At 38.1% G+C, this 144,179-nt stretch overlaps 4 protein-coding genes across 12 annotated transcripts in view; 1 reads left to right on the top strand and 3 right to left on the bottom strand.

Annotated features, from left to right (window-relative positions):
- The window catches only part of LOC136842533 (uncharacterized), a 24,234-nt gene extending 13,174 nt beyond the window's left edge, over positions 1 to 11,060 (bottom strand). The window contains exons 1-2 of one of the 4 annotated variants that reach the window (XM_067109952.1): positions 10,953 to 11,060; positions 3,350 to 3,947 (exon numbers count right to left, since the gene is read on the bottom strand). In XM_067109952.1, the coding sequence (XP_066966053.1) occupies positions 3,350 to 3,881 (532 nt within the window). In that variant the 5' untranslated portion in view covers positions 3,882 to 3,947; positions 10,953 to 11,060. Of the gene's footprint in view, positions 1 to 3,349; positions 3,948 to 10,446; positions 10,650 to 10,952 lie in introns of those variants that run through there. The other 3 variants (XM_067109951.1, XM_067109954.1, XM_067109953.1) reach the window with 3 other exon arrangements.
- Positions 1 to 55,214, top strand: part of LOC136842538 (uncharacterized) — a 182,840-nt gene extending 127,626 nt beyond the window's left edge. Inside the window, exons 1-4 of one of the 5 annotated variants that reach the window (XM_067109969.1) lie at positions 33,668 to 33,802; positions 50,942 to 51,154; positions 51,810 to 51,947; positions 53,661 to 55,214. In XM_067109969.1, coding sequence (XP_066966070.1) covers positions 50,942 to 51,154; positions 51,810 to 51,947; positions 53,661 to 53,837 — 528 coding nt within the window. In that variant the 5' untranslated portion in view covers positions 33,668 to 33,802 and the 3' untranslated portion in view covers positions 53,838 to 55,214. Of the gene's footprint in view, positions 1 to 33,667; positions 33,803 to 35,699; positions 35,843 to 50,941; positions 51,155 to 51,809; positions 51,948 to 53,648 lie in introns of those variants that run through there. The other 4 variants (XM_067109966.1, XM_067109967.1, XM_067109970.1 and 1 more) reach the window with 4 other exon arrangements.
- Positions 55,215 to 64,028: 8,814 nt separating this feature from the next.
- LOC136842532 (ubiquitin domain-containing protein UBFD1-like) lies at positions 64,029 to 123,857 on the bottom strand. Of its 2 annotated transcripts, none has more exons than XM_067109950.1 (7): positions 123,585 to 123,857; positions 89,134 to 89,321; positions 88,318 to 88,438; positions 83,953 to 84,104; positions 75,860 to 75,988; positions 66,473 to 66,661; positions 64,029 to 64,326 (listed from the first exon to the last, which is right to left on the bottom strand). In XM_067109950.1, the coding sequence occupies exons 1-7, from the start codon at positions 123,601 to 123,603 to the stop codon at positions 64,225 to 64,227; spliced, it is 900 nt and encodes a 299-aa protein (XP_066966051.1). In that variant the 5' UTR covers positions 123,604 to 123,857; the 3' UTR covers positions 64,029 to 64,224. The 2 variants fall into 2 exon arrangements, with proteins under 2 accessions (XP_066966051.1, XP_066966050.1); XM_067109949.1 differs by lacking the exon at positions 123,585 to 123,857 and adding an exon at positions 123,377 to 123,434.
- A 6,188-nt stretch (positions 123,858 to 130,045) lies between these two features.
- On the bottom strand, positions 130,046 to 140,385 carry LOC136843043 (glutamate receptor ionotropic, delta-2-like). The gene is made up of 10 exons (XM_067111032.1): positions 140,243 to 140,385; positions 136,410 to 136,655; positions 135,356 to 135,483; positions 135,126 to 135,247; positions 134,245 to 134,470; positions 132,243 to 132,391; positions 131,898 to 131,984; positions 131,285 to 131,451; positions 130,879 to 131,108; positions 130,046 to 130,720 (listed from the first exon to the last, which is right to left on the bottom strand). The coding sequence occupies exons 1-10, from the start codon at positions 140,383 to 140,385 to the stop codon at positions 130,671 to 130,673; spliced, it is 1,548 nt and encodes a 515-aa protein (XP_066967133.1). The 3' UTR covers positions 130,046 to 130,670.
- Between the last annotated feature and the right edge of the window lie 3,794 nt (positions 140,386 to 144,179).

The following is a 144,179-nucleotide window of genomic DNA, read 5'->3' as shown; positions in this document are numbered from 1 at the left end:
CAGCCAGACGAAAGATAAGGCACCGCCCGAGTGTTGCCATTATGTCATTTAATCATTTTGGCCGCCATAACCATCTGAACGAGAAACAGAATCCTTTAGCTAAACATTTTTTGTCTCTAAAGTAACAGCCGACAGAGCATCGGAAATGCTAAAACGAAAGACTTGATATCAAACATGAAGATATCAAACTGCCTGTGGATAAGGATCCAACATAAAAAACTCAAAGGAGACCAATATAATTTACACATAAATTTATATACCAAATAGATAAAAATCACAAGACGTCGAGCGAGTTGTTTTGAAGATAATGAGAACTGGTGCCCATGTCAATTTTCATTGGTTCCTCGTTGGGTGAGCGGGTTCCGTTCTCAGCTACCACTCTGTTGGTCGCTAGTTCGAATCTCCGACCGGCCAATGAAGAATAAGAGGAATTTATTTCTGGTGATAGAAATTCATTTCTCGCTATAATGTGGTTCGGATTCCACAATAAGCTGTAGGTCCCGTTGCTAGGTAACCAGTTGGTTCTTAGCCACTTAAAATAAGTCTAATCCTTCGGGCCAGCCCTACGAGAGCTGTTAATCAGCTCAGTGGTCTGGTTAAACTAAGATATACTTAACTTTTCTACAGGATCAGGGCAGAATTCTTGTCTTCAGATGTAAAAACACGACAATTGATTTGCGTCATTGTTTCTCAAACTCACAATAAAGCAATTAACTCGTTGCAGTTATGCAGCCTTGTTCATTTTGCAAGCATGTCTGTACTGTACCAAACCTCTGGATAGTTTCCATTCTAGTCTACCTCAATTTCGCAGAAAAGTAAAAGGAATCAATATAAAAACAGAAATTTCTGAGGTTGTTATATTTGGTTATTCAAATTAACGAATTTTATGTTTAGTTATTTATTAATAAAAAAAACATAAAATTCTTAGGTTGATATGTTTAGTTATTAAATACTTGTCTCGCTAATTTCTTGAGATAGAGGAAACACGTGAAAAATTCAGAGCAGAGTACATACAGTGACTAACAACTTCGCCATTATATCTGTGTTCTTCCATAGTCGTCATTAATTTGTTTACTTAAGCGTCGGTGACTTAGCTGCTGTATCTTATAGGTATAAACAAGTCATTTTAATATACTAAGTAATATCCTTTCATTGAAGTCCGTAGATTTTTTTATGTTTAGCTGACGGTAAATATCGACAGCCGATGTAACTGAAGCTTCAGTCTTGCTTCAGTGTATTTGACCTGTAAAATCTGGTGGGTGGTGTGCAGCTTGGGCTTCCGCCTATCACGGTTATGCCGGAGTCACACATTTTTTTTTTTTTAATCTTTTACTAGAAAAATATTACATTTCTTTTACTTAATAAGAAAAATATAACATTTCTCTTACTTAATAAGAAAAATATAACATTTCATAACACATTGGCGATTCAAGGACGTGCACGTCGTAATGGCTGGTTTTGGCGATCATCGCCATCATTCGTGGGCCTGGGGCCGCAAAAAAAAAAAATTGTCAGTGGCTCGTCACACTTGGCGATTCAAGGACACACATGCATAGCTGCTAAATTACGACGTCATTACGCTGTAATTGCCACCAAATCGCCAACAATCGCCATGAATCGTTACAGCGTGGCCAAGCTTGGTGACTTACACCAGGTGATGGTGAATGTTGGTGCATGTCGCAATTGCGAGTTAGGATATGCGCAATCTAATTACGACAAATGGCGACGCCATTGCGTCAGTGTTGCGTAGTTTGCCCAATGACATGATGACACATGACAGTTGACGCAATCGGACAGTGTATGTTTTGGAATTTAAAAATATACTCCATCACTTGGTGCACGGCACCAAACTTGGCGACGCGGTAACGATTCATGGCGATGTTGGCGATTTTGTCATAATTACATTGTAATGGCGTAATAATTAGCAAATTTTCAGCCATTACGGTATGCGAGTCCTTGAATCGTCAATGTGTGAGTCAAGCATTAGCCTCAGTGATATCGACTGCGGATATTTACTGTCACCTCCTAACAACCAGACTTTATTCCCAACCTCCTTGAGAAGGTAAAAGCTGCTTTACAGCTTGGGTCATTGACATAACATACATAGAAAAACTAAAGGCAAATGAATTTTGTTAAATCACATTAACTACTCATCGACTAAAGGCAAAATTAGATTATGTTTAATATCTCCATGATACTGAAATGAAAATAAAGAAAGTGGAGAAATAAATTTAAAAAATCCGTTACCTGAAAAAATGCGGTTATCTTCAGCTCTCACAAAAGATTGTCCAAATTAATAGATAACTAAGACCGTTTGGTTCAAATGGGCAAATTTGCTGCTATATAAGGTGTACTGTTTAGAAGTCAGAAGTTTTCTTTTTCATTTTTATTTTTAAAGCTTTAAGATGACTTTTGTTTTATCTCTGTCTGAGATATTGCTCACAAATTTAGTGGTTTTCATCTTTTGACTACCTTTTCAAATGGACTGGATCAGTGGTAGCTGATATAATCAGTGCCTCTGCCATTGTCTCTTCCCTAGAGACTCTTCTTTCTGCCATGATGTGACCTCTTTGCCTCTTTTCTGTAGGTGCTATTTTGGCAAATGTTCTGTTGAGATCATGGATAGAGTCTCTCTCCGCTCTAGTGGCCTCGTAATGCATGCCAAGCCACTAATTCTCTTGAGATCAGTAATTCTCAGATCACAAATTTATGTGACCAATTTGTTCCTTCTGCTGCCAAGCTTTGGAACTCCTTTTTATAACTTACCATCCGGTATGAGGCAGGTTTATCTTTCTCTGTGGTTTTAAGGCCATCTCTTTTACATCTATCATCCTTCCCGTGTTTTTTTCTTTTTTGGGCCGGGCTAAATAAGAGCATTGGTTTACCAGCTCTGGTGGCCTCTGAAACTATGATAAAACGATTTAAGACCCATAAGTTACAATCATAAATGTAAAACTAGCAAAACAGACACAATAATTTTACCTAAACAGAGCTGTTCTTTCTCATGTAGTTGACTAAATCCATTGAGTTATTAATATTAAAGTTTATCAGACAAACAAAACCGCCATGTTGTAAGTGTGCAAACAATCCCTTGTAGCAGGAGAGCACTTTCCTTATATATATATATATATATATATATATATATATATATATATATATATATATATATATATATATATAGATATATATATATATATATATATATATATATATATATATATATATATATATATATATATATATATATATATATATAAATATTCATATAAAACATTCATCATTATGAAGGAAACATTTGGCATCTCTTTATTAACATACAGGTTTAAACATATCCTTTTAAGCAACATACCTGCAAGTGTCACGTTCGTGAGAGAGTTACACCTGGTAATATTTGCGCTTAGTACAAATCCCTGAGACATCTTGAGAAACTGAAGTATGCACTTGCTACCATTCACTACCGTAATGCCATAGATATTGCCCACATAGCTGGGTAGTATTTCTGGTATTTCCATGGACGATTCGTTGTAGGCGCCGATGTCCAGATAAGTGTCACCGTCTATCTGCAGGACATGCTCTTGGATGTAGTCAGTGAGAGGGGTTTTGTCCTCTGGGCCCTCAGTGTAGTTTCTTCTGCTGAATTTGCTCTTTCTTACCAGGGCACTTGTCTTTGGACTCTCATGACCCAGGTAATCGAGATTATTTAGCGCCAAGTTAGGACGTTCTTTCAGCCCGGTATCATTTACTAGGTTTGGAATTGCAGTCACAGTCTGTTCATCATGTAGGCTCTCATTTGACATGCTCTTTGCATCACCAGAAGCACCACAGGTAACCAAACTAAGCAACAATAAGGAAATGAGGCAATTTGTGCTGTCGATTTCCATGGTATCAAAGACTTATATCTTGAATTGCAGTTAAAGTTTTGATACTAGGCACACATTTGTTATTTCCTGAAAAAAAGATACAGAGGTAAGAAGAAACGAAATCTTAGATGTAAAAATATAATACATTTCTAATTGCTCTCAGTGAGATATGGGTGATTCGATCATGGCGTGTCAGATTCGTATGTTTGGATTCAACGGGGTGATAATGCAGAATGAATACAATAAAAAAAATTCTGTGATACCCGGTTACTAACTATATCTGTACAGTTATTGCTGAATTTTCTATCTCTTTACAGACCCTTAGATTTCAGTATCTGGTGGGTGTATTCCGTGCACTGACTGACAGCTTTCAGTGACCAGCAGTGGCTACTGTAGGGTATGAACTATCAGTCTAGAGTTAGCTTTTCCTGTAGTACGAAAATTGATCACTAGAACGGTAGTTTATACCGTATAGTAGCCTCTGCTGGTCACTAGAGGCTGTCAGACAATGCAAGGAGATGCACCAACCCACATTGATTAAAGGTTAGTAATCTAGGTCAAATGAGCAAGCATGCTGAAAATATAGAAATAATGACACACACAATATCTTGACTCGGAATATCAAGTCGAGGATCACACGGTTGATGCTAAACTGAACCCCCATCCACAAAGGAATCAAAAGAAATGAAGAAGCTGATCTCCCAGCATAAAGAGCACTTAACTATGTAGCAGCCAGCATCATTCTCTGTCTCTCATTATCTTACATTTAACTATAGAACCCTAAACCAAATGAATGATCATTCATGTGGAAAAAGCCTAAAAGGCTCTTGGCTTAGGAAGTAAGCTTCCAAAAGGTAGAAATGTCCTTAAGATGAAAAAAAAATTGGAAAAGGAAAAGTACAAAGTGCCAAATGAATAGCAGGCAACGTGAATCAACAAAACTCATAGATATGTAGGCTACGTGCATGAACAACAAGCAGGAAAGCCAGACATCAAAGCTTCGTCAATAACACTGCTAAGATAACCATCCTACAGTTTGATAGTGAAATGGATGAAACACTTGTGTGGTTAGTGTCGGGCTGCAGCACATCAACAAAATACGGATGCTGATATTCTGCAAAAACAAGTAGCACCTATAATAAGAATATTCACTCATTTGGTTTAGGGTTTTATGGTTTGCTATAAGATAATGAGACAAATTGATGTTAGCTGCTATAGATGAGCGCTCTTTATGCTAGATCAGCTTCCTCATTTCTCTTGATTCCTTGGTGGTTGGGGGGTTCAATTTGTGTGGCCTTGACTTGATATTCCGAGTCAAGATCCTGTGCGTATGTCATGATGAAGGGTGCTAATCGAAGTTCTCCGTTGGAATACAGTTTACGAAAGACGGCCAGACAGGATTTGGTGATGGTCCAAATTGCGATGACAGTTGTCTAAAAGTTAAAGTTCCTGGAAAGCTAGACATCCTTACAGATCAGTATTTAATATGGAAAAACAAAAGATCTGGGGTAATGACACTAATCTCTATAGATATAAGAGGCCTTGTGAGTGATTTTTTTGCAGCATCAGACGAAATATTTTTAAAAGGCTGTAAAAGGGAAAGCCTACAGTTAAGGGAAACTTACGTACTGTCAGATATTCAGAATCACCAAGTGTAGTGTTACTTATACAACTTCGTTTTATGCTTGATGAAAGCATATAACTGTAAAGAGAGTGGCATCAACAGTATACGCTACACTCTTATTTCATATGCTAACATTCATATCATTTGTAAATATTCCATAAAACAAAGGTCCTAGAACACTACAAGATAAGACTTTGCATCACCAAAAAACCCCATCATACAAGATCGTTCATTTGTTCCTTCGGAAAGACTGAATCAAAGGCTATTCCTCAGACTGATCTGGCCTGGGGACTTTTAATCCATATGTAGCCAAAAGGAAATTTCTACCCCACTTTAGTGTTCCTTGATCTAATAATTAACAGACGGCTCGGTCTCTTCCTTCAAGTTAGACACATCTCTGTTTTCATATCCCCATATTTTATCCTTCGGATTAATAAGGGTATTCATGACTTTTCCTTTCCCTTTGTATATTTCTGTATTCTCTTTACCAGTCTCATAACAAAGGGCTTTCAGTTGCTGTTCCTTATTCTTGGCCTTAAAATAAGATGAGTTTGTTTACATCGATTGACCATCATGCAGCCAAGCGATGAACACACAAAAAAGGGATGTGTACTAATATCTGACGTGAATCGGCTCGTTTGAAATTTTAATTTACTCTAATGGAATTACATATTTAATAAAAAAAAATAGTGACGTCAGCCAAAAATTCCAAATCGCCGTTAGAATGTTAAAGAATTTTTTTTTTTTAATCGTCTTAGTGAAATAAATCAGCACAGCGTCAATCCACACGCTGTTGCGTAAGTCAGACGTTTTCAGAGAATCATTCCTCTTGAATTCCCGTAGTCGCCAGTCATTATAAGGAAAGGAGACTACAAGGCAATCGAGATGCAGTGAAGAGGCCACCGCAAGAAACTGCAGCAGAATTGTCCCGCATTGACTGGTCAATTGAGAATCTCCCAAACGATCCGCAACAATGCAATGTACCCAATCGCTCCCTTGCGTTGGCCCTACTCCCTCAATCGCTCCCTTCGTGTTATCATCCTTCTCCCTTCGCCTGATGAACACATCCTTTTTCCTCCTTGCGCAGACCGGGCTCTTTAGAAGGCCACTTTTCCCTCAAGTGGCATTTGGCGGTCATTCTTTCCCATCCATCAGCGTCACTTGATTTGTAACAATTGTCGAATTAACCTTTTATGGCGACAATGTGATAATGGTTTATGTGAAATAGCCAGGTCTGCCGAACAGCGTTTTATCAATGGAATTGTTGTCAAGGGCTTGGATTTATAGAAGGTGGAGTCATGAATAATTCTTGGTCTGTCAGGGCGCCTTCATTTTGCTGAATGACTAGTATGCGCTTTTTCCTTTTTATAAAAACCAGTGTCTACTTTCATGAAATTGCATTAAATACAGTTACGAGTTCAGCTATGAATAATGCTGGTAGCCATTTCCTTCAAGTAACATTCCTAAAAACAAAGACGGAATCTCCATCATTGATGTCCTAAAGGGGAATTCATATCGCCACATTTGAAATGTAAACAAATAATAACGAGATAAAATGGCCAAACTTCAGTCTATGAATCTCCTTATAAGCAAAGGAGTCTGTCAGTTTGGCCCAGGACTTCGAGGACAAGGGGCACTCGTCGCCGAGCCACTCAATGACCCTATTCTTAGGGTCCTTCAGTTAAGGAAGGCGAGAAGATCCTTTGAGAGACCGAGTCAATTGTTCTTTCAAACACTAAGATAAAATAAATTTTGCATTTACGTCTCAGTCTTTTTTCTTTTAACGGAGACGGTTAAATAACCTTAATGTGAAAATTTCGTTTTATTATCTGGTACACTTGTAAAAACAATTCATTTTGAATTCGTATTGGTCGTGATGGTAATATATGTAAACTTTTGTTTACAAGTTCGTTCATGAAACTTTAATGACTTCATGCGGCCGTTTTCATGACACGTGAGAGTAGTTGCAATGTTTACGACACGATCCAAATCTTGAAAAAAAAAAAAAAGGATGAGAAGACGGAGAGGGGGAACCTCTACGGAGATTTTTAAATATAGCCAGGCTTAGGTTTTTACAGACCGTATTATTTCCCTTTTATATGATGAAAATATCATTATTATTATTTGTACAGATGGAAATCCCTTGTATGGCTCAAGTGCACGAAAACCCAATACTGCCTAGCTTTACGTACGAAGAAATCGAGAGCAATATACTCTGGTTTTTGCTGGTCATTACTGTAAATTCGTTTTATCGATCATTTCATCTTGTTTGGTCGACACCACGCTGATATTGGTGGTATTTTGTTATTTTTCATTTTCTCATCATTGTCCCATTGTTTTTCAAATTTCGGTGTTCTATCATCAAAGTTTTACTTTAGTGTCACTCATGGTTTAGAAGATAAGAATAAGAATATAAAAAGTAGCAGAAATCCGTGTAAAATGGGAAGTTGTAATAATGAAGCGAAGTTATGTGGTTGAAGAAGAAAAAAGGAAGTTTCCAAGATGAGCTATTTGTGAAGTGTATGTAATAAAATATTATAAAATGAGAACCACTAGTAAAAAAAAAAAAGTTTAAAAAGACATGCCAGGCAGGGTGTTTTGAAGTGATGAATCACGAAGAAACAGTGGAAAAGGACAGTTTTGAACAAAGGCTACACAGTTCAGAAATCTTGAGATGACGGCGAGGGAGACCTAGGAATTGTTAGGTAGAGGCATTGCTAGAAGTATTAGAAAGAAGGGACAGGATATTCCTGAGACACAAGCGCATGCAAGCTAAAGCGGATGGCTATGCACAGGAATGGAGTCTCGACGTGCTACTGCTGACAGGGGAGGGGAACAAATGGAGGATGAATGTGGCAGTGACTGTTGTCTTATTTTTCTCTGAAGTCACCCACCCCCCAACCCCGCCTCTTCGGGGAATCAGCCTGAGTATGAACGAATATGCAGGCATTATCGGGAGAATGAATTTGTTTTGGCAAATAATAATAATAATAATAATAATAATAATAATAATAATAATAATAATAATAAAATAAATAAATAAATAAAACAACTCATACAAGTTATTACTCTTGGATGTTTGAAATTTCCATACAAGTAAGCGCTATGCAGAATAATGCTACTAATGACATGGTCCAAAAGTGAGATTTTAACTACGACTAGTAAATCGTTGGTTTGTAGTACAGTAACGAAATTTCCGTCGCTGGAGAAACAAGTGCTAATTGCATACCCGAAATGTACTTGTCTTTATTTAAGAAAAAAATTCTTGTTGAATACCCAGACAATAAGGGGGTACCCATTTGGAAAAAGAGAAAGACTGTGGCTTGAATTAAGTTCTTTAAAGCACTGACCATTAACGGCAGCCCTTTTGTTAATGAAACATAAGGTGTGCGAACAAGATCAAGTCAGAAAACCCTGCATTTTCTACCTACTTCGCTTGAATGTAAACAAAAACATAAACGAAGCACAAGGCGTCATTGTTTACTCCGTCTTCTGTAAGCAACAGCCGATGATTCACGACTCCTTAGCTTTTGAGTTTTAAAAGGCGTTCCTTATGTAACATTAATCCCCAAGTTCAGATCGGGTTAATGCAACTTGGCGTTTCACTTGAGTTTCTCAGTACCTTCTTTAATCAGACGTTGCCGGAGAGAGAGAGAGAGAGAGAGAGAGAGAGAGAGAGAGAGAGAGAGAGAGAGAGAGATTATATATGTGCAATCGCAAAGAATAAAAATGGATGGTATTTTGTCAATTTCGTCGCGATGATTAACATTGCAGCAAGGTACGTCTATAAGCCTACCCATATAATATAAATAATAACAGCCCATCCATTATGATAACAAAAAATTAGAGGCAGTGAGGCTGGCATAGACTTTGTCCTTAACGACTTGAAACACGTGGCCCAATGTAAACACAGAGATGGGGAACTGAAAAAAATACACTACATTGGACAGAAGGATCCTCTCAGATATTCCACAGCCCGTTCCAGTAATTAATAGCTTATGTTATATGAAAGGAAAAAAGTGCTTCAGTACAGCGTTATTCTTCAACTCACACACATACACATACACACGGACGTGTATGTGTGAATTGCTGCACAAAAAAAACCCTTGTGCATTTTTCTTCAACACACACACACACATAAACACACACGTGTATGTGTGAATTGCTGCACAAAAAACCCTTGTACATTTTTCTTCAACACACACACACACGTGTATGTGTGAATTGCTGCGCAAAAAAAACCCTTGTACATTTTTCTTCAACACACACACACATAAACACACACGTGTATGTGTGAACTGCAGCACAGAAAAAACACCTTGTACATTTTTCTTCAACACACACACATACACACGTGTATGTGTGAATTGCGGCAACAAAAAATTCTTGTACATTTTCTTTAGAAACTAAATAGAAAAATCTTTTATTTCGAACTTTGAAAGACGGAGAGAAACAAAAAACAGCCTGTCCGCTTCATCTTGCAAAGAGCGCGGTGTCGTAATTAAAGGGATAACAGAAAATGTCACTGATATAATACAACATTTGACAGTTATTTGTTGCTCGTTAGTTACACTCGTCACTGCTAAGGTCGACTTCCACGAATGCTGGGCTCAACTTTTCCTAAAATAAACAAAAAATGTTTTTACGTCATATCATGAATGAATTCGCAGGCATTAATAGTATGATTGTCGTGTATGCAGTCATTATTCACGTTAAGTACCCCGCTAGCGATCTCACATACCCTTTGTCCTTTTCAAACAGATTTTAACTTCACAATAACATCCCAGACAACACGCAAGCTATGTCCACAAAGATTTCTTGGGTCTTTAGATTATAGCAATTTCGAGACAGTTCATCAATCAAGGCACTTGAAGCCCTTTTCAAGATAACCGATTTCACACACTCTGAGTGAGGTAAGACTAATGAGGTCGGTCACGATATTTTCTTTTTATTTATCCTCACGCTGAAATATTTATCCTATCGCACGCTATGTTATTATCCGTATTCTCAGAAACACAGGGAGATTTTAAAAGACGGACTGTCGGTCACACACCAGTGCTTTTGTCCCGTCGGCGTCACTGGCGAAGCTCTCACTGAAAGGCTTGGTCGGGGCGGCGAAGGCGGGGTTTGGGCATCGGATGGGTTCCCCTGCTGATAAAGCGAACGGTACACAGGATGCAAGGAGGCTACAGGATAGTGGCACTTGATAACCAGGCCGCCGGAAACGGTTTCGTTATATATCATTGTTGTTAGTAAGAAGCTACACAAGAGTACCGTCTTAAACGATAACTGTTATAGTTTTGGAGATCGTGAAACCTCCCCACACAAATCCCCAGCACTCACAACGCACGCACGAACAGCTCCCACAACTACGTAGGATGGAGATGTTAGTCTAATCTTCATTACATCCTTTAAAAAGCACGAGCCGTTACTCAGTAATGTGTAAAGCTCAAATTCCTCTTACTCACGGCATTCAACAGAAGTTTCTTCTTCTCGCTATTTCCTTCAACGCCGTCCACCGCCGTCCTCTGCTACCCAGTGAGAGCAGTCCGGATTCAACAACGATTGCTTTCTTTATGCTTGGCAGCAGCGGGGAGCCGCGTAAACCCTTAAAGAGACATTTCTTCGCTTTCAATGCCACGCAACATTTCCTTAACAGTAAATGTACTGTAAGGACGCCGCGAAAAACAAACTTGCTATTTTCTGTATATGGACAAAACGATTCAAACGAACGAAGTTCCTTCTTGCTAACGCATACGAGCATATATATATATATATATATATATATATATATATATATATATATATATATATATATATATATATATATGTATATATATATATAAGGTTTTTTTATTCAACAATGGGCGTGTGTCTTTGCACGTGAGCGCGCGTATGTATGTATGAATGTGCGTATTTATATATACGCATATACATACGAACATGCATACATACTGTACATGCGCGCACTCACTTGCAAACAAATGCACCCTTTACTGAATAAAAAAAAAACCGTATAACATTTCAACGGCCCCGGTATCGAGGTTTGCAAGGCATAAATAAAGCACCGTGTTTGTCGAGGGGAAAATTATGAGCATTAATTGGCTGCGCGCAGACTCATAATTTTGTGGCGAAGGCTCGTGGTGTGGCAGCAGGACCTTTCCTCGTTAATTAAGCGATGGGTCTTTCCTGTGGTCCCTTATCCCGCTGAATGGGGCTGTTATGGTCACGCCAGTGCAGTGATGTTCTCTCGTTTCTGACGGTTATGTAATCTTCTTCAACAAATCAGGAGCTATACGGTAGGTCTTGATGTGCTCTGTTGTCGTGTTTGTAGCTTATTGATGCTTGGGAGTATTTTTATGAATAAGTGTCGTAGCAATCATATTTGGTAGTGATTTTATATATGATTGCTACTGACACACACTCATTATATATATATATATATATATATATATATATATATATATATATATATATATATATATATATATATATATATATATATATATATATATATATATAATCACTGTCACCGTGTGTGTATATATACAGTATATATACATGTATATGTATGTATCAACATTAAATCTCCTCTTCAACGCTGAAGGGGAAATTGAGAGTAGAAAGGCTTGAAAGGTGTAACAGGAGGAAAACCTCTCAGTTTCACTATGAAACAATTATTGTTAGAAAAGAGTGGAAAGCAAGAATGGAAGAAAGAGAATGTGAAAGGAGGTACAGTAAAAGAAATGAAAAGGGTTTTAGCTAGTGCCCGAAGGGGCGCTGCAAAAATCCTTGAGTAATGCCCATAGTGCATCACATGAGGCGCACTGAGGACACTACCCTCCTTTGGGGGTTAGTTAATATTGACTACTACTGCATTAATAATATTAGCTAGTACAACCCTGATAGTGTTTACCTAAGGCTTGGAAATTGGTTGGAATTCACATGAACATGGTCCAAATCAGAGGAGTGCGTAGTGAAGTGATGCGAACTCCTTTGGGAAGGAAATACCCCAAATGGCAGATGAGCGTCTCTGTCGCGAGGTCAGTGGCAACCACATACTTCAGGTCAGTCATTTTACCTAGGAATGTTGTAGTTGGCATTACAGTCTGAGCACTGCTGTCTCCATGCGCCAATGGTTTAGGGTACAGATGTAATAAGCCTCAATGATTAGGACTTGTAAGTAAAGGGTTATGGACCCCTTGGTGGGAGAAAATGTTGAGTAAGTGTCATATGAGTCTCTTTTTCTTGATGCCAATGGCGAACACACTTTCTCACTTCTTTGAAGTTGCAGAAAAATCAAATAACAGAATCATCAAAACTGCATGATATATATATATATATATATATATATATATATATATATATATATATATATATATATATATATATACATATATACATAAATAAATAAATAATTTAGAGGCTTTTACCCAAGCTGATTGATTTATGAAAATCAGGCTGTCAAGCCAAGCACTGGCAAACTTTCGACCATCCAGAGCTAGTTTTTACAAAGGGGTTTATCTAATAAATAGCAGTTAAAGGATGAACAAGACTGTGACTGTTGCTTAGCTTTTCTGTGGAACCACACCCAAGTAGATGAAAAGAATTTTTGTATGAATTTTTTTAACAGAAATATATATATATATATATATATATATATATATATATATATATATATATATGTATATATATATATATTTATATATACACACTATATATATATACATATGTATATGCGTGTGCTTGCTTGAAGTCATATTCTTCCTGAAAACATCGCATAATCTGACACTTACTCTCCTCGTTCTAAAATCATCAGCGCGCCCTTGACTGCTGGTGTATACTTGAGCCGATGAAAAACTCCCTGCCGAACTGTTTAGATTCCCCACCCATGCCGTAAACCAATTTATGTTGCTCGTGCCTTTTGGAGAGTTTTTTTTGGACCCCTGCCTCCGCTGCTCCTCGATTAACAGGAAATTTTGTATTTGTAGTTCTTAGTTTTTGGGGCATTTCAAATCATCCGTGTCACATTAGTTCATTCGTTGGTTATGCTGTCGAGTGTTGTTTTTTAGATATTAAATATTACGAGGTTGCTCTACCTTTAGATGCTGGTTTCCTCCTAAAGCTACCTAGCAACATGTACAATAATGCCCAACAAATTGATACAAATAAGAGGAATTTCTGTCAAAATGATAGCATCGATAATCACAAACCACGGATTAACAGAAGAAAGCTGATTCATAGGGAGATGTTTTACTTCACGCGTCTTCGGAATCCCATAGAGTCCAATTATAAATGTTTGAGAGAGAGAGAGAGAGAGAGAGAGAGAGAGAGAGAGAGAGAGAGAGAGAGAGAGAGAGAGAGAGAGAGAGAGAGAGAATCAGTCTTAAATTATACCATCGACAGAAATTTGGTAACAATTTGCGATTGGGTCTCATATTCTTGATTTCTGAATAAATGAAGTAGAATTCAGCAATGTAAACTAGTATTGTACAATAATAGGTTTAGGTGGAAGGGCTCTGATAAACTCGCGCTTGAAAGGTACGTGTACACTGTAGATGAAAATCTAGCCAGACCTGGCTTCCTCTAGTGAGACTAACTTTAAGTGTGTGTACATTACACCATAATTTGCTCTCCCTGGAGCTTCGATAGAGTGGTGGTAGATTAAATCTAATGAGACTGCTCTACCGTTAGTGTACACTGGAGTGTGTTTGACCAGGAAGTCTCAGTCAGAACTGAGAGTCTCGGTTGTAAGATGTCACGGTCCAGGCAACTAGTCGCTGTAGTTGCGACATTAGTAATGAAGGCGTTGAAGAAAAAGAAGAGAAAGAGAAGTGTGTGGGTCAGAAAATGGATAGCCAGGTGAAATGGAGAAGGAGCACATTCCAAACTTTCATGTGATTTCTGATACAGGTATATTTAATGTCTTAGCTGTTTCTTTTATAGTAATTGCCTTCTTTTCTTCATTGCGGTACTGCAACAGCGACACATTCCAGGGTTCTGGAAACCTTTCATATTGCTGTATGAATGACAATGTCTGATCACTGTCCCATTTTCATTTTTCATTGGACGTCATTTCACTCACGTTGTACAGCAGTTCTCTCCCTAGATCGAAAACATTTATTTAAGTTCACGAATAGATCTAGAGCAGTCTCGGCACGTGTTCCCCACCTCGTGTCCACTACAATACTAGCTAGACTACAAGTCTACCGAAATCGGAGGTTAAGTCTAGCTAGCCACTCTCACTGCTGTTTGCACTATTTAGAGAGCTCTACTAGTAGCTAGAGCAAATCTAGCTAAAATATCTACAGTGTACACGTACCTCAAGCAGGCCATAACTTAAACAGCCGGTCTCCCAGAGACCATCTAAACATCAAGAACTACTGAGCGGAAGAAAATTAAATGTAGTATTCTTAAAAATCCCGTTTCAGTGACAAAGTGGTGCCGAAAACGAGAATGTAATGTTATTTATTTTGGACACCCATAAGAAAAAGCAGAATGTCGACTGTAACTTGTGATTCCGTCAAGGAAATACAACAGTATATTTTTGGCTCTCGGAGTTGGAGTCCAAATTCTATTTTTAGGGTCAAGAAAGTGACTGCAAAAGCAGTTTTTGTCCTCCTGGAGAGGAATACAAACTGCCATTTCTGTTATTCAAAGGTGCAGCTCAAGGAATGGAATGGAATGGAATATAAAATTTAGGCCAAAGGGCAAACACTGGGTCCTGTGAGGTCATTCAGCGCTGAAACGATAGTGGACAGTAAAAGGGGTTGAAAGGTGCAATAAGAGAACTTCGCAGTTGCACTGTGAAACAATTGTTAGGAGGGATGGAAAGAAATATGGAAGAAAGAGAATATGAACGGATATGAGGTACAGTAAAAGGAATGACAAGGGTTGCAGCTATGGGCTGAAGGAACTCTGCAAAAACCTTAATAATGCCTACAGTGCATCGAGTGAGGTGCACTGACAGCACTACCCTCCTACAGGAGCAATTCAAGGTGACATTTTAGGAGGTCAGAAAGGGAATGCAAAACGTGATGATTGGCGGCCATAAATGGGAATACAAAATTAAATTATTGACCTCAAGAGGTAAAAATGCTATTTTTGGTACCCAAAAGAAGAATTCAGAATAGGATTTTTGTGCATAAGATGGAAATGCAAGAGTACATATCCGATGCTCGTAAATGAATGCAAAATGCAGACTATGATGCCTAAAAGTATAATGCAAACACGAACTTAAATGGCCGAAAATAAAACGTGAAAGTAAGGTTTAGTCAGGAAGCAGGAGGCTAAACGACACTCTCATTTACAAAGAAAAAAATGCTAGTTTTTTTTTTTTACAAATTCCCAAAATTTTTTATCATTCGTAATTTTTCCTTTCTTTAGCCATTGCTCCAGCAATTATTTCTATCCTTCTTTTTAAGAGAAATCTCATTCGGAAATAGGACATGTATTTCCTAAAAAGCTTGAAATACGAGATATCCTGAATGGTGTGTTTGTTACCAGTTGAATTATCAGGCGCTGACCGCGTTCAGACTTTCGGAATTTCTGAGAAATTTATCAACGAAATTGAGACAGCCGCTAGTTCATGTCAGTGAGCAGAATTTTAATAATTCACTTTTAACTGCCAGTAATTATATTTTCATTTTTTAGCTTTTCGGCTGTATTACTGTTATCTCATTTTTGTGCTCCGATTTAGAGAGTTGGCCATGCAGAGAGAGAGAGAGAGAGAGAGAGAGAGAGAGAGAGAGAGAGAGAGAGAGAGAGAGAGAGAGAGAAAACGCAACTGTAGAACTGATGCAGAATGCAAGAAATTGAAAAGATAGGAAGCACATAATTACCAACTTCTTGGGAGACAGGGTACAGTGAGGAAAAAGATGCAAACATCTGAAAGCGAACAGGAAAACATAAAAACAATGAATTCATAAAACTTGAATAGTCTGGTAAAAGTAAAATAATAACAGAAAAGCTTGAAATTTTGAGATAGATTATGTAATTGTTACAACATAGTTTATTGCGCACAGAATAAGTACAAAACTGACAATGCAAAAAGGACATGAAGGATTTATCCAACTGATTCTCCAATTCTCAACTCGGGAATGTTTTTTGATATTGTTAATCAAGATTTTGCCATTCTGGAATGCAAAGTGGGGATTGATTTCATCTTTAAAGGAAGAGCAGCTGGCAAGCACTTGCCCATGTCAAAAGCAAGGGGCTTGGAGGACGAAATCATCCTTCGTTAAAATTGCAAAGGCATACCGAGAGGATGATGAAAACCCTTGAAACTGCTCGCCTTTGTAATTTCACAACAAGGCTGTTGCACCCAACACCCTCTTCTGTCATTAACAAAATGATTCGATCGCGCGGTTTTGGTTAGCCGTGAATTCTGAGCAACTTAAACTGAGTACTAATTTCAGGATATCTTGCAGTGGAACAGCAGGTCATATGAGTGTTCATAGTTCAACAGGATAAGCAATTGCTTGTTCCACTTTCATAAGTCACTCTTCACGTGAGTGGGTTTCTAAAGGAGCTTTTTTTCTCAGTCCATGAGAAAAGCTTATGTTAAAAAGTGAAAGAAATGAGAAATCTGGTGGGGAGAGCAATCAGAAAACATAGGTTGGATAGTTGAAGACACTTATGATAATGACCTTGTTCTGAGTAATAACGGACTGATGGCACTTCATAAAATCTACTACCCAAATCAGTGCTCTGCTATTAACCGAACTATATACTGTATTCATCTAACATCCATCTTAACTACAAGTGGTTAGTAGATGACTATTCTTGGGAATGACCACATTCCTATCTTGTTTAAACCCATTGTACATTCTCCCATAGACATTGCTTTGAAGTGGCAGGAACTAAAATGGTGACCAGTGTATAGGTCAGCATGTCACTATTGACAAAGACTAGCTCTTTTGGTGCTTACATTGAGACTAAAACTACCTTATGAAAACTGTAAAAAGGCAGAGGAGTCTATTCCAAGTACAAAACGTCCAAACAGGACTTTGGCTATTAAGATATGCTAAACAGCTTGTCAGTTCATACTGAAAAAGTAGGCCATGACATGGGACTTCTAGTATGTTCTAAAGCTTTTAGAGTACTGTCTGTTGACTGTAAGGAACCTCCATAAACACTTAGAGGAACTTTGGTTGCAACTTGATGTGAGACTAAAAAGGCCTCATAAGAATGCAACCTTCAAGATTCTAGGTGTGTAACTGTACAGTTTGGTAGATCCTTGAAACCCTTCCAAAGAAGACAGGTGCGTGATGATGGAGTACCTCCGTTTTTTTAGCATCAAAAGATTGATGAAGTCCAACCACCTTGGGTCTTACCAGATATCTTGTGTTGCTTAAAAAATGGCGATGAAAAGTTATAGTCAGAAGAGATTAGAGTAATTTTTTTGAAACATGATGCAAAGCACAAGGTCCAGTAAAAGATCTGTACTGATGGCTCTAAATCAGACAAAGCTGGCTGTGCTGTTGTGTGCGGAGTAGAATAGAATAGAATACAGAAATAAGGCCAAAGGCCAAGCGCTGGGACCTCTGAGGCCATCCAGCACTGAAACAAAAATTGAGAATAAAAAGGTTTTACAGGTATAACAGGGGAAAACCTCGTTGCACCATTTGAAACAGTTGTTAGAGAGGGTGAAAAGTCAGATGGAAGAAAGTGTATGAACGGAGGTACAGTAAAAGGAATGAAAGAGGTTGCAGCTAGGGGCCGAAGTGATGCTGCAAAGAACCTATTAGATAATACCTACAGTGCACCACATGAAGTGCACTAACGGCATTACTTCCCTACGGGTAGATAAGGTAAGAATGGTAAACTTGCCTGTTGGATCAGCAGCAGGTGCAGCCGAGATGGCAGCTATAGTCCAAGCTCTAGATGTATGCCACTCAAAATTTATATTCCAACGCTGAGAGCATATTAGAATCCATAAAAATGTTCATTCAATGCATCCACTTGTTTGAAAGGTCTGGGAATAGTTTTTCTGCATAGTTTCAATTTTTTTTTTTTTTTTTTTTTGGGGAGGTCCCAATTCATCTATGGATTCAGGGAAACGTGATGGTTGACAAATGCTGGAAAATGACTGCTTACAGTAATATATAAAAAAATGTGCGTTCCCCACTTAAACATGAAACTACCTGCTAGGTATTATATTAAATGGAAATGGCAAGAAAGATTGTCTTCCCCATCTCATAACAAACAATAACATGAAAGCATAAGCAGCATCTTTATTGGCCATCCTTCCAGACACCTAGGAGGGGTGAAATTATTTCAAGCTGGCTGGGAACTGGACCCCTTCACTATCCCCTTAAATGTACTTAAGATGGTTATCAGTCCCCGTGGGTGTGCTCCCTGTGATGAGCTATCAGTGACTGGCGACAGATTCCACCTTAATTGAAACTCATGAAATTTTGGGAGAAATTTCAAAATTCCTTTGCTCAATTTTTTTATTTTTTTTATTAAGATTTTTAGATATTTCCATAATGCACTATACTTGCAATTTTTCCCAGCTTCTTATATACTTAAAATATACTGCATACTTTTTTCCTTTTTCTTTACTAAACATAACCAGAAGTTAATGACTGACTGCTGAAAGGACTACATATAACTACAACAGAGTGAAATTAAGATTAAGTGTTCAAGTTTGTACGTCATATCACCATCTAGTTACATTTAGCAATGAATGACCTTATGGCCCCAGTCTTTGGGATATGTCCCTAACTTCCACACATCTGTCTATCCACCCTAGAGTTGCCAAAGCACAAATCTATTACGTAATCGTATTAAACAGAAAACACAGTCCATGTATAGTCAAAATAGCTTGACACTGTTCACAAGTTATGGAGTTCCGAGGTTAGAGAAAATGTGTCAGTGTGATGACAGTCGTTATGAAATTTACCTTGAGGGTAATCCCTAACCCCTATTTTTTTAACAAGTACTTTTCTTCCATTTTTAATATGACCAGAAACATCGAAAATTAAAACTTAAAAAGCCATATGAAACACTAAAGTTGTTTTGAAATTACACTATTATTAAGAATATATTAATGGACCTTACCTTAGCTTATACAAAAAGAGAAAGATGTCAAGCATACACGAGAAAATTATTCTTCCATAGATTAAAATAGGTGTAATTTTTAACTGATATAAGAAATTCTTTTACATCACAAGAATTAAAAAATAGTTTAATTTTTAACTGAATATAAGAAATTCTCGAGTTTTACAAGAATTTCATCAAGAAATATTTCATCACAATAAAATTTCATCAAGAAATTCTCGAGTTTACATCACCAATAAGAATTTCATCAAGAAATTCTCGAGTTTACATCACCAATAAGAATTTCATCAAGAAATTCTCGAGTTTACATCACCAATAAGAATTTCATTATTCCTTTAGCTTATTACGGACAATATCAGAAAACCCTAACTTCAACACTCGATTTTAAATGATTTCCTTTCTTTTAAAAAGCGATCTATTTAGCAACTACGAGTTATTATTCTGAATTTTTCCACAATGTAACCTTTAATTTTCAAACTGACTTGCACAAACAGTAGGCCGTTTTATTACCTCTCAAAGACTTTGAATATCATTTCCTAAATCCATCAAATATAAGTATTGAGGCTAATTAACTATCTTCTCCCATTTATTTTTAATTTATTAATTTTTAGACTTTTAGAAGAAACCCCTAAAATTTTATCCCGATTCTTCCCCGTTAACAGTAGTGTCTCATTGCCTCTCAAAGACTTTGAATATCATTTCCAAAATCTATCAATAATAGCATTGAGTCTAATTAACGATCCTCCCATTTAGTTTTAATTTTTAATTTTTAAACTGACTTTTACAACAAACCCTTACATTTTGATCTGTATTCTTCCCGTTAACAATAGACTGTGTCGTTACTCTCAAAGACGGAATATTTTCACAATCTATCAATTATAAGTATTGAGGCTAATTAACTATCTTCTCCCATTTATTGTTAACCCCATTTATTTTTTGGGTAACAATCGGGAGTAACAAAAAAGACATTTTACTGCATAGCACATCAGACCGTTTTTACATTTAGGCTTGCTAAAAATAATTTCACTAAGGGTTCTTGACATTTGTGAAAAAAATGTGCACTTTTATACATTTCCCATAAAACTACTTCTCTTTATAGAACTTGTCTGTGTCTGGGTCTCGTCCTGGCGTTTCTGGGAATCACCAGTACTTCTTCGAGGTCTCCACTGAAACTCTACTATGCTTCCACTAGAGTAACTTTTCAGTGGGTTTTTTGCAAAACAATTTCAAGTGCACACAGTGGTGAATTTTTGGGTTCCTTATTTTTCCAGCACTCCCTATAGGCCTCGAGTCATTAATCAAATAGGATCTGTTCCCAGGGCTGGAAGGAGAGCAGTTGCAGGGGGCACAGTGTTGTAATCTTCCAGAAGTGAAGTGAGAATATTTCATACGAATATTAATCAAAAGGTGGAATCTTCAGTGACATGCCTGGAACGAAAGTAAGCATGTCACAAAATAGTGCCTGCAGCAGTCAAGCTGATGTTTCTTTCAAGCTCGCAGTAATAACCAAGTCTGCACCAAAATTTATAATGATACTCACACCATATGATTTTAATGTACAATGAATAGATTAAATTTTTCACTCTCTTCGAATAACAAGAAGCTAACTTCAGCTCTGGCGGAAAAAAAACTTGAAAATTACCATCAGAAATAGATCACTACTAACAGACAATATCAGTGCTAAAGAAACAGTAGCCACTTTAGTTTGTGTTTGTGGATGGAAATTTTTGAGACTAACAAAGGAAGAGAAAAATACTCTCATTTAAAAAAATCCTACAGTAAAGCTAAATATCATTAAATTTTGTTACAGACCCTGGGTGCATAACCACCTATGCATTGTTAAAACTGGGTTACAGCTTAGGTTTCGTAGCAATTATGAATATAAAGATTACTTCACTGAACCTTGTTCATCAACGATATCTTAAAATACCTTTATTGTAGATACGAACACGACTGCACAGTTAATCAGCAAACTTATGAATCATTTAATATTTATTCATAAAAAAAGACTTCACTGGGGGCAATCACCATAAAAAACAGTTCATACAAAAGGGGATCATGAAAATATGCAAAATTTTATCAAGTAAATAAAAGCACATACTAACATTAAGCAAGGTAAAAGAATAACACTACAAAATTTTAAACTAAAAACTTAAAACAACCAACTACCAGTTAGTAGAAAAATTGTTACCAATTTTTTTTACAATAGGATTTCACGCTATATAGAATTAAAAAGATTAGCATAATCAGATTCTCTAGCCTAAAATTCAAAATGAGAAATTACAAGCAGAAAATAAGCAACGTTGGGAAGTACTATTACACAAGCTCCAAAAACAACGGGGCCACAAAAATTCTTGCAAAACGATGAAGCAATCACCTCGAAACATTTCAGTTCACACTACTGTCAGTGTGATGAATCTTTAAATGTAACTCCAATATAGTCACCATAGAGCTGAAATCTAATAACCCAGAGACTGGCCACTCATCAAAATAAATAAATAAATCTTGAAAGACGAGGAGATGTCCCAGCAGAACTAAACGAGGAAAGTCAGAATATATCCCAGTATCACACTGTCTTGCAATAACGGGAAAGTAGTATGTAGCTCTAAAAATGGAATTGAGACCAAAATAGCTTCATAGGGTCGTGGTGTCTCAGATTCAGATCTAGCGAACCAAGCTGGGAATTGTAGCTAATTTCAGCTTTCTTTCTACCTCTGAACAGCTACCTCAGTACGGAAGGGTGGTGGTGGGGAGGCTTAGTACTGGCTTCCCACTGCTCACCCCAGGGACTCTTTAAAAAGATATTACAACGCCATTTGCCAATGAAGATTTTGCAAAGGTCAGTGTTACTCGACTTTTATATTCATTCAGTGATAAATTCGCTTAAAACACTGCGAAGTTAGTGATGCCCCCAAAAAAAAAAAAAATAAAATTATATAAAATACTGTTTTTAAGAGAAAAATAACTAAAGAATTTCAATTTTTGAACTATCAGGCACCTAAAATTATTAAATTTAATTTTAATATCAATGACCTTGAATCAGAAATCCCTTCACCATACCAGTAATTACCAGAAATAAAGAATTGAGGAAGAAAATTTTCTAGAAATATCTGGGGAAAATTCTCCACTCGGACATTGTTCATCACGAGGTTCCATTCCTTTGAATATCTACTTTATCGAGTTGAACGTTGATTATTGCTCCTAAACCTATTGAGGACAACTTTTCCATGGCCAGTTTAATGTCCCAGGTATTTGACTGTTGCCTGAGCAGGTTCACATTCAGTTTTGATTTGTAAACTATACCTGCTCACAAAGTGTTGCTTCCAAGTGATAAAAATTAAAATCAATAACATATGCCACAGTTACCAATTCCAAGTGGCAGTTCTCATCTTGGAAAGTACTGACAGACTTCGCCCCAAAATCATGGTTCCTCGTTGGACGAGTCGGTAGAGCTCTCGGCTAGCACTCTGCTAGGCCCGAGTTCGGGTCTCCGGCCGGCCAGTGAAGAATTAGAGGAATTTATTTCTGGTGACAGAAATTCATTTCTGGTATAATGTGGTTCGGATTCCACAATAAGCTGTAGGTCCCGTTGCTAGGCAACCAGTTGGTTCTTAGCCACGTAAAATAAGCCTAATCCTTCGAGCCAGCCCTTTCTAGGAGAGCTGTTAATCAGCTCAGTGGTCTGGTTAAACTAAGGTATACTTACTTCACCCCAAAATCATAACCAAAAGGTATAACCAAACATTATATCAGTAATTTTATTTATAAATGTTAATACTCCTCTAGCTCGATCTGTAATACCTCTTGAGATACGGAGATAAGATTAGAATAAGATTTAGGCCAAAGGCCAAGCACTGGGACCTATGAGGTCATTCAGCGCTGAAAGGAAACTTGAGAATAAAGTAAGTTTGAAAGGTGTAACAAGAGGAAAACCTTGTAGTTGCACTATGAAACAATTGTTAGGAGAGGGTAGCAAGTAAGATAGAAGAAAGAGAACATGAACGGAGGTACAGTAAAATGAATGAAAGGGGGCGCAGCTAAGGGATGCTGCAAAGAACCTTAATTAATGCTACAGTGCACCGCGTGAGGTGCAATGATGGCACTAACCCCCTTAGGGGGTAATACCTCTTGACAGCATCACTTCAACACATCAGGCTTGAGATTATCTAACAAACATTCCTGTATCTTATATAAAAAAAACTCTTAACATAATCACGTCTATTCTGACCATTTCCTTTATTAACTAGAACAACTGGTGAACACCATGGATTATTATATATTAAACCATTGTCAAACTACTAAACCTCTTTATCAAAGAAATTTTTTCAGGATTCATCTCGCGTTACTGGATTTAAATTTTCATGCACAACCACGTTTTTTAAAAACCTACATCTAGGCACATCTTTAAAATGGTGTTTATATCCATGCAGCAAATGGCTTATATCTTCTTTTGTCTCATATGGCTAAACCCTAAATTCTGCATGGCCTGGCCTCCTTGAAAGATTTACAAGTAAAATTAGTACTGCAGTGATTGGGTAGATTTAGGCATATCAAACTGAGCGAAGAACAGCACGGATACCTCTCTATCTTTGCTCTAATACATCAGATACACAACTTCAGGGTATCTGCAGATATCCTTAATAGTAAGCTTGTAGTTGTAACCTGATAAGGTCTTTAGAAGAAATCTACATGACCAGTCAATTTCCACAAAATCCTTTCCACTATCTTTTCTTCCGTATTAGGTGCTGAGATATTGTAGTCGGGGTTCACAATTTACCACTATCAACAGACTTGCCAAAGTCATTTGCCACTGACATCTTTGGGTATTGTCAGTTTATCTACAACAAATTGCTTGCCTTTCAACAAAACTAAAATCTAAAAATCTAGGTGACATAAGGTTACTATATCAGGAAACAATCCTATAAACAGCCTATGTGTGACCTTGGTTGACTGAGGACTGACCTCAAAGTTCAGCAATTGCGTGGACACCATTATCACGAAGCAATATAACTTCCAGACAGTCAGGTCCTAGACCAAACCTCATAAGATTTCATAATCTGCTAAAAAGGACAAAACACTCAACCTCACCTACAATACTCCTTGTACTCTCTACAGGAGACACGGGTTGAACTTAGATAAGGACAGTACCACTATATACACCCAGTCTTCTGACATTGGAAAGACTGCTCAGCCTTGTCACCTAACCTAAGGGTGTCAAACTGGTTTACACTTCGCGACAACCACTGCCAGAGCAGTTACTTTCTTACGAGCAAATTCCATGTGTTTGCTGAGGATGCTTACGGAGTTCCTTAAATATCAACCGATAAACACCTATGGGTTTTTAAATTTAAGATTTACCTTTTAATTGCTTCGCGGTCTTTGAAATAAAAAAAAAAATTCTACGTCCCATTCTCGAAACTATGAACTAGCTTGACAGCAGTGCTACCTTAATAGCCTATTATTAATCATGCATAACCTTCAACTTAATGATTCCTTATGTTTTATCCCCTACCTCTTAACCTTCAGTTCGCAATTAACCCCTGTCCAACTTCTCAAACAGATCTCTCAATCATGCACCATCCTTTTTTTTTGAAGCTGTTAGTGCCTGCCTAACAATTGCTCCTGACGCTCAAGTGAAAACTAAATACTGCAGTAAAACATCAGTTCCCTATAATTGCTTTGACCAAGGAACTTTAGGGATATTTTGAGAGTCTAGTACAAAGATTCAACAACTGTCATTTCAGATACCCAAGTCAAGAAAGGCAAACCGAAAAAGGAAGAAATTATAGAACAAAACCGTAGAGCGTTAAAACGCCAATTTCAAAGAATCATTAGTAACTTACCAAGCTAATAGCTCCAACTAACTTCCAAGGAAATCTTTTTTTACTTCACGAAATGAAAATACTACCAATCACCTCATTCAACTTTCTCCATGAAAAACATAAAATACTATCAACATAAAAATGAAATTGTCATGGTCGCCAGTCTTGTTACGGACCCTGGGCTTTATAACTGAAGTTTCGTAGCAAATGTACGTATTGACTGATTATATTACTTACACCGAACAGTGTTCATGTAAAGTAAACAGCTTACTTCCAGAGTCGAACGGGATACACAGTTATTCATCATTGACTGATTCATCTGATTATGAATCAATCGTAAAATTATTTTTCCATCAAAACTGATTTCATTATCTGAATGTTATCACCATGAAACAGAAGAGAAGGGCAAATGAGGGCAGTGAAAATTTCAAAATACTTCCTATGTTATATTAAATCCGTAATAACACAAAGGAAAGGAGAGCAATTACGCTACAAATCTATGAACTAGAAATAAACTCGTGTGCAACTAATCAGTTATATACCACCCAGAAATAGAAATATACAAGTTCTTTTACAGTAAAGACTTCACATACACACACTCGGTAGAAAAATTCCAAAGTTTAAATAAATAGTGATCCTAACGTAAACCCCAAAAGATGCAAATGCGCACTGAAAATAAGTGAGGTTGGGAAGTACCGCATTTATTTTATTTTTTTTTTATTGAAGTCCCCGCCAGCGGGGACTTCAATTCTTGTAGAACGATGGAGCAATCACTCCCCACTCTGGCCAGTTACAAAATCACAAGAAGTTCAAGTCTTCAAAATATTTTAAAGGGCGAAGCGATGTCCCAGTAGAACTATGACGAGAGGAGTCAGAACATCTAATATTACATAGTCTTGCACTTTCAGGAACAGTACTGCAAAGATGACAACAAAAATGCAGGGAGAGGCCAAAATAGCTTTCTAAAGTCATGGTCCTTCACTGATCTCGATCTGGCATACTTCTCTCAAAACTGAATGGAATGTTTTCCTGACTTTTAACACCTCCACTTTTACCTCTGAACAGCCACCTCTCACTACGAAGGAAGGGGTGGGGGCTCCGTTCTGTTTTCCAACACTCACTCCCCATGGACATGTGAAAAAGAAAAACAAGGAATATTAGGTAGCACCACTACAGCGCTATCTACTAATCAGATTCTACAAATGTGAAAAGTTACCTGACTTTTCATTTCATTCAATAATAATTTTTCTTACAAAATAGGCGAGGCTCGTGATGAGGTTATACTTGACTTAATATAACCTACAAGCAATAAGGACCTTTTTTCATTTATGGCGCATATCGTGCTAATCTTAATTCATATCCGTATTTATCCAATTTATCATTTATTTATCATTTTGATACTTTGGTACTTATCCGGTAACACTCTTTGAAAGAATTGAGTTTGAAATATACATATCTGAAGACTAGTTCCCTTGATTTGAAACAGACCCAAGACGTTGACATATATGCTCAGGCCATATATATATATATATATATATATATATATATATATATATATATATATATATATATATATATATATGTGTGTATATGTGTATGTGTGTATGTGTGTGTGTGTGTGTGTGTACGAATAAAATTATTGTCTCCAAAAAATTCAACGTACTGCATCTATGATATAGAATAAGGATTTCACATTCTTAAATTCTTAACGAACAACAAATTCGGGACAGCTCCATAATTGTTGACTTTCCTACATGAAAATTACTTTTGATTCTTGAAGGTTGGATGGAAATACCTTGCCATTTATTATAAGAGATTCATCTTTGACAAGAGGGCTTGGCTAAATCAGATTTATCTTTTTAACCAAGTGATGAGAAATTTATTGTAATTTTAAATAAGGGTTCGAATGGCATGGTTTGTTTAGAAAATGTTTACAGGTTACTGTATACAGCAAAAGTAGAGGGCAGTAGGGTGAGAGACTGACAATTTATGTAGTTGTGCAAGAGTGTTTACAACATTATTTTGGTGGCGTTATGTTGATTTGACTTCTGGTATCAGAGGTAAGATTTAGCCTTATTCACCTCAGCAAGTTGATCAGTGGTGTAACTGCTGCTGGATGAAAATGCAAAGACCTCTAGTGCTTTCAACAATATTCATAACTTGATGATGATGTTGCAGCTCTGAGACTGGCATGAAATTCAACAGTGGCTTCAATGAATTTTAATTTGGTCATACACTGACCTTTCTCTTTGAAGAAGTGAGATCCTTTGGGAAGATATGACATTAGGCTTAGTAAATGTTGCCAGCTTTAGCAGTATATATGCAGTAGTAAATCATACTACAATTTCATGAACAAATATTTGTCTTGATATTGCGTTGTTAATTTGATACAGTCATTTAAGACATTTAAAAGACACAAAACCTGATGAACATTTGATAACAATATATTTAAAGAAATATTCACTTTCCAAAAATTTGCATTCGTACAATTTTCTTTAGATGATTCAGTTAGGTTTTTGGTGGATTTTGTAATCTTAATAACATATATCATCCCAAAGTAAACTGAAATACCTACAAAAAAAAAATTATCCTTTTCTCCTGGTTGAGCACTGTTTTTATTACAACATTTTCTGTCTAAGAGAATCTCATCATGTATTGAATTGAAAATTCCTGCCATGACAAGTATTTTGGAAAATAAATTTTTTTATAGTACAGGAAAGTCGCCTTTATTGGCAGCTGCAACTCAACAGTTTGTTTTCAGTTCCGCGGAATTGGCTTTGCTTCCTATATAAGGATGATTCAAGGAAAATGTCCTTGCAGTATATCCCCCGTCATCTCTAAGTGCGCCTTCCTTCTTTTGAAATTAAAATCTTTGCCCCTGTATCTGGTTCGTCTGCTACCAATTGAAAATCCAAGCATTAAATCTTCTATTACGATTACATTTAATATTTTCACCTCTTTCATATCATGTGTAAATTCTGTTTCTCTTAATGTTACAGTTTTTTCATTTGAGAATTTTCATAAAACAGGGTAAGGACTGATGATGTTTGATTTGGTGATAAATTAATCTTCTGTAAATTTCATCCAACATTAAGGTTTCACTCGCGTTATTATTTTTTGTTTTACGGTTTTCCTTTTCTGCTTCGGTTTCATGTGTAATAGATTTTTTATAACATTAATGTATCTCATCCAGAAGTAAATTGACATTCTGGCTCTTGCATGCCTCCTGGAAGCATTTTCATAATGTAAAGTAGCTCAAAATGATTAAATATTCTAATAATTCTGCTATTTTCCAGCTCATGTTGCACACACACACACCGTTTATAAATTGAGGGTGAAAATGGAAAATGATAGAATATTCTCTCAGGATAAAATTAATAACATTTTTATCGTATTGATTTTGGATTCCAAATAATCGAGAATCCATGCCGTTTTTTTTTGGTCATTTTTTTATAACGAATGTAGGGTTAATTGTATGACCACATAGACATGCATTATTGGTCTCGATATTTTTCTCTTTTAGAAATGTATGACATATTTAGATATTTGAGCCTTTTGGCTTTGTTAATTGTTACGGCATCCATGTACTGAGCAGTTAACTTGCAAGTTAGGTGGCAGTTAATTGGCAGTTTGCGACATGTAAATGTGTAAAGACAAGTAACAGAACTGAACTGGCTGAGCCATGAAACCTCACCCAAGGCCCTTACCCAGGCATACTGTAATAAGTGTGACGTCACAATTCATTATACTGTACCTTTGCACTAACTGAATTAGTCTCTGTTGGCCTTGGCATAACCCATCAGCTTGAGGATTTCCAGCTTCCCGGATGTGGATGACTGATTCACCCTCTTAATTGTGAATCGTTGTGTGATACATTTTCATTTCTGTTTACAATTGTCAGTTTATTTATCACTTACATATTCACAAGTGACTTCACGCTTGTTTGACTGTTTTTTTTTTTTTTTTTCTGGCCACTTGGCTAGTGGTATCTTTACCTGTGGCACTCTCTCAGTGTTGTATTTTATTAATGTTACTCATCATGACATAGGAAGCGTCCAGTCCAATGTTCTTAGAATTGCTTTTACTGAAAGTTTAATTAGGTGGCTAGTCGTGCATTTCACGCAGTTTTATACTTGTCTCATCATTAATATGCATGGCTTGCCAGATTTCGCGCTGGGCTAGGACGTCTTCATAGCATTGGCTAGAGTTTGCTTTGCCTCCGTTGTATTTAGTAGTGACAAGTAGCTATGGTGGACTCACTGTTGTCTTTCACTCTCTCCACTAGACAGACTTTATGCTTTAGCATTTGTGCTTACTACTTTTGCTCGCTTACTCTCTAAGCTATATTCATCTGTTTCAACATAGTATCTATCTGGGGCTGGATAGCTATAATCTCGTGATATCTAAATGTAAGTTTAAGCATAAGTACTAATACCAGGAATTGATGCCTTTTGCATTAATTTCTTCTGGGTTGTGGAGGACAAATTGAAAGAGGGTTAACTGTCACGCTCAACTGCAAAACGTGAGTAAGGAGCAATTTATCCCATGACCCCTATGTCAAACCCCTTTCTTTTAACGTTGAGGTAATGGAATCTTATTCTTATCTTTTTCCTTACTAATTCCCACGTTAGCAACCTTTTCCTTGGCATACTGTGAACCAACATCTTGTGCCACAACCAATTGCCTTTCAAGGACCACCGTCCCCACCCCCACCTCTTTTTTTTTTTTTTACCATGGGTTCGACAGCCTTCCTGCTTTTTCTCTTGTTGGCGAACTATAATCCACCAGTCATACTGAGTGTTAGTGACATTACAACACTCACATTCAGTAAGGCTGGTGGATTCTTTTGTAGAGTTTTATTTTTTTTATTATTCATTATAGTGAATTCATTTTACTACACAACCTCCTGCCCAATTTTTTGCAGTCTTTGTCAAGTCTGTTCCTGTCATATGATAAGGCTGGCGATAATGTTGAATTTCTAAAACAAAACCCATGGTCCAATATAGTGAATAAAACCGGTAAGTGGAGACTCGCATATCTATATTTACTGTAGGCCAAGTCTTGATCTTCATGTGTTTTGAAGGGCACCCTGTTATTCACTACTACTCTCCATGAAGACTACTTCACCACTTCTCCTGTATAGGATGTTTGCTCTGAAGGCTGCCTTGTCCTGTGCTTGTAAATTCATATTAATTGCACTTTCGTGTCCTTTTTATTTTTTGCTGTTACTTCATTTTGCTGGTCTATATTTATTCTTAGGACAATATGAAACATTTGAATATTATGTTCAATGATTGTTCTTTCTCTTTCTAATATTCTAAGAGAATTTACCCTCTTAGGTAACTGAAGGAAAGAATTGGATTTATAATTGATTATTAAGAATGAAAAGTCCACGAAAATAGCTTGACATGGGGACTCAAAATTGTCAGACATTTGAGGTTTAAATGAAGGACGATTTAAAAAATTGTACTGGGTTAGGAAAATAGGTCAGATAGCAATTCCAAACAAAGTAGGACGTTAAAACTCAGAATGGGTTAAAATTATTTTGAGACAAGTTGAATGAGAGTTTTATGAAAATACTAGGAACTATAGGAATAATTGTGAAGTTTGTGATACTGGGAGAAACTTTGTTCTGTAAGAGAGAGAGAGAGAGAGAGAGAGAGAGAGAGAGAGAGAGAGAGAGAGAGAGAGAGAACTTAGTCTAATTCTTGCCTTAGTACTTGAAACTTGTGAAAAAAAAGTTTAGATATCTAAGTTGCACATGGAAATAATTTAAAATTATAGGAAGTATCTGTTCCCAACAAATCATTAAATTTTGAATATATTCAAGATAATGTCACACTAACGAATAACTATGTTCCTGGAATATCGTTGTCGGTTTCCAGTGCTAAAAAAGCCTTTCACAAATGCAATGGTGCCTGAATAGTGTTTAACTGAGGTAGAGGTTCGCACCAGAGTTAATATGCACATGTGCTTTTTGCAATAAAGATATCCTCTTGATTTCAACATTCTGCCTTGGAATCATCAACAAACCATGGTATCTGTTGAAAAGTTGATGTTAGGCATCATGGTTGGTGTACCTGAGCAAATGGACCAGAAATATAAGCTAGCGCGTTTAAACAGATGGAGTTTACCATAAAGTGCCATAAGTTCGTTTCTTTGGGAATTTTAGTGCAGTTCGGTTTTTCAGTGATTTAGGATTTTGCCTCTTGCTAAAAACCTTAGCCACGATAATTTCACCATCAATAGGTAAACTGTGAATCACTGAATTTAGACTGAAGCTCTGAGATATTAATAAAGTTCTAAGATACTGACAAAGTGAAGAGAAATTACCTTTACACGAACTGTATTCAACTGAAGTATGAGATCTGTATGTGATATTCTCCCGACCTTCATGACATCGCTTGGTATTCTGCCTGTGAGTTACTTTGTTGTAGAACATAAATGTTTACGAATTGCAAATGTTTGTTGTTGTTAGATTGAGTTACCGTGTGTCAACGTGTACTCTTACTCTCTGGAGAAGACTATGTCCTACATGGTTTTACAGCTTAATTAAACATAACTACAGGAAAGGAAAGCTAATATGTCTATATATATATATATATATATATATATATATATATATATATATATATATATATATATATGTGTGTGTGTGTGTGTGTATGTATGTATATATATGTAAATAATGTATATACATATGTATATATATATATATATATATATATATATATATATATATATATATATACATTGCTTTCCTTTCCTGTAGTTAGTTTAATTAAGCTGTAAACCATATATATAATTTTATAAAATCATGGATAGGATTATTATGTGCGGATGAACTAAAGTCCCTTGTTTTTGCACATGTTTATTACATATGTAGTGTTTTTTGTTAGAATGTAGTAGAATAAGTGTGACAGTGTCACAACTGGAGTCATAGATATGGGAAAAATCATAAAAATAGCTAGAGACGTGGAAATGAGATTTGATAATCGGGGAATAAATGGAAAACCGACTTTAGGTATCGAGAATCATTCATTCCTGTGACAGAAACTATAAACAGGGAGAGAATTTCGGTGCCATAACGGAACAGGGAATAATAAAACACTTTATTACATGACCTACTAAACGGATAGAGGTCATGACATCTGTAGTAAACAACAATTACTGAAGTATCACTTGTGGAAACTAGAGAACGAGGATGTCCTACGGAGAATAGAAGCGAAATCCTAAGCGACGAAGGATGTACGAATATCTGGAATATAATTTATTCCCATCTTAGCTGGGTGGTTTAGACAGTAGGCATATCTTACAGTCAAGGGATTCTTGACCCCTCCAAAATGCATTGAGAGGCATCTGTTATCTCATAGCATTTTTTAAATTATTATTCCCGGAATGCAAAATAACTTGAAAGAATAATTCTCCTGATCAACCTTTGTAGAATTAAGAATTTATTTCATGGTTTATGTTTTATATTTTCTTCAGGTTTTTTTTTTTTTTTTTTAATTTTAGTTGTCAGCCAACCGTAGTAAAAACAGTTTTCACAGGTACTCCGTGAACAATGTATGTCAAAGGCACAGGTGCCGTAGCGGGACATCTGGTTAGAGGAACAACATATAAAATCAAGTGTGGAAGCCTGTCGTCAATAAACGTTCAGAGTGATTTTGTTAAGTTTGCGTGGCTTAGACTACCGGCCACTTGTTTATCATTTGATTTTTTTTTTTTTTATCTGCCGCTGTATGGCGATACTTGCTTCTTTTACAGTGATCACTGTGACTGCAACGCAGGACCGGTTTTTTTTTTTTTTTTTTTTACCCCTTCTCCTCTGCAAGGCACGTAAATCCCCGATCTGATTCTAGAACATCAGTGACGACTTTCTAGAATTGTCCCTCTAATTATCCTGCCTCTAATTTGTTTTGATAATCTACATAACTCCGATTGGAGTTGTGTCTAGTTTCCTTGCCTATGAATTTGTCTGCATTTTGGATTATAACAAAAAAGAAAACGTCTTTTCAGTGACGGTTTATAATGGAATGAAATGAAATTGTGAATAAGCTTTTGATGAGAACAAATCGTAAAAGGGAGGCATATAAATTTACGGCCTTATGAGGCACTATCATTTCAAACCTGTTCGCTGTGAAATGACGTAGGAGCAAAATGTCTTTTTAACCTGTTGCGCCTCTGATAGTTGCCAGTGCATACATTTATTTATGTGTCATTTCCACGCCATTTTTGTTTTCAATCATTGTAATGGAAATAACATTATTCAAAGTCCGTTCCAGTTAAAGAAACGACTATCTTTTAGAGTCTACATTGGTCAAACTTAGATTTAAAGAGATCACTGGCAACTCACCCACGGTCCCGCCTCTTAACGACGGGCTGTCAAGTGGCAGTGTATTCATAGAGCTAGCGAGAAGCGCAACAGAAAGGTAAGTTGATATCATTACGTGTTCCTTAGTAAACATTTTGAACTTGTATGTCATCGGGATTGATAGGACATATTTCGAATGTCTTTCTCGGGGATTGGCGAAAATTGCGGGTGACATTCGACAGAGAAGGGACAGGGACATTAATCTCAGGCGCAAGTCCCTCTGGGGAAACAGCTATTGATCCAAAGTGGCAATCGCTCCTGATGGAAAAAATTGCATGTAGAAGAAGCATTTCGTGATCCATTTTTTATTTTGATGACAAATTCTTCCTGTCCAAAGTTCTGAATTTGGTGTTTACTGCATACCATCTGACAGATGCTACAGAAATGTTTGTCATTCATATGACTTTTCCCCATTCCACCACGAAATACTGTCCGTGCCGAAATGAATTCGAATGTTCTTGAAATGTAGGAACAAGTGTCCATATGAAAAATTTAGGATGCACTGAGATTTTCTTCCAGCGTTGAATGGGTTTAGTAACCTTTATGATAATTTCACAGCAAGTGTTCGTAAATTCAGAAAGCTTTGACATCATAACCATAGTGGTTGTTTACACGCGTATATATATATATATATATATATATATATATATATATATATATATATAATTTATATATTTATATATATATATATATATATATATATATATATATATATATATATATATGTATATATTTATATGTATATATATATATATATATATATATATATATATATATATAATATAATACTAGGCATATTTACATATATTATCTCTTAAGGATGTGCAGTATATACATGTACTTTCTCTGGGTGTATATATATATATATATATATATATATATATATATATATATATATATATATAATTATATATATATATATATATATATATTATATATATATATATATATATATATATATATATATATATATATATATATATATATATATAAATACTAGGCATATTTACATGTATATACTGCACATCCTTAAGAGATAATATATGTAAATATGCTTAGTATGCAGTTAGAGGGAGAATGGACCTTGCGTTTAAAAATAATCGTTTGTGATAGTAGCAGTTATATGCACACTCCCTTAGAAGTAATATATACTTGACTAAACACCCTCGTATGTACCTGTATTGTTACTCGTTCTGTTATATATTTATATATACTGTATATGTACAGTATATATACATATATATACATTATAATAGAACGAGTGAATGCCGGCACATTCGAGGGTGTTTAGTATGCATATTTTACTTCTAAGAGAGTGTGGGTATATTAGTGGGAGATTTAATTGCTCACCTCTAAATACATTTTAGGTAAAGCGTAATCTCTCTCTCTCTCTCTCTCTCTCTCTCTCTCTCTCTCTCTCTCTCTCTCTCTCTCTCTCTCTGGATCTCTCTCATGCCAAACCCTTCATGATTGATATATGATATATATATATATATATATATATTATATATATATATATATATATATATATATATATATATATATTATGTGTGTATATATATATACTTAAATAATATACAGTATATATATATACAGTATATACATTATGTGTGTATATATATATATATATATATATATTAAATCAATATATAGTATATTATATATATATTATATATATATATATATATATATATATATATATATATATATATATATATATATATATATATATAGTGTGAATTTACTCTCTCTCTTTTAGCTCGTGGTGAAATCCCTTTCCTCGGATCGTGGCAAACAGGAAAATTGCCCGCCCCAAACCAAAACTTTAGAAAGTAAATTAGGATTGTAATTCCTGAACGTTGTTTCTAATATCAAAGCTAAGTGTATGAAGGCCAGTGAAGGAAGAATGAAAAACCGCCCAGTCAGGGACACGGGGATGTTGGATACGAGATAATGACGGCATTTTTGTGGTTGTTTACTTCGGGTGGAGTCTTCTTCCACTGTCTCGTCTGCCAGACTTCAGTAAATCCCATACATTTCGTTTCCGAATTTGGAGGCAGTCGACGCCAGGGTGTTACTCGTCTCCCGTCTTTCAGTTGTAAGAATTTTCTTTGTTTTTTTATTGTTGTTAGAATTAAAACACCTTTTCATTCTCAGTAAGGGCCACTCGTTTCGAAATCTGTGTAAGATGTACCACAGTGACTTTCTTAACTCACTTTATCTTTCTGTTCAGCTTTCTATTGACTGAAGTTAAACAATCTCCTAAATGGGAAATTTGTGAAGGAAAGTTTTGGTGGCTAAGGTGAAGTTGAAAATGAGTGATTAATGAAGATACCTACTGAACTTAGGAATGACCTTAACTCGTAACTCCTCAGTTTTTTTTTTTTTTTTTTTTTTAGAGTATAACCTGTTGCCCATTACACTAAGGAAAGCTGGTTTTATTATTGTTCCAGTGCTAAAATCGATCATGTTTTGAACCTTGGTTGCCTGAAGGATCCATTCAATTTCTTTGTTAACCTAACTTTTGCAACCATATAATTTCCTACGTGCTCACGGGCCCTTGCCAGGTTGTCCGATTATCTGTAAATGTTTGCCTTTCCACAATGTATGACATCAGCGGGGAGAACTTTACAGCCCATTTATTGTTTTTAAAAGTTTTTACCATCGCCATCCACCATAGATTTTTCATTTATATTAAGTAATATCAAATGAGTATTTTTAGATATTCTGTCCAAACCTGGAACAGTCAGGTTCCAAAGAAATCAACAAACAAAATGAACATGCAAAAACTCGAGAAGCGAGCAGAGGAGAAAGTGATTTTGCAACAAGCAGTTGAGGTTCGGTGAATCGGACAGAGGAAAATTTGTTTCGTGTGTACAAGTAAATGATGACTGAACATTATTGAATATGCCCAAATAAATCAGATTGCTTGCATATACACGTAATCTTGGGTGTGTAGTGCAAAATTGACGTCATACTCTTTGCTGTTCACCATTTATGCTTTTTACATAGTGGTGAATTAAGTAACACTTTATTTTAATTTCGACAATTTAAATAAAACTGACTTCATTTATACTATGTGATGCCTGCTCACAATCGTCGGATATGGTGGTTGCCATTAACAATAAGCCCAGATTTTGGTAATAGTAACTTGACCAATCCGAGAAAACAATCTATATTGTGGTTTACTTTCCGCAGGATGGGCTTTGCGTTAGTGAGTTAAACCCCTGGAAAGAATAACCATCGCTTCGTACGTAATTCCGTTCGAGTACTCGATATCTGTGATTGTGGTTTGTCAGAAATAGCACAGGGATGGCATTAGGAAAGTTCCTCTTATTAGGGTCTATAAAAGTCTGGCATTTACAAAGGAACAATAATGTTGATTGTTTGAGTGGGAGGCAGGAAGGAGAGCTTGGCGTTTTGCCTTTGTTTCAGCCCTAGGCCGTGTTGTCGATATCCGTTTATGGGTTTGACCGGTTCCTTTATTTGGAAGTTAGTCCTACGGGTGTGTAAGACCTACACAAGTCTTTCTATTTTTTTATGGGTCTCTCTCTCTCTCTCTCTCTCTCTCTCTCTCTCTCTCTCTCTCTCTCTCTCTCCATCCTCATTCTTGAAGTCATAAAAGTCACGTTGTAAATCTTTTTTCCCACTGAATATAACAGAACTCCTAGATCCAGGTTTGTCTTGAGCAAGAAGATGAGCAACATTCTCGTTTTCAGTTTGCCGGCTCAGCACTAGGTTATTTCAAGGACAGATCCACAGATCAGAATAACCTGATTCTTACTAACCCGTAACGTACGCGGAGAAACTCGTTCCATACTTTATCTGTTACGTGGTGTCCATTACTGGAGAAGTATGGACGTACATTGGAAAATAACTAGAGTTCAACTGAGACTTTCTATTTGTCTGGCCGGGTTGTCACTCGCTCGCCAGCACGCGTGTCTGTTGGTAAGGTTTTGTCCTGCATGCAAGAACGGCAGAGGAAACTAGTCTAAAAATATTAATTTGAAGTGACGGCATGAGTCATGAGAAAGATGCAAGAGAAGCGAAAGTTGCAGGAAGATAGCAGACGCTACAAGGTCACTAAACAACAAGAATCTTGAGTTTTGGTCAATTTCGTCCAAGTTTTAATATAGCTTGTTGGCATCGCATACCATCCATTTACATCCGTCGTTTACGAGCTGGTTGTAATTAATTTCACAGTGAGTTATTTACTTGGAATTGTCAGTTCAGGAAGCATATGGAGCAGTTGCTTATGTAATCGATAAAGAGTTGTAAAAGACCGGTTTGAGAAGCGGTATTTAAAATGCGTGGGCTGAAGATAGAACGTATTTGAACGAAAGTTCAGGTAATAGTGTTAAAGGTAACTTGAGGTATTCCCAAATTTAAAGCTATTAGAGAATAACAATTCACTTTGCTTGTGTTTTGCACGTACACGTAGACCTTTGGGAATTCGATATGGCCTGTAGAGTACAATGGTATCAAATAGTTGTCACTTTAGAATACTTTTCCAAGAGCCTATACTTGAATGTAGCTATTTGATATGACAGTTTTTAAATATTTATTGATCAGATGGCAGTTTGAGTGATTTCAGATGATAGTATATTGCAATGATTATCAAGGTTTTGGTTGGATATTCCGAGCTCCATAATCAAGCCTTTCCCACCTTGCCGCCCTTAGGGACCGCCTATAAGGGCGAGGGCCTGTACTTACGTAAGCGAGCACAGTATAAAGCAAACGGCCATTCCTTAAGAATGTACAATTAGTTAAGCATAATAACTGTCTTTGGCAGTTGCTCTCTGGTGCAAACATGGAAAATGGCGATCATCATCATCATCATCATCATCCACGTTTATTTTTTGTGACCCTCCCGTCGGACCACGTTTGGCCCATCTGTTTTCAAACGTCCATCTTTTGTCTGCTTTGTGCATTGGAGTTTCGCAGGTCGCTGACATAATGCTTCTTTTCTGTTCAGTGGATTTCGCTGTTGGGTCCTTATATTTTAGAACTAATGCAAATCTACTTTATTAGTTTTAATTTCCCTTCGTAGTTTCTTTAAGCAAATTTACGAACCGTATTTACCAAGAGTGCACGTTCGCTTCCATTTTTGTCTTTATCTAATGAATTTTGCATTGAACTTCACCGTGTTGATCTTAATCATCACTCTCAGGAGTGACACTGCATTTTCGTCGGAAGATCATGCTACCAATTTCTTGTATGTATGTTGTTGGCAACTGAAGTACTGTTTCAGCCATTTCATCATTGGTATCAACAACTAAATTTAATGTCCATGCGCAATCTTTAGGCTTAGCTCGAGCTTTTTCCTCATCATCGGACTGTATTGAGTATAGTGAAAACAATAACTTTAATGCAGTATAGGCTTATTCAAGACATACCAACTTCATTCTTAATCCAGTTCCATCTTCAGATGTACCACGAACATATGGTACGTCGGTGTATCATCTTCACATTATCAAGTCGTCATTGTTATTATATTTTACGTTTAATTTTCTCCAGTTTTTCTTTGTTTTTCATCTGAATATCACAATTTTCGTTTTCAGCTGAATATCACAATTTTCGTTGTTTTTGTTTTCAGCTGAATATCACAATTTTCGTTGTTTTCGTTTTCATCCGAATATCACAATTTTCGTTGTTTATGTTTTCATCCAAATATCACAATTTTCCTTGTTTGTTTTCATCCAAATATCACAATTATCGTTGTTTTTGTTTTCATCCGAATATCACAATTTTCGTTGTTTACTTTTCAGATACTGACCAGAAGGTTGATAATTTTTCTTAGTTTCTTTCCTTCCCGGAGGCATTTTCCCGAAATGTAACCGAGTAACTGGGACCTTTCCCTGAAAAAAGCGGGACGCCGTATTTTAAAAAACTAACCACAGATTTTTCTTTAAAATAATCTCATTATGTTTCCCACACCCAAAAAATACGACATTCTTATTTACCCAACTTACCATAACCTAGGGGCATGCAAAAAAAAAAAAAAAAAAAAAAAAAAAAAAAAACGGGGCTGGTGCAGTACTTGCATACATCAGGAATTTGCTTCCCATAGCTCGCCTCTTTTTTCACGTCTGTACTCGGTAACACTCAAAATAGTATATTTTTTCTTCTTCTTGAACATCATCTGTTCTTGCCCTTCCATTCTCAAAGAAACCCCGTTAAAGATATTAAAGCGCAATACTGCATGAGGAAGATGAGCTACATCTTCCAGGAAGTAAGGGATTCATGAGTGCGAAGCCACTAAATTTGGTCCAGAAGTTAAATTAGGAACGTCTCTCCAGTTTGAGGATTTGTCTACTTAAATTGACGTCTTATACTTCTCAAGGCAGCCTGGTAATGTTTTAAATCAGAACTTGATAGCATAGAGGCGAGTGTTAGCATCAAATTGTCTGCAAATCCAGATGATTTTGGAAATTCAACACTGAATTTTAAAGAATACAGTAAAACGACAAATAAGATGATGATGGTAATGTAACGGATTTTAAGATATTCTGCTACCCATATAAAAAAAAAACAAGAAAAAACTTGTTACTGAAAACAAATTTCAAAGGGCACGAAGTATTTGAGATGTAAGGCCTCGGATAAGATTTATGAAAAAGCTGGAGAGCCAATGTCAACCAGAGTAAGTGATTGTTCCCGCGATTAGTCGTAAATTTGAATTCATTATACCATACTTTGGCGTTGGGCAGGAGAGGAGTTTCAAATGATGAAGTGGAGAGAGGGGTGGGCGAATTTTCGTCGTTAATCGCAAACTTTCATGCTGGGAGTTGCCTGCAAGTCGATTTAGGTTAAAGGAAGCTTTTGAACAGCTGTCACGTACTTTTAGACATCATTATGTATTTTTTATTTAAATTGATAGTTTTGCTTTTAACAATTATGAATTTAATAATTTTTGTTAGTGCTTTTACCACGTGTGATTTTGACATATTATTATTCTTATTATTCTTATTATTCAGATGAACCCTAGTCATATGGAACATCCCCACGCTGCTTGTAATTTGTGAACCAGTTACAGTTATCCACACTGAATAGGACACAAATATCTCTTAAGGTTTTTCGTGCATCATACTCAGATCGTTGAACTAGTGGCTGTATTTTATGGAAACCGCAAGATATTACCAACAGCAGAACGCAACATTCTCTGGACTAAAATACCTTGGTTTCGTTTCGCAGAATTGTGGTAAAATTTAGTGCAGTGAAAAATAACATTGCAACTGATACGGACGTCTGCCTTTTGGTCATTTCCTAGTTTCCGATATGACGTTTGATTGAAAGCTTCCAGTATCCATAAAGTATTTTAATTATCCTTCCTAGACTTAGTTGGTGGTCATGGTAAACTTTTCTTGAATTGTTTATTTGCTCGATTTGAATATTTTCGCGCTTATGCAACTTTTATTATTATTATTCGACGTTTTCTTGGTTTCCATAATAGAATTCGCCTCGGAGCTGCAATTGGTATTAGTAAACTTTATTAATTTTTTAGTTTTATTTCGGTATTGATTAATTAATTAATTCATTCATTCATTTATTTATGCATTATTATTATTAATTAATTAATTTGTCTTTTACAAGAAACTACCCAACCGTCGCTCCTCATGGGCTGTGCTTCTAGTTAAGGTCAATTTAGTCTTTTTATTTACTTATTTATTTCTCTCTATAAGAACCAGCCCACCGCCACTTCTCAGTTGGTTGTGCGCTTAGTTTAGATCAGTTTTCGTTCATTTTCACCTATATGGAAATTAGTTCGCCACTGTGTATGCAAATATGTCCATATACAGGTATAAGGTCCATTTGGTGCTACAGACATAGTGACTTCTGTTACTGAAGGGCCTACACGGTGAGCAAGTATAGGTCTCTGACTTAGAATAAACTTCCATTCTTAGTTAAAGGCCTTCCGGTTCTGGAGCGTTCATTTGGTGACCTCATAACCAAGAGAACTGGATTTGTATTGTACCGCACGTTTAGTATAGGGATTTATGCCTTCCTGTCTGTATTCTCTCTCTCTCTCTCTCTCTCTCTCTCTCTCTCTCTCTCTCTCTCTCTCTCTCTCTCTCTCTCTCTCGTTAAATTAAAATTTTTACTCTAAGAGTTGCAGTTATGATTTTATGATTGGCTCATTTCTTTATAGAAAACATTTTCCTGTCTGAAGTCGGTGCTATAAGGGTGGGAGAGTGCAGTGTTTTCCATAAAAAAAGCAAAAAACTATTTCGTTTTAAAATGCTGTATATCACCACGTGGATTTGGAACAATAGCTGAATTTATTATGGATACATATGATTTCTTAATAATAATAATAATAATAATAATAATAATAATAATAATAATAATAATAATAATAAAATCAAAAGCAAGTTTCACAGAGGGTTTTTTTTTATCGGATGTAATGGAATGCATGTATAAGGTACCATGGTCTTCATCACTTGTGAGTGTGTTGGCGCGTGTGATTCGTCTGTGGTCTTCGGATGGTAACGTATAATCCAAGGTCCAGGAATACCCGGACCTTGGTACGATCCAGTGGTGCTTGAATATTAAGGGGGGTTTTTTCTTTGTCCCCAGTGTACCGTCAGGGGGCATCTGGTACTTGACCTGTCCTGTATCCGGCCCTCTGATTTTCTGACCATGTGCCAAGGTTAAGGTTTTAAAAGCACCATAATTTCATGGAGTTTCAAAATATATGGGTCAGGACCAAATAATATCACAGGAATTTAACTTGGTTCAAATCCTGCCGCTCACTGATGGTTCGGATTGCGCTAATGCATAAATCCAGTAGCCTGTCAACCTAACGGTCCGAAAAAACCCGAGGGGTTCAGTAGAAGAATAGGTCCCAGCCCTCGGGCTGGGGAGTTAAAAAGTGGGCCTAGTGACACACTGTTCACTTGTCATAGGCATGGAACCCTGTTCCCCACTGGCTATCAGCCTAAGGAACAGATCAGCGCCTGCCCTATGAGCCTACAGAGGCCCAGGAGGACTTTTAACTTTAATTTTAACTATAAAGTTGAATTACATGAGGTTGTGTTGTACTAATTTTATTGGTTTCACTACACACAGGGTGCCTGTTTAGATTTTTTTCTGCCTGGACGACTTCTTAACCCTGGTCTCTGTTCTGAATGCTGGAATTATGCTGGAAATAGCTCCTTGCTCATGATGATAATGAAAGCATTGCCGAACGGCAATCATATGACCAGTGTAGCTCATGTATCAAGGATCCGGAGTGTCTATCCAATTAGGTGAATCGAATTCATATGCAACCTTGGTCAGTTATTCCTTTGCCTTTTGTGGTATTGCCGGTTTTTACATACAATCAAGGCTATCGTCAGATTAGGCTTGCGATAAACTCGCGTCGCCCCCTGAAGTTTTCGTGTGACGTAAGGTCACTTCCAGTTTTGTCTGAAATTTATACTGGGAGTTCCAATATTTGCATCATAAACTAAACTAATCATCGCAATAGCTTCTCTGATGTTATGTTACTGCATAAATGGAAAGTAAAAATCTAGGTGATGAAATAATTTCTGCAAGGGAGTTTTCAAAGTTGTTATGGAAATGGTATAGTGAAGGCTTTATGAGTTGTGAAGTTGGTTATTTTTTCTATAAAGGTATGCAAGTGGCCATCCAGTTGCAAAAATCATTTTATGTTAGTAATTTTATTAATGTTATACAGTAACAAATTTACTATACATTATCTTCTGGTACAAGAGTATTTAATGCAATATCATCCCCAAACTATTCTGAATTTATATATGGTCATATCCGAAACAGTGAATCTTGTTTTCATATAAAAGTAATATTTTCACGGTGCTTCCAAATTTTCAAAGTTTTCTGCGCTTCAGGTCAAATTGTAGGTTTAAAGGTAACATTTTTCTTACTTTTATGACTGTGCATTTTAAAATAGATATTTTAAAGTCTCTCAGATAGTGTTATCACAAAAAGAAAAGGATTGTTACTCTTAAAACTAGATTCTGACCTTTCACTCGGAAAGGGAAACTACGTAGATATATCAAAGTTTTGCCAGGCTGTGTTGAAGTCAGTGCAATATTTGTATTGGTTTTAGGCATATATGATAACTGAAATCTCGATATGCCCTTGTTCATTTATGGGAATATTTCACGTTTCAGAACTAGAGTTTATTCAAGAAACATACAAGCTGAAAATTTTTCGGAAAAAGACGAGGTGGTTCATTTAGACCTGATGATGTAAAGGTGGTGATATTGAGAATAATAAAGCCAAAGGTTGTTCTTCTGAATGCAAGTATATATGCTCGCAAACTTCAAAAGTAATAAAATAGAATAAAACTTAAAATAAAATGATGGAAACAGGGTAAAATGTAAAATTAAAGGAAAAATTGTTAAAAAATATAGCGAACGCTGCATGTTGATCGAAGCGCGCTTAACTTTAGATATATATATATATATATATATATATATATATATATATATATATATATATATATATATATATATATAAAATATTATATATTCTCATTATTCTCATTATTCGTGAAGGGCCTAAATTTCCTCAATGTGCACATTCCATTACGACAAAGCAATATCTTTTGCAGAAGTTGTTCACCCTTGGTTATCCTGGCTAATTCCGACTAAATTAATGAATAGATTAACATCCTTAAACTTAGTGCAGTTTTTGTGATGCCCAGTCTTAACAGTGGAATAGTTTGTATATGTACTTTTGAGTTTTGATCTATCTTTAGGTTTTGTAAGCGTTGCGAAATATCACTCGGAGTGAGGATGAAAGCTTTGTAGACGGATAGGTGTTATACGACCCGGAGGGAGGACATGCGCGCTAGAGATAAAAAAAAATCCTGCCCAAGGGAAGTAAGATAATTGGCAGCTTGCTCTTGTTATCGTTATTCTTTGCACTGTTGTATTTTTTTGCTGATATTAGAGCTCGTGACTCATTATTATTATTATTTTTTTTTGCTTATGCCAAACTTAATTAGGGATGATAGTTTAGTCACCACCTGGGACATATTTCAGAGCTCTTAATTGGGCGAGTGGGTAGAGTTGTGGCCTAGCTAATGAAGAGTTAGAGGAATTTATTTCTGGTGACAGAATTTATTTCTGGTGATAGAAATTCATTTCTCGCTATAATGTGGTTCGGATTCCACAATAAGCTGTAGGTCCCGTTGCTAAGTAACCAATTGGTTCTTACCCATGTTAAATAGGTCTAATCCTTCGGGCCAGCCCTAGGAGAGCTGTTAATCAGCTCAGTGGTCTGGTAAAACTAAGGTATACTTATTGTGGGACATACAGTATTTCTTGATTAGGGCTTTCATATCTGTACGTCAAAAAAATAATTTTTCACAGTGCATGCAGTTGTAATCGTGTAAGAATGTAATAGTGAAGGCTGTTACTAGTACTTTAGACGCAGACATACTAAATCAAATGCAGCACGCTGCCACTGTTGCCAGCCATTAATTATTACTATTACTAATGCTGGCAGAGGTCAGCTTCTTCATACTAATTTCTCCCGGTAGGAACACATTTCAGCATTAGTCAGAGCTCATCTGCCCTCCTATGCATACATGCATACGCGTATTTGCAATTCATTGATAGAGGACATCTCGTGTAATTATGTACTTACTAATAAGTAGATTATAAATATTTTATCAATACGCAGATTATAAATATTTTGGGCAGGCTAAGGGAGCAGGGGAGAATTTTGAAGAATAAAAGTCAAAGCGTAAACAGACATTATGAATGACCTATCGGCGAAGTGATCAGGGATTAACAAGAATGCTAGGTTTTTTTAAAAATCTACATTAGAGTACCATCAGTAATATTTCTTTTTATGCATGCTCTTAGCAGTAGCGTTATATAACATTTGTACCGTAGCGTTTTAAAGTTTTACTAAGCTCTTCATTGACCTAGGCCTTTGCGATTCTTTTTCTTTGTTTGCTTCGAGTAGCAAGTATTTTTCTAATGTATTCACTTGAACTGCGTATCATCCCATTGCGTGCTCTCCTAACTTGATGCATCCGCTTGAATCCAGATCTACGACTTGAAGATGTTTCCTGAGCCACATCCTACTCGCCAGCCGTTCCCATCCCACCTCACTCCCTCCGCCAGAAGTATTCTCATATCGCGTGTCCGCTGTTCCTTTTCTCTCTCTTTTTTTTCCTCTCCTTGCAAACGTAGCCTATGACATGACAACACAACCAGATAATTTGTGAAGGTTTTTGCAATCACGATTTTCTTATACATTTGGGGGGAAAAAAGGAGTTTTCGTGTTATAACGGATTAAGTTTATATCACGAGCTATATCCTGGGAGGGAAACCGGTATTCAGTGGTGCCAACGTCTGATATTTGGCGCGTATGGCTATAATTCTTTTGTTGAAATACCGTAAATTAAACTTTCGTTAAATTATCCTTATCTCTCTCTCTCTCTCTCTCTCTCTCTCTCTCTCTCTCTCTCACACTACACACACACACACACACACACACACACACACACACACACACACACATATATATATATATATATATATATATATATATATATATATATATATATATATATATATATATATATATATAATATATATAATATAACGATAATCGTAGGGTATTTCAACTAAAAGAAATTAGTCTCAAGAAATACTTGTATCCTGCGCAGCTTGATAACTGCACATGCAGTTAATTATTACATTATTTGCTTAATATTCCAGGACCTCATTAATTGCATCACTGTACAAACTTGGGCCTCTACAGTGAAAGTTTTAAGTAAATGACACTTTATTGACAAACTTGGCCAATGATGGGACTACCGAGTGCTTAGATTTTTTTATTTGGTTTAATTCACACTGAATTGTAGTCATATCTTGGAAGTATTAGACATTTACTGCCGTCTTGACTATAGAGCTCAGAGGTATTTTAATAGACGTTGTTCCATGGTTCGGCAAGAATTTTTTGCGAAGTGTTATTTTAATATAACCAACTCTCTCTCTCTCTCTTTCTCTGATGCAACATCTTCCAAAGCATTACGGCTCCTCTGTAACCTAACGCACAAATTTCATCAGTAGTGTTTAAAAGTAATTTGCACACCTGTCACACCTCATCTTCGTGGTCACAATTTCAACACCTTTTTTGCGCAATGTAGATAACTGGTCATCAAGTGCTTGCATATTCTGGATTTTTACTTCTAACCAGGGGATTGTTTTGGGGGATTTTTAAGAAAATCTTACCAGAGGTGGGTCTTGTGATGCGCAAGAGCTGGTTCTATTTTGGGAGAGACGGTAATGTATCTTTTGACCTTTCAGGGGATCAAAGGTCAGTTGGGATTTTAAACTAGTCATAACTTTCGAACTATAGGAGATAGAGAGTTACAATGTGACAATGAGGCTTCGTTAATAAAGCACACTTAGTGGCCAGCGGTCAGTAGGATTCGACCTTGAAAGTCATTTTTTGAACTATGAAATAGAAGCTTCATGTTTGACTTGTCTGATTCACAATATTTCAGAGTGCAGAGTGAGGTCAAGATTAAAGTAAGAAGTCGGAAGTCAAATAAGGATTTAACTTTGGTAATAACTGTTGAACTCGACAAGAATAGAACGGACTTCATATTTGAACACCGACACCATGAGTGGATTATACGTATAATCCACTAATGGTGCCAGTGTTCAAAGTGGGGTCAAGTCCCACTCACAGGTCATATAAGAACTTAACCTTGATCATAACTTTTGAAGTATATAAGATATAAACTTCGTATTAGGCATGCATAATCCGCTAATGATAGTGTTGTATTGAGTTAAGTCATTTCACGCTCATGTTTAAAGGTCGTAAATGAATTTAATGTTCGTCATACGTTTTGAAGTATACGAAATCGACTTTTAGGTTAGTTATGTGAATTTGGGGAGAAGGAACCTTTTGTAGTGTGGATTGCTCAGCTTTGACGGAGGTTAGCGGTCTCCGAAGTCTTGTTATTATTGTTTTGGTTAATCTGTCACCCCATGGTAATTGTGGTAGATATCTTTTAACTATATTTTTATCAGTTTCGTTAAGTCATACATACTCAGAAACCTCCCTTCCCATGAGTGGGCTGCAGTCCATTGCAACCTACTTTTTACTCTTCAGTTATGCCTATGCATGATTTTGAAGAGCCTCTTCCAGTTTCAGTTTTTTGGCAGGTCTGGACACCCTACTCGCAAGGACTTCTCCATTCAGTCTAGTTCAGATTAATCGTTTATTTTTTGGAGATCTTCCCACTGGCCCTTATGTGTTCAGTCAGTTTGTCTGTTGTTTATGGCATAAAGAGTTCCCGAATAACATTTCTCTAAAGTCATCTCGAATATCTGTCGACTCTTCTTTCCAGTCATTGGAACAATGTTAATATCCTGGGCGTTGCGAGCTCATCGAATATTTTATTTGCATTCTTTGGCTTCTTAGTGTATCTGTGACCGACTTCGTATTGGTTTGGATGCCATGACACCCCTTGGATGCAGTTGACATGAGCTATGCTCACCTATTTGTTCTCAGGGCTTTTTAATCGTTCACCAAGTGGAAATAAGTCATTCTGTGGTGGAACGGTTCTGCGTCGTTTCTTTCCATCCACCGGGAAACAGGGGCGCCATTCACGGGGGGGGGGATCTGCCCCCCCAAGCCACAATGAAGCAACAGCAGCTGGTTTTCCATTATTCCCACGAAATTCAAATGTGTCATCACATTAAGTTATATCTATCTGTCTATTTTATGTGCTTCAAGAAGCACATAAAATAGCTAAAAAAAAACAGCTGATTAGGCTCGCCAAATTGTCTTTGCCCCCCCCCCCAAACAAAAATCTGAAATGACACCCCTGCCGGGGAAACCTTGGGAATCTTTACCCCGGTTCATTTTCACTGACCTTTACAGTTTACAGTCTTTCAGGTTCATAGGGCAAGCCAAGATCAGGATCTTGGAACAAGCCTGTTTGCCTTTTTGGGGTTTATCTTTTCCTTATCAAGACAAAGCAGACAAGGCCTCAGTTTTCCCTGTCTTATTCGCTTAGGCTTTATGAAACCTTTCAAAGGTAGAGGGCAAATCGTTTACTGTTTACCGTTTCCTCCCTTTTTTCTCAGGTTCCACTGCAAATCCTTGCTGAAATTAACCGTTTTTCACCCTTGTCTCACCCAAGGAATATTACACATTATTACAGAAGTAACGGCAGAGTACTCATTTATGGTTCTTGGCGTATGTACTGTAGATACTCCGGAATTTTATGTAGATGTCTTGTGCAAATGATGTTAAAACTTTTCCGTGCTTCATCACATTTTATATCCCTTTTCCCATTCACATTACAGTATGACGTTCCTTTTTTGCGTTGCTGATATTTGATGTCGTGTTTGAACTTGAGAGAGAGAGAGAATTTCCGGGCATTATCACATCAGATGAATCATTACTGCACGTATGACGAATCCATCTGTGGTTTTGATCGTTATTTTTATTTTTTGTTTTTGCTTGAATCATTTCATGTTGAATTTGTTAATTTCTAACACGCATGCAGGAGTGAGGATGAAAGAATTGTGTGCGCAGTTTGATTTCCGGATTGTTTTTATCTGCATCCTGTGTTTAATTTCTGTTTCCGCCCTGCCGGATTCCATCCAGCTTTGCTCATCTCGCCTAGTTATGGGTTAATTTTTCTCACTTTGGTGTGTATGGTATGTGCTGTCTTATTCTACATTTCATGTTGCAAAACATTTTTTTATACCAAAACGGCAGTGTAATCCCTCTGGATTTCCCACATGATGGATGTTTTTTTTTTATTATCTAAGAAGCGCCTTTTGACAGCTGGGTTCACCTTCATGGCCTTCGTTGCATTATATTGTAGTAACAAATTGTCCTAGAGTCTGTTCTTAACATTTTCGGTTTACTGTGTATTTTTATTTTTGCGCTTATCTAACCTAATTGGTGAGCATATTCATGTAGATATTAGAGATGATAGATTTCAACAATACTGTATCTCGTTCGTTAGAGCAAACGATCTTAAGCTTCTGGTGTTTATAACGTCGATTCGTTAAATGTTTATTTAGCCATATGATTATGATTAAAGATGCTGTCTTAAAGCCGAATTGTTTGAGAAAGCACGTTTGGACTAGGTTAGTAGGTCCCAGTATGTCTTCTTCGATATTGGGGGAGGCAGTGGTTCTTAGCTAATTCAGATTTACTTGTCCGTGTCATTAACCTTTTCCCTTGTTGGAGACTAGCGCAACAGCTGCTACCGTTTTATTTTATTATTGTTAGTTGCTGGTGTGTCCGCAAGTAAAACTACACCTACCGAGTTGTTACATTTCCGCACTGTATTTGCAGGATCATTTCAAACTGTTTAGTAGTGATCATTAGCGGCGTTACACAGACATTGAGATAAATTTAATACATTAGAGAGATGACAAGCCTTAGTACTCAGTCGTTGAGATGAAAGTAAATAATTTTGATAACTTAATATTCACAGAAGTCAAATAAGCTGTCGAAGTATAGGTTGAAATTTGTTTGGTTTGGGCGAAGGAGGGTTTACCATCTGAAAATTGGTATTGCCTAGTTTTCTGTTGTATTAATATGACGTTTGTATAACACTCATGTGTTTACAGGTTTGAAAATTTAGGAATACCGATGTTTTACATACGTATGCTATTATTGTTTAGTTCCCGGGGTAAATTTTATTAATTTTTTTCTAAACTGTCAGGAATTTTTGCCGAGGTAGAATGCTTGAACGCCTGTTGCCTTATAAGTGCAACTGTAGGGAGAAAAGAGAAAGGGGTCCCTTCAAACAAGAATTATCAGACTGGGAATGCCGTATGACTTTTGTTTGTTGCAGGAACCCATCCAATTGAGGCTTGGCCAAATAACATTCAGTACTTAAAAAGTAAGATTTCAGAGAGGCTTCGTTGTCTGAATTGTATTTTAATTAAAAATTTAATCAGAATTTCGGTAACAATGACAGGATATCTTCGTATATTTAGTATAGTTAATAGCTGGGTTTTCGTAGAAGCTTTTCACCTTATTTACTTACAGTGGAAGTGTTTTGAAATGAGTCCTTTGAAAATTGTTTTTAAATTTGCAGCTGCAGTATGTTTTGCGCCTTACTATCGTAAAAAATGCATACTTCACTCTTTACAGGGATCTGCATTCATGAAGAACAACAGTACTCAGTGTGAAACGCTTGTTTTTAAAGCAATTAATATTTATAAATTTACAGATGACTGAACAGAGGATGATGCTGGTTTTGTTGGCAGTAGCATGTTGCCTCTTGGAGGTCAGCGGAGCGCAAGTAGCAGTGGCCCAAACAATATGCTCGTCCAGTGATGCAAGTGGTTGCCAGTCAGGTGCAGCACAGAGCGTCAGCACTGGTCCAAATGGCATCACTACAGGAGAATGTGCCTACATAAACCCCAGAGGCCAGTCCATAAAAGTAAGGCGAATTGTTGATCTATATAGTATAAGGTAGTTAGGTAGAACTACAATATTTGGAATGCTAGATTTGTCATGTTTCTTCTTATGCTTGTTGTACTTGGATTCTGTTATTTTACTTATAATATTCAGTCAGATTAGATAATTAGAAATATAAAATTTAAGTTAACCTTGAAGAATAAGGTGAGTCAGATATTTTTGCAGCTCAGATAAAATTGAACTTTAGAATAATAGCATCAATATTGAAATGTAAAAATATTATACCTGTATAGGATTATTTCAGTAAAGTACAAAAAGTAAATTAGAGAAACATTTAGCTTCCTACTCACTGCTGTTGAAGTTCTAGGCATTTTAGCATGAGGTACAATATGAAATTTTTGAGACTGGTCTTTTCATTAAAGAAATATTAAGCGATACAGCATCACCAAATTTGTCATACTATTATAGCTAACTTTATTGTTTAGGGAAGGATTATTATATCTTCAGTCATCCTTTGCCATCCTTTGCAAGTGCAAGGTATTCAGTGGTTAAGCTTGAAGTAGTGCGTTTTCTTTGATTTTCTGTTTACAAAGTCAATAATCAGATAATTTTGCAAGTCTCACTACTGAGCAGTTTGAAAAATTTTTAATCCACTGTAAATTTTAATGCAATTCCAGATCAAGTTTGAAGAATATCCTGATGGTAAAATAAATGCAGATGCCAACAATGCTCAAGTTGAACCTTTGTCGGAGCTGCGGCAGTGTAGGGAAGCTGTAGCTGCTGCACAATTGGTAGCTCAACAAAACTATAATGCAGTAAGTATCAAGCGAGAGAGAGAGAGAGAGAGAGAGAGAGAGAGAGCCTGAGCCTCTTTGTTATTGAAGAATACTATCATTTGGCTTTTACTGAAAATTGTGTGTGATTGCTGACAAATGACAACTCTTAGAATTTTGTTATTTATGAGAGAGACCCAGCTTCTGTCGCACACAAGATTTATAAAATAGATCCAACCTCAATGGCACACAATTCAGCATAACAGGAAATCAAAAACTTTTCCTTCTGATGACAATTATCTCAAGGATACAATTAATCATTTCTTTTGCACTAATGAGTTCTTTTGCACTAATGAGTACAATATATATTTTCATTGCCTGTTCCATATGATGGAATAGTGCCAAAAGGAAATAAATACTGTATGATAGTAATTTTTTCACCCAAAGTAGAGTAGAATATATGAATGCCTAAACTCTGAAGTGAATATACCAAAAAAAAAAAAAAAGGCACAAGAATTATTTCCCATCTGTGATGGAGGCTTCTTCCAGATAAGGCAACATTATGTTTATAGACACCCCATGGGTACCCATTCATCAGAAATTTCAATTTTGCATAGTTTGTTCAGAAGACATGTAACATAAGTTATGTATAACTGTCAGATTTTTGTGATTTGACTCATACTGTAAGCAGTCTGAAAACAAAAATAACTTTTTGTTTTAAAATAAAAACTAGTGGGTAATTAAAGTTTTTAAAACCAACATTTCATCAAGAGTCTTTAACTGTGCAGGATGCAACCAGGTGCACAAAGCCAAAAGTTCTAAAAAGAACGGTTCAACTGCTTATGCCCAACCAGCTCACCATGTACTTGATGTACTGTACTTATCAGTGATGCTCAACAGAATGAGCCAGTCTCCATCTTGGAGAGCAGGGAAGGAAGGAGCACACCAGTTCATGATGAATGGATTTATATAAAAACATAGTTATCTCAACTACTTTCTAAATAATCTGAATCCCCAATTAGGAGGGTGGGGATGGGACAAAGCAGAGGAGTTCTTCAGAAGGAAAGAAAATGGACGATTTGGCAAGGGCACATCTGCAATTCACAAAGGTCATCAGTTTGCTGGGAGATGCTTCTTGTGTGAATAACTTTTAAGGTGGAAAACCATGTTTCCACAATTTGTTTTGAATCATTGATTGAGGTTTGAAGTTGCAAATCTATCTAAGCTTGTTGTTTATCTTTGGTAGAAAATCAGAATTAGCTTCTACCAAAGTGTCATTATTCATAGTACCTACTTTGCTGACAACTTACTCATTCTTAAGCCATTTGTCAAAATAGCCCACGAACAATGATGCCTTGTGGTTTTGGTTAACTGTTTTCAGTGATTAAGGTTATGGACATTCAGACTGGGGACGTATTCTGTGCTGCTTCGACCCTCACTGTAATTCACCACCTCCTTTTCTTGATAGCGGAATAGGAAGGTGTTCTTCCAAAATATGTTGACTTAGTCTTAATGAATTTCCTGCAATACTTACTAATGGCATTACCTACATATCCATTACAGGATTTTGCTTGCACCTGCAGTATAAATAATTGTAGTTAAAGAAGCGGTTACCATCTGCAGTCACACTTTAGTTGTATGCTTCTTGGGCAAGGCAAGAACTTTTGAATGAACCTTAAAAGTGTGTATTCTATATTTTGATATCACAGCAGTATAAAATACTGTAATGATAAAATAACACAGGTCTCTTCACAGATCCAAGCTGAACACCAGCAGTTGCAAGAACAACTTCAAAGACAACAACAGCAGCTTCAGGAAGACATTTTTCGACAACATCAAGCCATTTTTAACCAGAGAAATTTCCCATTCCCTAATGGCTTCAATCCACTCCGGTTCCCTAACTTCCCCCAACTAGGCTTTGGTGGATTTTAAACAGTCCCTCTTGAAACAACTCCAGCATTATTTTATTGCATTTACTGTCTGTTACCCATCATTGATGTAACAAAGTTAATGAACATTACCGATATATATATAATGGTAACTGCAATCATAATGGTAACTGCAATCAACTTTCGACAAGGTGATACACTTTACTTGTTATGTCTCGCCTGCTGTGCGCTAATTACGAAGGAAGACAGTATACTACTGTTATGCAAGGTGTAAGGTGCTTAATGTTTATTCCTTTTAAATAGTTTAGTTGATTTATCTTTTATTCCATATACATTTTAGTAAAACCATGATTTTACTAGTTTACGAGAAATGGGCGTCATGATGGTAAACTGAAGATCATAAAACTTATTATCATTAGATAGGTTGAGACTTGACTGATTTAATCGTTTTACATTGTCGTGTTTTTGAAAAACACTCAGAATTTTCTCTCATTCATGCACACTTTGTTGTTAAATTATATTAGTGTTAAATGTACTGGTCAGTAATAGTGATTTATATCTTCAGTGCTAAATGATGCTTTTATTAAGTTGTACCAAAGTATCAACTTATACTAGATTAAGTAGTACAGTACATATTAAGTAAATTTCATTCATGGTTTCAAAATATATACACAGCTCTCAAGTTACATGCATATGTGTAAATTTAACTTTTAATTGCACATAGTAATTGTCATTTTTAATAACCATTCCTTTTATGGTAGTAATTGTTTTAATTGCAATCAAGGCAAAAAATTTACTGTAAGAAGAGTAACATGTTTTGCTAGCTGATATAACCTCAGTAAAATTTCTCATGCAGTGTTCTTCGGACAACAGACTTGCATAATTAGAGGTCTCCGGTGGGTGTGATACAGTGATTTAAAAAAGTAAGCCTTGTTCTGGAAAATTTTAAAGAAAATTATTTTTTAGCAGCTATTTACTTTAATAATTTACTGGCATTTTAACATGTTTTACACCAACTAGAATGCTTTTATTTTAGCCAATTCTAATTGATCTTTATAAAGATCACAGTTATGTAATGCATAAAATTGTAAAGTATTTTTATTACTTTTGTGTACAATGTATCCCCAGCAATTTAAAGCAAGATCAGTCCAAATTTTAACACAAATTAGGGTCATTTTGATGCAAACTACTTACTTTTGGGTGGTTGGTTATGATGCCCCTGAACGTGTTGTGAATTTTTTTTTTTTCACATTGGTTCTGATTGCATGCTGTTAAAAGGATTTTCTCCCCCTAGAGTAAGATGTGCCTTTTATTACCTTTTTGTGAGGTCTTATCCAAAAATCCCCAGTGTTACTACATTACCTATAATCTCGTCCTTTGAAGAAGGTGCATTTATGCTGTGATTAAATATTACTCGAAATATTTGTATTTCTAACCTTATTGAATTCAGATCCACCAATACTTACTGGATAGGTTACATTCCAGACATCTCCCAGCCCTGTGATATTTGCCTCCAACATTTATTTTAAACACATGTTCCATGACCCCAAAATTTTTTACTTTACTAGCACTGCTTGTTGCAATTGTGAACCTGTATTACTTATTATGAATAAATTGTGAACCTGTATTACTTATTATGAATACTGACATGTTGCCTGGGAACCACAGAACTTTAGTTGTATGATATTGCTTGTTGCAAGTGTGAATCTGTATAGAGAATTGAAATTGCTGGTTGCAATTGTGAATCTACATGTATATTTAAACTGATGTCACCTCTGAACTGCACAACTTGACGCTGGGAGAATGATTGATTACCATAACATTTTATGAAAATTGAGTGAAATAGCATTTCCTACATGAAACACATTGATTTCCAACTGAAGACCTAATAAGCACTGACCTTGGCAAGGGTGTATTCCATTAAAGTTGATTTTATTTGAAATGACTGTCTCCTCACACCTCACAATTTTAGTTTTAAGCAGTTCATCTTGCTGTAAACTTGAGTCATGAAAGGTGTTTCATCTGCTGATATATGGCTTACCCTGTGAAGGGAATTCCTAAGGTCCCTCTTAGAACACAAAAAGATGATTTATTCTCATTCCCATCCTCTTTGAAAGTTAACAAAGGGAAAGGAGCTTTTCTGCACTCTTGCGACTGCCATGTAGTCTGTGCAACTTGCTGGTTTTGAAAGAGTTGGACTAGAAGTCAATCACAGCAACTTAAGATATACCCAATTCAGAAGTTTAACTGTGTACTTTAAGTTTCAGTGAACTAGTAAACTGTACCACTTATATTCCTCCTCGATACAAGGCCAGCGCTGAAAAAAGCTACCTTTGAATAGAGGAGTGCTGAGAAGTTTTGAGAGATTGATAGAAAAAAAAAACACTAGCCTCTGTGCCAGAAGTTTCACAATATATCCAGGAGGATTGTCTGTAGACTGAAAATCTTTTGAAAAGCAATAATGGCGAAGATTGGTACAGCAGTCCCCTAGAAGCCTGTAACAAAAGAGACAGGAAACTGAGGACTCTTCCTATAAGAAGGTTTCTTTATTATAAAAGATTTGGCCAAGACTACCCGGTCACATTTCCAGACTTGCAGAACTTTTACAATGAAATTGGACTTATTCTTGAAAACTGGAGCTCAGTTGAGTTAAAGAAGTACATGGGAAGTTGGTGACAACTTCATTTAAATACAAGGAAGAATGCAATTTATCTTGTGAACAAATGGATAGTGCCAAGAATCCTCAATAACATTTTTAGTACTTAACCAAACTGTTCAAGTGCCAGGGTCATCAATGAACACTACATGTAACCCATTATGTCTGTTGTGTTGGAAGCATTTCAATAAATGCTATGAAAACACTGTACTTTGGAAGCTGAGATCTTACATGTCAAAAAAGGTTAAAATGCTTGAAGGTATTTCCAATAATGGACCCTGGTAACAGTCCTTCTTATTAGTATCCAGCAAAGGGGGTAGTAATGAGAGGTGTGACCTTTCAAGATGCACTGTTGTTGTTGTCATGATCACCTTCTTGTCAAGCAGACTGTTACTCATGGCTATTGCTCACAGACAAGGAACCATTATTTAATGTTTTCCTTGGCCTAAAAGATCTCAATTTAAGTCCATGAAATGTGTGAATCAGATTTCCCTTATTCCTGAGATAGTTCATCTCTGAAGTCTCCAATAAGAGTATTTGTGAAAATTAGTGCTCTTCCTGTGTCATTAGTGAAGGTCTCCCAACCCCTTACAATGTCTGGGCCAGAAATAGGTTCAGGCTCCAAGGATCAAGGGTGTAGCTGCTGCAGTGTATAATCCTCACTCTGTACTATTTGAGTAATGATAATTCTGCACCTCCTCCAGGGAATAAAATGGTTCTTTGCTGCAACTCTGGTGCAGATCAATCTTTTCCCCACTGATTTTAAACATCTCACATATGGACATGTAAGAAATTACCAATATTTCCTCACATTGGCTATATTTCTCCACTGTTTTGTGTTATCTTAACCAAAGCATTAAGTTAAAACATGTGGCTCTTGTAGGGTGGGCCCAAAGGTTTGTCTTTAATATAAAAATGTAAATTTCTTTAATGGCAGTTCTTTAAAAATTTGGTAATTGGATAAGTTAAAAATGTTGAAGATTCTGATATGATTTCCTTAACGTTACCAAACTTGAAATTCACTGTTAGCTCAAAATCATTTAAGAACTAATTAACTAACATGACATTTGTTTTTGGTTAAGTTTGGACATTCTATAATGTACGCTGAACTGTTGGTGTTGACATGTTTCCTGCATACATAGTATGGGTTATCTGTTACATATTCATAGGCCAAATAAGTACGGGCAATTCAAAAATGTACAGAAGCATTTCAACATGATTGCTTTGCTTTTTTGTTTTGAAAAATGCCATACTCCAGTGATATGTTTGCTTTAACTGATTGTTACCTGGGTTTTAAGATGTTAGTCACAGATTGGATTCATTAATCAGTGGTATAATCTCTCCCTCTCATTGTTCTTTTCTTGTAGCTGCCTCATTATTGACCGATTGAATTGCATTTTTTAACCCTTAAACGCCGACTGGACGTATCGTACATCGACTAAAATTGTCCGTTGGGTGCCGAGCGGACGTACGCTACGTCGACTACAAAAAGTTTTTTTTAAATATTCGCGGAAAAATAGTTATAGGCCTAGTTTGCGATTGCAAAAGATTTTAAATTACGTGCCTTGAGGGATGCTGGGAGTTTATGGATCACGCTGTTGTTTTGTTTACAAGTGTTACCAAGCCGTGCATGCGCGAATTTATTTCTTCTCGCACTACAGAGCATCAGCGACCTACCTCAGAAATTCTTCCGTCACTTTGTAGTAATTTTTGCACCATTTTATATTAGCCGTTACATAAAGTTTTATATATGAAAATGTGTGCAATTTCAAGTAAAATACAACAAAAAACAACCCATGGTTGTATCTTTTATCAGTTTTGAAATATTTTCGTATAAATCACGATAAGTGCCAAATTTCAACCTTCGGTCAACTTTGACTCGACCGAAATGGTCGAAAAACGCAATTGTAAGCTAAAACTCTTACATTCTAGTAATATTCAATCATTTACCTTCATTTTGCAACAAATTGGAAGTCTCTAGCACAATATTTCGATTTATGGTGAATTTTTGAAAAAAATTTTTCCTTACATCCGCACGCGGTAACTCGGCCGAAAATCTCAGAAATCCTTATGTCACTTTGTCGTAATGTTTGCACCGTTTTATATTAGCCGTTACATAAAGTTTTATATATAAAAATGTGTGCAATTTCATGTAAAATACAACAAAAAACAACCCATGGTTGTATCTTTTATCAGTTTTGAAATATTTTCATATAAATCACGATAAGTGCCAAAATTTCAACCTTCGGTCAACTTTGACTCTACCGAAATGGTCGAAAAACGCAATTGTAACCTATAACTCTTACATTCTAGTAACATTCAATCATTTACCTTCATTTTGCAACAAATTGGAAGTTTCTAGCACAATATTTCGATTTATGGTGAATTTTTGAAGAAAACTCTTTCCTTATGTCCGCGCGCGGTAACTCGGCTGAAAATCTCAGAATTTCTTTAGTCACCTTGTCGTAATTTTCGCACTGTTTTATATTAGGCTTTACATAAAGTGTTATACATGAAAATGTGTGCAATGTCATGTAGAATACAACAAAAAATAACTCATGGTTGTAGCTTTTATCAGTTTTGAAATATTTTCATATAAATCACGATAAATAGAAAAAATTCGACCTTCGGTCAACTTTAACAAGACCGAAATGGTCCAAAACTGCAATTGTAAGCTAAAACACTTACAGTCTAGTAATATTCAATCAATTACCTTCATTTTGCAACAAACGGTAAGTCTAGCACAATATTCCGATTTATGGTGAATTTTAGAAAAAAAAATTTTACGTCCGCACGTTACGAATTCATGCATCATTTTGTGATATTTTCTGTGTTGCTTTGATCGTTTTACAGTTTGTTATATACCAAAATCATCGCAATTTAGTGTACAATACAACGAAAAAAAAATAACTTGTTAGCTTTAACCGTTTTGCTCACAGCGCGATTTGTATACAATTATATATGAAATTTTTTTTTCGCGCTGTCATATATTCCAATATTTATATATGATAATGATATTTTTTTTCATTTCTGATGGTTACATACTAAACTTCAAGCAATGACAAAAAAAGGTGCCAAAAATTAACTCTTAATCTTAAAAACTAAGCATGCTGCGTTTTGAAAAAAACTTTTTTTCTGCTTCGGCGCTAACTCCCGAACGCTGCCGGCATACGACAGACACTTTTGTAAACAGAGACTAGGCGTTTAAGGGCTTAATAGTTCTAAGTTAAAAGTTTACCCATTGTGAGTTGTATGAAACAACATGGATACTCATTCCCTTGAGTAGGGAGAGCAATATTAATAGTAAAATCTAGACAAAATTCTGGTAGTGGAAGTGTATAAGCTAGTATTCCTGACTGGTTCCTCGCAAAGATAATCTCTATGCTTGTTAAATTTCACTTAGTAATGGGTCAACATGTGTAAGCCAGGCTTTACAACAGGGCTTTGTAATAATGGCATTCAAGAGATGTTTCCTTTATCAGAGATAACTACCAAAACAGAATTCCTTTTGTCATCACAACTGCTGGTCATGCCTGCTAGCACATTCAGGTTATTTAGCTTCTTGGCTGGAAGCAGCAAGTGGTTACCATTTTCTCTTTAACCACATGAACATAGAAATTATAGCATCCAAATTCCTAATTGTTGAAAAACAATGCAGCTGCCTCTTCTGCTGTATTTTTGCCTACCCTAATGCAGTTGGTATTATGTACCAACTGCATTAGGTTAGGCAAAAATACAGCAGAAGAGGCAGCTGCATTGTTTTTCAACAATTAGTTATTGGTATTATGTACCAATAACTTCAAAAAAATCTCAGAGATAAGGCACCTTGTAGTCTCTCTTGTGCCCTGAACTTCTGATTTTAAGACGTGAAATTACTCCTCGAGTAATCTGTGTTTTGTCAAACCTGTTACACAACAAATGGTAGCAATGTGCATTAATATTTTTCAAAGTAAAATAACAAGGATAAAACTTAAGTACATGCAGTACAACAATTAATGCACATTTGATCCTAGCGACAACCCTGTTTTATTCCCTAATCACACCATGCGCTATCATTGTGTAGAAAATAACAAGCAATATTTGGTTATTTAAAAAAAAAACTTACACTGGACATTATGGGCCGCCCAAGAGTACGAACCCTTGCCAACACAAAGTTGGCTTAATTTAAAACAACACTGGACATCACAGGATTAAGTAAAAATAAAAACAGAAGTTTTGAAGAAACATTAAATTGCACTGACATGAGCATCAGCACATTAACCCTTTAACGCCGAAGCCCTATTTACAAAAACGTCTCCCGTATGCTGGCGGCGTTCGGTGAGTTAGCGCCGAAGCGAAAAAATTTTTTTCAAAAATCACAGCACACTTAGTTTTTAAGATTAAGAGTTCATTTTTGGCTCATTTTTTTGTCATTGCCTGAAGTTTAGTATGCAACCATCAGAAATGAAAAAATATCATTATCAAATATAAATATTGGAATATATGACAGCTAAAAAAAAAACTCAGATATAATTGTATACAAATCGCTGTAAGCAAAATCGGTTAAAAACTAATGAGTTAATTTTTTTAGTTGTATTGTACACTAAATTGCGATGATTTTGGTATATAAATTTTAAAAAGATCAAAGCAACACAGAGAAAATATTATCACAAAATGATGCATGAATTAAATAACGCATACGGATGTAAAAAAATGTTTTTTTCAAAAATTCACCATAAATCGAAATATTGTGCTAGAGACTTCCGTTTGTTGAAAAAATGAAGCTAATTGATTGAATATTACTAGACTGTAAGTGTTTTAGCTTACAATTGCAGTTTTCGACCATTTCAGTCGAGTTAAAGTTGACCGAAAGTTTAATTTTTTCTATTTATCGTGATTTATATGGAAATATTTCAAAACTGATAAAAGCTACAACCATGAGTTATTTTTTGTTGTATTGTACATGAAATTGTGCACATTTTCATATATAAAACTTTATGTAACGACTAATATAAAGCGGTGCAAATATTACGACAACGAGACGAAAGAATTTCTGAGATGTTCGGCCGAGTTACAGCGCAGACGTAAGGAAAATGTTTTTTTAAAAATTCACCATAAATCGAAATATTGTGCTAGAGACTTCCAATTTATTGCAAAATGAAGTTAAACGATTGAATATTACTAGAATGTAAGAGTTTTAGCTTACAATTGCGTTTTTTTACCATTTCTGTTGAGTTAAAGTTGACCGAAGGTTGAAATTTTGGCAGTTATCGTGATTTATGTGAAAATATTTCAAAACTGATAAAAGCTACAACCATGAGCTATTTTCTGTTGTATTCTACATGAAATTGCGCACACTTTCATATATAAAAGTTTATGTAACGACTAATGTAAAACGATGCAAACATTACGACAACATGACGAAAAGAATTTCCGAGATGTTCGGCCGAGTTACCACAAAACCGTAGACGTAAAAAAACTTTTTTTCAGAAATTCACCATAAATCGAAATATTGTGCTAGAGACTTCCAGTTTGTTGCAAAATGAAGGTACATTATTGAATATTACTAGAATGTAAGAGTTTTAGCTTATAATTGCGTTTTTTACCATTTCGGTCGAGTTAAAGTTGACCAAGCTTGAAATTTTGGCAGTTATCATGATTTATATGAAAATATTTCAAAACTGATAAAAGCTACAACCATGAGTTATTTTCTGTTGTATTCTACATGAAATTGCACACATTTCCATATATAAAAACTTTATGTAACGACTAATATAAAACGGTGCAAACATTACGACAACGTGATTTAAAGAATTTCTGGCGCGGACATAAGAAAAAGTTTTTTCAAAAATTCACCATAAATCGAAATATTGTGCTAGAGACTTCCATTGCTTGCAAAATGAAGGTAAATGATTGAATATTACTAGGTCGTAAGAGTTTTAGCTTAAAATTGCGTTTTTTGACCATTTCGGTCGAGTCAAAGTTGACCGAAGGTTGAAATTTTGGCAGTTTTCGTGGTTTATATGAAAATATTTCAAAACTGATAAAAGCTACAACCATGGGTTGTATTTTGCTGTATTGTACATGAAATTGCACACATTTTCATATATAAAACTTCATGTAACGGCTAATATTGAACAGTGCAAAAATTACGACAAAATGACGAAAGAATTTATGAAATTTTCGGCTGAGTTACCGCCCGTGCGTAAGAAAAAAGTTTTTTTCAAAAATTCACCATAAATCGAAATATTGTGCTACAGACTTCCAATTTGTTGCAAAATGAAGGTACATGATTGAATATTACTAGAATGTAAGAGTTTTAGCTTACAATTGCGTTTTTCGACCATTTCGGTTGAGTCAAAGTTGACCGAAGGTTGAAATTTTTTGTAGTCGACGTACGGTACGTCCACTCGGCACCCAACAGACAATTTTAGTCGACGTATGATACGTCCAATAGGAGTTTAAGGGTTAATGATGTAGAAGTGATGTGGTAAGACTTCAAAAAGGAATACAAATGCATCTTGCACATTTTCAATCTTGAAAAGTTTTCAACAACCCTGTTGTCCTTTAAAATCCTTTGAATGAGTACTGTACACCATACAGGATTTCAAGTTTCTTTTGTATGTCATCATAACTGTGACTTCTCATTTAATCCCACGCTATACAAATGTTTCTGACTGAAAATAACATTCCAAAAGCAAACTGTAAAATTCAGTAGCATCCATAACAAATGGCTCAATCCATGACTTGAACTAGCTATATTGTATTTAGAGGAAGGAACACTACTTTCAAACACAGTGATTATCTAGAAATGGAATGATTTAGAATTTGATGTAAGGCTAAAATCTTTAACTCATGGTATACATACTTAAAAACCATCACTCAACCAAGGCTAAGTCAACTATGCTTTCACCCTATGGTGACACAAATAACTCTGGCAATACATACCTGAAATTTCAAACGTCGTAACAGCTAAAGAATTTAGTTGTCTCTTGTGCTCCCTACACATCTAGCTTGGAGACACACAAAATATTAATTTTTTTGATGAGGTAACAATCTGCCTGGATAACCTGTAATTTGACAAAATGTATGGCCATTTACCTACCAAGTCCAGAAGTCTTCACAGATGCTTTGCTTAATTGGCGAGGAGTCTGCCCCCTTCCAGCCATGTGATGATGTCATCTCTGATGCAAAGCGAAGTCACTGTTGACCTGTACTAAACACTGACTTGTAATGGATGTCAAAGATTAACAACTGTAACTTTGGAAAGGTACCAACTCTGCATACTGTTCACTAACTTGTCACCCCTGCCAACTACCAACAGTAAATTACCAGGTAGTTTAACCAGACCAGAGTCACATCTCTAGACTCTTAGGGTTGGCCAAAATGGCTTTCCTTGATTGAGGAGTAAAAAATGGAGCAAGAAGATGGACAGCTGTGTTGGAAAAGACCACAGGGAATTGATGAAAAATAATGCTAGAGCAGCAACACAGCTAGCAGCTAGGACCAAAAGGACACTGCAAAGAAACTCGACTGTCATCTTAAGATGAATGGGTAATTAATTCTGACCATTTTCTTGAAGGAAAATAAGATATGATGACAATTTAAGGAACTTTTATTAATCAGATAATATGGAGTATGGCTGAGCAACCTTACCATAGAACCTTGTATAAGCAAAAGCCATCAAAACTGATCCTTTCCATGGTAAGTTTATAGTTTGTTTCACCTATGGCAAAAAATATAGTTATATTCAATTAATAAAAAGGTGTGATTATAAATATGCAGTAGATTACATTCACCATTTACCCAAAACTGTATCTTTGATGGCATCTACATACTGAGCAGGAACCCAATATATCCAGTATCTAGAGGCTTCCGTTGGTCCTAGCTGAAATCCCTGAAGCAGAAAAAAATATGACAATTAAGCAAATTGTCAGACAAGCAATTTTTATGATGTCAATGATACAGATTATTATATTCTTGCCAGACTACATAAGTTACGTTTCTTAAAACTAATAAAAACCATAAAGAGTTTATCCTTATCTGTTCACATAGTGCATACTTGTGCATACATATACTGCTGCGCCTCTTAAAACCGGCATTCTTTAGTCCGAGAACTCCCATGGCTCAGTTCAATTTTGAATCAGCCACCATTAGTTTGTTGAGCGGCTATGAAGGCAGCAACACATATTGTTTAAACTTTGTAACAGCAAAAATTATGCTGTATCTCTTTTATTTTTATGAAAATAATTGTTAGTAACAAAAATGTGTGAAGTCAAATATGTTTTCGATATTAAATTTAAATGCATAAATATATTTTTTTAAAGATTCCACTTGAAAAGACTACTAAATCAAAACTTTTAGTCAAAACAATGAGACATTTGGCAATGCATGAATTCCTTACACTCAGAGTGCTTAAAAGACCTCATTTCTTTTATATAGCTGTATATTTACCCATCTGATATGCCGCCCAAGAGATCAGATGATGATAGAGGTAACAGGTGCAAGCATAAATCTTTATCTATGCTAAAAACTGTTTCTATCACCCCCCTTTAGCAAATGTTTAGTGTTCATATTCCTCAACAGATGCCACTGTGCTTTGTTTACTTTTTGACAACGAATACACCGAGTGATCACCAAAACTCAATCTTTATTTTTGTCATTTCAAAATAAATGACAAAGAAACTAATAGCAATAACTAAGAATATAGTGAATTTAGGAGATGAAAGTCACCGATAATACCTGCAGATTCTGAGCAAAGTTAAGTAGTTGACTTATGGTTAGGCTAACTCAGGAATGTAGGCTGAATGTGTTAAAGTACACTATTTTAAAGAAAAGTATAGTTATAAAATGATAGTGAAAATATATGAGCAATAAAATGATAAAAAGTGGTGTCAGAACTTAGCCAAGTAGGCTAAGTCGGCAACTAAGCTATTTGTATGTGGAATTAGCTTGCAAGACTATGATTACATAGGGGCTTCATTTTTAGGGGTGTACAGTGGGTCCCCACTAGATTGCAGATCAGCAACTGCAGCTTCAGTTAATCACAGGTTTTTTCAGTTAATCGCAGGTTTTTCTGTGGAACCTGTTCAACCCCTCTCTCTCTCTCTCTCTCTCTCAATGAAATATGAATTACTGTATCAAAAACTTTTATATACAAAATCAAAAATAATAATTTCATTAATACATTTGTTTCTCTTAGCAATTAAAAATTATTTTCCTAATTCTTTCGGTAGCAGTCTCAATCAGCTGATTCTCAATTAAATATTACAAATGTCGAGACGATCGATTTTTAATATACAAATTATGATAAGAGATTAATATATTGTACAGTACAAATGGCTTCTGTTAGTGAAATAAAATTTTATCGATATTTTGTTGTGTTTACATTAATATTAATATTTGAAAATTAGTAAATCATTGTAACACGCTCATGCAAGAGAATATTTTACCACTTGACTGCATTTACAATTTTTTTTTAATTTATATTTAAATATTTAAGTACTGTAAAATACTTAACTCTACTTGTGAATTCCCAATGTTTCCCCTATCTTGAAAAAAGAAAATGGGACAGCTTCAATACTGTATGAGAGAAAATGGCTGAGTTTGAATGTAGGGGATCCTTGAGTTTTGTTTTCACACATAGCTGTAAGCTGTATATTTTCAAGGGTAATGTTGTAAGATGACTTTGAAATTATTATATTAAAGGGTTTCACGATGATAGTTTAAGGTATACTTGGTGTTTGAACTATTAAAGCAGGCAGTTATAAGCATTTTTTGAAGTGTGTTCCAACTTATTGCAGAACCCACTGTATTCTATATTCTGGGATTTTCTGTGGTCTGGCAGCGACCTGATCCCAAGGTTCCCGGATTTAAGAGGTATGACTGTACTTCCTTGTAAGCAAGCATACATAAACTGTATGCATGAAAACCTTATCCGAATATAATCATCCATGGTACCAATACTACATCTATATTGCAGAAAAAATTCAGTCCTCAAGTGCATGCAAAACTAAGACTATAATATAATTTAATTTCCTTACCATAATATGATATTGCTCAAATCCCTCTATTGCTTCTGAGACAATCTGACGGATGTGGTTCATGTTAATCTTTTCCGTTCTTTCTTTTGTGCCAATCCAAACCTGGTCCAGTTCCAATTTGAAAGTCAGTCGAACCTTTCCCCCATGTTTGTTCAGCATTCCAGAGAGGGGATAAGATGGTAACACATCCTAAATTGAAAGAGCATGACAAAATTAAGGATCCATATACAGTACAGCTACTTAATATGTACATATAAATTTTCTGCTAATCAAAATTTTTACTATACAAACCCACTACTTTTAATTTAGCCATTCATGCAACTGCACAAGTCCAGGCACTCCAAAACCAGTAGTGTAACACTCTTTTACCCTTAATAGGCTAGTATGTGCACACCCAGGTTCCCCCGGACCCCTAGAAAACTATTCATTGTGGTCAGGAAGCTTTTACAGACAAGCTGGGTCAGATGGATGGCCATTAAAAATACTGTTTAAAAAAAAATAATCTTAGTTCACAAAAAATTATACAACAGAAGCAATGACTGTAGGCATGGGAAGCTTAAGAAACTCTGCTCCAAAGGATCCCCTTAAGGATGATTAAGATAAGGATGAATTGCCCAAACATGACCTGTTGCAATAACCAGGCTTAGGATAAAAGACTCTAAGAACCTATGAGTAAAGTCTCGCTGGCATAGGTTGTCTGACACCAGATCCAGCGTCTAAAAAAACTGAAGAATCATGTTGAATTAGTCTAGTTGTCACTAATATCCTATCTAATGAATTTCAACTTTGGCTGTTTATTCACCTGAAAAATTCTCATAAATCTTCAACATTAGTCTCCTAAGAGAGAGAACAATTATTTCTAGCACCTTGCTTTTGCACTGGACCAGTGGACAGAAGCAACCTTCAAAATGGTTTCCAAAATCTTTTGGTTCTACAAATAAGAAAGGCAATTTACCATGATTAGACGGAGGAGGAAATTCTCCTCTTGTGTACCCAGGGAGGAATAAGAAAGAATCGAAATGTGGTGGAACCACCTGGAGAGCCTTATTTGGGTTTTAGCTTAAAAACATGGTGTGAACATGGTCAAATCAAGTTCCAGTCCTAGTTTGAGTACCTTTACCTGACAGAGCATGAGGCTTGCTTACCCTGCAAGTGGTGACAAAGACTAATAAGATGAAATTGTTAAGAACAAGGTCAACCTAGGAGGGTTGCTCCTAAAACTAATTCCAGGATTTTATAAAATTTTTCAGAACCAATGAAAAGATCCGATTCAGGGGGTTTCAATAACCTGCAGGGTTATATAGAAAAAGGTATCCTTCAGTGCTCAAAAAGCCTGAGCTATTGCATCCGTTTATTGCTGAAGCTTTTCTTCCAATGCCTAAGAGATCAGGAAATATGAAACAGACTTTCAACAGATCAATACCCCTTCTGTCCATTACAGATGGAATTTCATTTAGACTGGTAAAGTCTGATTACGTAAGACTGAGTCTTGCAATAGCTTCAGCTGCTGTTGCCAAAAATTCTTCCCTCATACGGTCTCACTGGATAATCTTCATGCCTGTAGTTTCAAGTGTTTCTAGATTTTGATGAAAACTCCTTTAGTGGAACTGTGTGTAACTTGTTCCACATATGTAGAATCGTTAGTGAATCAAATGTGAAGGACAAAGACCTGGGAACCAGTCTTTTTGAGGCCAATGTGAAACAATCAAGGCCCCGGAGAGTTTTGAAGGCCTTACTTTGTGCACCACAATTTCTACCACTGTAGACGTAAAGGAGAAGGATTAAGGTATGTGCTTCTAACTGTTCGAACTTTTGCATAAGGGCATTTATATTCCAGGACAGTGGATGTGGGGTTGGAGGAATATCAGATTACCATTTGGCTGAAGCAAAAGCTTAGGTAGAATGAAACTGAATTATGAGAATAAGTGAAAAAGTAATAGTACAATTGGGGATAGCAGAGCAATACAGTGGAACCTTTTTGTTGAAGTTGTCCCAAAAAGACTGACCATGGAACCTTTGTTGGGTTGCTAGCTGATTCACGGGCTTGCATTACTAGAAATGCAAAATACACATAGATAACACAACATCACTCAGAATCACACAACAAAAAAAAGCAGAAAAAAAAACCCAGAATGCTGAGGTGTATTGCAGGCAGTAAGTGCAAAATAACCAGCTTCTTGCGAGAGAGGGCAGCAGCACTGTCTTGCTATCAAGGCATAGCTGGGATAAGGCAGGTCGCGCTGCTCCCTCCTACTCCCATAATGGCTGACTCCCATTGCCACCAAAATCCTTGTACTGTCTTCAACCAGACTCCAGCAGGCACTAGAGAATTTTCCCTAACTGCTGCTCTTCTGCTCGTACTGCTACAGTATATATGGGTGTACCCTTTGGACGAACTATACCCGAGAGACCAAGAGACACTGCTGTTCACAATGGCATTCTGAGATGCCTCACAAACACTCCTCGCTATCACTCAGCCATGCAGATGTTCATAGAAAACTACCTGGATAATTTGAAAATCATTTTGAGGCGAACAATGTCCAGTCTGATCACCCGACTGAGAAACAGCAGCAATTCGCTCATGCAAAGCATCCTAAGCAGTGCGGCAAGATCTGAATTGTGGGAAAGATGGAATAATGAGGCGTCTATTCCTTAAAAGCCTTATTCTCTATTTTTGCTATTTTGAAGTTTCATCTCTAGAATTTGTCATTATTATTATTATTATTATTATTATTATTATTATTATTATTATTATTATTATTCTGTGTTTCTTGTTATTTTTGGTATTTTTACTTTTTATTATTACTGTGATTAATTATCATTGTACAGTTTTGCAATTTTCAATATTCATACAGTATTTAGTCTTCTGGACCTGACTTCTGTAACCACGTAAGGTCCCCAGATGGAAATTAATCGTCTGCAAGCTGTATTTTTTATTATCATCATTTTAAATTTTTTTTCTATTATTCTCCATATAATTACTGTCATTATTGTTATGAATTCTATTTTTTTTCTACTTCTTCAGCAACTCTGCAGGTATTGCCAATAATTATTTTTATGTTGCCTTATGTATCTAGATTGTGTGTATTGTATTTGTAAATTCCATGTATATGGCCATGGGGCAAAATAAAGATTATTATTATTATATATTAAGACCAAAGGTTTGTTCTGTATATGAATAACTGCTTTATCAAATACAGGATACTTTAATGAGATTGACTCAAAGAGTCAATTTGGTAAAATCTTGCAGGGCTTGCCCAAAGGATTCATTCTTAAGGGAATATTGAAACTTGAACAAGATAATAAAGTTAGATGTCTGAGAAAGAAGAGGCAAATGGTAATGAATGAAAAGCACAAGACAGAAAACAATGCAGCTGAGGTCCAATGGCAGCTGCAAATAACCTTTCACAAAGCCTACAAGGGCTTATCAAGGCACCTGAGAGGTACAAAACTCAAATCTCAAGACCTGTTACTCTACTTCCTTGTTTCCATCAGTCTGCATAATAAAAACAAATTTTGCAAAGATATCTGCTAACTTATCTTCTGTATTACTGCCTTATAAAAATTCTTTTTTTAACCTCAGTTCGAATAATCTACAGCTGTCAACTGATGGCTCACAATTTGCAGCTGCCAAATTGTAAAGGTTCATAATTTTTTTAAAGCTTTCCTTTCAGAAGTGTACATATGGCTATATACCAATTATAGAATAATTCTAAAGCAACAAATAAAACTTCACAAAAGTTTCATTTTGGATTAAAAGAATCAGAGGTACCAACAACTTTACATTCCAAATGTCCTTCAAAGACATCAATATTCAGATTTTGTAATCACAATATTGGAGAAACAAATCCAGAGTTATGTATGGATACATACACTTAAAAACAAACCTCTACAGACAGCGCTCAGGATTCTGATTCTCTTTTTCAATATATTCATCAAAACATAACCGGACTCGTTTCTCCATTTCAAGACTCATGCTACTATGAGTATTTTTTAATCATAATATGAAGTTTTCATAATAAAACTATTATAATACTTACCTGAACACCTGAATTAGCCCTTAATCCCACTAGCCCAAACAGCTCTCAATTACCCATTCCACTATAGTGGGAATTTTAACAGCCATGTTACCAACACTGCAGGTAAAATCTTGTCACTTGAGCTACCATAACAAATGGTTGGCAACGCTGACACAGGTGTGCGTCGACAAGCCCCATTTTCGTCAATTGCTTTATTCAAGTTCAAAATTGATGTGGGGAAAGGAGGGTGGGAATCATTCAGGTGTTCAGGTAGGTATTACAATATTAGTTTTTTATTAAGAAAACTTCATATTGCAATACACTCCCTGAACACCTGAATTAGCCCGATTAACAACATTTAGAGGAGGAGGGATCAATTCTATTGCATGCCCCTTTGACAACCGCAGAGATGGTAGCTCATCAATCTGCTCTGCACAAGATATCCGTTTAGCCATACACTCACCATATCAATCAATGTTTTCAGTGAAGAGACATGTTGGAGAGTACTTTGATCGACAGTCAGGTCAGTACTCTCGGTCTGTCGACCTCCCATGTGGCTCCTCAGAACCTCTCTTATGTATGGAGGAGAATGAGGCAGAGTGCAGAGCCGCTGTCCCTCCAGAAGAACCATCCAAGTTTGCGGCACACCCCCTTTCACAACCACAGAGCTGGCAGCTCACCGATCTGCTCTGCATAGGATACCTATTTAGTTATACACTCACTTTATCAATTGTTGCTTTTTGTGATGTGACATGCTGGAGAGTACTTAGATCGCCCATCAGGTCCGTACTGTCTCGGTCTGTCAACCTCCCATTTGGTTCTTCAGAACCTCTCGTGTATGGAGGAGTACGGTGACCTCCCATGTGGCTATTCATATCCTCTCATGTATGGAGGGAAATGAAGCAGTGTGCCAAGCCGCTGATCCTTCGGATAAGGCCTGACGATCGACAAGCGAAGAAGTATCTCAGCACTGACGAAATAGCCTAGCCTACTAGAGCACCCCCTGGACTCTCATAGGGAAACTATCAAAGACTAAGATACTTGAAACATACTGAACCTAAGTTCATGTGATTATACTATCACTGTTGCCCAAGAATTCTACAGACTAAAAGGAATTCCTCTATTTGGTTAACCTAAGAATAGAATAACCCTCCGAACCTCCGCACTAAGCAAATACCACCTCAGCTAAATGAACGCACCCTAGATAGTAGACTTCGCCGCTACACGCTATGAGGCTGAATTGAACGTCTCTCAAATAAAGAAAGTCAACACTTGATTTTCCTGAAGATTTATTGACTCCTCTCGTTCCCGAACCCCCACCAGAGGGCAGAGGCCTGGGTTTCCTCCAAGGTTGTTCCCCAACCTCGATCTGAGGCATCTGTGTACAGATGAATGTCGGGATGAGGGGAGTCGATAGACCTTCCCGGTGCCAGATGCACTTCTTCTGACCACCACAGACGATCCAACATGCAAGAATCGCTCCCGTCTATAACTGCGTTCTCGTTGTGGAAGTCCCAGCGATTCCCGGACATACCTGAAGAGCACGCATCCGGAGACGAGACTCTGGAATGAGAGAGAGAGAGAGAGAGAGAGAGAGAGAGAGAGAGAGAGAGAGAGAGAGAGAGAGAGAGAGAGAGAGAGAGAGAGAGAGAGAGAGAGAGAGAGAGAGAGAGAGAGAGAGAGAGAGAGAGAGAGAGAGAGAGAGAGAGAGAGAGAGAGAGAGAGAGAGAGAGAGAGAGATTTTCCCCCAAGCCTCTCCAAGCTGATACTGGCCGTTCCCTGCTGGACGGGAACCCGCTACCTGCTGAAGGACTGACAGGATCCTCTCCAGGGTTGTGAAAACCCTCAAAGGAAGAGAGAGAATCCTCCTACCTGAATGGGTTAAAAATTCCATAAGAATTCCCTCGCTCTTACTAGCTCCTCTAGAGAGGAGGCAAGGATCAACTAATCGTCTAGATACCTCAACACACTGTATCCTTGACGATGTATAATTGCCAACACTGGAGACATGAGTTCGAAGCAACCACATTCGTCATAAGACTACGTCATCATCCTTGAACAAGAATTAGCTAAGGCTAATGGTGTTCTAAGGAAACCCTCTTATGAATGTCCGGATACTGAGGGGGAAGATGACCAAGATAGAAATTTCGACTTTCCTGCTCCAAACGTCGCAGACTAAGCCAGAGCATTCGCCTGGTGAGTCAGAACCCTTGAGATAGACTTATTACGCTGCCAACAGCCAAGGATCCGAAGGGACATAGCTGTCCCTCTTTAGAACCCCATTACAGTAAACCCGACATGATCCAGGGAGTGCGCAAAGAGCCTCAGTCTGATTGCGCAACACATCCTGCAAGCACCTGCTTCCCTAAGAGAAGTCCCTACGAGCCGAGACGATGCCGGAGACAGTACTGCCTCAAACAATTCGTTGAATGGCAACATGACACCTGCCGAAGGGTTACCTCGAACTGTGTAAATCATCCTATGCGGAGAGAGGAGTGCTGTCTGTTAGAAGCCACTACCGATGCTAAACGAATGTCCGCCGCCTCCAAAGCCTGTCTAACCTGATCAAACCAAACCAGCTAACAAGAAAGAGGCAGGAGCTGGCTTAGTGCCATAAAAAGCCTCACAAAAGAAAGACTGAATTGACTAAACCGGGAGGTCCGGAGCTCTTGCTTGAGGGTACGAAGAAGTAACATACTCAAGCATGCGTCCGTAATCGTTACTGCTGGCAAGAGGACATCCTATGTCCACCAGAATCTCCTGCACCTCCGGATAAGAATCCTGTCTGCAATGTCCGAACAGTCAAAGACCGACAAAGGAAGAAGTGCTGAATGAAGCCCAGACAACAATGAAGAGTCCGCAAGCGGACCACCTTAACGAGAATGCTGCGCACCCACACCTAATCATGTACCCGGAGATGAATCCGCATAGTTGAACCTGCCGGGAAGAAGAGAAGGCTGAACCAAGAAAAACCCGGAGTGGATTCCCCATTATTACCAAGGGGAAGGCAAGTGAGAGTAGCCAAACCCACATGACTAAATCCTGGGGGAGGATGCGCAAACGAAACTGCTTGCGGAGGGATAGATGATGAAGGAGGAGGGAGAATGAATGAGGCAGAAGCTACCCTCAGAGTTACCGCCGCGGAAATGCAGGCGATGAAAGCCGCTGAAAGCTCGAAGAAGGTACCGCAAGCCCTGCCAAAACTGCAGAGCGCAAACCCGAACTGGAAGCAGCAGGTGAATCCTGTGAAATACCTGATACCACCGGAACAGCTGCTGAAGCGGAAGCAAGGGGTTGTGCATACCCGAAGGGATTGAACATGAGATGCCTGCGGCCCAAAATCTGCCGAAACTGTTTTCACCTGTCCAGAAGCTCCTCCTACCGGAGAGGACAGTACCGAGGAAAGAAAGGAGGGAGGCAAAGGAATAGCAGATGCATAAAAGGAAGTTACCTGAGAGGAGGAAACCAAAGTCAAAGAAGGAGGGGAAAATGGAAGATGCGGAAGCCGCAGGAAAGACCGGAGCAGAAGAAGAAGAGGCCGAAGAGGAGACTGAAAAGGGAGCAACAGAGAATGTGGGAGCAGGAGATGAAGCAACAGATAACCCAGAAGAAAACTTAGAACAAAAAGGACAGAAGGTACACCAAATCTGCCACCCCTCAATAATCCTGAAACATATCCGACATGAATTCTGGCCACTACTGTGTCACATACTCTTTAATGTTGGAGAAAACATTAAAAAAAAAAAAAAATAACCTCTCTCCATAGGTCTGTACTCATTGAAAGACCCAGCAAATCCGCCTCATATTCCGCCACATCCAATTGCAGGTCCCGCAAACTACTTTTAGAAGCCGACAGGACACACCAGAATCCGCCTTACTAGATGGAGGAGTAGAAAACACAGAGAAGGGGGAAACACCAGTATGAGATAGGAGCAAAAGCAGAAGGATTCTGCACCACCGTAACTGAAACATTGACTAGAGACTGAGCCAGACCGAAAAGAAGTGATGAAGGCGAAATTACTGCCAGAGCACAAAAACCACTCGAACCCGAAACCGGAACCCGTCCAGGAGAACGATTCTGCACCCTTAATACCTTCTCCTCACTACCTAATCCAGACCTATCCTCCTTTATCACACCTGGATCTTGATCCTGACAAACATTATCAACATTAAATTTATCAATACTACACGGGGTTGGGGGATCCTTCACTGCCTGCTCCGTGCCGAGGGGGCCGGCAGACCCTATCCACTCGGAGGCTTGCGGTTCTGCCATTACCCTTAGCACCTGCTAGGGCTGGTTCTGGAACAGGCAGGGGAGCTGAAAAGGAAGAAGGATTAGACATCGTAACACTACTACTATCCCTATCTGAGAAATGTTGAAGAAGACTAGCTATTAAATTTTCCATACTACTTGCAATCCTATCCTCTATCTGTTTGACTACCTCTGAACTCGCTAAATCCATCAACTGATCTGTAGCAGAAGCCGTCCAAATCCAAAAGACGTTCCACGTGGAAGATATCTAGAAAATCCAGGAGAAAAACCATTAAATACAATCCAGGTTTTCACCAGAAGTCCAAAATACAATGAGAAGTCGGGCAATAGGATTAAAACCTCACACTGCAGAAGGATACAACCTTCCAGCAGCGCGAACAAAAAGCAACTGACGAAAATGGGGCATGTGGGCGCACACCTGTGTCAGTGTTGCCAACCGTTTGTATGGTAGCTCAAGTGACAAGATTTTACCCTGCAGTGTTGGTAACGCTGGCTGTTAAAATTCCCACTATAGTGGGATGGGTAATTGAGAGTTGTTCGAGTTAGTGGGATTAAGGGCTAATTCAGGTGTTCAGGGAGTGTATTGCAATATTAATATTAAAAACTCATCAGCTTATCTCATTTAAAGCATGTCAGGCCAATCCAAATTTCATCCAGATCACCTAGTTCTACATTTATCATGACCAAATTAATTAAACCAAATGGTAAAATGGTGTTTTATAAAATTCTGAAAAAATGAAGACCTATGTGATTTTATTTTACTTTACAGCTAAAACAAGAAAACATAAAACAGTAAAATACCTTAAGCGCTACTTTGGAGCTTTTCAGTATTCAAGTGTAAAACTAATAGTAATACTGTACAGTAATATCAAGCCCACCAAGGCATTTTTACCACCATACAAGCACAATGCTTTGACTCTTTTCAATTTACCAATAAGGCTGGCATAACTAATAAAACCTTTCCAAGTTGCATTAACATACGATCAAATAGTTAAAAATTATAACTGATTAACATGAAAATATACAGAATATGTCTCAATTATAGAACTGTTCTATATAATTGGTTTATTGTAATTTCAATATGTAGGTCACTACCTTGCTATTCTTGATCCCAGGCATTACATCTTCTGGTAAACCTTTGTCGAGAATCTTACGGTGCTGTTTTTGCTTACAAAGAGGCTCTTTTGTGGACGTTGTAGTACTTGACTTCTCAGCTGTGGTACTCTGCCAAGAAAATAATTTAGATTGAACCATAATCCTGCTTGCATCCTACTTTCATCACAGTACTATATAAATCTTTAATCATTAAAAAAATATAAATACATAAATTCTTTAATACAATCCAACATTTCATAGAATGCAAATCATTAAAGTAAAAATCTGTCCATGCTGCTAAGGCCAATATCTATAGTAACGCAAACCCAGATTGATAGAAAATACTTAACCTATGAGCAGCTGAAGTGTATCGCACAGAGGAGTGTATATGCTATTGGAAAAAAAGCTCGTGCAGACAACTGCAGAAGCAGCCAGGAGCCAATACGGAAGCAGGTTAGGGTTCATATGAAAGTTTGAAATAAATAAGATGCTTGATTGTAAAATAATGTAATCAGACTTCCAAATCACATTTCTAGACTAATAAGAGAGACTAAAATTATTAATTAACAAAAGGAATGAATAAAGCAATGAAAAATTTGGAGTAGGACAACCAAGTAAGAAGAGAGCAAAGGAAATTACTGAGTTGTAAAACTGGAAAGTCTGTGGAAAGTAATGCGCCTTATATTACTTACTCATTCTGAAATCAAAATCTTTTTGACCATCAATAGGTCTGTTTGATACAAAAAAAAAATATGCAGATTACTAAACCTCCTGTTCAATTTCTGTAGTAAATAAGCACACCTACAACGGAGGAAACACATGTGGAATTTAAAGGATTGTTAACTGATAGTCAATATGCACACAGGAAGCAATTAGGTACCCCGAGATGCTCTTTTTGACTTGACATACCATTTGCAAGAGAACCTCGATGAGGGTTTTGAGTGTGGAGTTTAGTGCTGCTTTTGATTTAGTAAACCACAAAGCACTTATTTATAAACTTCAGAATCTCTGAGTGGGTGGATATGTTTTTGGATTACTTCAAGATTTCCTTACAGGTAGGCAGCAACAAGCTGCTGTTGATGGAATCTTTAGTGAACCAAAAACTGCTGTCTGGAGTTCCACAGGGTAGTGTTCTTGGTCCACCATTAATTTTTTAATAAAAATAAAACTCTTGATTAGCAGATCTCATACAGATTTTCCATCCCATCCTCCCCCTCAGGTGGATGGGACTCTGCTGAATGAGTCTGAAGCTTCAACTATTCTTGGTGTAACTTTTGACTCATATGGTACTTTTGAGAAACATCTAATGAGTGTGTCAGCAAATGCCACACAAAATCACATTTATGAAACTGACAAAATCAGTGCAACCTTCCTTTACTAGAATACTGTTCTCTGGTGTGGCTGTCTGCTTCTGTCAGAGATTTTTATCTCTTTTAGATAGAGTGTTTTATGATGATAGGTTCCTGTTTCCTAATGTTAACAGTTATGACTTGGACCATTGACAGAAGGTCTTGTTTGTCAATTTTTCATGAATGTATTTTAACAGAGATCTTTCACATTTACAATTGATCACTGATCCCCTTTTCCTGCTGAGAGCAACCAGATTTGCTGATCAGCAAGACCAATATGCAGTAAATATGCCTCACTGTCAAACTTCTCATTCTAGAGGTCCTTTATGCCTCACACCACTGGACAGTGGAACAGTCTCCCTGAGGATGTTGCACAAATGAAACTTCAAAAGTTCAAGCAAAGATGCAATACACTACTACCCTACTACAATTCTCCTTGCAATTTGGTAAATTTCTTCACTTTTATCAATTTATTAATTCAATTAACTTTTTCTTTTTAACCCTTACAGGATAGGCTAAACATATATTAAGCACACCCCTAGACCGGGCTAAATGTAAGGTTGGCTAAAAAAAAAAAAAAAAAATAGTAAGAGGAAGATATGCATATGCCAATGGTATAAGAAAAAAATTCTGCAAAATTTTTTGTACCTTCCACAGAATGTTAAAAGTGAATATTTCCAACTCTGTGTGGGGCCTCTTTACCAAGACAGTCTTAAAAATATGCCAATCCTACCAAGTTATAAATGCTTTTTCTAATAATTTTCTAAATCTTATTTTGTAAAATTATAATTACAGCTCACACAATACCATAACAGATAAAAACTAAAATCAGTAACAAATTCTGAGTATTTTTACGGTAAAATATTTACGAGATGTCCTGGGATGGGGAGGTGCAATACATTTCCCCATGAAATCTCTGGTCAGATTGATCTCTGTATTTAGCACTGACTGCTGATTCACTACTCTAGAGTTGCCAGAAGTCATTTATGGCCCATTGAAGTGATTTGAACATTTTTTCCACAAAATTCATTCACACTGTATGGCGTGAAATGACCATCAGGGGACAATACCCGGAAATAACCCTAAAGCTCTAAATAGTTGTCAACTGACAATGCCCGTTCACAAAGGGTCAGTAAGTGATTTCTTCTTTCTGTATTTCCCTTTACCTTGTGTTACCTCTTTCTAATAAACTCCATATTCTGTGGAAGCTTGAATTTCAAGTCAATGGCCCCTGTGGGCTCGTTCCTTATGAATAGGGTTCATCGTCTGAATAATAAATAATAATAAATAATATTCATAATAATAATACTACTGTAATAGTAATAATAATAATAATAATAATAATAATAATAATAATACGAAAGGAGGTAACAGAATTAACCATCTGATGTTCATGGACGACATCAAGCTGTAGGGTAACTACAGGCCTATGACCTGCCTACCAATAATGCAGAAGTTACTAACAGGTATCATCAGTGAAAAGCTATACAACTACCTAGGTATACAATTGCCATTTCCCCCTTCCCCCAACAAAAAGGCTGCAGAAGGAAGTGCAGGGGCACAAAAGACCTGCTCCTGATAGACAAAATGGTAATGAAGAATAATAAGAGAAGGAGAACCAACCTGAGCATGGCATGGCCTGACTACAAGAAAGCCTTCGACATGATACTGCAGGTGACTAATAGAATGTCTGAAAATTTATGGGGCAGAGAAAAACACCAGCTTCCTAATAAATACAATGCACAACTGGAATACAGTACTTACAAGCTCTGGGATAAGACTAGCAGAGGTTAACATCAGGAGAGGGATCTTTCAAGGCGACTCACTGTCCCCACTACTCTTCGTAGTAGCCATGATTCCCATGACAAAAGTACTGCTGAAGATGGATGCTGGGTACCAACTCAAGAAAGGAGGCAACAGAATTAACCATCTGATGTTCATGGAAGACATCAAGCTGTATGGTAAGAGCATCAAGGAAATAGATCCCCTAATCTAGACTGTAAGCATTATATCTGGGGACATCAGGATGGAGTTTGGAATAGAAAAATGCACCTTGGTCAACATACAAAAAGGCAAAGTAACAAGGACTGAAGGGATAAAGCTACCAGATGGGAATGGCATCAAACACAGATGAGACAGGATATAAATGCCTGGGAATAATAGAAGGAGAGGATATAAAACACCCAGAGATGAAGGAGACTATCAGGAAAGAATATATACAGAGACTTAAGGCAATACCCAAGTCAAAACTCAACACCAGGAAACATGACGAAAGCCATAAGCACATGGGCATTATCAATAATCAGATACAGCACACGAGTAGTGGAGTGGACGTAGGCTGAACTCCGCAGCATAGACCAGAAAACTAGGAAACACATGACAATACACAAAGTACTACATCCAAGAGCAAATACAGACAGACTATACATAACACAAAAGGAAGGGGAGAGAGGGCTACTAAGCATAGAGGACTGCATCAACATCGAGAGCAGAGCACTGGGGTAATATCTGAAAACCAGTGAAGATGAGTGGCTAAGGTGTGCATGGGGAGGACTGATAAAAGTAGATGAAGACCCTGAAATATAGAGACAGGAGAATGAAAAACAGAACAGAGGAATGGCACAACAAACCAATGCACGGACAATACACAAAACAGACTAAAGAACTGGCCAGCGATGAAACATGACAACGGCTACAGAAGGGAGAACTCAAGAAGGAAATAGAAGGAATGCTAACAGTGGCACAAGATCAGGCCCTAAGAACCAGATACAGTTTGTTCAAAGAACAATAGATGGAAATAACACCTCACCCATATGCAGATGTGCAATATGAAACATGAGACCATAAACCACATAGCAAGTGAATATCCGGCGCTTGCACAGAACAAAAAGAGGCATGATTCAGTAGCAACAGCCCTCCACTGGGGCCTGTGCAAGAAACACCAACTAGCTTGCAGTAATAAGTGGTATGAACACCAACCTGAGGGAGTGATAGAAAATGATCAGGGAAAGATTCCCTGGGATTATAGCATCAGAACAGATAGGGTGATACATGCCAACAGACTAGATGTGACGATTACAAAATCAATTAGAAAGTATCACTTGTTGGTATGGCAGTACCATGGGACATCAGAGTAGATGAGAAAGAAAGAAAAAACTGTTAAGTATCAAGACCTGAAAATCAAAATAAGAAGGATATGGGATATGCCAGAGGAAATTGTACCCACAACCTGAGGAACACTAGGCACGATCCCAAGATCCTTAAAAAGGAATCTGGAAAAACTAGATGCCGAAGTAGCTCCAGGACTCATGCAGAAGAGTGTGCTACTAGAAACAACGCACATATGAGAAAAGTGATGGACTCCTAAGGAGGCAGGATGCAACCCGGAATCCCACACTATAAAAACCACCCTGTCGAATAGGATGACTGTGATAAAAAAAAAAAATAATAATAATAATAATTACAAAGTTTGTCTCTATTGAAGTTGTGTGTTAGTTTTCCACCATTATCATTGTTTATTATTGAGGCATAAATTGAATTCACTTGAAAAAATGGTTTGCATGACAAAAAAAAATGAGAATTTTAAATGATTTTCATAGCAAACCAAGAAAGAGGGGATGCACTGCAATTGGGCAATTATAGAGGAAAAAGAAGCCCTGAGAATTCTATGAACATATAGGAAAGGTGTTAAGAAAAGATCAAGACAAATGAGTGAAACTGATAACTACCAGACTGGCTTCATGTCAAAGATCAATAATATAAGCAGTCATCAAATAAGGCAACTACAGGAAAAGTGCCACAAAAGAGGATGAGATTATACCACGTTATTTGTAGGTACTGAAAAAGCATCTGACAAAAGTAGAGAGAGAAATAATTAAATGGGTATAACAAAGCTAGAGAATACCCAAAATCATTAAGTTAGTGATGTTGCTCTACCATAACACTAAATCTAGAGTGGAGACAGTGAAAGGTAGTCTTGGAAGAACTTGAGATAAATGTTGGTGTCCACAGATCAGTGCTGAGCCCTTTGCTGTTTCTCACTGTAATGGCAGAAGTTACAAAAGAGGGCATAAAAAAGGGGGCCCCCGGGAGATGCTCAATGCAAATAATCTGGTACTAACAGCAGAATCTGAGGAAGAAGTGGAAATTTAATAGGTAGAGGAGTGGAACCGAGAAGAACTGAAAATTGGTCCAAGCAAACTAAGCATAAGGTGACTGGAAAGGAAGCAAATAAAAAATACAAGGATATGAGTTTGGGTGAACTCATATTTTTCATGCCAGTATGCACAAGAAAAATAGGGGACAGACAGAAGTTAGGATCTATTCTACAACACAGGTAGAGAATTTTTGTTAAATTGGGAACACATTGGCACGTGAAACTGGAGTTGAGAGAGCTGTGAGAATGAGAGTAACTGCAGCATGGATGATAATGTTCCACTAGCATGGAGGACAAAGGGGTACATAATGCATTTCAACAAGCATATTGGTGAATCTCGTAAGCTAGACCTAATCACATTCCAAGAGCATCATTTCTGATGTAAGTTATGCCAACCTATGTAACAGCAAGCATTAAACGAATTAGTCTGTTATCATTTTGCCTGGTCTTCATGTTGGTTGTTGGGGTCTCAAAATTAGGAAGAATTGTCTGCTTCTTTCTTCTTGATTTTGCTTGGGAATGTGCTATGCCCAAGGTGGGATAGACTACAAATCCTATTTCTTGTCCTTGCTAGGCAACTCATTTCAACTTGCCTCACAACAGGGTTCAACCCAAGTAAAACCAAATCAGGATACACCTCCAAGATGTGGTTGTGTCTCCTAGTCCAAACTTTACACTTACAAGAATAAGCATTTATACATGCATGTACTCCAATCAGCTATTACCCAAACCACAGCTGATTGTCAATGAAGGTATCACAGAAGAGTAGCTTTTTTGGATAAAATAGAAACATTCTCATTTCTGTAACTCTTGTACTTTTAACCAAATCACCAACTTACCCATCCTGTAATATCTTGTACATCTAGTGAGAAAATAATGTTTATTTACAAGAGGTGGTAACAAATATATAAAATATTTAGAGTATAGCACATAAAGGTGCTCTGAATGACAGAGTAAGGACAGAGCCACAGTCAAAGAATGGAGAATAACAAACGACTAGTAATGTCTTCCTGATTCCTGTATGAAATCTAACATTTTGATTTTACAAAGTGGGTGATGTGGCACCATCACATATTTTCTGAAGGAAATTGAAACTAGCTAGACTATGATGTGGCAGCAAGGTGGTTTATCTGGCAACTTCAATCAGTACTCCCAGTAGGGGGAAGGACTACAGTCAAACTAAAATGACTACGAATAAGTAGTACGTTTTAGACGTTGCCACTTTTCCCATATTTGATTCATTAAACCTTGACCTAAGTTTGGATATCGTGTAGATGTGTTAAGAACATTGCCACATCTTCCTTATACCAGGTCTGAGAGGGTAAACAGCTTGACACTATTGTTCTGCATTTCTAGCACTGAAGACATAAAATGAGCGAAAGAACTGACATTTGATGATGAGTAAAGGATGATTTATATTAAGTAAATGAAAAATTGAAATCATACATTACACTATTTTGATAACAGGGTATCACAAAGATGATTCAGTTTCTAACCATCTAAATGAATTATACAAATACCAGGTATTTAGCCCAGAATCACTGATGAAAATAAATGATGAAATGAAATAAAAAAGAATACTGTTATTGACTCCTCAAGTGACAGTAGATTGTAAATTAAGTTGTCCTTGTCCTAGAATGATCTCATTCTTCTGGACTGCCTGTGGGAGGGATAAGTAGGATTTTATGACCAGATTAAAGAACCCTGAATTGAGGGATGCAGATTAACTCTAGTGAGGTTATAAGTCAGGAAGAAGTTTGGCAACACAGCTACTGACAGCCATGTTCGTTGTCACTTTTGTTTGACTATAGCTAGATTGGATTTGCTGCTACTCTGGTGTCATCTTGGAAACAGCAGGGTTTTTCGCAATTCAGATATTCTAATGGTTTTTGTTTATGTAATCCCTTAATATGCACTCACCAATTATTAGTAGTTTCTGACAATTTTTAAAGCTCCTCTCTGGTTTTGACAAAAGCACAGTCTTCTCTCGAGTTTTGATGTAAAAGCACAGGTCAAATCTAAGGGGCTACATTTGTAAGGGTCTGATTTCATTTATGAAAATTTGAATATACAGCCAAGCACTGGGGCACTTTAAGCCATTCGGTGCTTAAGGCAGTGAAATTAGAGAGTTGGAGTGGGTGGACAGCAAGATGGAAGAAAGGGGAATGGAGGTAAAGCAAAAGGCTAAAATGTGGGTGCAGTCAGGTCCAAAAGTACACTGCAAACACCCTTTAATATTGCCTATAATGCACCATATGAGGTGCACTGACAGCACTCCCCCCCAACATTTGTAAGGATAACTTGTTAAAAAATACTTCCATAGTTAACATTAAAATTAGCAAATGATGATGTCAGTTCAAACCAATTCAAACCTTCCTACATGAAATTTATCTTTAACACTGTAAATGAATTGTTCACTAAATTTTAAATTATATTTTAGTTACAAAAATATTTTGACTAAACCACTGAACTAAAATTCTTGATCTCTCACAGGGCTGGCCTACAGTATATTTATTACAAAAATATATATATTCTTATATGTAAGGCAACAGCTATATTAATAAAAACATATTAAACACAAAACATACCTCTGTTTTAGGATTGTTGACACTGACTACATCATCTAACTTTGAGCCTACTACCATAACCTTAGATCCAGGAGTAACACCTAGTTCCTTTAGGGTTTTTTCATCCTTGGCTAACCCTTTAATCATGACCTTCTGCATAGCTGGTAGCACATCTAAAAGAAAAAGGCACAGCATATTAAAAATCTTCAAGAAACACAAACCCACATCTTCAAAAAGTTCCCATCAATTACCATATATAGAAAATCTTTCTTAGCTACAAACAAAGCCTATTAAAGTAAAATGAGGATTAACTCTTCAAAAAGCTTGGTGGAAAACAATATAAAGCCTATTAAAGTAAAGTAAAAGGAGGATTGACTCCTAAGAAAGCTTGGTGGAAAACAATAACTGATTTTCTGTTAGTATTAAGACTTCCTCTATTACAGAAAGTATACTGGTTGAGAAAACAGTGCAAGAAATTTCTATCTAATAGCCATACATGGAGTACTGGTTACACCATGCCTTGCGCAACACCTTATAGATGGTATTAAAGGTTCTTTGCAGCCCCCCCTTCAGTTCTATCTGCACTGCATCCTGCCTGAACTTTCATCAGCTCCCTTTGGTTCTTGCTTGCCTACATTTCCAGCTTTTTCAGCTTCACCTTCCTCCTATATTCACTTCTCATCTAAGAACAAATGCCTCAGATATGCTTTTTGAATGTCTGGCAATGGGACTTCATTATTTCATTAAAGTAATTTATAATAACATTAAATGAGTAACCTCTAATTTTGTACATCTCTACACACCTACCTGGGCATTATTCTATGGGAACTGTCAGACAGCTAAATGGCATTGTTCTCTTTGCTCTAGGGGTATGTTTTCAAATGATGATGATAATAATAATAATAATAATAATAATAATAATAATAATAATAATAATAATAATAATAATAATAATAATAATAATAATAATAATACTGTCTTAAAAACTTCAAGGCCCTACACTCACGAATAGCAGAACTCCTCCAGCATTGTATCACAAACCACCACGCACCCAAATGGATGACCACAGGGAGAACATCCTTACTACAGAATGACAAGAGCAAGGTAAACATAGCAAGTAGCTACAGGCTCATCACCTGCCTAACAATAATGCGGAAATTACTAACAGGTATCATCAGTGAAAGGCTATACAACTGCCTAGGGGATACAAACACCATCCCCCACCAACAGAAAGGCTGCAGAAGGAAGTGTAGGGGCACAAGAGGCCAGCTCCTGATAGACAAAATGGTAACGAAGAATAGTAAGGAAGGAGAACCAACCTAAGCATGGCAAGGATTGACAACAAGAAAGCCTTCGACGATATCGCACATGTGGCTAATAGAATGCCTGAAAATATATGGGGCAGAGGAAAACATCGTCAGCTTCCTAAAAAATACAATGCACAACTGGAATACAGACTTACAAGCTCTGGGATAAGACTAGCAGAGGTTAACATCAAGAGAGGGATCTTTCAAGGCAACTCCCTGTCCCCACTACTCTTCATAGTAGCCATGATTCCCATGACAAAAGTACTGCAGATGGATGCTGGGCACCAACTCAAGAAAGGAGGCAACAGAATTAACCATCTGATGTTCATGGAAGACATCAAGCTGTATGGTAAGAGCACCAAGGAAATAGATACCCTAATCCAGACTGTAAGGATTGTATCTGGGGACATCAGGATGGAGTTTGGAATAGAATACCTGGGAATAATAGGAGAGGATATAAAACACCCAGAGATAAAGGAGACTATCAGGAAAGAACATATGCAGAGACTTAAGGCGATACTCAAGTCAAAACTCAACACCGGAAACATGATGAAAGCCAAAACCACATGGGCATTACCAGTAACCAGACACATATGGTCTCTACAACTCCAGCATATTTTCTCCTTTGCATACTTAATGAGTTATAATAATCATCTGTTTAAATGCAGTTTCCTCATCCACTGTCCACATCCACACAATACCCATGACATAAGGCCCTCCATTTCCCACCAAAACCACCATCTTTGGCAAGCAATACCCTTAGAGCTATATTTAGAAACTAGTCAAAGCAGGATGAATTACAAAAAATATTTTGTTTATCTCAGTCTTGCTTCCATGGTGCTGAGAAAAAAGTGGTAATATATGAGATGAGAGAGAGAGAGAGAGAGAGAGAGAGAGAGAGAGAGAGAGAGAGAGAGAGAGAGAGAGAGAGAGAGAGAGACCTACCTAATCATCCTTCCATGACTGACTTGAGAGCCAACTTACAAAACTTGGTGTTTTTTCCTTTAATTATCTACAGTACTGTACTGGACAACTCATGTGGACAGTGACTAAGACATAGAAAGAATGTTCTACAGTTAAACTCATTTCCATTTGGCCAAACTGGTGCATACACAGCTTTGGGCTGCTGGACAGAAGAAAGAGAGAAACAAAGAAGCAAGCCATTCATCCTTCATTTACTACAACCTTAAGACACTCATGAACCTGAGGCAAAATGCTCTTCTGTCCAATGAAGCTCAAGCAGCTCCCCAAGTTAAGCAGTAAAAACAGGTTCTATGGAGGTGACCTAGAACTACTGGGTTGTGTCCCAGGGGGTAAACAAGATAAAGCTACTCAGGCAGCACTAGACACCTGCCCTCATTGCCTGACACACTGGCAAGTTCTCCTTGAAGGCAAAAGATGGGACAATAATCCCACTATGGTGGACTCTTGCCCAGGGTAAAGGATAATTTCCCTCTGCAGACAAGCCATATGACCACTTAATCACCTTGTGAACAAAGAATGACATGGTGTTCTTGGACACCACAACTGTGTGACTACCAGCACTAATGAACAACTGCTGACACTCAAGCTTAAGTATGGTAATTTTGTATAGATAAAACTGTAATCTCACAGAGAACAAATGCATTTCATCTTCATCTTTATCAAGAAAGTCCTGGAGAGAGAGAACTAATAAGTTCTCAAATCCCTCATTTATGACTGAAGGGTTTGAGTTTTCACCATGAATGACAACTACAGTAATCCCCAGCCCTCTGTATCCTAAACCAAGGATGAGACCCTGGTTATCGGCGGGGGTTCCGTTCTGATGACGTGACGATAAACGAAAATCGCTGATAACCGCCTCTGTTACGTATGTATCAGCGCCAATACCCAATTATCAGCACTGATAAGTGGAAACAGGTGATTTTCGGCTCCGAAAACTGCTGATTTTCGTCGCTACACAAGTGCTGTAAAACCGGATCGCTGATAACCAGGGACAGCCTGTATTCCCTTTGCTAATGCTGAAGCTAGCATAAAAACAGCCTCAAGTATAATCCTCTTGTTTAAAACTTCCCCCACTGGCTCATATGGCACCTCGGCAAGACTATGGAGCCTGTGAATTACAGCCCACTCCAGATGCCCATGCTCATGGGGTGTAAGGCTGTTCAAGGCTCCATAAGAACATGGAGATCTCAAGATGGAGTGGAGTTTACCTCCATGGAAGTGGACAAGGAAGTGAGCAACCTGTTAAACAGTGGCTGTGACTTGAGAGATACCCCTGTAATGGCACCAAGTGCTGGGGACCTTTGAATGGTACCTGAAATCTGGGCATGAGAAGCCTCACTTTCATAAGAGCTGCTGGATAGTCTCCAGCCATGCAATTCCACGAAATGATGGTACCTCAGCAGATGGGACTGCAGTGTCCCATGAGGATATCTCTCTTGGCACCTCAACAACTGGGATATCGCTCTACTTGTGATCAACAAGACGACACCAGGGTAAACCCGAGCTCAAGGATTACCAACAATTGACTGAGGGAAAAGGCAAGAAGATTGTTCTATGAAAAGTTGAAAGACTTCTTCTACAGTGGCCCATGGGTACAGAAGAAGAGCTCCTGCTTAGATGTGTGGAAAACAGACCATTCACTTGTTTTCACCAAACATCAGTCTTGCTCTCACCCATACAACTGTATTGCCAATTCACTGAAAGAGGAAGGGAGACCATCACTACTTGCTTGTTGACATACACCACTGTGGTTTGTGTTGTCACTCATCAACAATACAAAATAACTTATCAACTGATCTTGAAATGCTTGGTGTCAGAACCATCTCTGGCATTTCCAGAACACTGACGTGCTGGTGAAGGTTATTTCCTGCTCTTTGGGTGTATGTACAACCCCTCCCTCAATGTATCCAAAAACCGAAACATTTCCCACGGTGGGGAACTCAAACTCCAACAAAGAGCTACCTGTCATCCAACTACAACATATCATCATCCTTAACCTCTTCAGAAGAGTTGGATCAGAAGCATTCAAAAATAATTTCAGTAAATAAAAAAATAAAAAAAATAACATATCCAAAACAGAAGACAATAAACTTACTTATTATGGAGCTTAGATGTTCTTTCAGCTGTTTGATTGTATTATCTACTGGAAACTCAATGTCATATTTTTGCTTACTGTAGATGAGTTTAAAACTTACAGTCTCTCCACCAACTATATTCTGTCAAAAGAATAAATATAAATTGATTACCATTACCAGGACAGTATTAGGACAAAATCTACCATTAAAATAATGCTTGTCATCACAACTAACTAGTCAATATAAAAATTATAATACAGTCTCTAATGACGTACCTGCAAAAGATATCGTTCAGAGCAGTAAATTTCTCATCAGTTTTGAAACAACTTTCACAAATAAATCTTCATAAAGCTTAAAATAAAACTTACTATACACTAAACTTAAGTCTATTTGAAATATTTTCTAAATGGGTAAAGGTTCAAAGTACAAAACACATTACTAATATCATTAATGTTCTTTTGAAACATTTTCCCTTTTAGCATTTGGATTAATTCGTGAAATTTAAACTGTCGAGCAAAGCACTTGGGCACTTCTGGACATTCAGCACTGAAGATAGTGAAAAGGAGGAGTTGGAGTAGTCAGACAGCAAGATAGAAATGATCCAGATAAAAAAGATGAAGCAAAGCGAAAGGATCTAAAAGTGGAACGAGGAGAAATTCTTACATTTGTACCAAGAAGTACGCCTGTTAGTAATGGCCTACATGGCACTACGTGAGGTGCACTGATGGCACTGGCCCCCCCTATGAGAGAGAGAGAGAGAGAGAGAGAGAGAGAGAGAGAGAGAGAGAGAGAGAGAGAGAGAGAGAGAGAGAGAGAGAGAGAGAGATATTCTTTACCTGGTTATCTGTAGTATCTGGCTTCTCGTCCTTCTCATCAGATGGTTGCAATGTGGTCTCCGGAGAGGGTTCCTGCTGAGCTTCTTCAGTTTTAGTTTCACTTTCCGTGGTGGCAACTTTACAACTGTACACTGATGTGTTGCTAATATCTGTGCTCTTACAACTGGACTGATCATCATTATTGATTACTGTAAAAAAAAAAAATTCAATTTGAGGTGGCTACAAGATCAGAAAATTATTTGAGTCTATAAGATTTATTCCAATACATTTAAAAACTAACAGAAATGTCCAACATATTTAAGTACAATTTTTCCAGACTCATATACTACTTGGTAAAAAAAAAATACACTTTCCAAAACAATCACTTTACTTTTATTATTACACATAAGCAAATATTCTTATGAAATTAATTAGAAGGCCATGAACTATCATAGCAGGTTTCCTCAAAGAGAGTGTCTGTATGTAATAAAAGCAAAAGCAGCATGTCAAGAGACATTAATTGTGTACAGGCTACAACATAAACAAAACTCTATTACTCTATACATTAATACAAAACTATGTTCATGATATATAATAAAGGGATTCTCATAAAAACAGAACAATATACATGAAGAATGATAACCTCAAGAATCTTAAACCAGCTGCAAAAAATACAGGACAAACACAAGACGTGTGTCAATGTGTGCCCTCAGTTATGAGTACTCATGACAGGGAGAGGCAATGGCACATGGGTTATGGAACAGTCCAGAGTTTGAAAGCATTGATTATAAGGTCATCACCCAGACATGATATATAACTAAATATAAAAAAACATAATTGAAAGGAGATACCATAGTCACATTCAATGTCTGTTTACCTAAAATAATGGAGTTGGAATATCCTACTCATTACAGCCATTTGTGTCACAGTCTGTTCTACCAGATTCATTGCCGTTACTTACATTAAAATATTCTCTCAAAGTTAAATTTGAAATTATTAATAGTGGCACCAGGAAATCAAACCCTGATAATTGCCGTTTCATTAACACAAACTACTGCCCAATGTAAATATTTATAAAAAAACTAAGAAAATTAAAGAGACACTGGTCATTATCCAAAGTGTGAAACAGCTCTCTCTCTCTCTCTCTCACTCAACTCATATTTGACTGGGCCTACAATTCAAAAGAGTTTTGCAATCATCCACCAAGGACAGTCATTCATTGCATAATAGTGGCTTAAATTACTGAAAAATATAAGTTTTCATAATAAAATTTATTATCTGGATACTTACCTACTGTTAAAGTTAGCTTGTATCTCCTCGCCTATCGGTGTGGACATATAAGCTAACTTTAACAGTACGTAAGATTCATCCCCAATAAAAGTCAGTTCAAACAAACTCATTCAACCAAAAATAGCTGCAGCTTCTTCACAGGGAAGGAACACATGACTATTGTACTCTGCTTTATTTTAATTCTCCTGCTGCCTGGAGTTTTCATTAAAGTTGGGAAAAAAAAAAAAACTATAGCAGTCTAAATTATCTCTGGGTCCTCATGACAATTACTTTGCGGATGATAAGCTTGCATGTTGACATATTCATATGATCTCTGTCCAAATCATGAACAAAAGATGTTGTATGCCATCTGAGCTTAAGAGGAATACTATATTCACTCATAGGAGCAAAAGTAAGTTTTTTACCAGGTTGCCATTACAGTATACTAGTGTTTTGACAAGAAATCTCAAAGGCCCTACTGCTCTCCAGAGGTGTAGACCTCATATGTTCTTCATATAATGTGATCGGCAAACAGAAGCAACTCTCAAATTCATGAATAGGGGAGGAAAAGTAAATATGACCAAGTGAACTGTCCAAGTGTGTTCCTGAAAACCTGCTTGTAAAGAAAACTATTTCTTGCTCTTGGGGAGGAAGGAACACTGCAACCTAACTAGGACCTGGGTCATGTAAAGATTCTGATATATAATTGACCTAAATTGAGGAAACATTTTGTTGCTGGAGTCCTCAAGTAGTTCTACTTAGTCTAAAGTGCCATTAACTCCCATAGTAAGCAAGAAGTTCTGAGCAAGGAACTGCAAGTGTGAGTTCTCATCTTCCAGCCAGCTAGGAGGTCTATTTGAGGAAATATCAACCTAAGTGAAGTGACAACAAATTTTGTCAGTAATACCCGAGAAACATTAGAATTACATCCATTACATTAACAAAAATATAAGAGCTTCTTTATCAGCTGAACACAATCAGGGGACTGATATAATTTCAGAAACATCATGCTGTCCTTATGAAAAACATCACATCCACACCATTCTCATTAGCTTAGAACTGAAATCCCCAATACATAACTAAATATCATAATGAAGACTATGAAGAACAGTTACATTTTTAAAGATGAGGATAAAATATATCCCTTTTCCTCGAGTGTAAATCTTGATATATAGTATATTTAAAGATACACTTAAATCCTTAAGCTCTGAAAGGATTGTGGGCCTTATTGTCAAAGGGAATGTAACTAAAATTTAGTTACATCCCCTCTCATGATGAGAACAGTAGCCCTTGCAGAGCTTCAAGATTTCAAGCACATCTTTATAAACACAGGTACAGTAAACAGCCCGTACTCGTGGGGGATGCGTACCCGCTCCCCCCCGCGAATAGCTAAAACCAGTGAATACTTAGAACCTTTCTAAAAACACTTAGAACTGCCTATTTTGATAGTTCACACACAAAACAGACTAAAAATGCTTATACTATTATCCTACTTACGATGGGGTTAGGTTCCAAAAAAAAAAACCATCGTTTGTTGGAAAAAACATAAATAACAAAACGTATCTCTAACATAGCCTAGCCTACACTAGAGTATTCGGTGCCATGTACTGTATACATACATGGTAGCCTAGCCTACACTATAAAATATACTCTTTACATACATGGTATAGTAATTATTAATATCAGCTAATTCTGGAGGTTCATGCAAAGTGACTTATAATTCAATACAAAGAGAAATTGAATAACAAACAAGAATTAGCTCAGCCTACACTATGGTATATTGTTTACATACATGGTAGCATAGCCTACATTATGCTCTCCTCTATATTCGCATATAGTATTATACAAATGTCAACATAACAAATATGCATCTTTTCCATGGATCTTTTAAAATATTATGCCTTAATTCACTTTATCCAATACTATTGTATATATTCTTATACTGCTTTTGTATTATAAATTGCGATCATAGTGATCAACGTTTTGGTTTGGAAATGTTTACGCATTTATTTCACCGAGTTTAATGCAGCTCAGGGTGCTTTTTTTTGCTTCTAGTTAGTGTAAATGTATCTCTAGATACTTTATTTATATGGGGCAAGGTTATTTTTCGTCATACGAAGTGTTTTTAAGTCAAAATATAGCTACAATACATCTTGTTGTGAAATTAATTTATCTATTATTTTCGTTAGTAGATGACGATGGCAGTTTGTTTCGTGTAAAAAAATTTCAAGATTCCATTTGCTATTTTCACTTTATTTCATCATAATACAAGCTTTACATATCTTTTATTGGCGTAAAAATAACAGTAACGTGTTCTTTCATGCCCAGTAGTTTTGATTAAAATACTTTCTCTCCCATTTTAATTACGATTGAGTTCCATCCATGTTGCCGATGCACGATAATTTACAGTATAGTCATTAGCTGCTTGAACATTGAGAAACAGTTTCAGCTACAACTTGCAGCTTAAATTAGCAGTATATTTCCTTGACGAGCTTTTATCCATATCAAATAAGGGTGTAGTGTAAAAATATATCAGTCCTGTTCTACTTAACGTCATTTGTGCCATAACATACGGTAACTGTTTATTACCGTACAATAGTTGAAATACCAGGTAAACGGCTGTTGTTATCCGATTCGGTTATAAGCAAAACAACAGTTTCTTGGCCGGTTGTTTATGGCTGTACGCATTTACGTAGAGTATAACGTTACTAACAATACTTTTATCATTCTCTTTTATTTTTTTACCTAGAAGATGGGGTAAAGAGATGGAGGAAAAGTTGTCTATTGTAATTTGTTCTCTCTCACTGCCTGATTACACTGCTGCCTGCACCTGCGCAAAATTTAAAAATATTTTACAAATAATATTGCGGTATTGGTATTAATTGCTTACCCTACTGCAAAATCGAATTATCGTAAGGTGAATTATCGTTAACTCGAGCATTACCCGAGTATTTCAAGTTTTATCACAAAAAGTGCATTTAGTCATGAAAATGAGACGAAAATACAGTATTTAGTAAATATTTCTCAGTGAAGAATACCGCGAATGGGCAAATTTTCCGCAAATTATGGGTAGATCCTTCCAAAGAGAAATCCGTGAATACGAGTCCGCAAATCATGAGAACGTGAATCCGAAGGTTTACTGTATATCAATATTTACACTAAGAAGCTGGGTCTTATTTTATCCTCAAACATCAAAATTTCACCATATTACTTCAACACCAGTGCCTCGAATAACACTGCAAAATGATTATATGAAGTGAATTGGCTATACAGTACTTTACATAAGAAAAACCCCTCCCAAGGTTTTCTTTAAATTTACATTTTCCACATGAAAAATAATTCATCATCAATATAATTTAAAAAATGGTGTAACCTCCAAGACCTCACTAGGGCATCTATTATACTCTGTTTCAACTCATCTGCCCCTAAAAATTAACAATCACTGACATATAGTCATGGCAACACTCTGGATGTCCAGCCCACAGACAGAGGGTGAGAGAAAAATGCTAGAGGAAAGACATGAGAGAGAATAACAAATGCATGCTTACGAGAGCAACGAGAGAGAGAGAAACAAACAAAATGCAAAGATAGAAAATAACATATGAATGGAGAGAGAGAGAGAGAGAGAGAGAGAGAGAGAGAGAGAGAGAGATAACGGTGATAATGTCTTAAAGCATCATTAATATAGGACCACACCCAGACTTTTTTTAAACTGTTGATTAACTGACAAAATGCAGTACTTTTCATATAAAAATGTGAACTTGAAATACTACACCCTACCCTTTTATACCTTAATGCTCATCGAAAATTGCATTTCTTATCACTCATCATCTAACCTTCATTTTTGTTACCTGGTTCGAGGTAAAATCAGCCAATCAACAAAAACATCTCTACTTGTGCCTCCAATAATAGGTTTTCAAAAATTTCAACTGGATTAACAAATAAGGGGGAATGCAATCTTGTACGATGGCCTATGCACATTTACTTCACACCAGCTTTGCCCACTACAATATTAATGAACAATATTCGTAGTCAGAGCCAATAAACCTAAGCAAAGGCTTGAGTCTGCAGTCCTATTTCCTATTACATATTGAGTCAGTTATAAAATGCAAAAATATTAAGCAGTCAAGTCAATTGGCACACAGTATTTACAACGGTCTCACATTTTAAAGGATGCTTGTATAATATATGTAGCCCATTACACACAAGAAATTTTACATTATATTACAGTAGAATTCCACATTGGGATAAAAGCAATAGTAGTTCAGTTTCAGTCGAAGCTCTGTATCCGCATGTCAAGTTACAGTAGATAATTTCCTTCAGCCTGCCTTGTCTGGTTTTTCATATACTGTAACGCTGGCCACTATTTCTTACTGGTATGTAATTTTTATATCATTATGGCCTGGGTATGTATGTAGTAACTCAAAAGTATTTACTTATTATTAAAGTTTTTTTTTTGCATGTTTTTTATAATTCTATGTTCTACATATGAATAAATGCTTTGTTAGAAATTCAAAGTCTATTTGATTACATACGAATATGATCGAATTAAGCTATTGAGTAGCCATTATCAGCAGCAGTGTTGCCAAGACAAAAGGTTGAAGAAGACAATATTCCGATGAAAGATCAGCTGACACCAACTACAGTTAACTGAATCCACAACCATGGTCAGATGTTAGATACGGCACAGCAACTACATCATATGGCCATTAAACAAAGTAAGCTAGTTTTACGCCGATCTGATTAGATGAAGAAAACCAGTTGTTTGGAATGACACTTCCCTGCTTCCTAAATGTTGACTAGCATTAGAAAGTTACCAATATTTGAGGAAGTCCAGTTCTTTTAAGTTACATGTGAGGTTTCATATTTAAATATTTGTTAAAACAAAGTTGTAATAGTGTTAGTGTATATCTGTAGTCTAAACGCACAAGCATGGCATGATTGATTGTCTGAAGCACTCTAGCACTGCAAAAATATTAGATATAAAATATTAGATGATGAGAATATAATACTGTAAACTTTACTTCACAATATACTGCTGTAAGGAATGAATTAGTAAATTCTAAAGTACTTTGTACTTCATACCATATAAACCTGAAATTCTTTACACAGGATTTAGCTCGGTTTTGCAAGCTAAATCCTATGTAAAGAAGAAGGTTCATATTTGAGCAGGAACCAAAACGAATTTAGTTAAAAAATATTGTATCTATTTGCTCAAAAACAACTGGCAAAATGTAAGCAACAGGAAACAGAAATTTAAAAAATATGTCATGGCAAGCCCAATACAGTACAGGCCTTATACAAATTATATATAATGACAATGATAACACACCCTTCAAACACACAACAAATAGTACGATTCAAAACATACAATTAGATTTGCAACACAACATATACAGTACGTGAAAAACCTGACACTTTCCCTGATAGTATGAGAGTTCAGGAGTCAATCAAATTATGCAGTTTCACAGAAAATTACCAGTAAATACTAAGCAAAATAAACATATAACAATAAAAAATACATTCATTTCTTATCCTTGGTACTAACAACTGTTCTACAAATGATTTCTTTGGTAGTCTCAGATGATCTGACCAATTCCAGAATTCAAATTGCCTCTCAACAAGAGTAACAAGTGAAACAGCTCCATTGGAAAGGCCCCTCTTCACTAGCTAACATGTTTTCCCTTTGAAACTGCAGAGAACAGTAAGTTGAACTCAACTGATGAAGAAAGAATTGGAAATCCTTGTTATATACTGATTTGTATCTGAAAAACTAAAAACTCAAAACAACTTTTCTGTGATGTTACAATGGCATGTCACTTCTTTACTAAAGCCAAATAGCTATTTCTATGGGAGGTGTTAAATCTAATTATTCAAATGACTTTAGTCTCGAGAAGTTTCAATTTACATGCCAGAAATATTAATAAATTTCAGACAACTTCTTGTATTATTGCAGATATGACGTGTCCTACATAGTGCTTTATGAAGCAGAATGAGTATTTAAAAGAGAAAGTAACAATATTGGAACAGGAACAAGCAAGTAACGTGACACTATAGTACAATGACAAACCTTTAATTATGGATTCCTAGTCATCACTTCATTCAGCAGTGTGCAATGAAGGATGACCATAAAGCTTGTGAAGTTCATTAGTAAACAACCTGTCCAACTACTGCTTCACAGGAATTATGATGCAGATATTTAAATATCTATGGGTAACATCTCTGGTAGATGGAAGAGAAAATAAACTACAGTACTAAACTGTACTTCCATAGTAATGCAACCGACCTTCATAAAGGAACAGTACCTGGAGAATTCTTGAATACTATCATTTATTCCCTGACACAACTATCTTCCCTAAAAGGCAACAAAGCCCACAATCAGGAGGAATGAACAAGGAACTTCCCCAAAAGATAACAATCACAGTAAAAGGGTCACTTGGCTTGGTACAGATCCACTAAAATTCACAAACTGTAGTAGCTACTGGAGATGAACATGAGGCTGTATCAGTTTTGGCTGTAGATAATTTAGTTGGAACAAATTAGTAGAAAAACAGGTATCAATTTACTCTCCAAGATGGTTGCAGACAACAAGGGTCATACTTATCCATGACAAAAATGACTCCTGTCCAACCATGTTAATTAACACTTTCGTCAGCTGAACAGGGGTCAAGCATATACCTTGGGATGTCCTACAATTGCATGAAGAAATTTACTTGTGTGCTGAAACATACAAAATATGTCAACAGTGTATGGGAAGTCAGTTCTTCAGTCATATGGTAAAATGGTATCCATGGGGGAATTCACCAGATACTCTAAAAGTACATATAAATGACTAGGCAAAGAGACTAATGAGAAAGTGACTTACAGAAGAAACAAATGACTTAGCAATTTAACTTTCATCCAGGAAAAGACTCGGGTACTAGCGGACACACAAGGCCAATGCCCTAAATAGAATTAAAAAGTCACCCTAGAGAGTTCTTGTACATACCCAAGGCCTATACCCTAAGAGGAACTTAAAAGGTCATATTGCAGAGTTCTTGTACAAAGGGTACAGTGGTGGTGTCATTGGACAAAAGAGTATTCAAGTGTGGGTCTGAAATAGTCTAAACCAAATACAACAATGACTTCAGCTTTAGTAGAATATGTCCAGATGTCTATAACTAGGTCTATGGTTTTACAACTTTCAACTCTCATTGGCAAGCTTACCAGTTTATAGCCGAAGTGTCTTTAAAAATGAGTTCTGTCCGGGGGACACAGACTAAAGACCTTCCCGAATACATACTGGCAAAGTTTTCCACCCACCAGTTTCTCAAAAACCCTTTTATAATTACAGTAATCCCACAAATATCTGATTTCACATTATCTGGACACAACTGGAGCCAGGGACCAAAGATATATTTATTTATATATAAAAAAAACTGAAAAATCTGCTCTCTGATGGTTGGCAATGCTGGTAACACTGCTTACACTCAAACAATTTGAGAAAGTGTATGGGGAGGGGGGTTGGGGTGGAGCTTGGAGGAATACTACCTTATGGAGATGCCCTGCCTCCGAGTCCTTACCTGAACCCAGGATGCCAGGTCAGTCAGCGGTCACTCCCTCGTTGACTGGTAAAAAGAGCTTTGGAACCAAAGATACCTACCATGCTAGTGTTATTGTTAATCATAACTCTCTTTTATACATTTTTTTCTTTGTTAACTTTCAGGTAAAATTTTTAAACATTTTCTGACACAGTTACATTGTTCATTTTCAATTTCAACAACATAAAAGAAGAGCCCATATATGAGTCGACCACTTACTCCGGAAGATAGGTTAAATAGCATATTGTATACTGTACTGTAACACTTTTACCCATTTTCGCTGCAGCTTCGGCTTTCGTTTTCAAAACTGAACATTAATAATTAGTAAACACTGGTTTCCCCTCAACCAGCTGACACCATTTTGCAAATGTTTTATGATGTGGCAACCAAGTGTCGAAAACCTTCCTTACGTACCAATACGTATTTGGAGAACAAAAGTGCAGTGTTAGCGCAAAACTTTGCAGTGCTGGCAAATATTTGTTTTGTAGCAGACGTTCATTATGTTTTGCAGTTTGTCTTTTCAAAAGGTCTGCAACACCTGTAGCACAGTTCTCTAGAACAACAAAACTTTCATAACTTACAAGCAATTTCCGCTTTAGCTCACATATAACGTTCTTCAAGTTACTGTTTTCTTTAGAAGACGACGATTGGTCTGTTGAAATAGTTTTATTTTCTTCTTGAAACACTCAACTTCTATTCAACATGTATGATTTTCCTCTTTGGATTCTTAACTTTACTTTGTGAATTTTGTGCTGGGCATTCAGATGTCAAAACATCAGCTTCTAGTGTTGCTTTGGCAGTTTCCTTTCTGAAGTTTTTGGCTGCAAATGTTCAGGAAAAGCTTCAAATACACTTGGTATAACTTCACTGTGTGAATGAACTTTCAATGCTGTCTGACAAAAGTCCTCTTCTCTCTAGTGCTTAGAGCATTAACGTGAGTATTTCGATGTACTGTCCTTTGGTTTTCATGTCTTGAAGCGCGAACCCCTTCATTCCTCATGGCCTCATCTTTCACAAAAATGTGCCACTCACCGATGAAATGTAAAAGATGGATTTGAAGTCTTGTTGAATTTTTGCATACATCCAAAAGCAGCACAGGAAGGGCCATCAATAACGAAAAGCAAAATAATTGTTACTTTCTGTAAACAAAGGTCTGATTAGAACAGACTCCAAATTCCAACATAGTGGTGGCAATTAACCTGGGAATAGAGAACTGTCATTTTGACTGGTAAACATCAAGGGTCAGGGCATCTCCATAAGCTATTATTCCTCCAAGGGGTGGAGGCCAGGGAAAGTATTTTTAGGGGGGAGGGTGGTCCAGTTAGGCACAATGGAAGGGGAGTGGTAGTAATGCAGTTTACAAGAATGAGCATGCAGAGAAGGGGTTGTTGGGGAAGGTGAGTGGCCAGGTAGGGAATTTCTCATGCTGACAGGGATAGGGAATGACATGTGGGATGGGTGGAGCAGTAGGCAGGCATTTGACTTCATTAGAGCTTCCTATGTTTCACGTTTTTTGTTTTTTATTTATGCTTTTTCAACTTGTAATGAAATAATCATGCACAACACAAAAATAAAAAAAGGAGAGAGAGAGAGAGAGAGAGAGAGAGAGAGAGAGAGAGAGAGAGAGAGAGAGAGAGAGAGAGAAAACCAATACCAAGCTAAGAAATCCTACTGTGCATACGTACAGCCTAACATGTTTTTCTTTTTTTCACATTTTATTAAAGGATATTTATGTACTGCAACTTGTAATACAATATAGCAATTAAGTGCAATGCACAGAGAGAGAGAGAGAGAGAGAGAGAGAGAGAGAGAGAGAGAGAGAGAGAGAGAGAGAGAGAGAAAACTGATACAACAGTAGGAAACACTGTCATGCACAGCCAATAAAACACACACACACCTACTTTCCCTTTCTCCCCAATCATTTCTCATTTTTTATTTCTCTTGTGTTTTCTCAAACCGTAATTTTCACTGCTTAATATGATGAATAAACAAATATGATGAAAAACCAATATAGAGGATAAAAAGAGACAAAGAATGAGCTTTCATGACTTACGGGCTTAAAAGCATGATGTCATATAAGACGTTGGCATAAGGCACTTTGTTTATTGCTTCTCGCTGGCGAATATGGATAAGTCATAAATTCAATAGTATATGGTAGAAAGTGCATGGGTGGGTAAGCAATCAAGTTTTTTGTAAGCTTTCACGCTATTGGCAGAAATGCATACTATATCATTGTGATTTTCTGCTTTTTAATGGCTGATAGACCTTATGTGCCATAATTATATCTTTCCCTAATTGACTACATCCAGGAAGTATCAATGCATGTGGTAACAAAGAGAGTTTTCCCCTCTCTGTACAGTTGTGCAAGATCAGTTGCTTGTTTGAACTATTCGTGAGTGGTTACGTGATGCTCTGCCCCTAACATATGTGTTTTGTTGAAGTGTCTGCAACACTGCAGGTCCTGCTATTACTGTTGTGGTGTGGCATTGTGTATGGTCCTAGCTCATCCTAAGAGGGTGAGAAAAGTTGTAACCCTGTAAAAGAAACTAGAAATTGTTGGGATAACTGAGGTAGGATGGTCTATGTCATATATGATGGATGAGTACAGCACTGCTCGGTCAACCCTGCATGATATCAAGACTTCCCCAGAAAGCCAAAGTATGTGATGGACTTTGGAAAGAAGACATCCAGGAGTCAGGTCCATAAGGTTATGCAAAAGGCTGTCATGAAGACATTGAAGAGTCAACCTTGATCTGATTTCGTCTGCAAACGACTCCTAGCATGCACACATGCGGAGCCGAGTTGAAGGCTGCAGCTATGGAGTTCATAAGCTTGCATGAGGTTGCAGACTGTAAGGCATCCGAAGGTTGGCTGTTTCAGTTGAATATTCAACATGGGATTTCTAACTAGAAGACTCACAATGAAGCTTTGGATGCTTCTGAGGAGGGGAATAGAGGAATTTTACCAGACATTGCAAGAGCTGATAACATAAGAAAGACACTTTTAAGGCAAATCTACAAAGCTGATGAAACCGGTCTACTCTATCATCACTACCTACCCACTAACACTTTGCTGACAAGAAGAAAAAGAATTTACCCAGTATACTTTATGTGCAGATGTTATTCACAGCCACTGTTGTAAACCAGTGGTAGGTGGACAAGCAAACTAAACATATGCCCTGGATGGTTGGTGGATAGGCTCCCAGTGATTTGGTATCATATGGCGAAGGCTTAGTCCACGTCCTAAATCGTTATCGATTGTTTCCATACTGACTTTCGTGATAGTATTGTTTGTCATCAAACACAAGAACTACGCGTTGCTAGACATGCGTTGAAGGCTTTGCTTCTCATGGACGATGTGCTTGCACATCCTAATGCAACCCAGTTGGTTGGTGATGGAGGTCAAATTAGGGTAATTTATTTGTCTGCTAATACGAATGCAATCATTCAGCCAATGGACTAAGGTGTTACTGTTGCAACAAAACAGCTATGCCGGCAAATGTTCTTGGAGGAGGTGCAGGTAGTGTTGTAGGATGAGGAGGAGCAAGGATACACGGGGGAAACAGAAACTGGAGAATCTTTGAAAAGTATTTACTGAAGTCTGCCCTCTACAACTCTGAAGATGCTTGGAATGTCATCATCATACAGATCCTGGAGCACGCTTGGAACAGTATGCTTATAAAGAGGATGCCATGATGGACTTTGTGGTTCAGGATACATGAGTGGCTGGGCGATGACGATGGTGGTGACCCTGTCTTTCAAATTTTGTCCAATAGCACGTTAGCTGCAGCCGCTGCTGCTGGTGACAAGGAAGCCTTTAAGACAACGACAACAAGGTCATTTTACAAGAGCTCTTATACAAGCACAAGCTCATGGTCTTCAATATGTTTATCGAGATAATGGAGAAATCCAACATCAACCCTAATGACTGGCCCAGGGCCTTGGACGTGGCTGCAAGTTTGAAAGTCTTGGTGGAATATCATTAAGAAACAGAATCACTGTTTGTATTGTCCAAGTACTCTTAACAGGCCCTTCAGATCCAAAATTCCCATGCACGCAAGCCCACCACTGTCCACTTCTTTGATAATTCGGTTGTTCAGCTTGGAAATGTAGGTAAGCATGTCGGCACCTTTCACTGATATGCAGGGCTCCTTCAGCCAAGAATCTGGTATGTCACTGCCCCACTTTGAAGAGCATGACCCTCTAGGTGCCTCCTCTAGCCACTTCACCACTCAATGTCTCCCAGGGGTCACAGGAGGCATGGGAGGGAGCACAGGAAGAGTAAAAGGCTGGTCTCAACAACACTTGTGAACAAAAACAAGACTGTCTTCTTCAAATGTGTAGTTTAATTTCAATCGTCATTGTTAAGAAGCAAAAAATATCTTCAAACCCTATTTCCTAAATGATAAAAGACCGTTGGAGGCTGAGGGCATCCAGGGAGGACAAATCATTTCCGACAGCGATACAACACTTGACATGAAGCATGTGGTTTTTGCTTCCTTTTCTCTGCAATTTCATAATGCTTCACACTATTCTCAGCACTTACTACAACTTCATGTTTTATTTAAGATATTACACTAAAATTGAATAGGGTGCAAGAATGACAAAACTTACAAGAGCCCAACAACATTTATGTTCACAATTCCAGGTACAGTATATGAAAAAAGCATTGGCTTTCAGATACACCAATCCCTACAGGGCAGGTGGTTGAACAAGGGGTGCATGGGACTCCAAAGAAGAGGATAATAACTGGCAACATGAGGGTGGAGAATTATTTTGATACTGATGGATGCAAATGAGATTTCCTAATCAAGAAGCTACATAAATCCTGTAATTTCTCATATCTTAGGGTCACAATTTTGTTCTATCTGTCTGGGCATACAAAATTTAACTCCTTATAGCACCTCAGCTCATTAGCTGTCAACAACTCACATCTACATACAGTACATAGCTTCTTAAGTGCAAACAATTCACGTAGTGAATACCAGCACATATCCTTACCAAAGCATCTCCTTTACAAAAACTAGTGACACATCATGTTTTCAATGCATCCAAAGTACGGTACAACAAAATTACAATGCCATAACAATAATCCAAGCACATACTTGTTTAATCTGTTGGAGTAAACTCAAAAGTACAAGCAGAGAAGAGATGAAGACACAGATCACCTCACACACAACTACAGTAATGACAAAGCCAAACTTAGAGATAATACCAGTACTGTATAAAATAATATACAGTACAATCACCAAACACAGTACAGTACCAACATTTACTCCTGTGGAAATATGAATGCATGTTAACAGACTTATTTATTACCTAAATAAAAGGTGCAATGCAGTTTAAGTGTTGCCTCTAGAGGCACTACGAATAAAGAGAAGGCATCACCAAATGAGGGGCTGTCCCCAAAACAGCACTTCTTAACTCACTAGATAATGCTACTAACAAAATCTGAATTCTGGTAATGGTACAACATGCTAAGACAGGTAATGACAAGCATTTGTAAATCAATAATTTGTACTTCATATGAAGACAATTGAAAACGGGAGAGATTTTAATTTGGACCCCATAAGGTAAAACAAACCCACCTCTTCAAAGCAGAAAAGCTGAAGGACTCAGGAACACAGAAGAAGATAGGGAGAGTTCCAAAGTCTAGAGATAGAAGGAAAGATAGTCACTGCAAAATATACAATGTAGTCATCAAATTCTAAAAAGTATCAGCAGTACTAGCAGTAGTAGTAGTAGTAGCAGCAGTTGTAGTATGAGTATTACCAAAGTACTGTTAGAAAGATAAAACTGTTTTATGAAAGTGACAGACTGAAATGGAAATAAATGAACATCAATGAGGAAGGAGATACAATTTAAACAGAAAAATATTATATGAAAGATGGTTCCATACCTTCCTAACACTCCATAAACATCAACTTCATTAAATGATGAGTAATCATTATCAGTTCCCCACTCAAATGTAGTAAGTAGTATTCCTAGATACAACAGATGTTCTATTTTTAGCTTACCAACAATACTGTGTGGTACTACAACTGGTTTCTCAAATATATATCTTTTGTAACTGAGCTTCCTATAATAAGTAGAAGTCCCTGTCTGATGGTATTTCTCCTACATGAAAATTCTAACGCCCAATTTCCATTAGAAAAATAAGTTTAGTATGTCGTATCTGATGGCCAGGGCAAGATAACGGATTATAATAATCATTTCATATTATATTGACCCTTAACTGTCGTTAAGGCTGTTTTCTGAATTTCTGTCTGGTCCAGAACTTCATCTATGCACTTATAATTTTGATTTTTTGAGCTTAACACTGACATGGGTCATAATATTTTCATTACTTTGACTTTCAAACAGATTGCTTATCCTATTCTCTTCACATGCCAAACACTCTTGAACACTTTTTAAGCCTTTGAGTACCATATCTCTCAATGACTTACTCATTTGTAATGGGATCCTTTCCAAACATAGGTAATCAACCTCAACATTTTGGGTATTAAAATGACATTTTTATTAGGAAAAAGTTTTATTATACTTACCAAGTAACTAAATTGCTTGTAGTTTCACTTGCCGGCAGCTTAAAAATTTTGAAATTCGTGGTAGCGCTAGTGTCAGTGTAGGTGACTAGTCCCTGCCCACTTTCGGGGTACGAGAGGAGCGACTTCAGCAGCACGATTCATTTTTTTTTTTTTTTGCCCTTCTTTCCATAGGAGGGGAGGAGGGAGGGCAAATCCTACTTTATCACAAAAATGTAATTTTTATATACGTAACATAGTTAGCAATTACATTGCTGAAACCCAAATTGACAAGGAGGTGGGATATATGGATTAACTACTCCAACATTATGGATGATAATGAGTTAAATTAGCACTGTTACAATGCTTGTCGTTCCTTACCTGGTAAGAGAGCTGCTGCAGGTAGATACTGCCTCTGGTCAGTGCTCATCTTAACCATGTAGGGTGTGGCTAGTTGGCCAGACGCACCTTTACACCAGTGGGTACTTTGCAGCAAGGGATGAGCCTGGTTACTAACAAAGTATACAAGAAGCCAGCTGCCCCTGCCCTGGGCACATACTGACCAACCAAATGACCAGAATCAATGAACACAAGCATCACCTACAAAACAAAATATAAAACCACCACCCACCCATTAAAGCTAAGACTGGTGGGACTCCAGGTACACAGTATCCCCCAGGCTCCCTTTACGACTCAACACCCACGTTCAAGGTGAAGAGAAAAGGAAGGAAGAGAGGCTTCCTACACTTCCTCCCCCAACACCATGCCAGCCACGGATAATGGCCCTGAAGTACTACAATTTTCAAAAGTAGTTTCCACATCAGGAAAATAATGGGTCACAAAGACAGAATTGCACCTCCAGTGAGTTGCTTGAAGAATTGATGATAGAGACAGGTTGTGCTGGAAGGCTGAAGACATGGAGACAGCTCTGATCTCATGAGCTTTAGCTTTGGCGAACATTAAAGCCTCTTCTCCAACCTGAGAATGGGCCTCAGAGATCAGATCCTTCAAGAAGACAAGCCATTCTTTGATTGGGCACATGACAGATTCCTAACTGAGCACCACAAATTACTCTTAGGACCTCAAATCTTTTCTGTTCTGTGCAAGTAGTACCTCAGTGCTCTCACTGGGCACAGAACTCTCTCCTCCTCATCTGGGCCTAGTATTTCCACCAGGCTTTTAATAGTGAAGGTACGAGGCCAGGGCTTGGTAGGGTCTTCATTTTTTGCTAAAAAGCCCAGGGTAAAGGAAAATACAGCATCACCTTGGGAAAATCCCACTCTCTTGTCAAGAGCATGCACTTCACTGACCCTTTTGGCAGTCACTAACACCACAAGAAAGATTGTCTTCCTGGTAAGATCTCATAATGAAGCAAAACGAAGAGGCTCGAAGCGAGGTCCGGAAAGCCACTTCAAAACTACATCCAGATTCCAAGAGACGGCCTCTTGCCCCTTGGACTTGGTGGTATCGAAGGATTTTATGAGATCGGACAGGTCTTGAATAGCAGAGAGATCCTTACCTCTGTGCCAAAACACTAAACTCAGCATAGTCCTGTATCCTCTGATCATAGAGGACAGGCCCCTAGATGTCTTAAGTACAGGAGAAATTTGGCAATGTCTGCTACAGACGTCTTAGAAGATGAGATGTCATGTCTTTTACACCAGGCTCTGAAGATTGTCCACTTGGCACGATAGACTCTGTCGGAAGAGGAGCGCCTACACTTGGCAATAGCCTCTGAAGTTGCTCTTAAAAAACCCTTCTATCTGAGGAGTTTCCTGACAGTCTGAACCCTGTCAAGGCCAGAGTGGGCAATCCTTGGTGAAACCGCCTGAAGTGAGGTTGTCTGAGCAGACTTGGTCGCTGTGGTAACAACCTTGGGAAGTCTGTCAGCAGCTCGAGGAGATCTGGGAACCATTCTTGTCGCAGCCAGTGCGGGGCCGCTAGGGTCATCATGACGTTATGTGGTTGCGGAACTTGCCGAGGACTTCTCGCATCATGCAGAATGGCGGGAAGGCGTAGAGATCCTTGTTCGACCAGTCTTGTAGCATGGTGTCTGTCACCCATGCTAGAGGGTCTGGTACTGGAGAGTAAAAGACTGGTAGATGATGATTCTTGGATGTCGCAAACAGATCTATAAGAAGTCTCCCCCACAGCTTCCACAGATCCTCGCATACCTGCGGATGAGAGTCCACTCTGGGGAGCACCTGACTGTGACGGCTCAACCCGTCTGCAAAGACATTGAGCTTGCCCTGGATGAAACACGTCACCAACTTTGTCCGGTCGTTATCTGCCCATAAAAGGAGGGTTCTCACTGCTTCACAAAGGGAGAATGAATGGGTCCCCCCTTTCTTCTTTATACACATCAGGGCTGTAGTATCTGAGTGTACGGTCACTACTTGTTTGCAGATTACTGAAGCGAAATGCTGAAATCCCAGCCAAATTGCCGTCAGCTCTTTGAGATTCATGTGCCAGTGAATCTGCTCCTGGGACCAAGTTCCTGACACTTCCTGGGTGCCTAGAAGCGCTCCCCAACTTAGATCCGATGCGTCTGCATATAAGTCTAGGTTGGGGTTCAAAGGAAGAAGATGAACGTGTCTGGATGAGATTTCCTGTCCCAGCTGGCCCACAGATAAAAGTAAAGAATTCTCATATGTAGCCTTCCTAGGGATACAAACCGCTCCACGGAGGCTAAGGTACCTAGAAGGCTCATCCACTGGTTCGCCGAACAGGTTTGGCGGGTGAGGAACTAGTCGACTTTCTTCAGGCATGACTGAACTCTCTTGGGTGACGGAAAAACCTGAAAACTCTTGAGTTTATCATTATCCCCTAATAGAGAATCGTCTGTGATGGAACCAGCTGGGACTTCTGAAGGTTGATTAGCAGACCCAACTCTTCTGATAAATGAAGGGTCTTCCGAAGGTCCTCCATGCACCTCTCCTTTGACTGCGATCAAAGGAGCCAATCGTCTAAGAAGAGGGAGATGTCCATCCCCATTTGATGAAGCCACTTGGAGTGGAGCAAGGACTTGGGTGAACACTTGCGGAGCAGTTGAAAGGCCGAAGCATAAGGCCCGGAACTGGTACACTATGTTGCGAAACACAAAATGTAGATATTTCCTGGATTCCCGATATATAGGAATGTGGAAATAAGCATCTTGCACGTCTATAGTAGTCACCCAGTCGCCGCGGTGAATGGATGAAAGAACAGTGACTTGCTTCTGTCTTGAATTTTGTCTTTTCGACAAAAAAATTTAAGGCGCTTACGTCCAGTACTGACCTCCAACCCTGATGCCTTGGGGACTACGAAAAGACCGTTGTAAAAACTGTCCGACTGGACTTCTTCAACTTCCTCGATGGCTGTCTTCTCAAGGAGGGCTGACACTTCGTCGGAGTGTTGACTAATGGGGGCTTCTCCCTGAATGGGATGGAGTAGCCCTGTTTCAGCACTGACACAATCCACTTCTCCGCTCCTCTTGTGCTCCACCTCTCCCAGTAACGGAGGAGCCTGGCTCCTACTGGCGCATGGAAGAGAGGATCCTCACTTCGAGCAGCAGGCTTGGAAGAGGGCTTCTTAAATGGCGGGGACGAAAAGCACAGGTTCATCCTAGGGCTAGACTGGGCTCTGGGTCTGCCACCTCATAAGGGCAGAAGCTTAAGTGGAGAATGGGTCCTGGTACCTGTCGATGCAGACTCCCTGGGATGTCTAGCGAAGGGAGATAAAAGGTCCTGTGTACTTTTCTTCTGAAGTTCCGAAGAAATGTCGCTGGCTGTTGACTGAGGGAAGCGGTGCTGGCAATCAAGAGGAGAACACAATAGGGCAGCTTCTAAGAAGCTGTGACACTCTTCACAGTAAACGAGTACCAGAGCTCTCTCTTCTTCAAAACTCCCATTGCGCAGAGAGAGGCTAACTCTCGAGAGCCATCTCTGATGCCCCATCTGTGCATGACAAGGCATTCAGCCAACCCAATGCGACTTCGTCAGAGAGCAAAGAGCAATTCTACATCTTGCAGGCTAAGGCCCCCACTGACCAATCTAAAAAGCTTAAAATTTAAAAAATCCTCAACAAGTTCTTCAAAAGGTGGTCAAGTTCTGCAGGGCAGAACGTCACCTTAGCAGTGGCAAAGGCTGACATCCTAGACGAGTCAGTATGTCCTGAGAAGTCTCCCTTGAAGGAGGCAGCCACTCCTAGTGAGGGAGCTTCTCCGGTCTCGTAAGAAGAATACCTCCAGCACACTAGATGAGAGGGAGGATAGCTGAAGGAAGACTTCCCCTGCTCTCTCTTCCCCAAGAGCCAGCCGTCCAGATCACTGAGAGCCTTCCTAGCGGAAGATGAAAGCACCATCTTCGGTAACTTGGAGGAGTCGGAAGGCTTGTAATTAATGAAAAACGTTGAAGCTGGGGAGGTCGGGGTCGGAGGCGAGAAGAATCCTGGAAAGTTCTGCAGCATGTCAATAACGCTGCATAAGCTGTGAGAGGGGAGCCCTGATCCACTTCAACTTCACCTTCATCCTCCGACGAAACGGGGAATAGAAGCAAACCTTGAGGGGCCTGGGCTGAAGGAGGCGGCTCTCTCTTGAGCAAATTTAAGATGTCGCCAGCTGACGCTGAATGGGAGCTAGCGACGGGCCTGTTGTATCTGCATAAGGAGTCTGAGCTGGAGTCTTGGGTGCTGAAGGGTGCTCGGTGGCTTGGGAAGGCGCTCAGGCATAACTGGAGGAACGGGTGCTAATGGGAGCTCAGGCGCTACGGGCGGTAATGGGAGCTCGGGAACTACCGGGCATCCGGGCACTGCTGGGAGATCAGTTGCCCTTGGGAGCTCGGACGCTACTGGGCACTCGTGAGACGACAAGTAGTCTCTCGGAGCAGATGAATGCTTGGCCTCACGCACAGGATACACTGGAGAAATGAAATTTTTATGATAAAATAACGTTTCACTTATACTTACCCGGTAGTTACATATAGCTGTCGTCTTTGGCGCCACGGCAGTATTCAAATTTAGCGCTTAGCGCTGGAAACTACAAAAGGTGATCCCTCTACCCCGCCCTCTATCGTGGGCTCGGGAACCGTCCCAAGAACACTTCATAAGTTTTTGCCCAACTGCCCAGGTGAGGGGAGGAGGGAGGGTTATGATTATGTAACTACTCTAAGTATAAGTGAAACGTTATTTTATCATAAAAATTTCATTTTCACTTATACAACTTACCCGGTAGTTACATATAGCTGATTGGCACCTTGAGGAGGTGGGGCCCTGGCAGCTAATAAAATTCTTGGAATTATCTACTTGCAACAAGTTAGACATAGGTTCCTTACCTTTAAAGGTAGCTGACTCAGTGGTTACTGCCTCTGTAGTCTGCTGGCCTTTATATTGTGCCGAGAGGATATAAAGGGATCCGTGTGTCGGACACAATAAAAAAACAGTACCTGCCGTGAGAGAACATGGCTGCAAATTCGGACAAGTCTGATGCCCTGATCAGGGCGCAGTACAACGAACAACAAAACGAGGATCACCTAACATTACCATAAAACCAATACCAAAGATTAAAAACTGGAAGATACTAACACATCATGTATCTCCAGGCAACCTTCAAAAAACAACAACCCCAACACCAAGGTGAAAATGTTAGTTGAAGGAGCGGACTCCTTTTCACCCCCCAACACCGTGTCAGTGCAATAAAGGTCCCCAGCGTACTGCACTCTTGAAAACAGTTTGCACGTCCCACTAAATAATGCGATGCAAACACTGACTTGCATCTCCAAAAGGTGGACTTAAAAAGTCCTTCACAGATAAGTTTCTGCTAAAGGCTACAGAAGTCGAAACAAGCTCTAATCTCGTCTTTTACCTTAAGAATACTCATCTCCGAGTCAGCACACTGCTCATGAGCTTCTTTTATCAGGCTTCTCAAAAAGAAAGAAAGGGCATTCTTAGAGAGAGGCCTCGAAGGATCTCTAACCGAGCACCAGAGGTGGTCATTGGGACCTCTGAGCTTCTTCGTTCTCTGAACGTAGAACTTGAGAGCTCTCACAGGGCAGAGGTACCTTCGGGTTCTTCGGGACCGACCAATTGGGAAAGGTCCTTAATTTCAAAACTCTCTTGGCCAAGGTCTAGACGGGTCTTCGTTCTTGGCTAAGAAACCAAGAGTAGACATACATACTGCCTTCCCCTTAGCAAAGCCTACTCTCTTGTCAATCGCATGTAGCTCACTTACTCTCCTGGTTGGTAGCCAGAGCTACCAAAAAGAGTCTTTTTTTGAGATCCTTCAAGGATATTAAATCGGTTCAAAGGACTGAGACCGTAACCATCTCAGCACTTGACGTCAAGATTCCACGCCACTGGTCTCTTCTGGTCTCTCTTTGACGTATTAAATGATCGAATCAGATCTGAAAGGTCTTGACTCAAAGACACTTCAAGACCCCTATGTCGAAAGACCTCTAACATGGCTCTATACCCTTTTGATGGTAGGTACAGCAAGCTTTTTCTCTCTGTGGAGGAACAAGAGAAAATCGGCCATCTGGGCTATAGGCGTCGAAGAAGAAGACACGCCTTCTCTTCGACACCAGGACCTAAACTGTGTCCACTTCGCCTGGTAAACATTGTCGGAGGATTCTCTTCTTGGCTTCGCGATAGCTTCGAAGCCTCTCTTGAAAAGCCTCTCTTTCTGATGAGTCTCCTGACAGTCTGCAGGCGACAAGATGAAGAGCGGACAAGTTTTGGTGGAACCTCTGAAAGTGCGGCTGTCTGAGTAAATCTGGTCTCTCTGGCAGAAGTCTCGGAAAGTCTGACAGTAGGTTTAGAAGGTCCGGGAACCACTCCTGGACGGCCAGAATGGAGCCACCAGAGTCATCCTTACGTTTCGATGGCTTGAGAACTTCGAGATTACCTGCCGCAGGATCTTGAGCGGGGGAAAGGCATACAGGTCCAGGTCCGACCAGTCCATGAACATTGCATCCACGAAAACCGCTTTGTTGTCTGGAACTGGAGAGCAGTAAAGGGGCAGCCGAGTCGTTTTGTCGGTTGCAAAAGATCTATGAGCGGGCGTCCCCATATCTTCCAAAGCTCCTTGCAAACTAGGGGATGTAAAGTCCACTGAGTTGGATAGGACCTGGTTCTTTCTGCTGAGAAGGTCCGCTGCTACATTTTTTCTCCCTTGAATAAATCTCGTTACTAGTCTGGTCCCGATCTCCTCCGTCCAAACTAGAAGCTCCCTCGAGGTCTCGTAGAGGACCACTGAGTGAGTGCCCCCTGTTTCCGAATGTATGCCAGAGCGGTCGTGTTGTCCGCCTGGACCAAAGGCATTTGCCTTCCACTTCTTTTTGAAAGGCTAACAGGGCTAAGTGAACCGCTTTTAGTTCTTTTCGATTGATATGCCAGTTTCTCTCTTCTCTTTGCCACTGGCCCGAAACTTCTTTTGTCCCCATAGTCGCTCCCCAGCCCTTGTCCGAGGCGTCGGAAAAAGAGTTAGGTCTGGGTTCTCAAAGCTGAAGAGGAAGTCCTTTTGACAGCCTTCCTTCTGACCTCCACCAACGGAGGCACTCCTTTATCTTTTCCGAAATGGCGAATGTGAAGGAGTCCGGAACTGTTTCCTGGGCCACTTCTCTTGCAGGTAAAACTGCAGTGGTCTCAGGTTTAAAGCGCCCCAGTTTTACAAACTTCTCCACTGAAGTTAAGGTTCCCACGGCTCATCCATTCGTTCGGGAAGAACAAATCTTCCTCTGCAGAAAGTCGCTCTATCTTCTGCAGGCATGAGGCTATCCGTTGGTTGGACAGAAAAGCCTGAAAAGTCTGAGAGTCCAGACTCACTCCCAAATAGACAATCTGCTGACTGGGAGTAAGGCAAGACTTCTTCTCGTTGATAATGAGGCCTAGAGACCGTTAATTGAAGAGTCTTTGATAGGTCCTCCAAACAGCTCTCCTCGAAGCAGCTTTGAGCAGCCAATCGTCGAGGTACATGGAAACTAATTCCTTCCAGGTGAAGATGTCTGGCTACTGACAACAGGATCCTTGTGAAAACTTGCTGGGCTGTCGACAGACCCGAAGCAGAGGGAACGGAACTGGCATAAACCTGTCCCTCAAGACGAACCTCAGGAACTTCCTTGAAGCTGGATGTATCGGGACGTGAAAATAAGCGTCTTGGAGGTCTATCGAAACCATCAATCCCCTGATGTAAAGACGCCAAGACCGACTGAGTTGTCTCCATGGAGAATTTTGTCTTCTGAATGAAGACATTCAACGACTCACGTCCAGGACGGGTCTCCATCCCCTGATGCTTTCGTAACCAGGAACAGACGATTGTAGAAACCTGGAGATAGAGGGGCATGAAGCTGTTCTATCGCCCTTCTCCAGCATGGCTCGGACTTCTGAGCGAAGGGCGTCTAGTTTCTGGAGTTGTGCCCTCGCCTGTAAAGAAACTGGAGCCTCCACTAAAGGAGGTTTGGAAAGGAAGGGGATGGCATATCCTTCTTTTAAAACTTGGATCGTCCAAGGGTCTGCCGAGATCTGTTGCCACTCTTGCCAGAACCTTTGCAGTCTGGCTCCTACAGCTGAATGGAGGACAAAGGTTCATTTCTTCTCTGGGGCCGTCCCAGGTTCTAGGCGTGGCTTTGCCTTTTCCTCTGGCCCTGCCAAAAACACGTTTAGGGGTCTTCCTTTATACTGTCCATAAAGAAGGGGGAAAACACGCACAGAAGCGGTAGAAAGCACAGGTCTCTTCGCTTTCTTGGCAGACTGCGACAAAAGATCCTGGGTTGACTTCTGGGCTAATGCCTGGGAAATTGCAGCAACTAACTCTTGCGGAAACAGATGAGCCTTGTTTAAAGGAGAAAACAAGAGAGCCGACTTCTGGCTTGAAGAAACACCTTTTGCTAGGAAGGAGCACCAAAGTTGCCTCTTTTTGAGAACCCCTGTCGTAAATAAAGAGGCCAGTTCTACTGCACTGTCGCAGATGCCCCTATCCATGCAATCCACTACTCCTACCACATCATCCAAGAGCTCGGAAGGAAGATTAAAATCCTTAATCTTCCTGGCTAAGGCCGCTTGCCCAGTCCAGGAAGCTCACAATTTCAAGAGTCCAAATGTACGCTCTTGAAAACTTGATCCAGTTCGGAGGACGTAAAGAAGACCATCCAGAGAATTAAGTTTTTTGTGCAGGTTTGGTGGGCGGTCCTCCTACTGGCATCCATGAGACTGGAGAAGTCCCCTGTGGGGAGGCAGCCACACCCAGGGAAAACATTTCCCCCAGTCTCATACCAACTCGTTTCTGGAAGGAACGACGAGGAGGGGAAGACAGAAGACGTTCTTTCCAATTTCCCTCTTCTCGGCCAGCCAAGCATCCATCTTCTTAAGGCCTTTCTTCGCGAGACGGACAGGACAAGTTTGGTAAAGTCCGAAGAAGAAACAGAAGCCTTGTCCCTCTTGTACTGGGACCCAGGAGACGGAGGAGCCGCAGGCGAGAAGGAATCAGGGAAGTTCTCAATAAAGAACTTCAAGAGCTTCTTGTAGGAAGAGAGTTCGGGAGACTTCTCCTCCTTACACTGCTCCTCTAAGCCCGAGAGGAGTTCGTCAGAAATTGGGGATAAGTCCAGCTGGACAACATCTTCATCCAAGTCTCCTTGAACTGAGACTTGAGTTACACGAGTGACTTCTGGAAGGCTAGTGACATATTCTTGCTGTGTCACCGAAAGAGATTGAGCCTGTTGAGGAGCCATCGGGCGCCCAAGGAGGCGCGCCTTGATACAGCAGCAACGAAGGTGGCGCCAAAAGCTCGTTACCACAACGACAGGAGGCGTCAATGAAGGCGCTTGCGGCGGCGCTACGAGCGGCAGACATAGTCGCCGAATACGGCGGCGCCGCTGGTATCACAGGAGGCGCCAAAGGAGGCGCAATCGGCACAGCAGCCAAAGGTGGCGCCAACGGGGCGCAGCGGCGGCGCTACAGGCGATAGAACGAGGCGATGTGGTGGCGCCGCTGGCATCGTAGGAGGAGCCAAAGAAGAGACTTGATTTTTAGACAAAGTTGTAAAATCGAGTCCAAACGGGCGTTAATTCCGTCAATTACAAGCTGTTGAGGTCCATCGAATGCTGGAGCAGGCGCCACAGGAACAGGAGTCACAGGAGTCGCTGGCGCCAAAGGAGCAGGCCTATCAGATGTAATCGTCTGAAATGACAGGGAGGATCCGCCGATAACGAATGAGACGAGTCCGACGGGAAAGCCTCTCGGTTCTGCCCAAAAAAGCTACAGGAGGGAAGGATCCTCCAGAAGAGCCTTCTTCTTAGGAATCTTCAATGGAGAAAGCAGACAGAGACCTCTTCAAAGGTCTAGAAGAGTCGCGAAAACGCCAACCTCTAGGCGGGGAGGAACTCCAACTGGATCCACTCGACACTCTCCGCTCCTCACCTTTTTTCGGTGGTGAGGGCCAGCAGCCTGGGAAGCGGCAACAGGACTGCTTGAGGGGGCAACTACTGGGAGCAGGTCCCACTCACCTCCTTTCGGCTTTTCGCATGCCTTCTCCCTGGAACCTGGGAGCCTGACAGGGCCTAGACCTGGGAGCGTGAATGGGCCGAAAAGCTACCTCCTCCACAACACTTACACAAGGCACAACACTGGTATTATCACTGCGGTCTACTAACGCTGCAAATTGTCCCCATTTTCTGCATGGAAGACATAAACGCATTGGGACTGACACGGTATCAGGATTGGGAGAAACGGTGTCCAGGGTAGGTAAAACTACAGGAACTACAGGGGAGCAGGAATAATAGGATTTACAAAAACCTCTTGACTACCTCCTGACCTCGAAGACCTAGAAGAGGCCTTCCTAATCCTATCTCTTTCTAGCTTCTTCATGTACTTCCCCAAAGCACTCCAGTCAGACAAAGTTAGAAGTTCACACTGGTTACAAGTCAAATCAGCAGAACATTTTTGCCCCTGCATGAAAAAGCACTGAAGTGTGCGGATCTAGACTAAGCTTAACAAGCCTGGTTTTGCAGCCTTTGCTGCAAAACCGGATACCACTAGAACCAGAATCAGACATAATAGTCAACTAATAATAACTCTCAAGCAATAACTAGCGCCAGCAAAAAAACAACAAACCGAGTACTTCAAAAAAAAGGAATTAGAAGTTCGAATTGTTGAGAAATACTACCAGCAGCAGAACCGAGATTACCGGTTCGGTACGGAACAAAAACTAATGAAGTGTTCTTGGGGCGGTTCCCGATACCCGATAGAGGGCGGGGGTAGAGGGATCACCTTTTGTAACGATAGCGCTAGGTGTTGAAAATTTGAATACTGCCGTGGCGTCAAAGACGACAGCTATATGTAACTACCGGGTAAGTTGTATAAGTGAAAAAGTGTTTTAGGGGATCCCAGAAACTACAATAAGGGTGCTGCAGGGGCTCCCTAAATTTCTTGTACGGCACTGGAGGGGAGTGGACCGTTTGGATGCCTTTCCAACAGCTATCCTTTGCCGCGACCTGGGAAGGTGCAACAGGTCCGACTGTGGTGACGACTGCCCGTTGGCAGACCCCACCTATCTCCCTTGGGCCTCCAGTATGACTGCTCCCAGGTGGAGAGGAGTACACAAGTGACCTTTGCCTAGGAGCATTGGTGGGACGAGCAGCCACCACCTCCACTGACACTACTAACACTAAGGACATGAACAGTATCCACAATTAACCCCATTCGACATCAAAATTACATACAAGTTTTGACTCAAGGCTGGCAAGGGGATCAGGTTCAGAAGCGAGGGAGCCGGTTAAAGGATTAGGCTGAATAGTTGGAGAATTAGGAACAGGTGACACAGCGGGAGCAGGTAATGGTAGAGCAGGAATATTGTCATCAGCAGAACTAATTACGGTCTTGCTATCTACTGTGTTTTTCGGCTCTAGCAGCCGCCTTAGGTTTCCTGTCTCTGTCTAATTTCACTAAATGAGACCCCAAAACCCTCCATGTTCTACCATCCTAATCTGATTTTTCGTCAGCCTAGTACTGCAGCCTTTGCTGCAATAGCATAGGCTAGCAGCGCTACAGTCGACATACTAGGTCAAGTCTAAGAAGTCAACAATTGAGTTATAATGTACTGCACGGGCAGTCCCCGGTTAACGGCGGGCTTGGTTAATGGCGATCTGGTTTTATGGCGCTTGCCTAGCGACGAAAATCGGCAATTTTCCGTGCCGAAAATTGCTGATTTCCGCTTAACCGCTGATAACCGAGGACTGCCTGTATGTCAAATTGAAAGGTCCTAAACTGAAAATTAATCATCTCACTAAGAGAAAACCTAACAAATACAAAAGCCATAGTCTATCTGTACTTCACCCAAAGAAGAATCTCAAAGGAAAAGCAACGAAAGCCAAAATTTAAGATGACTGCTCACAACTGAACCACTGTCGGAGCCGGCAGGAAAACAACTGAATCATGGTGTTGAAGTTGCTCCTCTCGTACCCCGAAAGTGGGCGGGGACTAGTCACCTACACCGACACTAGTGCTGCCACGAATTTCAAAATTTTTAAGCTGCTGGCAAGTGAAACTATAAGCAATGTAATTACTTGGTAAGTTACATATATAAAATAAAGTTTTATATATACTTACCAAGTAATTACAGCTATGAGTTCCACTCACATCGGCAGCTTAAATTCAAAATTCGCACAGTGCTTCGACTGTTTAGTGTAGATGACTAGTACTACCCCCTAACGGGAATACCAGGAACGACTTAGCAGATGGGAGCAGGTAAAGGTAAAGCAGGAATATCGTCATCAGCAGAAGTAACCACGGTCTTGCTATCTATTGTTTGTTTTTCGGCTCTAGTGGTCGCCTTACGTTTCCTGTCCCTGTCTAATTTTGCTAAATGAGACCACAAAACCTTCCATTTTCTAGCATCCCACTCTAAAAGCACCCAGATATGGATCAAGTAAAAAAAAAAAAAAAGTCTCAGACTCTGTGGAAAAGGGAACTTCTCTTCCGCAAGTCTAAGCTTGGACAGGCACAACTGCAGGTTCGACCTAAGTCCAGGGCTTGGGGGGGGGGGGCGAGATTCTGGTTGTTTTCCCTATCCTCAGGTCTAGCGTTCACAACCTTTGAGCAAATTCCTTTCGAACAGAATTGAAGAAGTCAGTTGTCCAAGAAAAACTGATGTTCATGGTTAGAAAATGAAGAAAAAGCAGGAGAGGGAACTGGCACTCAAGAAAGAATAGCAGTGTGTTCCAGCAAAATCAAGCGCCAAGTACTAAGGAGAGTGCTGAGCACTCTGTAACTGGTGTCGGCATTCGGGAGAGGTGCCGGGCGAACAGGAACTGGTGCTGGAGACTAGCAGGCTGGCGCCGGATGCTCGTGAAGACTTATCTAATTGAAGAATGATTACTTACACATCCATCAAGACAACTTTCCAGTGGCTGTCTAACACTACACATCCATCAAGACACCTTTCCAGTGGCTGTCTGCCAAAACCTGGGAATGAACTACAGGTTCAACTAAGGGGGCAAACCCCCTCAGACTCCCTTGGACTGCATGTCTTCTCGGAGGTTCTGGAGAGCAAGACAGCGACCAAAATCCAGAGAGACGTCTTCTCAATGGCTGCCTGTCGATATCTGACACCAGCAACAGGCTCAACTGAGGGGGCAACTACCCACGGGAAACTCCCATCAGCCATCACTGGACTTCCAGAATGTCTTCTCCCTGGTTTAAGGGAGCAGGACAGTGACTTAGGTCTAAGAGTGCTAACGGGACGGATAGCCACCCCCTCCAATGCACAAGACTTCTACATTACAAGGTTAATTTCTATAAACCAAGACACAAACTGGCAATGGCACGGGAAGGAAGTGAGGGAGCCAGGTGTGAGAGCAAGTGGAAAAAAAAAAAAAAAAAAAGGGAGAGCTAGTAGCAGGCGAGACAAATTGGACCAGGGAGTCGGAGCCAGGTGCTCTGAGCTGGTGGCAGGCTATAGACGGGGTCAGGCGAGCTAGCAGCTTGGGAGATGGCAGGTACTCCTGGTCAGAAGTTGGCAGGGATGCAGGTGCTCCAGGGTGCTCGGAGCATGAGTTAGTGCCAGGCAAGCTAGTGGCTCAGGCTCTACAAGCTCAGTAAATGGCAAGCGCTACTGGGCGCTCAGAGCTGAAACTCAGCTGCAAATTCTTAAAAAAACCTTCTCAACCAAAAATAAGGTACCATTTCTCTCCTATGTTCCGCCCTAACACTTGTCAATCTCTGAAAACGAAAGTGATCATGTAACTGCTTCTTTACCGACAAAAAAATTATGGGGTACACAGAGTACCTCATACAGACAAATCAATTCCTATAAAAAAAATTTTTGAGACTTACAGGAATGTATTTCACTGCCAAGAAATCTGGCTCTGTAACGAATGCCATGTTTACTCTTTGCTAAGCTTGTTGGTATAAAGAAGAGGTTAATAACAAATTAAAAAAAAGACGAATCAGATCTTAATAACAAAACAATAATAAAACTGTCCTGAAAGTTATAAGTCTGAGGGCTACATGAAATCAGCAATACTTCGTCACCTAAATCCAGTTATATAACTGGCAAACAATGAACAAGCTGCCACAGACACACTGTTTACTCAAGTGGCAGCAGGAACAGAATGATGATGTCTGCTAAGTCGTCCCTGGTATTCCTGTTGGTGGGCGGTACTAGTCACCTACACTATACAATCTAAGTGCTGTGCACAAATTTTTAATTTAAGCTGCTGTGTGAATTGAACTCATAGCTATGTAATTACCTGGTAAGTTACTTATATAAAATAAGAAATAAGAAAGCCCTCTGAATAAAACAAAAAGCTTTTATACTGTACAGGATATAACCTTCAAAAAGCGCAGTCATAGCCAAATCTCCATGCATTCCTTGAGATTCCAGGATATCCTCCTACAAAGAGCATTTAAAGAAAACATCTAGGGGACTGGGGTTATCATAATTTTCTTCTATGTTTCCTATATAGTTTTCATACTTAGATTATAAAGGAAGCTTTCTCATCATTCCAACAAGTATTGCACAATACTGAACAACACACAAACTGAAAATGAGGCAATAAAATTCTACCTTTTGCCTGGTACCTGGTTCTCAGCATTAAGTCACATGCAAACAAGTGTCCTACCTATGATTATGCTTGGATATGAACCATTTCTGCTGACACCCCTCAAACTTCTCTAGCCATACTTATGGAATTCAAAGGATAAGAAGCAAACCATCCTAAATTAATGGTGAAATTCAGGCCAAATGCTAAGCACTGGGGCACTTTCAGCCAGTCAGCACTTAATCAAGAGATCAAGCAAATAAATTCAGCACTTTATAAAGAGATCAAGAAAATAAATGAGTTGAAGTACAAGCCTCTAAAGGTGCAACTGGGAGAAACCCCCCACACTTTCACTAAGAAGAAACTTAAGAGAAGTTTGTCAGCAAAAAGGAAAAAAGGAAATGCAAATGGAGGTAAAGTAAGTAACTGAAAAAAAGGATGCAGCCAGGTGCTATTGGGACACAGCAAACACTCTCAAGTAATGCCTACAGAGCACCACATGAGAATTGACAGCACTAACACCCAGGGAGAAAACCATCTTGAGGACTGCTTGAAATATTGGTCTGATGGCTCTTATTCATTCATGCCAGACTTTCTGAATCCTGAATAAGATCCAAATTATGCAGTCTGACAACAAGCTATGGAATTCTATCAGATATTATTCCTCCAAATCACAATCATCAGGGTGGCTAACTCATAAATTATAGAATTTCACCTGAATTTAATTCCCACAAGTGCCAAATAAAAGGATTTTGACAAAGGAAAAATCTATTTCTGGGGAGAGACCTGTGTCACCCGGTGACCACCGGCTGACACAGGTCGGACAACCCAGAAATGAAGCTGAACTCTACAGACAAGACTCTGTGGTTCCTGAATGACTGCAGGGAATAATAGCCATAGTCCAACCTTATTCTTATTTTCTGCACAATTGAGCACACTTTTATTGCATACTAGCAAACACTATGTCTCTGTCTTGGGAACCCAAAGGGGTATATATACTGTAATTAAATCTTAATTTCCCTCAGTAGAGAATGGGATAATCTGCCTTTTTTCAACGAGTGAGTGAGTTTCACTGGGTACAAGAAGTATCATGGCTTGGTTACCATAGTATGCAGTATATACATTATCTCTTTTCCTCACCTATAACAAGTACCACTAGGTCCCAACTAGTAATATTACATTTTGGCTACAGTAATCATCATATCTTCTTACTAGCAGTGAAAAAGAAGAGTGACTGCTTCATCTTCTCATCCAGGACAGATAGCCTACATCATCAGTCAACTGGTTCCAGTAAGGACCTGACTATGGTGCATAGTACTGTATTGGTATGAATTGCTCCAAACCCAAATCTACATTTAATCAACATATAGATGGGGTGGATGGTCAATTAAAACAAAAAAGAGCGAGAAATCTGTGGGGCCACACCCATCCACAAAGCAGGAATTCAAGGCATACTCAGGAATTTAAGGACTGAAAATACTGCTAAAATGTTTTTTGTTATAATACGCTAATCTAAAATCCTAAGATCTTCAAAATGTCCTACTGTATCTGATACGAACCAACAATGAGAGTATACGAAATTGAAGAGCAACTGGCTAACCTTGCAATGGGTCACACAAGATGATTTGTTATACTGAGAAATCTGACAAACTGCCTTAGCATATGTGCACATATATTGCAGTTAATATACATGTAAAAGTTTATGCTGGAGCTAAAACAGATGAAGTTTCAAATATTTAGCAATGTACACTTTTCTAAACTTCCTACATGTTAATATCATTTTGAAAGCTCGTTCACTGGCCTTCAAGATAATATGGCTAAAGAAAATAAGTCACCTGACATACCTGAAACTGGATGGAAAACTAAATTGTCTTTTAACTTTCATATTTTGCAATACTAATGCTCTAACTCCTTGGGCTGTCCTTAGTAAAATATCCATGACACAAACATTCTTCAAATATTCTATACACTAAAAACTTCTTCAGTGCACTGTCAGACCACAGTTGGAACTTTGCTTGGTTTACAACTTTCTAACTGTAATATAAATAAGTCTTTATGTTCCTAAATCTACCTTAATGTTACAAAGGAAATATTTATGACATCAGTCTCTGCTACATGCACATACGCTAACAGTGACATCTAAAGTGACCCAACTCCATTAGCAAGGCCAAGAATGATAAATTTCACCATGAATCTCAATCCTGGAGGGATGTACCCAGAATTACTTACGTACAAAGTTAATCAGGCAGAACAGTCTGGCAAGTGTCAGTTCTGTCACAGTATCATATATGCTAAAGCCTATGATCTCCTTTTACATTACATATGATGAACATTTACCAAATAACTTCGTAACCTAACCAGAAACCTCGTTGACTAATAACCCTACCCAGAAACAGCTTTGTTAACTATCTACCCCGCATTAAAAGTAATTCTGGCATTTGGGTAAACACCCATACACACCCAGACCTAGCATACTCTAGCTTGCATAATATTAGGTCATAGGCCCGCTTCTAATCTGTTCTCCATATTAGCACAAGCATCTTTTCTCCAATTTCTGAAGATAAATTTCCCACCCTCACCAAGGATAAACTGAAGACTACTGCTGCGGCCTGATTCCTGCCAGTTGTCAATCAGAATATTTACTGCCATTTATTTATGCTTACGATTAAGGTTGTCTTTTTATAATATTTACTGTCTTTTGTCTGTGCTTTATGCTAATCCTCCAAGGGGCTGGTACTAAACACGGTGCCTATTTTGCCAGTAAACTGGTAGTTACTGCATCGGTGGGGCGTGGTGGTAGTTTTCAGTTTTACCACAGTTGTTTTTCTTCAGCTATACTTCATTGGGATAACCAGACTAAATCATTACTAACTAAAGGCAGCTGTGCTAACTCCCCACTCGCCTGGTTAACCAATAGGCTACAGGCAATACTCAAAATGTTCCAAGGGAGACCGTTTCTTCATCATTAGTTAGTCCTGGCCTTTCCAAAGTGTAACAATTACAATACTATTAGCATAAGCAACATCATGAAGATTCATCAAGAAGTTCAGCCCAGACGGCAATTCACCAGTCAAAAAACAAAGAAACTATTCAAGTCCAGGCTCTTATCAGCTAAAATATTTTTTACTAAAATAGGCTACAATGGCTACTTTTCACGATTGCCTTGTAAAATGTCAAACCCATCAAAATGGCCTAGCCTAATCTTATCTAATTTATAAGATTACAGATAACTGCTCCCATCAACTGGGTACTTTGAAAAAGTTACCGAAAAAGTTACTTTTCAAGGAAAAAATTGAAGGAAGTTAACCAGGTAAGTTACTTTTTGGGTGGATTAGCCTAGAGCATGCAGCAAAACTTTCATCCCATCGAAATTTCTGCCCGGAAGCGAAATTACCAATGCAGAGGCTGATCCCCTCGTCCTGCAAATTACTCCTTATCTAATATATAAGATTACAGATAACCATCCCTAATGGCACGATTAAGCTTCGCCCATTGTTTCGCCCGGTGGCAACATGTTGTCAACTCGTCGGGCCACAACGAAGTTGTTAAGTGTTGTAAACAATTCACCTGCAACAGGCTACATTAACCTTTGCCAGGCAACTCACGTACCGGCAGTTCCGCTATGGGATTAGCCAACCTCGAAATTGAAAAAGTAAATCGACATTACGACATAAATCGAATCACGGATCCGTCTAGCCTAGCAACTGTGTCCTGTTGGGATCGTAAACTATGAACCTTGAAGGCCGACCTAGGCTAACCCGGAAAATTCCTCCTTAAATAAGTTATATCGTTAACTAGGCTTTGATTAAGAGACACTTTTGACTCTTATTAAGCCAACCACGAGATTTGATCGCCGTAATGCGAAGTACCGCATCATTTTCACGTACGGACAACGAAGTTTGTTTCTAGATTTTCTGAACTGTCGACCATGATTTTCATTCTGAAGTTTCCTGAAAAAAATGTTCTCGTCTCACCCCGTGTCACGCATCACCATCCCTTGTGCAAGTCTTTCTGGAAGGCAAGTTTAACGACATCACTCAAAAGATCAACACCAAAGTAAACTTTTGCTACAATACTTGGAGAGAATGAAATTACCTTTCTCTTCGTTGGACATTACGAATGTAAATCCCCCTGCCTTCTTCTTCTTCCTTCGTTATTGAGTATAGAAAGTCGACTGTCAGTGCAATGCGTATTATGAGTGGATCATTTGATCATTGTTTTTGATGAAACATATTTGTTCAAGCTATCTACGATGCACTTTGACTTTTTCTCAAGATTTCAGTCAAATTATCAAAAAAGTTTTCTTGCCGGACAAATGCATCCTACGTGACTGCGACGCATCATGTATACGTCACTGCTACATTTTTTATTACTTTTTGTGTCATTCTTCTTGGAAACAGTAATATTATATTCCAAATATATGTACCCTGAAACTTATAATGGTTGCTCAAGGGTGGCTGGAGGAAAGTTTTCATTAATGTAAATTTCCATTTACTTCCATTAATCGAATTGAAACCTCTCAAACTCAGTACGTCTCCGTATGGAGGTGTGGTTGGTATGTACGTAAATCAAGTCATCTATCCATAATCAGTATAATGTAATCATCTAATGTGCCATTCAGAACTTATTCTATCGCCTACTCTATAGTCACATTAATGTGTCCAGCAACGTTCTGCCCAACCGGAAATAATATTCCCACTTGCAAACTAAGAATATACTTGAAATATTTTATTTTCTGAGAGATAATTAATGTTAAAAATTGATAAGCTTATGCTATTTATTTAATTTTATAAATATTTTGTTTTTATAAATATATAGGAAAAAATTCAACAGAATACCCTAAGAAACGCAACTTTGTTTTTATCAGTTTTTATCTTCCCCATACTGTTAAACGAACGCAACTTCACATTCCTTCAGTGTCAAGTGTGGCTCACAAAGCAGGAAACATAAGAATGATTTAAACATTTTTATACCATAACGAAGGACATTCGTATCTTTTTAAGGTAATTATGACTTTTTTTAGGCATACAGTCGGTATTTTGACGAGTACTTTAGTTTCACTTGATTTTATTGATTAAATTGTCATCTTTAAGTAATAATAAAAGTTAATTGCCTTTCGTGGCGAGGGACTAGTTGTTAACTTTAGTTGTTAGGGTAAGCTGGCCTTTAGCCTTTCGTCTTGCTGTTTCTATGATTTACCGGCCAATGAAAATCCTCCTTTACATGCTCATAAGAACACGGCGTTTGTTGCCAGAATTTTTTTATTACCGCATTTATTTTCTGGCGCTTCTTTTGGGTATGTTACTTTGTTCAACCTTCTGATTACCGTATATAGTCTTTTTTTTGTAAGTTGCCGGTAGATATCCTTAGCGCCACCCGCCTCCCACATAATAAACGCACACACACACACACTACAGCTAACCCAATAGGCCTATCCTCTGAGTTTTCAGACGTTCACCCCGATACCTTATTCGTTGAGAAATGGTTCTTCACTTCAAGTGTCCCATCAGAAACTGTAATGGACGTGTCATATAATTATTTTTCTGACGTTCCGCTTTCTGTATTGCCCATTAAATTATGCCTGAATTTTCCAGTTAACTCGGCCGGAAGCCGAGGTTGATGGGGAGGGAGGGAGGGTGTGCCCTATAAACTTGGTTTGTGTCATAACCCCGCCCTTGGGTTAAGTTCCTTATTTTAGAGGAACACTCACACTGACCTTTATCTTTCTATCCTTTCTTCATCCCCACCTATATCTCTTACGTTAAGTGCTCTGTTGCCTTTATGCTCCAACTATTTCGATTGGAAGCATCTTCCATTGCTAAGCCCTTCTTCTCTAACTCCTCTGTCACTTTATCTCTCCATCTAATCCTTTGCCTCCCTCTCGACACTTCTACCTCTACAGATTCCGTCCAAAACCTCTTCACTCCCTCCTCAGTCACCCTTACCGCATGTCAGAACTATCTAAACCTCAATTCTTGTCATAACGGTAATTTTGCACTTTTACCAATTTCTTCATTATCTATCTATCTATCTATCTAGATATCTATATATATATCGATCTATCTGTCTATACCTTCCTTGTTCATCTTAAATCTTGTTTCATTGTTGGGCATTCGAGTTTTTGGAATAATAATAAATATAACCAGCATGTGAGGATGACTTTGAGCCATAGCCATCGTCAGCAAATACAGAAAAATATAAAATGAAAATGAACAGTGTAGAGGCATTTTGCGTGAGTGTGATGGATATTCTTGAAGAAAAACTATCACATATCTAAAATCTCTGATTGAATTTTTCGTTTAGTTATATTTAAGTATTAAGGGAGTCTTCACAGGGGATTACTTAAAGTGCTTCTTCGGCCGAGAAACTTCAGCGAAGTTTTCTTGATTATTTTTATCATGGTGCACAGACTAAGAAAACCTCATGAGAAAAGAGATGATGAAGGGAATGTCTAACAAAGCAACTGAAAATACAATTGTATCTGAGGACAAGATAGTAACAACAGATGGTAATCGTAATTCTTAGCAGAATGAATTTATGGGGTAAGATGGCCCTCATTACCGGATAGATAAAAGTTTCTGAAGAGAACATTTGAATTAACACTAAAAGTTCCATGTTACTGCATGAGAACTAAACCCCTCGTTTCCCCAGACATATGTTGGGTGGTTGTGGACGGTCGATATCCCTTTCTTCCAAGGTGTGGTTAGCAATATAGATAGGAAGAGGAGAACTGTCATTTGTGGCCATCTCTGGTGGCAAACTGAGTTACTTTATATAGACTAGCGACCATATATCAATAATTTCTTCAAACCTCGTGGTGTTGGGTGGTCTCAGTACCGGTAGTGGGTCTTGGGATTTACCTTTGCAACGGCTCTAATGACCTTCCACAGCCTTCAAGAAGTTGGGTTTGCTTGCTTGCGGGTTCACGCAAGCACATTTTCCTATCTCCCTTGGCTTTTTACAGTTTAATGTTGTTTATTCTTTGATTTATTATTGTCATTGATAGGCTTAATTTTTATTTATTTATAAATATTTTGTTCTTTTCAACCTATGGGTATCTCATTCTGTGGACGTTAACTAATCAATTGTCGTTCATTGAGTGTACATTACAAACACACCTTCTCTCCTGCAACAAGATGGTGAAAAATAGCGGATAAAATACGTTCGAGACAACTATCTGTGGAATACTTTAAAATACTTGAAATGTTTTTTTTTTTTTTCAAAAAAAGACAAGTGGCATCAGCTACTCTGACGAGAGAAGAAAGTGTGTTGATACTCCGCTTTATTGTCGTATGTAAAGAGATTGTGCGATAATGTTGATCAAGTTCTAGAGACCTTGATGCTGATTACCTTAATTACCACATACTCGATAGTCCAACCTTACTTAGGATGCAGCGATAGCACTGTTTAACCTTAAAGCTGAATTTCTTACCGCACTGATCTAAATTTAAAAATCAAGGAAATAAATAAAAGTTGTAACAAAAGGGATAAGAGAAGAATAACTGAAATGAAATTTCTGAGTATACGCTGGCCTAATCAGGAGGAAAGAGTTTTTGAATCTATAATTCGTTTGATACACCTACTTTCCAGCTTTCACTGAGATTTGATTTTTTAGCAGAAACAATATTTGTGTACTTCACATCGTGCTTTAGATTAAACCTTTATAGTATCATTCATTTTATGTATTTAGCAAGATCGTTGTGTTCTCTTCGGGCAGGATTCATTTACACTTTCGATATAAGGAACTTACCACCATTAATAAACCGACTGCATCAACGTTTCTCCCTTGATCTCAAAATTCCACGCTTGAAGCAAAACTACGGCCACCCACATTCTACCTTGAGTATCTTGGAAGGTTCCATGTCATTTCAGAGTTTTGGTTTGCTGATTGTCTCAAGGACAAAACACCATTCCCTTACGTGTTTCTGGAAAATGAGTCTTACGACCCTAATTCAGGCATTTATCGAAATGTACCCTTTACCGGGCTAGAATTCCATCTAAAGGAACGTTGCCTGAAATTCCCGATTTTTATGACACTTGACATACAACTTAAGAAGCTGCAAAAACGTACTGAATGAAGCGGGAAGGTTAGTATAAAGGGTGTTGTATCCCGGGATAGCATTGCTATGGTATAGTTTTAGTTGCATTGGTTGCCTGTTACGGCCAGAATAGCGTGTAATTGTTGTGACCATCAAGCTACCAAGACTTGATGTCCAGAGTGTAAAAGAGCTTTATTCTGTACACAGTACGGCCAACGAATGGTGTTAGGGCAAGACTAGTTACAGACGGTTTCAGGTAATCTGAGCTAAGATACACGCAGCCCCAAGGTCGTAAGATGAGCTACCGCTTGATATCATTAGGACTATATATATATCAAGTCTTCCCAGAAAAATCAGACTTTCTTATTTTCTGAATGGACTGGAATTGGAATATAGAATTTAGGCCACAGGGACGTATGAGGTCATTCAGCGCTGAAAGGGAATTTGACAGTAAGAAGGTCTGAAAGGTGTAACAAGAGGAAAACCTTGCAGTTCCACTGAATGTTAGAGGGTGGAAAGCCAGATGAAGAAAGAGGACATGAGCCAGGGGCCGAAGGGACGCTGTAAAGAACCTTAAGTAATGCCTACAGTGCGCCACGAGGTGCACTGACAGTACTACCCCACTACGGAATATTTTCTGAATGGTACGATAATTTGCTTTGAAAATTGGTATGGAGTACGCCTTATGATTCCTTGAATGTCTCTGCATATGGGTGCATATGAGAAATGGATGTGTACAGTAGTCATGAATAGGCCTAGTTCCTTCGGTGGCGCGGGACCGGATCAGAATCATACCCTGTACGTGCGAAAGCAAGGAGAGAACAGATAGAAATCTTAGGCCATGTATCCGCCATGTCTCGAGCTTTCACTCAGTACACCAGCGTCTAAGTTTTGAATGCGATATATATATATATATATATATATATATATATATATATATATATATATATATATATATATATATATATTATATACACATATATAAATCACATTCCTCCATAAAGTAATACTTCATAACATCACATTTTTGACGAAAAGGGAAGGAACCAGTGGTCAAATAAAATCACCGTTTTGGTTGTTTTAACATTTATTATATATAATTTTATATATATATATATATATATATATATATATATATATATATATATATATATATACTTTACACATGAGAGAACTAAAATATAAATTTCCTCTTTGTGCTCTAACTCAGCGTCCGAGTAACGGTTTGTCAGTGATTTGCTATTTAAATCTGAAAATTTGTTTACCGTACTCTTGTCAATGTGAGTAAAATTTTTTAGCACATATAATTCATTCATATATTATGTTAAACTGCCACCGGCCGAAGATACATTTTTTTTTTTATATTTTATTTGCTATCCATTTTTTAGTTAAACAGTTAAACTTCTACTGCAGATTTTAGGGCTTCTTCAGACAAATAATCCATACTCATAGCCATTATTCAGCTGTTTTTGTTTTCGGCAATGTCTGAGGTGAACCAATTCTTGCAGTTTTGGAGAACCAGTTTTTAGGAGGTCCTGGATGGTGAACGCAGTGGACAATATTTAGGAAAAGGATCAGTGCAAACGTAGGACATAAACCAAGACCGCCGTGAAACGCGCATAAACTGAGTTCCAATTCCTTCCCTCCGCTCGAGGAAGTGCACCTCACAGGTGTTTGCAGCGTCCCTTAGGCCCCTAGCTGCACCCACTTTTTAGCCTTTTACTTTACCTCCATCCGCGCTTCCTATCTTCAGTCTCGATGTCCAACCTCTCTAACAATTACTTATTAATTCAACTAACGGCATTCTCCTAGTTCCACGTTCCCAACCCTTTTACTTCATCTCATTTATTTTCTGGATTTCTTTATTTTGCTGTTCAACAATTCTACCGCCCTCTTTTCACTGACATAAGAGCTGAATGGCCGGAAGTGTTACCGTGTTTGGCATGGCGGTTAAATTCCATAAAATATATTCAACCCGGTTGCTTTCCTTCCTGCATCATTTCGTATTAAACCCCCACAATTTATATCATGCGCCCGAGATGATTTTTCTCCCCAGAAGCTGGTGTCAACACCAATTCAAGATTTCATTCATTTATGAGGTAAAGTAGCTGCTATGTTAGAATGGGGTTTTTCCAAATTAAATGGTTATTTTGAATAACAGCCTCAATACAATTGTTCAACTAGACGTTGATTTTCAGATGGGGTGAACATTAAAACTTTTAAAAAGGGGCAGAAGTAAATATTTAAGCATTTTATTCACACACACATTATATATATATATATATATATATATATATATATATATATATATATATATATATATATATATATATATATATATATATATTATAATATATATATATATATATATATATATATATATATACGTATATATATATATATATTTATATATTATAATATATATATATATATATATATATACATATATATACATATATATATATATATATATATATATATATATGTATATAATTAATCTTTTTATTATCAGTGGTGTCTTAATACGATAAATTTTCGGTCTTATCAAATCTACTCAACCTACGATTGATTATACGTTTGAGCTAAAGTGGATAGGAAAGTGCAGCAACATATATGCCAACTGCACGAGTAATACGAGGACTTTAAAACTGAGTTTTACCATTACCTGAAGGTACCATCTGGCGCTACGAAGATATTTTTGTCTTTTGTGCTTTTGCTGCAGCATAAAAATTACTATTTACGAATTCATACATACAAGATTAGTCCGGTAATGATTGCTAACACATACTGTCTGAGCTGGTCATTGCTCTGGAAAATTAGAGCTAAGTTAGCAGATGTACTGAAGGAGCAGAAGTTGCTTCGTCCGGTGATTCTATAGAAAAAAAGCAGGAAAACACAAATATTCTAAATTCAAGAATCTGGATCTATGAACATCCAATAGCTTTCCAAAGGAAAGCTGAAAATTACGAGGCGTAAATATTAATGGAGTGCTTTTACACCGGATATGCCAAAGAAGCTTCACTCTTCCATGGGTCACTATTTATGGATAGAGGCAGAAATATCCTTTTGCTGAGAATGGCAAGTTGTTAAATTCTGTATTTACTCTTGGGCAAGTTTGGCAAGCATCCGTGTCAAGGTAGAATTATCTTATCCGGCTCTTGGATGGGATACCGTTTTTGTCGAACTTCAGGTCTGAAATGAGAAACAAACCAGCTTTGTATCAAATCACGAATGCTACCTAAAAGACGTTAAATAACTACTCACACGGAGAAGGCATTCTTTACTTAAATAATATTAGAAGAGAATAGAGACTGAATACTTCACAAATTGTCGATAGTACGAAGCCTTACCAGATTTATTTCGAAGGCAACATGCCCATTTTTCAAAGAAGAGAACTATGGCAGAAGTTGTTATCCCTAGGGCCAGAATGAAGAAAGCTGCCTGCAAGTGCACGAGAGTAATGGCTCCAGGGCCACTGTCATCACTAGTCTCTTCTTTGCTCGAACCACCCCCTTTCACTGAATCCACTTCATCGCGTGTCCATTTAGCTATCAAACCGGCTTCTGTTAGTTGCGTTAACCTGTGATGAATTCAGGCAAGACAAATATTTTGATCTATTAACCATATCAAATAATTTCTGTTCATAGGCCAGAATAATATCTTTCCAGAAAAGCAGTTTCTACAATCGGTCTCAAAATCTTATTAAACATGAATGTGTAGAAACTGACACTAAAGATCTGCAAAAAGAATACTCACGCTCTCTCGAAGACTCGTTTATAAGGAGCTCCACTATTTAGAGCCATCCCGTACCCCTGAGGGTAGAAGCTTTGTCGCGCCAAGTAAAACTTTTCTCGGCCTTCTCTTGTGGCACGAATTTCGCTTGCTAGCCTAGCATTTACAAATGCTAACTTTCCCGACAACACCTAAAGCCAGAGGAAAGATTACGAGTGATGTTACAAATGGTAACTTGTGAGGAAAATATATTCTGAAGTAAGTTTTAAAGCTGTTCTCATCTTTCCTAAGCTTGGGACACGCAAACTTTCTCGTTAACGTACAGTAGATACATTGCACTTCTTTTTCAAACTGGATACAGTACCGACAACTAATCTCAAATTAAAGCATCTCGACAGTGGCTCCCAAAAAGCTATTAAAAAAATCGTAATTCTTCAGCTCATGTTGCACCAACAATCACTAGTGACTTCTGTTGCAACACCTCTTGCGCGCCATCTTGCCAGCAGTTTCTCGGTCTGCTTTTAGTCCTTCCTTCTCATACTTGGAAAATATACACATTTATTCTCTCTCTCTCTCTCTCTCTCTCTCTCTCTCTCTCTCTCTCTCTCGTCATCTAATTATTGATAATCATACTTACTTTGGCAATCCCCCCGTCGACGTTTTTTACGTAGTTAGCTTTGTTAAACAAGTCCCAGATATCCTTGTAAATCCCGGATGTGGCCTCCTGGTTAGAGTGAAATAAGGCTGCATTTGTATGCGTAATTTCGTTGATAATTTCATTAACTACAATAAGACAAACTATTCTCTATATAACTGTTCCTACCTCTAACAAGCCAATATACTGATCTGCACAGAAAAATTATGTTAACACACTGTTTCATTTGCTTTACCCCAAAAACTATTTGCGCATTGACTTCAGAGGAACTCAGAAATTCAACGCTGAAATGTTTTAGACATTTTAGTATTCATGATAAACCCCCACCTTGAAGATGAACTCGTTGCTCGTGGCAAAAACTACCGACAAGGTAAATTCTCCCTTCTTCATGGAGGCCAAGAGATCGTTCAGAGAGTCAATGGGTTTCTCGAACTGTGGTACTGCCAGTACAGCTGTCAATGTCCCTTGGTACAAGGCTGCAGAAGAAATGGTTAGAAACATCTGTTACTGAGTGCTTTGTTAGCGACGCACACTTGTCGTCTGATAAAGAATGTTTTATTCTTTTCTCGTCATGTTTCCTGATAAAATAGCTGACAACACGAGTAAAAACCATGAAACTAATTTAACTGGGTCATTTGTAGTGGCGTTATGGGAAATATATGTGCCTTCTTTCGCGAATGTATCGTAGATTTAATGAGTTCCAAAGATATGTGCTTGTTCCTAGAAAATTCCTGAATTCTGCTCTCGCCTCAGTGTTCGAAGCTTCGCTTCCCTCTCGAATATTTGAATTGACTTCCCTCTTCCAGGTCACCAGTAAGGTTGCCTCACGACAAAGCACACTATAAACTGCTTCCCTATGTTACTCTTCTCTAAAACAAAAAGCTTCTGCTTTAAGCGCTAAGAGACAGCCAATTCTCACGTCCTTTTACTGCTATCGGGCTTAGGAAAAGTTTAGACGTGCAATATGGGTAATAGACATTCCTCCCCCTTTTGTTACTGAAAGGAGGATTGAACTGAATTGGATATAGAATTTAGGCCAAAAGCCAAGCACTGGGACCTATGAGGTCATTCAGCGCTGAAACGGAAATTGACAGTAAAAGGTTTGAAAGGTATAACAGGAGGAAAACCTCTCAGTTGCACTATGAATCAATTGTTAGGAGAGGGTGGAAAGTAAGATGGAAGAAAGAGAATATGAAAGGAGGTACAGTAAAAGGAACGAAAGAGATTGTAGCTAGGGGCCGAAAGTACTGACTGCAAAGGAAAGCATCTACCTCCTACGGGGACACCCTCAAGTAATGCCTACTGTGCACTGCATGAGGTGCACTGAAATAATAATGGTAAATACCATAAACATAACGGCAAATACTAAACATAACCCTACGGGGACGGAAAGGAGGAGAAGGATCTGCCTTTGAAATAAAAGAGTCCTGGATGAAGTACATTAATTATCAGCTTGGACGACACAATAAACAAAATTTCATTAAATCCCAAAGGCTATGATGGACAGGATATATACTGTGCGTGTGAGAGAGTGCAAGATACTACAGATGATGACACTGATGGTGAAATGATCTGAGACAGGATGGTCAGACAAGCTGCAGGAGGGAAACCTGCACTAAACACTGAAGACCCACATGGCTGGATAAAATTTATGCAAATCAGTGATGTAGTGGGTTTTGGTGCAAGTGCAAAGGGTCAAATTATTTGTGGAATGTTTGATTAGACGAATTTCCAGTTGATTCTACGTTTGTCAACTTGAAATAGTAAAAACGTCGAGCTTTTGTTTCCAATGTCCTTTTTCGTGGGTTAGTGATTAGAGGTGTCTTTACACGTCATCTAATAGGAACTGCGTTGTTGAGTAATCTAACCCTAAAATCGTAACCAAGTTTAGATCGTTATAAATGAGGATTATCTGATGGAGCATTACTGTCGTCCTATGCTTGCATATCATTGACAACTGCCTTTATATTATGGGGCCTCATTAATCGTAAACATTAAATCTGGAGAATAATACTTGCCATGTGAAAAGCTGTCACAAATTATACATTAACCTTTAACGCATGAGGATGCAAAAATCAGACATCAGCTCATATGAAAGATAAATGTGTTCTGTGCCTCAGATAGATCCCATCTACTTCTATAACCTGAAATACAGTCTTAATATTGACGAAAGAAATTAAAAAACTGCAGGACACACCCACGGTTTCCCGTTAATATTAATTAGAGAAAGTCCCCGAGGAAAGTAGCAGCAAGGGCATAAAGAACAGAAATGGAATCAATCATAATGAAACACGAGATGAAATGCACCGAAATGCCTTCAAAGCCTTACCATAAATATAGAAGCAGAAGAGATACCAGAATAAGAAGATGAATCTATGGGGCCAATGTTCGGTGGAAATCATGTTGCCTTGGAGGACCATGCTCCTGAACATGTTGAAGGTAAACATCTGGAGGGAACTGTCGGGAGGTGCAGACATGTATCGGTCCACCACCCAGCTGAAAAGGCTCAACAAGGGTCCGACGAGAAGCGTAGCCAGCACTAGCAACAACCACACCTGAGAAAATGGGGACACTTTCGGTTACGAGGAGTCCTAAGAGATTTTTGGGATATCAGTCAACTGTTATTCGTCTCTGCTATCAGTTGGGCAGATTCCAGAGGTCTTCAGCAAGCCTCCTGATCCCTTCCAATCCTTGTCGCTCTTGGTAGGATAAGGGTCTGTGTTGTCATAACACACACAAAAAAAGTTAAGTTATACCTTAGTTTAACCAGACCACTGAGCTGATTAACAGCTCTCCTAGGGCTGGCCCGAAGGATTAGGCTTATTTTACGCGTCTAAGAACCAATTGGATACCTAGCAACGGGACCTACAGCTTATTGTGAAATCCGAACCACATTATACCGAGAAATGAATTTCTATTCACCGGAAATAAATTCCTCTAATTCTTCATTGGCTGGCCGGAGACTTGAACTCGGGCCTAGCAGAGTGCTAGCCGACAACTCTCCCACTTATCCAACGAGGAACTAGTCATAACACAACCAACCACCAACTACCCTTTGTGTTCTGTTACACTTTACGGTTTCAGTTTAAGTTTACAACAAAATTTTCCTTTAAACAGTTGCAGAAAGCTGTGAAAATTTTAAAAAACTTAATTTAAGGAAACTACGAAATATTATTGATATTTTCTCTTTTATGATTTCTAAGTTCTTACCAGTAAAGTGAACGGTGAGAAAATGGCTCCGGCTTTGCTCAATTGCGCAGGCGCACGCGTAACGATGGTCGTCGATTCCAGAAAGTAAGGCTTGGTGAAGTCAACAACGGTTTCTCTGGACTCTGGAACAGACAATAACTTAATCAAGTTGAACTTAATCACGTTGCGCTTTGACTTAATAAAGTAAGCGTCGTCAAAATCTTGAGACGTACAAACACAGATACACCTACCTGTAATAGTGATTTCATTGATGGCAAAGTCGACTTCCCTCCGAGCCGACATTCCAATCATGCCTGTGATGGTACCGTCTGGTTGTGGTCCTCCCCAAGCGCCCCGGGGTTCTATTTTCAACTTAAAACTGAAAAAAAATAGATTGATAGGTAGACACAGGTACACAAATATACAAAAAACTGCATAAAGAAATTAAGTACGTGTTTATTTTGTTTTTTTTAGTGCACGTGTACATCCTTTCTCTATTTTGGTCGTTTTTTGTTTGGGGGCCGGGTGTGCTCTGGTCTTACCATTTTGCCCTCTACGGTCACTTCTCCCTCCCCTGGCTCTTTTCCCTAACCTTCAGCTCCCATCAGGCTAATATCTAAATAATCGAAGTCAAATTCTTTTATGTATAATCTCATCAGAATTCAGATGATGTCTAAACAGGCTGTGTTGCGGCATCGGTATAAATAGATTGTTGCGTGTAAGAAAAAATGCAGGATTGGCTAAAGGTCAAAAATGAAGTAGTAGGAAAGGCATTAGTATTCATTTAGACAGAAAGATTAATACCAGAACTAAGTATCTAGTAGTAGGAAAGACATTAGTATTCATTTAGACAGAAAGATTAATACCAGAACTAAGTATCTAGTAGTAGGAAAGACATTAGTATTCATTTAGACATAAAGATTAATACCAGAACTAAGTATCTAGTGGCCATTTTTTTGTATTAAAATGATCAGCAGTTAAAAAGTATCTGAATAAACAGCCGAAATAGCCACTGCCTAAAAAAATGAGAAAATTCATATCATTAGCCATCAGAACATTATTCTTCCCTCACTGGATCGCGTCTTTTAGCAGAGGCACAAAGAATCCTGGAGTTGGCCTAGGCAAACAGGAAAAACTGAACGTCATCTTATATAGAAGTAGCTACAGACAGAAGCATGCTAATTATCTTGTCTGCTACTTAACTTATCTGAAGATAATGAATATGTTAAAATTTTCCCATCTCTATCTGTCAAATTATTCAGCAGCGCTCAAAAAGCAAAGCAAAGCAAAGCAATAGTCGCTTACGTGAAATTGAGTTTTGCCGCAATGCTGCTGAGAACGTTGCAGTCGATGCCGGAGTGAGGCAAGGCGTTGGACTCGTCGACGGGGATGATTTTGAAGAAGGGCCAGTTGTCCACGACAGATGATTTCAGAGTCCTTCCTCCGAAGTCTCCGTAGACCTCGAGTAGGTCAGGAGTTAGAGGACTTTGGATGTCCACGGAAACTTTCCCGTTTGCTTTGTTCCACCGATATGATCCAACAGCCTTCATTCTGTAAAGACACCCAGTCACATTTATTTACCTCGAAATCCTTTTTTTCTCAATGAATTACTCTTCTCTTTTTTGGAAAATGATCCTTTTTTTCTCAATGAATTACTCTTCTCTTTTTTGGAAAATGACTATATCCTTTTAAAAGCTACGATTATGCATCAGTTACAGAGTAAAGAATCGGTTCAAATCTTGCCACAGAGGCCTGGCTTTCTTGGTGTTTCCAAGAATCGTACAGCACTATTGTATATCCTGGCAATGAAGAATGTTCAAATTTCACATTACTATTATTAGACTGTCCACATATTAAAAAACTTATTTCAGTATTTATGAATCCTTAATCGGTACTTTATTTTCCTTTCCTTAATCACTACAATAACAACTGCCAATGATGATGCTGATGATAATATCTATTATTAATATAAACCAACTCTTCATGTCTAGGCGTATAACGTTTATTAACTGTTTTAACCCAATTCTGTAATTCTGTGAATATTTTTTTGTCGGGGTTTAGCGCTCCGGTTAATAAAATGGCACCCAAAGGAAAGGCGGCAATGTATGCTTTTACCAATATAGATCTCTGCCAATCGATTAAAAAAAACTTTGTTTTTCATCACGTATTAAGCGAGATATATCTTTCGATTTATCTATAAGACACTGCAAGAGACGTTTACATTTTTACCGCCAAAGCCTGAAAGGTAATTGGTCTATAAACGACCCACCCCCTCCAGAAAAAAATAACTTCACACAAAGGTTAGGGGGTGGGTTGGAAGTCCTATATATAAAAATTGATTGTCAAAGTCTGTGACCTCTAGTGGCCAGCAGGTTCACTAATGCTATGCTTTCCGTCAGAGCTATTCCATTCCAAATTGAGAATCAATGTATTGCAAAATACTCTGGAATCCAGGCACTAAGAATAAAGATGATAACTGGAATCAACTGACCACCCATTAAGTCTCTTTCGAGCTCTTTGAATCTTCAAAAAAATATATTTACTTTATGCAACCAATTGTTCCAGAAGTTTCCGGTGCCATTCCAGAACACAATCAATAACACCACAACGCAACCCTAGGAGAGCTGTTAATCAGCTCAGTGGTCTGGTAAAACTAAGGTATACTTAACTTTTGTTTTTATACCTTCTTTGCATCATTGCAGAATCTCATTTGCTTTATCACTTCTAGAACAATATAAATTTTCAGCCTAGCAATGGCCATCTTATTTTCTCTTTTCACAGCATATTGTAATTACAAAAATGTAAATTTCATTTAACAAACTTGTAGGCAACATCCAAGAAAATTCATGTCTGAAAATGTTTCTTAAGCACGGCGATTTAAAAGTACTTCTGAAATTAAGTCTTCAAAACTCAGGAAAAGCTGAGCTTAAAATTCACACCGGAAAATCTAAATCATATTTTACCATTGTCATGTTTTCTTATTTCACATTTGAACGATAAGTCAATTATTCTCTTCGGACGTAGGAAAAAAATCAGCATTATATAAAACCTTTAACTTCATGAACGAGGATGGATAACACATGTATAAACATCCCACGGCCTTATAACCACTTACACACCTACACCCATGCCTCATCATCAGCACATCGATTTCTATCATAAATACTTCCTGAATAACAATGGACCTTTGGTTCTAACGCTACTGCCTCTACAGCATGTTACCCCGCCATCTTTTATCCATAATAAATGATATTATTATTTTATTTTTTTTTTTGTTTTTACATCATCATGTCAAAATATGCAACTACGTATGGAACAAAACAGAAAAGACATAAATTTGGTGAGGATATTTCCATTGAATTGAATGGTCATTTTACAAAATCTCTCTCTCTCTCTCTCTCTCTCTCTCTCTCTCTCTCTCTCTATATATATATATATATATATATATATATATATATATATATATATATATATATATATGTATATATATATATATATATATATATATATATATATATATATATATATATATATAATGTCTATGGTGCATCACTGTAGTGTGGCCGGAAATAATAAGTATACAGCCACAATTATGTATATGAGCAAGGCTGTATTTCTCAGAATACAAAAATGGTTAAGAAAAAAAAAGGGGAGAGCTTTCGACCGTACACTATGCACGACAGTACTCTTCAACCAAAAGTTGGGTGAAAAGGACCGTCGTGCATACGGTCGAAAGCTCCATTTTTTAACCATTTTTGTATTTTGAGAAATACAGTCTTGCTCATATACATAACTGTGACTTTTTACTTAATATATATATATATATATATATATATATATATATATATATATATATTATATATATATATATACATACGTGTGTGTGTGTTTATATGTATCCACACACATATATATGGGTGTGTGTGTGTAAGATGAAAAATAAAAATATAAACGAATAAAGAGCAAAGTTTATATTTTCCTTACCATTTCAAAACAACATAACAGTGGCTTTTTACTTTTATATATATACATTTATATATATATATATATATATATATATATATATATATATATATATATATATATATATATATATATATATATATATATATATATATATATATATATATATATATGACAAAATCCACGAAGGAAAGAGAAACAATGGAGTACTGCAAGACCTTTCGACCTCTTGTCCTTTATTAAGCAGACTGAAGAAATATAAAAATAAATTTACAAAGAAAGGGACTGGATATAACGCTGATGTAATGTGGATTGTGTAGGTTCATTTAGCTGTGTAAATTCCCACTGTTTCGTTCTTAATACAGAACTTGTGGTAATGACGTGACTGTGGTCCTATATTTTCTCTTTAAAGACAACGCACCTAACAGTGCTTGATTGATTTATGAATGTTTGGTCTAATGACCTGGTGCTAGATGCGTTAAGTTATTCAGTATACCAAGCCTAACATTGCTAAAAAAAAAAAAAAACTAACAGTGTTAAGAGGAAAAAACATTAACATTCAGTATAAAAGGACAATCTCGTTTTGCAAAGTGTGGCAAAGGTTAACACGACATTCGCAATAATAAAGTATATTGATATTGATGATGATAATGATAATACTGGCGCATGCGCTTTTCGCAAACCTCGCGCGACCCTGCAGCCAAAATCTGTCTATTTTCCGCGTTGCGGAATGCGTATTGATTCCAGCGATGAATCCAGACTCGAGGAAGCCAAATGAATATTGGATTTAGTGGGTGGGTAACCACATACTTCCATGAAGAGGCGTTTGCACAATAATTATTCACTGCGAAGATCGGAGGATGCGGCAATGAAAATGTTAAAAAAGTGAAATAAAACGGTAAAAAGAAAGATTACCACATGTTATGAAATACACAGGCTCAGTCGATTACCTGTATGTTTTATACCAACGTAAAACGTACACACATATACATACGTACGCACATGCACGCTCATAAATGAATGTATGTATGTATGTATGTATACAGTATATATATATAATATATATACAAATATGTGTATGTATATATATATATATATATATATATATATATATATATATATGTATACTGTATATATATACCGAGAGAGAGAGAAGAACGTCATTGTAAAACTACAAGACAATAGAAACCTCGCTTTCAGCCGGTGGTGCCATTGTAACGTCACGTCCCAATATAACATCTGGATGGACGGACTCTGTGCTGGTAATTGGCTGTTTTCGCATTCTCTTGGTGTTTCGATACCCAATATATTCACCCATTATCCAGCCCGATGTCACCGCTCGATTCAGTTTTCAGTGGTGCGAAGCAAATTTCACCTCGGAATGGAGCCTAAGATTTAGGCCACTGGCCAAGACCTGGGATCTATGAGGTCATTCAGCGCTGAAAGGGAAACTGAGAGTACAAAGGTTTTAAAGGTGTAACAGGAGCAAAATCTCTGTTCCCCTATGATACAATTGTTAGGAGAGTGTGGAAAGTAAGATGGAAGATAACATGAACGAAGGTACAGTAAAAGGAATGAAAGGGGTTGGCAAGCTAGGGCCCGAAGGGGCGCTGCTTAAAACATTAAGGAAGGCCTATACGGTGGACCGCGTGAGTTGCGATGATGGCACAACCGCCCCCCACCCCTACAGGGACATACCTCGGAAACATCGCAGCGAATTTAGTGATTTTCGGTAGTGTCTTATTTGCCTCCTTTCTCGAGAAATATTGCGCTGTATCCAGCTGTAATAACACTTATTATTAGAGTGCCATAAGTCGATTACACTGTTCGGCACATCAGAGGAATCCGGACGCTTTTGTGATTTGTGATAAATCTGGCAACATATACCTACAAGCTGACTGTCTTTTATTTGTGATGAAAATCTCGTTGCGGGTATCATAACATCATAGAATCTACTTTTTTTCCCTATGTGAGTACTTTCAATTCAAACTCATAGCACATATGCGTGTATATATATATATATATATATATATATATATATATATATATATATATATATATACAAATATAAGTTAAGAATACCTTAGTTTAACCAGACCACTGAGCTGATTAACAGCTCTCCTAGGGCTGGCCCGAAGGATTAGGCTTATTTTACTTGGTTAAGAACCAATTGGTTACCTAGCAACGGGACCTACAGCTTATTGTGGAATCCGAACCACATTATAGCGAGAAATGAATTTCTATCACCGGGAATAAATTCCTCTAATTCTTCATTGGCCGGCCGGAGAATCGAACGCGGGCCTAGGTGAGTGCTAGCCAAGTACGATATCGACCCATCCAATGAGTGAGACTATATATATATATATATATATATATATATATATATATATATATATATATATATATATATATATATATATATATATATATATTACACGCATACGTGCTATGAGTTTGAATTGAAAGTACTCGCATAGAAAAAAAAGTAGATTCTATGATGTTATGATACGCGCGGCGAGATTTTCATCACAAATAAAAGACAGTCAGCTTGTAGGTACATTGCTACATTCACCACAAATCACAAAAGCATCTGGATTTCTTAGTAAAGTTCCTCTGATGTGCTGAACGGTGCAATCGGCTTATGGCACTCTGATAATAAGTGTCATTACAGCTGGATACAGCGCAATATTTCTCGAGAAAGGAGGCAAATAAGACACCACAGAAAATCACTTAAGGTTCTTAGCAGCGTCCCTTCGTCCCCTAGCTTGCCACCCCTTTCATTCCTTTTAAAACACCTCCCTTCATGTTACCTTTCTTCCATCTTATTTTCCACTCTCTCCTAACAATTGATTCATTATGCAACGACGAGGTTTTCCTCCTGTTGCACCTTTCAAACCTTTATACCGTCAATTTCCGTTTCAGCGCTGAATGACCTCATGCGTCCCAGCGCTTGGCCTGTGGCCTGAATATTATGCTCCATTCCGATGTGCATTGTATAGCGAATGTTGTGTTAGTGTTTACCACAATTTGGAAAACTAGATTGTCGTCTTGTACTGTATGTTAATTTTTTTTCCTCTTAATTTTGCTAATTTTTTTATATTTTTTTAGCAATTTTAGGCATGGCACTTTATAACTTGACGTATCTAGTGCCAGGTTATTAGACCAAACATTCATAAATCAGTTAAGCAATGTTAGGCGTTGTCTTTATATATATATATATATATATATATATATATATATATATATATATATATATATATATATATATATATATATATATGTATATATATGGTGTGGAGATTTTGTACACAGCTGTTTCATCTTTGAATCATCAGTTGAGTTATGAATGTGTGCAGTGAATTTTGTTCTTATTTCTGTGAACCCATTCTTGGTAAGGGAATGGCTTATTGTTAGATATATATAATATAATATATATACATATATATATTTTGTATATATATATATATATATATATATATATATATATATATATATATATATATATATATATATATATATATATATATATATATATATATATATGAGAGAGAGAGAGAGAGAGAGAGAGAGAGAGAGAGAGAGAGAGAGAGAGAGAGAGAGAGAGAGATACAAGGAAACAATTACGGCAGAACCGACTGAGGTGGAGGGTGCTGAGAATATATGGAACAGAAGGTCGTAATTTTGTTGTGAGTGATTAGACGTTGTATGTTGGTCATAAAGCTCCCATGAGAATATGTGGACAGGGAGAGGATTCTTTTGGTGCAAAGGTGGTTCTTTTTAACTCTCTTGTACTTATGGAAGGGGTAATGAAAGAGGTTAGACGTAGGTGTAAAGTTATTGGATGGGAAATTGAAGCTTGTGGAGTAGCTGGTATTTGCTGATGATAAAGCGTTCGGCGATGATTACCACCAATGTTATCACCCTGACGTGAGGTTCGCCATCAGTTACACGTGGGTATATGTTCACTGTACTGCTCTTTGTTTCACAGTTACAGCAGTTCCTCATCGGACGGGTCGATATCGTTCTCGGCTAGCACTGTGCTGGACCCGCGTTCGATTCTCCGGCCGGCCAATGAATAATTAGAGGAATTTTTATTTCTGGTGACAAAATTCATTTCTCGGTATAATACGGTTCGGATTCCACAATAAGCTGTAGGTCCCGTTGCTAGGTAACCAATTGGTTCTTAGCCACGTAAAATAAGTTTAATCCTTCGGGCCAGCCCTAGGAGAGCTGTTAATCAGCTCAGTGGTCTGGTTAAACTAAGGTATACTTTTTTCACAGTTACAGCAAGATTCCGCCGTTGTTCGTGCTATCACCATCATGATCACCATTACCATTCGCTCTTGTTGTCAATGTTAACATTATCACTGTTCTCATAGTTACTTGTAAACTTTCCTTTTAAAAAGAAAGGCTCTAAGGGTTAAAGGAATGAATGATTATAATAGAAGATTTGTTATCAATGTTAACATTATCACTATTCTTATAGTTACTTGTAAACTTTCCTTTTAAAAAGAAAGGTTCTAAGGGTTAAAGGAATGAATAATTATAATAGAAGATTTGTTATCAATGTTAACATTATCACTGTTCTCATAGTTACTTGTACACTTTCCTTTTAAAAAGAAAGGCTCTAAGGGTTAAAGGAATGAATAATTATAATAGAAGATTTGTTATCAATGTTAACATTATCACTGTTCTTATAGTTACTTGTACACTTTCCTTTTAAAAAGAAAGGTTCTAAGGGTCAAAGGAATGAATAATTATAACAGAAGAATGAAAGCTGCTGACCAGTATAAGCATTAGAGAATAAACATCATTAACAAAGTTAGGGTGAGAGAAGTGGTTCGCAAAATCAGTGAGATAAGGAAGGTAGGAGAATCTCTTGGTAAAATTTGCAACCCATGAAATGACTTTTGACAAACCTCCTTTACGGAAACGAAGCATTGATGTTCAAAGCGAATGAGATAAAATGTAGAAGCTGTTGAGGTGAATCATATGCATACTCTGTGTGGAGTAAAAGTTAAGTTAAGTACACCTTAGATTAACCAGACCACTGAGCTGATTAACAGCTCTCCTAGGGCTGGCCCGAAGGATTAGACTTATTTTACGTGGCTA

The sequence above is a fragment of the Macrobrachium rosenbergii genome, chromosome 10 (genome assembly GCF_040412425.1).
Source record: "Macrobrachium rosenbergii isolate ZJJX-2024 chromosome 10, ASM4041242v1, whole genome shotgun sequence".
Lineage (NCBI taxonomy): Eukaryota > Metazoa > Arthropoda > Malacostraca > Decapoda > Palaemonidae > Macrobrachium > Macrobrachium rosenbergii.
Note: the sequence above shows the minus strand (reverse complement) of the source record. Positions and strands in the feature narration are given on the sequence as shown.

Coding starts and splice junctions, on each gene's coding strand:
- LOC136842532 (XM_067109949.1), bottom strand. CDS start 123,428: ATGAAAATCATGGTCGACAGTTCAGAAAATCTAGAAACAAACTTCGTT. Junction 88,439..89,133: donor CAGATACTACAGATAACCAG/GTAAAGAATATC, acceptor TTCTTTTGACAG/AATATAGTTGGTGGAGAGAC. Junction 84,105..88,317: donor ACATCTAAGCTCCATAATAA/GTAAGTTTATTG, acceptor TTTTTCTTTTAG/ATGTGCTACCAGCTATGCAG.
- LOC136843043 (XM_067111032.1), bottom strand. CDS start 140,385: ATGGGTGAATATATTGGGTATCGAAACACCAAGAGAATGCGAAAACAG. Junction 136,656..140,242: donor AGCGAGGTTTCTATTGTCTT/GTAGTTTTACAA, acceptor GTGTCTTTACAG/AATGAAGGCTGTTGGATCAT. Junction 131,985..132,242: donor GCAACGAGTTCATCTTCAAG/GTGGGGGTTTAT, acceptor CACTCTAACCAG/GAGGCCACATCCGGGATTTA.